Source organism: Diuraphis noxia, unplaced genomic scaffold (assembly GCF_037042655.1).
Source record: "Diuraphis noxia isolate RWA-SAM2 unplaced genomic scaffold, SU_Dnox_SAM2 contig0001, whole genome shotgun sequence".
Taxonomy (NCBI): Eukaryota; Metazoa; Arthropoda; class Insecta; order Hemiptera; family Aphididae; genus Diuraphis; species Diuraphis noxia.
The window spans coordinates 93,815,915-93,938,672 of record NW_028301711.1 but is presented as its reverse complement, the minus strand read 5'-3'; the positions used below and the strand labels follow the sequence as shown (position 1 = coordinate 93,938,672).

The 122,758-nt window shown below is 27.2% G+C and overlaps 6 protein-coding genes, 1 long non-coding RNA gene and 1 pseudogene across 7 annotated transcripts; 2 read left to right on the top strand and 6 right to left on the bottom strand.

The window, feature by feature from the left end:
- Positions 1-1,967: 1,967 nt before the first annotated feature.
- LOC107164355 (ubiquitin-conjugating enzyme E2 W-like) lies at positions 1,968-6,087 on the top strand. The gene is made up of 5 exons (XM_015512151.2): positions 1,968-2,525; positions 2,616-2,707; positions 3,390-3,501; positions 3,560-3,715; positions 5,838-6,087. The coding sequence occupies exons 1-5, from the start codon at positions 2,502-2,504 to the stop codon at positions 5,904-5,906; spliced, it is 453 nt and encodes a 150-aa protein (XP_015367637.1). The 5' UTR covers positions 1,968-2,501; the 3' UTR covers positions 5,907-6,087.
- A 1,029-nt stretch (positions 6,088-7,116) lies between these two features.
- Positions 7,117-13,331, bottom strand: LOC107164365 (uncharacterized). The gene is made up of 3 exons (XM_015512160.2): positions 12,726-13,331; positions 12,438-12,640; positions 7,117-7,965 (listed from the first exon to the last, which is right to left on the bottom strand). Exons 1-3 carry the CDS (start codon positions 12,794-12,796, stop codon positions 7,664-7,666), a joined length of 576 nt encoding a protein of 191 aa, XP_015367646.2. The 5' UTR covers positions 12,797-13,331; the 3' UTR covers positions 7,117-7,663.
- A 19,270-nt stretch (positions 13,332-32,601) lies between these two features.
- Positions 32,602-43,590, bottom strand: LOC107170721 (ring canal kelch homolog). The gene is made up of 13 exons (XM_089217830.1): positions 43,346-43,590; positions 42,617-42,765; positions 42,401-42,529; positions 36,164-36,288; positions 35,871-36,099; positions 35,627-35,802; positions 35,458-35,554; positions 34,189-34,336; positions 34,017-34,126; positions 33,667-33,945; positions 33,443-33,583; positions 33,121-33,370; positions 32,602-33,049 (listed from the first exon to the last, which is right to left on the bottom strand). The coding sequence occupies exons 4-13, from the start codon at positions 36,274-36,276 to the stop codon at positions 32,841-32,843; spliced, it is 1,752 nt and encodes a 583-aa protein (XP_089073956.1). The 5' UTR covers positions 36,277-36,288; positions 42,401-42,529; positions 42,617-42,765; positions 43,346-43,590; the 3' UTR covers positions 32,602-32,840.
- Positions 43,591-60,800: 17,210 nt separating this feature from the next.
- Positions 60,801-62,604, bottom strand: LOC149062499 (uncharacterized; annotated as a pseudogene).
- A 5,432-nt stretch (positions 62,605-68,036) lies between these two features.
- On the top strand, positions 68,037-88,715 carry LOC107170720 (dynein axonemal heavy chain 10-like). Its single transcript, XM_089217151.1, has 16 exons — positions 68,037-68,071; positions 76,420-76,582; positions 76,752-77,018; positions 77,106-77,293; positions 78,173-78,383; positions 78,466-78,837; positions 78,910-79,056; positions 79,116-79,271; positions 79,337-79,513; positions 79,702-79,860; positions 79,927-80,016; positions 80,091-80,278; positions 80,367-80,726; positions 84,259-84,547; positions 88,327-88,485; positions 88,563-88,715. The coding sequence occupies exons 1-16, from the start codon at positions 68,037-68,039 to the stop codon at positions 88,692-88,694; spliced, it is 3,093 nt and encodes a 1,030-aa protein (XP_089073277.1). The 3' UTR covers positions 88,695-88,715.
- Positions 88,716-96,611: 7,896 nt separating this feature from the next.
- LOC149062497 (uncharacterized) lies at positions 96,612-107,628 on the bottom strand. The gene is made up of 3 exons (XM_089216891.1): positions 107,243-107,628; positions 107,046-107,174; positions 96,612-97,268 (listed from the first exon to the last, which is right to left on the bottom strand). The coding sequence occupies exons 1-3, from the start codon at positions 107,396-107,398 to the stop codon at positions 96,738-96,740; spliced, it is 816 nt and encodes a 271-aa protein (XP_089073017.1). The 5' UTR covers positions 107,399-107,628; the 3' UTR covers positions 96,612-96,737.
- LOC149062498 (uncharacterized) lies at positions 102,141-103,361 on the bottom strand. The gene is made up of 3 exons (XR_016189386.1): positions 102,939-103,361; positions 102,338-102,819; positions 102,141-102,272 (listed from the first exon to the last, which is right to left on the bottom strand). It is a non-coding gene; the product is annotated as an uncharacterized LOC149062498 (long non-coding RNA).
- A 1,938-nt stretch (positions 107,629-109,566) lies between the features above and the next one.
- LOC149062496 (uncharacterized) lies at positions 109,567-120,803 on the bottom strand. Its single transcript, XM_089217748.1, has 9 exons — positions 120,535-120,803; positions 120,312-120,447; positions 117,060-117,142; positions 116,927-116,993; positions 116,742-116,868; positions 116,368-116,670; positions 115,678-115,880; positions 113,337-113,541; positions 109,567-112,141 (listed from the first exon to the last, which is right to left on the bottom strand). The coding sequence occupies exons 4-9, from the start codon at positions 116,938-116,940 to the stop codon at positions 109,859-109,861; spliced, it is 3,135 nt and encodes a 1,044-aa protein (XP_089073874.1). The 5' UTR covers positions 116,941-116,993; positions 117,060-117,142; positions 120,312-120,447; positions 120,535-120,803; the 3' UTR covers positions 109,567-109,858.
- Positions 120,804-122,758: the final 1,955 nt, after the last annotated feature.

Sequence of the window (122,758 nt, the reverse complement as noted above, 5' to 3'; positions counted from 1 at the left end):
TTTGAACTTTTTATTTGTGGGCGGGGAGCGCTTAAGACATTTCTAAATACGCCCCTGGTGGTATTACAAATATAATAATAATAAATCAAAGCCCTTTGGCTAAGCAGAGAAAGTATATAAATGTATAATATATTTGGCTATTCTGGCCCAACAGAATAAAATAATATAATTTATAAACACAGCTATTAGAGCTGAGGCTCATATAAAAAAAATTAATATAAATATAAAATAATACACGGCTTTTGAGGCACGACAGAATATAATAAAAAATGTAAAGGCCTTTCGGCCTAACAACTAAATATGTATGATACAAAATAATAATATAAAATAAAAATCACAGTTTGTGGAACGCAGACTGGCCAGCTGACGCTCTCTTGTATATATATTATATAGAAAAACTAATAAAATTTTACAAGACAAGAAAATAGGTATAATAGCAATAATTTAAAGGCGGTGATTAACGCATATGTGGAATGGAACTTCACCGTGAAGCCTGGCCACAAGAGGTATTCGCAAGATTGGGCTAAACGAACTGTTGGTGGTATTAAAAGTGGCTGATAGTATTTAGGAAATCGACCGAACCTAACCAGCCACGCAACTTTACTCGTACAGTCGTACCCGGTGAAGACTAGTACACAGCAATTAAGGCCAGATAGCTATAATGATAATCTGCAAAGTGCACAGGTGGAAGCCGCATTTTGCGGTGTGTTAACGGACACTTAATTAGGAAAACTTTTTTGGCTTTCTTCCAGCGAATTCAATAGCGGCTTTTAATTCAGTTTCTAGGTTTACAGCAAGATAGGTCGGTGCCTTGATAGGCTTTTATAATAGTGTTCGTCTCATTTTTCGGTCGGGGAATCGGGCACGGCGAACTAACGTGTTGTAACTGTACCTATGTGTTATCATGATAACAATAATACGACATTATCCGTAGCTGTTGACGGCCAGTTGTAAATGTGGTTACCAGCATAGTCTATAAACTGGTGGTCTTGCAAGATTCAGTGTCAAATATTGTGATGTGTGAAGCGTGTATGGGATTGTAGGTACTGGGAATTTAGTAACCGGAATGTTCCCTGTGAAAATTCCCAGAAATATTCCCAAGCTCAGGAATTTTCCTGGAATATACGAAGTTTCTAATATTGCATTGCTTAATCAAACATATTGTTTGTAAATTTAATGATCCAAAGTTGTTAAGGTATTTACCTATTTGTAAACTGTAGCTTTGTTAATGTTACTAATATTTTTATTGAGTGTTTTATTTTTATTTTATATTGTATTATTGTTGACTTATGTACTTGTATAAAGATTGTAAACTATATAAGAACTACTATGAAACTAAAGTCAAATTTTCAACAACTTTGTAAATCATGACAACGTATCTAATTCCCAGTTCTACCGCGCGCATGTTACTGACAATATTCAGTGGTTCCTAGCAACGCTGCCTATTAATTATTTAAATTAGATTTTTTTTTTTAAATTCAGTCCATGGCTCTAACTATGATAACAACTAGGTAATCTGCACTTTTTTTGTTTTTTTGGTCTCTTGCTGAGACAGTTGTTTTTTTAAATAATTAATAATACATTTAAACATTCATTTTGCATTTAGCGTTTTATTACTTTCAACACTAAGTATAAGAATTTTTTGTTATTAAATCCTTAATTGATACTGACATTAAATGTATGAATAGTTATTTTCTCGGCGAGTCAGAATTTTGTATCATAGTGTTACAACATCGCATAAAAATAAGCCCGAAGACGAACATGATATCAGACTCTTATTGTTTACCAGTAGGTATCGTGAAAATTTTTATTGCCACGTAAACAACATATCGTATAATGCCACGTGTAGTCGATTTGTTCACTATTCATTAAATTCCGCATATGCCAGCCCCCTCCACCAATATAGTGACAAGGTCCAGAGCGACAGTCGCCCGATAGGGCGATAGGGTCTGGTATGAAGAACTGTACGAACAGGCTATAGTGGTTGAGGTGGAAGTGGAAGAATCTAATCTAACTCCCTCTAACAAATAAAAATCCAACTGTTCAAACGTAATCTAGTAACCTCATTTTGGAAATATTTTAATTTTTAAATTATTAATGTATAATTAACTCACATCACTTAATTAATTTATGTTAGTGGTTTTAAACATTTCATTTATTATCAATTTAACTTAAATAACTATTTTACCGGTCGTATTCAATTAACATATCGTAGATCGCGTTAAAATCGATTCAATATATTTAACATTCAACATTTTCCACTAATGATGCGTCGATGCCAGTGAGCAGTGGTCATTACATCCTTGGCCGTCAAGTAGACTAGTAGTTGCGCTCGCGATAAACAAGTTGTTTATTTATAGTTTCATTAACTTTACTTATGATCGATATGTATTCTTTGTTCTCGTTGATCTAACACCACAACGAATAAATATTAACCACACAGTGTTGTTTTACTTAAAAATAAACAAATAAAGTATTATATTGTCAGTGATCGCCGCAATATGACTAGAATACCACCATATAAAGTATGTATCTGCTTACACATTGTTATTCTTATTATATAGAATTACATATTTTTTGTATAAAAAAAATTATTATATTTGAATTTTACATAGAATAAAATCCAAAATGAATTGGAAATATTTGTCAAAGAACCTTCTCCGGGAATAGTTTTAGATACTACTCAAGCTGCAAAAAATCCCAATTTGTAAGTACAAAATAATCTTTGCTTTTGAGTAGATTTAAACAATATTAATTTGATAATGTATAAATAATTGAATCACAAATGTTTGTAGTTCGCTAGTCTGTGTATCCCTGTGAGAATATTATTAAAGTTTCAATTAATATTTTTCATTTAAAAAAAATTGATTTTATTATACCTAGTTGTTGTTCATTTATAACTATATATAATTTTGTGAGGTAATCATTACTATATTTTGTAAATTGTAAATATATAATGTTGCTATATTTATCAATATAGTTAATTAGGTAACATAAATTATTTGATTATTATATAGGTGATCCTAAACATTTAGATACAAATTATTTATGTTTGATGATGATTTAATATTTTAGAGATGAGTAGGTTTTCAATACGCAAATTAACGACAGACATGTTGTTAATGATTATTACCAATTTCTTCAAATTAAGTTTGAAATTGTTTGTTTAATTTTTTTTAAATATTCAATCTCTAATTTTCTAATAATCTTACTATTATTTGAATACTTACATTCTTATATGTACTGTAACATATTGTGAGTATTTTTGTTTCAAAATTAATTAGTTTTAGCGAACCAAAAATTATAAATCTTGATTGGCATGTACCTAATAATGTACAGTGTATTATGAATATTTAACTTTTTATTTCATATTTCATTTTACTTTTTAGATGGATTGTATATATTCAAAGTGCTAATTGTAATATGTATGAAGGACTTGAAGGAGAACAGTTTCAGTTACAGATCAAATTTGGTTCCAATTATCCTTTTGAACCACCTGAAGTAAATAATTTAGATTTAATTTTGATAATTAACCTATTTTTAATACATTTTCTTCAAGGTTAAATTTGTGGGTCAAAACATTCCTATTCATCCATATGTGTATGATAATGGGCATATTTGTTTATCCATTCTTGCCGATGACTGGTCACCAGTATTGTCAATGAAATACGTTTGCCTTTTAATTCAATCCATGCTTAGCAGCTTCAATTACAAGGTAATTTATCTAAATATACATAATTAATACAACAATATTCTGCAAATTTTTACCAATTTAATATTGTAGGAAAAAAGATTTTACTATCTGAACATATATAAAAGTTTATACAATAGCCATAATTATATATTTTTTTGAGTGTGTGTAGCTATAAAAGAGTATGAATCGTTGATTCGTTTTTTAACTTAGAATGAACATGATAAGTTCATTAAAATGTATATCATACATTTAATTTTTATTTATTAATTTGCTTCAAAAAGCACGATTATCTCAATATTAAAACAGATTCGTAATATTCTTAGAGATAAGAGCCTATTATAATTGCGATAAATCAAACTTGGATTTATCTCAGCATTAAATAATTGACTGATTGTTCCAAAAATGTATACAGCTATATCTTTTGAAATCCCTTCTCATTTTCCTAGAAATCAATCCCAATTATGTATACCAAAGCATAAGATTTCTTATGGCCTCAAACCAGTGTTGGATAGTAACGTGTTATTGTAACAGCGATACTTTGTTTGTAACGTGTTGTGTAATTTCATTACAATTACCTATTTTCAAATAACAAAAAAGTAATGAATATTGGAAAGTTAAAAAAATCTTTTAATAAATAAGTCTATAATGCGGGTATTAGGTATATCAGATATACCACTCTAATATAATATATAGGTATATTTAATTTGAATGCACCACCATGATTTGACATTTCTATTAATTGTTCAGCGAATCACAAAAACAATTGATTAAAATTATTAATAATTTGATTCCTCTTAATATATTATAACAACACAGAATTTTTCCATGAATATCTATAGCATGGACTATTCATATATACCCAAACATTATTAGCACTTGGCTAGTAGTCATATTATAAATGTAGTATAACTATACAATTTATCTATCTTTACTATCTATTGTTATTTGTTTTTAATATTAGAATTTATATTTGTTAGTTATCACTATACTTACATTTTATATAAAAATATAAAAAAATTTTCTGGTTAGTAGGTACTTAGTGCTTACTGTAAAATGATAAATCAAAATATTTGCATTGCAGCTATGCAGCGTTATAAATGATTTTAGCCATTTGGCATTTATAAGAAACAGTTAATTTTAATAATTAATAAGTTCTATATTAATATGTGGTGCTATTTACAAACTTTACTATAGATAATGTATTTCTTATTATATTATTGCTTGACAGAGCTATAATTGCTATGAAATTAAAAAATAAAATTTGTAATGAGAAAATAACAGTTACTTTTTTATTTGGAAAGTTAAGTAATTTCATTATAATTTTGGTCACTTTTACTTAATAATCGTTTAACTAAGATATGTATAATATATTATTTAGTACTCTGTTTTTCTACATTATTACATTTTTCTGTACTTATATTTTCTAACTAATTTGATATACATATACTTTTCTACCAGTGGCTAAGTGTATAAGTTTTGAAAAAAATATCCGGTGCTTGTAAATATACGTATAATCAATAATAGTATGTTTTATTTTTGCATAATCACAATATTTTAAGTGCATATTGGCGTAAACTATTTATATTTTTTTTTATAATTGTAGTATATTAAATTATGAGTACATTTTTAGATATAGAATTTATATAAATAAATGATAATACTGATGGGAGAGTGGTCACCTTCATTTAAAATGTTTGTCAGAATGTATATTTAATAAAAAAAAATAAAAATACTAATTGCAATTACATACACATAAAATCCGTACATTTTATAATAAAGTGTCCTACTCGGCCTACTCGACAAACGAGTGTAGACAGACTGCCAAGACAAGACTAAATACAATAGACATAATAAAAATGTATAAAAAAAAATAATCCTTATCGTCGTGGTCGGTTCGAATCGTCGAACGACGCACAACGACAACATATACAAAATAATATTATAATAAAAAGTAAATCGAACAATTAAAAAATAGACTGTTAATACTGTCGCTGTGGTCTGCACAACGCACGGCGATAACACAGAATAATACTCAACATAATAATAATAATAATAATAATCATATTAAAAATCACTACAATACTTTTTAACTTTAAAAGTATTTTGTGTACATAGTATAAACAATTTGTATTATAATTTACAGAAAAGACCATTTTCCACTAATCAAAACGACACATTGTGGAACCATTGCGCTAAGAAAAAGAAAATCTAAAATAACATCATGGATACTGCATTATAATAGAACGAAAATGAAGATTTTGGATATACCTAATTATTTAATTTTAATTTTTTACCTAATCATTTTTAAATGTACATTATTTTATATTTTTCTTTATTTTATCAAGTAATAAATTATACATAAAACTAATATTAATATTTTTGTATTGATAAGATAACTGCAATAAAAGATTTAATTGTAAAATCATAGATTAGTGGAGAGTAAAATTTCCAACTGGATTCATTGGTATTAAACAAAATAAAGTGAGTTTTTTACATAGATTTTTTGATTTACATTGATTTATTACTATGTACGTTGTCAAAGATATTTCATTTCATATTTGTTTATGGACCATTTTTCATTCAATCCATAGTTAATATGTATTACTTTATAAATATCAAATAAAAAATAGGTAATTAAAATGAATCATTGATAGTACATATAAATATATAATAGCAATTTAACAAAATTATTTTTATAATCTTATCAATAATATGAAACCAATATAAGAATGTAGACTGTAGGTATAACAGTATTATATACAAGGTAACTTTTTAAGCATGCACCCTCTCCATTATTCCATTTAATAGTACATTTATTCAAATTCTGATTTTCAGAATTTTTAAGTAGACTTAAAGAGCATATTTTCAAATTTCTTATATTTGATTTCTAATATATTTCTTATACTACTTACTAATGTAAAACATTGCAAAAACTGTTTTGCGCAGTAAAGAATCACTCAAACTGCAAACCACGCTAAGTAAGTATAATTGTCAACAATGTCAATACTGAGCTGGTCTAGAAAATACAATTATAGTTTAAGTCAGACATTGAGCAATAAGATGACTAGACTTGGTCTGCTACAGAATCTAATTACAGATGCTATTTTAATGAACCGAAAAAAGCCCCATAATTTGTAAAGGGGGTATTAGTATTTCAGGTACTTTTAAAAATAAATCTATAAATATTATTCATCATATCATCTAGCTACAAATCAATCTAGTTATCACTGTTGTATGCAATCATACAATTTTAACTCAATGATAAGTTAAGCAAAACTTTTGTAATAGTTTTAATTTAAAAATAGTTCATATAAATTGTACCAATCCACATACAATAATACCTAATATATATTATTACAATTTGTGATAAGAATCATAAATGGACGGAGACATCAATTTGACAATAAATGTTACTAACAAAATAACAATCCTTCTTTATTTTTTAAAACAACTTTATAACAATGCATAAGACATTTTTTTTTAAATAGTTGTAATCCTTCTTTGTAAAAATGAAAAAAAAATTAATAAATACATTTTTTAATAAATTATAAAATTAATAATATAAACATTTGGTAGTTTTATCAAATAAAATATTGGCAAAAGTGTAATGAACATTTCCAAGTAAAATTATAGATAAAAATATAAAATATAACTTAATAGTATACAAATCTTAACTAATTTTACTAACTTTTTGCAGTTATGAAGCATTTACATACATTTGCCCCACATTAAACAGCCATTATATAAAACATTTGGATATCAAATAGAAAAGTAAAATTATCGTATCTTAGATTAAATCAACTTCTTAAAATATAATTATTGTTTTCCTAACAATTATTGAAATATAATACACCCTGTATTGTATAATATAGAACACTTATAGCAATATTAAAAATGGTACATTTTTTTTTATTATTTGTTAGATTTTAGAAATAAATTGTTTAGAATGCTCCAATAATCAGTTGCTTATCATTTTATTCCGTTAGTCATTGACATTTGAATCCTTACAAGTTTCAATAGTGACATAAATGATGACTTATTCTTTTTAAATGCCACTATAGGTTCATCGTGCTTATCAAGTTTTCTTTTTCGATTTGTTTCATTACTTTTTACACGATGAAGTACTTTTGAAGCAGGTTTTGTTGGTAAAATATCACGAGACACATGATTTGAACTAGCAATACCTTTTTTAGCAGCTCTTGTTAATGATGTATCACGAGACTGACGATTCTGACCGGCAATTGCATTTTTATTGCAATTTTTTGTTTTTCCTAAAACAGAAATATAGCTTGAATTGTATTTATTCTTAGCAACTGACATTAATATCGTACAAGAGTATCAAATGATATACTCGTATATATATTTTTTTAGGACAGATACAATTCTTTTTTTTTTTTAATTTTTATGATCATATAATATAGTTTTAAATTTAAATTTATATTTCTGCACCACCATAAAATCATAAAAATTTGTTCATAAAACAAGTATTTATAAAGTTATAACTGCTGAACAAGTGTCTTTCTTAATTCTAATAATTAATTACAATTAGGGCAGTAGGTAAGCAATTAGTCGAGAATTTCCAAAATTGAAGTATTGGTGAGTTTCAAAATAAAATATTCCTCAGCAACAATCAGAAATGTAGGTCAATTTATGCAATTGTTGATATTGATAGATCATCTGATATAGTGCATATAATAATATATTATACATATTTTGTGTTTGAGTAATAAACTTTTAAGTGTAATACATTTATACTCCACCACACACCACTTTCCTAATAAATAATGTCATTTTAATAATTATGTAATTTTCACTCTAAATTTTCATCAAAAATATTAAAGAGACCTAAATATTGTATTTTTAACTTTTTTTTTGTACTATTACAAGTATTTAAATTACAGTTTTTCCTATCAGGGTGAATATGAATTGTTATTACATTTAAAATTGCGTTTAATTTTATTGATTATATCAGTGGCGTATTTAGAAACTTTTCATGAGGAGGGTCCAGAAAATTTTCATACTACAGATCCGTGGGGGGGGGAGAAGACGGGGGGGCCCCTACCCACCAATTACGATTTATTTAATTCATTTATTTTATATTTTTATATAGGAATTCAATAAATTTATTACAATGAATTAACATAAATTCATTTTGTTGTTAATTATTTATTTTTAATCGTATAAAATCAACATCTATAATACAAAATCTAATTTTCTGGGACTTAGAGCCATTTCATTTATTATTTCCTTTACATCTAGATGTATGTCACAATGAATGGACATCATAGCCAGTCCATTTAGCCTCGTCTACATAATAATAAAATTAAGTACAAATAAGTTATATTGTTATATAGTAGATATTAAATATTTTTCAAAATAATTAAAAGATTTCTTTGTTCATTGTAAATCTTAGATAAGTTTGAAAAAGATCTTTCAGGCGTTGCTGTTGACACTGGTAGTATGCATAATATTTTGATTAAAAAATTAATATTGGGAAAGTCAATCAAGGAGCAACTCAAAAGTGCTTCTAACCCACTTTTGATGTTGACCCCTTGACTGGCTATTTTTAATTTCCAAATTTTTTCTTTGATATAGGCATTAGCATGTTCTACTGATGGTAAGTAAAATTTAACTAAATTATTAAATGCAATTTTTTCAGCATCAGAAAATGTTGTCGTAAATAAACATTCAAACCCTATATTAATATACAAAACATAATATTTATTACCAATTTTAATACTAACCTAGATAATTCAATATACTTATTACCTTCAAAAACGGATTTATGATTTTAAAATAGAGTTGTAAGTTGGTTGATAAAACTGTCAATAAATGGCATAAACACTGTCACTCTATAATAATCTTCTACAGAGGATACTTAAGGATTTGCTCTATTTGTTTGTTTTATTGCTGTGTGTTTTTTAATTATTTCTGTGTCAATAACATTTGCTAAATTCTATTAAGATATTAATAGTCAATTATATATTAATACTCAAAATTGAATTACTTTAAAACTCAAATCACATACTTTTAGTTTCCCAAATAAAATGTAAAATTCTTTTTCTGCATCCAGTCTCATTGCTTTTAAAGTATTAACTAATAATTCAATTGTAGGTACTTAAAGTATTTTTTAAATCTATCCGTTCTTTCTGTAGTTGTTTACACACAGTTATTCCAAAGGCAAAAAATATCTAAAATAATACACTAGTAACTACTCTATAGTTGTTCCTCTAAGTAGCCCAGTAAGTTAACAGCCGAAGATAATAATTTACTTTAATCTATTTCTAACTGACTGACGTCTGATGAGACATGTCAACCATGCATAACAATTTATGATAACATTTTTTTCCCCGATTATGTAAAAAATAATATTTTATATGATTACAAGTTAGGTACAACATATATTTGCACTTAGCACAGAATATAATAATACTCGTAATAATATATTAGACGTTTAGATGAGTATTTATGAAACCAAGGGGGAGTCTGGCCCCTATAGATCCCCCCTCCATAAATACACCACTGGATTATATAATTTAAATAATAGACACATTGGTAATTAATCTAATATGTGATTATGAAGGTATCCTTCACAATATGTAATATTATAATTTTTATGCATAGATTTGATAACACATTTAACATAGGAATTTATAAATTTAGAATTATGAATATATAATATATATTTAATATATTTATTATTATAAACTTACACCAATTTTATGAAATGTAAATACATCACTAAATACAATTTGTTAAACATTCATATTTAGTGGTTGCGATATTTCATCAGTCATTTCCTAACTAAATAAAAACATGAGCCTATTAATTTTTATCATTTGGGCTGAATACAACTTTTTTTTCCAACTAATTGTGTTTAAACACATTATCTCAAAAACTACTTATAAATGAAGTTGAAATTTACCAGGTAAGATAAGTTAGCAAAGTACGGATTTTTTGAAATTAAATTACTTAATGTGTAAAATATGGGTATGCAAGGTAATACCTTTGAACAGCAATATTTGAAGACTTAAAATTCTACCGAACCAATTACCCTGATTTTAATTTTCAATGTAAGTATTCGGTGCTATATAATGAGAAACATTTAAATAATTCATTAACTAAACAGAAATTACAAAAATATAGTGTTGCTAAAATTCCTTTTATATAGGAATTTGTTCAGTTCCTAGTTAATTTAATATTAAAAGGAAATTGTTTAATTTCTCGTTTGTATAAAAAAGGAATTCGTTCTTTTCTTCATTCCTCTAAAAAGTATCTGGTTCCTAGTTACCTACTTATTTTACATTAATACCTTATATAATTATTTTACTATCCTAAATATTTTAATTTTAAGTACAATTGTCAATTAATGTGTAAAAATATTATTTCAAATATATCTCAAATAGTACATAAAATACAATATAGGTACTAGGTATACAAAATAATTATAATATTTATATTCTTATTCCTTAAAATAAGGAATTATTTCATGTTCCTATTTCTTTAAAAAATAATGGAATTAATTACATCATATGTTCCTCAAAAAAGGAATCAATTCCAAGAATTGTTCCTTAACAACACTGCAAAAATAATAATAGTATACCAGTTGGTTATACTATTATAATTATGCGTTATCAGTTAGAACACATAAAAACACAAATCAGTAAAAAAAATATATTAATATACATTAAAAGCCAATCTAGGTATGATTCTTAATTTAATAAATGCCTAACAAAATGTAGCAACAAAAATGTAGAAAACAAAGTCTTTACTATCAATTATTAAAATTCAAGTAACTATTAGGTACAACTAAAATCTAAGCATTTGATATTCAGTAATAAATTATAAATGAAATTCATATTTATATATTTTTTACATATTGTTATTGAGTTTATTCAGTCTAATGAAAGTAAAAAATGTGGATAATTCATTCAACAAGAGTTCATAGACTAGTTTTTTTTTGTATACTTGGGGATAATTCATGGATTAGGAAATGGGTATTTAAATTATTTACCTTATATACCAGTCCTTACAATGTCTTGTTAAATTTAACAGAAAATTAACCGGAAATTTAAGAACCGGCCTTAGCATATTTTGGAATATTTTGTAAATTATGAGGGAAAATACTACCTGATACGTTTTATTTTTAAAATTATTGTAATTAATTTTAATATTATAGTAGGTACCTACACCGACCTAAAATATATTTTTTTATTTTTAGAATTTTGATAAAAAACAATAATAGTATCTACTATTAAGTTGCTATCATAGAATGCAGTATAATATGGTCATATTGCACCAAATATTTACATAAATTATACTGATAACAACAATGCATCTGTTTATCAAAAGTCCAAATATATTTTAGTTTTGAGATAGTATGTTTTTAAGTGTTACAATTAATGAATAAAATAAAAAATTGGAACATTTTAAATAGGTACCTTTCAACACAAAAGACACTATTTTAGCTGTACCTAACTATAGAGCAATTAATCCATTATTCAAAATTTATAAGTAGTACCTACCTGACTATTGTAAAAAATAAAAATAATTTTTTTTGCATATTTAAGCATATAGACCTCATTAAGTTTATTGATTAATATTGCATATATTATATTGACCTAATTTTTAAGAGACGATTACAAACATATTTTAGGTGTTACCGCAGTACCACACTAGTATTCAAATTTAAAAAAAAAAAAAAAAACACTTAAATATTGGAAGTTAAATGTAAAGTACCTACCTTTCACAATTTTTGACGGTTGACTTGTCGTTCCAAAAATTGTTGGTACAGCATCAGGGTAAAGTATACGCCTCTTTACATTGGATTTGAAACATGATGGTTCAAAGTGAAGTGAGCATATCTTACGTTTTGGTAAGACTTCTTTGTTTGTTAATCTACACTGTTTGAGCCAAATCTTCCGTTTTTTTGGACATGCTGGAAATCTAACACAAATAAAATACAACTGATTAGTCTGGTGTGTTTTTGTTCCAAAAAGTTAGGTCGAATAATGTTGTGAACGAGACTTACACGTGATATGATATCCTGTTGTTTGGATATTTGGCCAATGGTTTCACGCACAGAACACAAACGTTGGTCATTTTAACGATAGCCGATTGTTGATTTCTTTCAATAACGCGATCACTACGGTGAAGTTCGACTTGGACGTGTATCTAGGTCGATTCAGTTTGTCATCGTGACCATTGATTTCGAATTTCGCAAAATGGTCTAGATGAGTAGCGAGCGCCGACTTCCACTATACAAGTACCTATATGAACACGTTGCGTGGAAGTCGTAATCACTCGCGTAAAACTGAAATCGAAATACGAAACGACTGTGCAACGACTCACGAGTTCAATATTCCGAACTACCGAAATCTTACAGTGGCTAACGTAGTAACGTTCATGACACGATTAGAAATGTTGAACTATACACACGATTATTCGATTTTTTGGTTATAAATTTTATAATATCGTGCCTAATAGTTAGAATACGAATACCAACTGGCAACTACAATAAGTGTGTATTATCCTCTGTTCGATGATAATAATATAACACTGTACAAAACGGTTTATTTGGGATAAAACATATATATATACCATGAAATAGCCAATAGGTTGCATCATAGACTATATAGCATATTATTATTATACGCATAACGTGTGACCCAACCGGTAATTCGTATTCATTACCGAGGTCGAAAATTGTTATGAACGTTATCATGTTAACGAACATCCTACCAATGTTAGTGTTTCCGGACTTCAGTTCAGTGGTTGATGTCACGGGCCAAGATAGAGAGATATAATGTAATATTATTATGTACCTATTATCTAAGTCTGTGGGTGACGTTTTACCACAGCAAGGCGGAAGAATGATAAGGTGTGCTGTGTCCGAGATTGTATCATATCATTATACCTTAGATCATGATATTACATACCTACTATGATTTAAAATCTATATTGATTGATTCGCAGTCACCAATTAAAAATTAACGTTAACTGCCTTAAGACATTTCAGTTCGTAGTTACTGGGTTAATTGTTACGTCCCGACTATTCGATATATTATAATATCATGGCTGGGTTGGAGGGTTTTTGACCGACTATTTACTGTAAGCAACCGGCTCATTTCCCTACATTTTACTCTCTAATATAAACTGACGAATTGTTAAATATTTCTCAATAGTAATTCTACGTACCTTCGAATTTTATAAGAATTAGGATTTATGAACTTGTTCTATGTTAACTACCTACAATGACAATGTAAAATAAATCATTACGTATGTATAAATCAGTAATAGTTATAGTAGTAGTGTGACAAATTAAATTATATTATAACTATATATTTGTAGTTACGATGATATTTAGATAAAGTATTAGGTAGATGCGTTTTTCATAATGTCCAAAATATCTACACATTTTAAATCAATCAATGTTTTATTTTCCAGAGACATTAATAAGGGAGCTTTTAAGCAATCATTACATAATGAAAACATTGTGCGAAGATTTCAATATTAATAATTTTTAATAAGAAACATACGTTTGTTGTACTTGTTAAGTCTACAACACATAATCTTGAAACAAAAATATTTAGTTCTTTGAATATGAATTTTTTAAACATTTATACATTTTCACATATTTTAATATGGTATACAATAATACATTATTAGTTATTACTTACATTAGAAAATTATTTGTTTATATTTCGAATTTCAATACAAGTATATATCACTACCATTATTACTGCACCAACCGTCGTCGTCATTCGTCATATGCTATAGTATTTTGTGTTTATTTTTGTAATATTTCCACTGCATTTTGTGACAATATGTAATAATTATGTGTTTTGTGTTTATGACCTTAAAAATCGAAATATATATTGTTAATATGCCAGAAAAATATCAAAATTTTCCATTAAGTCAATAAAAATATATTAGTAAATACCTACCTCTATTACATTTTTTAAAATTATTATAAGTATAAATGTGAAAAAAATTGATATAAACATTTTTTACTTATGACTTTTTTTCAGCTTTTATCGAAATATGGAAAATAAATATGCAAAACATGCAATTAGGTATATTATAATTATTCATTTATTCCTCAAAATCTCTAAACATGCAAAAATGTGCAAAATAAAATTTAATGTACCTAATTGATTCTATGTCACAAAAGTTTGTAAATAACTGAATATTTCGTAAACATTTGGGTATTTCTGGTTTTTTTCGTCAATTTACAACGACGTTAAAGATTATTTGCCTTATCTGAATGACATTCACATACCCTATGGGCTATGGTCTATATATATTATATAGGTACGCTGTCGATGAAAAACAAAACTAAGTTGTAAATTGATCTACAATGTGCTTTATGGGGCATTGCGTTTTTAATTTTTATATTCTGAGCGGCGCGAGGAATATATAATTAGTTTTACTATGAATTATGATTTATATTTATGTACTGTCATTTCATGAATTTCTAAATTATTTATAACTAAATAAAAATTACAAGTATAATAATATACTTAATAGATTAATATATAAAGGAAAAACTCGAATTTTTTTATGATCATGAGTTTTCCCCAATATTTGCCTTAATCGATGAACACACGAGTGAATAAAAAATACCCGATAACTATTTCCTTTTCTTTTGAAGTATTCAACTGTCAGCAAGCTGTCGCGGTCATCGCTTTTAAAAAACGGCAATATAACGGTCATTATACCTACTATAATGAATTATTATAATATATTACAATTTATAATATATTATAGATATAGATATTTAATATTATTACAGTCATTATACTTATTTATACATCTGTAAATATTTTATCGTTTTCAACAAAGTTTTATTTAGTATAGCTAAATACACTTTAAGCTGTTATAATTTTATAAATCTTACCAATAACTTTAGAAATTATTAGGAAAAGTATTACAGGTTAATTGTTATAAAGATATAGGTGCACCGTGTACATTTTTATTTTCCGAAGTACACATTTGAGATTTCGTAGACGTACTGCACGAAATGACGTAGTGTACTTAAAGGTGGTCAAAAACAAGATGGGAGAGAAGGCACGACAACATAAAATCAGTACGATTTAAAGTTAAAGAAATTATAGAAACATTGGACGAATTTTCAGAAACCACACATGATTCTATAATTAAAAGCGAAACACATTCGTTAGTATCTGAAATTGGTAAGTATGAATTTCTTTAAGTTTGGTACACTGTACTGCAGGAAGTGAATATTGTTAGTAAAAGTATACAAGGTCCAAATACCAACTTAGATACATATGAAACATTACTCAATCATAGGCGCACATAGGGTGTGAATTTAGGGGGTGCTGAAATAATTTATAGTACACAGACCCGTGGGGAGCGAAGCCCCCCCCACTACACCACCCTAATACTATAATAATTGCATTGCAATAATTATAAATTTTATGAAAAATAAAATTAAATATTTTGTAATTATTTTTACAAGTTATAATAACATGTAATCATTAATTATTAATGTTAGACAAGATTTAATTTTCTGTTTGATATTGCATATGTTTGCAATATAATTTCCCCCTCTATTTTATTGGTAAGATCACTCTCAATGCTATGCGTAGATAGCTTGGTAAATCTTTCTATCTTTCTTGGCCCATATTGGTGCGTAACCAGTTTTTCAATCTACGCATAGCCGAGAAGGAGCGTTCACACGTTGACAAAGAAATTGGAATTGTTATTCCCAATAGCTTACAGACATTTGAAAACGAACTTTTATAACATTGATTTTTCATGCCTTAATAAATAAAGCTGGCTGGTAGACTATTCATTAAAACCATCATTTCTGCTGATAAACTAACTGTTGATATTTTCAAAATCCGAATCATAAAAATTCAAGATCATATAAAAGCTCTAGCAGAAAATTTCCATAGTTCACTCCAAAAATCAACTGGCTCAATGAACTTCAACTTACACATACGTCCACCACCTCAAAGACGACTAAAACGCGGTCGCCCGCACGATCTTATTCGATAATGCTATTAAATAACTAGTCACTACTGTAATTATCGCTCTTAATTGTAATTGTAAATACTTATATCATGTTAAAATTAGTCAAAAAAAAATTATGTTATTTATCCATAGATGTAGATAGCCTTATAGGCTAGGAATGTCTTATTATAAAATAAAAAAAAAAGATATTTTCAAAATATCCTGATATACATAAACAGATTTATATAATAATATTTCAAAAGATATAACTATGCAATAAATATTTTAAATAGTTTATGCGGTGCTAATTTTAAACCTGGGAGTGCTAAGCACCCCCCTATGTGCGCCTATGTACTCAATGCTCTTATGCAGTTTATGGGTGAGTACAGAGAAACGGGATTTAATCAAATTAACTTGGAGCAAAAGAGCTGTCTAAGTCTTTGGAGATTGAAACAGAATTTAAAGTTCCAAGATACCGAAAAGAAAAATATTTCAATATGAAGGTAATACAAATTATACAACAGATCCAGAGAATGATTTTAGATGTTTGTACTTCTTGGGACTAATGGATAATGCAATTCATGAGTCTATAAAAAATATTTGACCAAACAACATATTATAATAACATTATATTAAACGTATTCAGTTTCCGATTAGATTGGCATTTACAATGACTATCAATAAGTAACAAGGCCAAACGATTTCTGTTTGTGGCTTAGATTTGAGCACACCATGTTTTTCACACGGACATTTATACGTAGCATGCTCTCGAGTGGGTAAGCCATCCAGTTTATTTGTGTTAGCAAAAGATTGGCTAACAAAAAATATTGTTCACGCTATAGCATTAAGAAATTTATATTGTTTGTTAGTGTTACTGTCGTAATTAATTAATGATATATACATTTTGAGGAATAAATTATAATAAATTTAAAAATTAATGTTTGGTGTTATGTTATTTTTATCTTCCCTCATCGTTCACAGCGCTCCATGCCTTTTCCCAAAAACTCGTTTACAATATGCGATGATGCGAATGATCTTTATAGTTTTGTAAAGACGAATTTCGAAGGAAGAGGCGGTCGAAAATAGTCTTGGTGAAGCCCAGGGTTACCACAAGGACTGTGAATCGTGTTTTAAGGTCTGTGACAGCCGTAGCAGAAGATGATGGCCATATCCTTAATCTTGGACCAAAAACGTGGATCCGTTCCACCACATTGTATGTTTCAGGAGTTCAGTAAGGTAGAATCCACTCGACACAATAGTTTGGATTTTCACTGATTGGAACATATCGCCAGAGTGATGGTGGTGTGAGGATCTGGATCTGGCTGGTTCTGTTTGCAATGAATGTGGAGATGATTGAATCCAGACATGAGTGGTCAGCGAATCGTCCAGGCGTGCATGGCGTCGATGAATAGTAGTTGTTTGAGAAGTTCGTACAAATAATGTAACAGTTGAGCTCACAACACTACACCGCAACATTCTAATCGTGAAATAGCCACTGGTATTAGAGGTGACAACTTAGACTTTGCAATTATGATGTTGCAAATAATTTGATTACCGAAGTTGCAACGTAGGTACACTGCGGCTGCATTACCCTTTTCGGAACTGTCTGAGGAGACTTGGAGTTCGTACTGAGTTTCTCTTTCCGTGGTAAGACGTTAGGGAATCTTCAGATGTTGTATCAAATGTACTTGAATTTAGACACTGAAATGTATAAGAAAAATGATCTTGTTTTGGGTTCTATTGCATACCAAGAATTTTCAGCCCAGCCTCCAGCTCATCATCGAATAGTACATCAGTTGACATAAAGCACTCATTGTCTGATACAGCCTGAATGATCACGGGAGAGTTGCTGGCCTATTTCTGATTTTGAAATTAGCTTTGGTTGCATAGAACAATTAATTGTGATTGTTGCACTAAAGCTGTTTCCGGTGTATCGTCATTCTTCACCCGTGAGTATGTCATCCACAAACGTATCTTGCACGAGGATCTGAGCAGCTATAGAGAATTTTATTTGCTCAATATTCGTTAGGTGTTGTAAGGTTCACAATGCCTGATGAGAAGCAGAAGATGTACCATATATTACTGTACACTGTACAGAGACAGTATTCTGATATTGGTTCGTCAGGTTCAAATCGCCAAAGAATCCTAAACTCCAGAATGATTATCAATTTGCCTATACATTTGCTTTATGTCAGCTGTAAACAGAACCTTGTGTACTCGGGCATAGATTATAATCTGTGGGAAGTCATGTGGAGCTTGTGAACTGTATATAAGTTAGCACTGAATGATTGCCCCGCGGTGGTCACAGCAGACGCATCAAAGACGACTCGGGGTTTTGTTGTCTTACTCTCGGGATGCACGATGCAGTGATGTGGGATGTACTAGCAATATGGAGTTATTCGTTGATCCATCGGCACGACTTTCATATATTCGTTTGCAAGGTAAACTCGTATGAACTTCTTATATTATTGAGAAAGCTCATCATCTTGCAACAATCGGCGTTTCAAGTACTAAAATCGAGTTTGAAACATCCTCCGATGAGAATCTCCGAGATTTGGGTGTAGATGTTTCAATGGTAGCGCAATGTTAAATCTACCAGACACCAAACGCTTTACTGAGGACCTGAATATTCTTTCTGCGTGCATTTCATCTGGACTCAAATGGTGTATATGTGGTGGTTCCTCCATCTCCCAGAATTTTTACAAGGATCGTTCCAGTGTCATTTCAGAAGTGACTAATAATGAAGTGACTGGCTTGGGTATCATTGCTGCTAATAGTCCAATCAAAACCCATCAAAATACTCTGCCAAATGCCGTTGGGTGATGTTGATAACCAGCAATGCGGGCACCGGTGAAGATAGCTGATGCGACGTCTGCATCAAGTAGGATATCAATTTTCCATGGAGTATGGAAGATTGGATCTGCCAGATACAGTTGATTTATGTGAGGCCATGATGTTGCTTCAAGATGTTATTGAGGGGTGACATCTGTGATTTTTGACACAATAAGAAAATCGAGAGAAATCAATGGCTCAAATTGGTTTACTGGTGACATTGTGATTGTGGTTGTGCTGGACACTGCGTTACCAGGGTACCTGAAAACATGCTGATTTTTGTGGTGCAACGTCAGATGGTTACAGAGAGGCGATCTGCACACTGCTTCATGACGAAGCTGGCCTGAAATCCGGTATCCAATAGTGCTCGCAGAGTATGTTTCTGAATTTCTGATGACCAATCAATGGAATATTAACGAGGAATATCGAAAGTATAGGATCAACTGAGATCTTTGAGTGACAGTGAACATCGTAGTTGCTGATAGAACACTGTCCCCCGTAGTTGTATCATCCGGGAAGTGCAAAAGCGTATAATGCTGTTTCTTACATGCCAAAAATGTATGTTTTGATGGACAGGTCGCCGACGTATATCAAACAATTGTTGCACAAATGAAGCTTCTTCGCTGTTTAGAATCTTGCGTTTTCTGAAAGATTGCGTATTTTTGCACTGAATGGGCTTGCTTACATAGTGCACGGCTATCGGCTGTATCTGTAACATCAATCGGAGCTTTTCCTTCACTGATCGTGTTTTCCATATTCTGGATATCCTCTTCAACTTTCTGACGGATATCGTTGAGCTCTCGAAGCATCTGCTCTATTTTTGCCAGTTTTCTAACATTTTTTGGATCAGTCTTGAAATAACCAGCTGCCGCAATGAACTCAGTGATTTTGTTGGTACCTCGGACTACACGGGCCTTCGCTTCAACGTATCTAGCGGAGACGGCAAACGTCATGATTTGGGTAGCTTTTAACTTTAATACTATAATATCTACTCACCCATAAAATTATAAAAAATAGACCTAATAAAGATACATAGAATTAGAAAATTAGTTGTATTTAATTCAACAGTACCTACCTGTTAATAATAAATAACCGAGTAAATAACTTAACGAATGTTTAACACTTTTATCATAATACTTTCAAATTTATTAATTACGTACCTAATTGTGTATATAATTATTTATGTAAGTGAATAATGTTTAAAAAACAAAATAGTTATTTAAATAAAATATTAATCAGAAAACTTACTGAAAAATTGCAATACTTTATGCAGTCCTAACTGAAACAGACATGTTTTCAGTACAATGCCTCTTGCACAAATTGCTCCCCTTATAAGAAAGGTAAATGCAAATTGATATCTGCAGGTCCATGGTTATATTGATCTTAAATTTTAATCCTATTATCAAACAATTTTCTGTACTATAGTATTTGGATAATTGAAGATACAACAATATTAATTAAGTATGTAAGCATATTATTGAATATTATTATATGCGTTTATAATGTCGACCATAATTCTAATGAATACGTTTGGTTAGTATAAATATGATTTAATGTACAAAAAATTACACGTTAATATACCTACGTAAGTTAATTAACGAAAAATTACACATTTGGCAACGGTTGTTAAAATGAAATTAAACCAGGTACAAGTTTATTCGATAATCGATACCGACGATACCGAACGGATAAATATCCAATTAACCAAGCAATTAAAGTGATAATATACGTGTACCACTAGGTAGTCTAAACTTTTTATCTTAATTCCATGATAAGATTACACACATTTTAATTTTATTTCAACTATTATTTATTTTGAAAAATATTAAACTTGAAATAATATATACCAGTAAAATTTTTCTATGGTAAATAGTAAAATTGGAAAAACTGATTGGGAAAAATATACTACAACCGAATTTTTTTATTTTAGATATTTAAAAAAAAATTTGATGAATTCTAATTTATTTGAATATGGGTTAGTTTTGATGATGACTTTTTATGGGTGATGTAACGTTCGTTACACCTTACACCCTATAATATATCAATGTGGGAATGGTGTGCCTACACTTGGCACACTGCAGTGTGGTTGACCAGTACAAGATGTACACACTCATCACTTTTCTACCTATGCACATTATTACCATATTATAAAAATGACACACGGCAGGCAGTTCGACACTAACCATCAACACGAGCGAACTCAGAAATACAATTATTAACAGCCATCTGTCAAGTATTTACCAGAGTTGTCGTATTATTGATAAACACCTCATCATAATTAGTACTCTAACCAGTTTAACCCCCAACTACGGAAAACTTATCCATAAGGAATAGAAAATCTTCTCTGGATAATTAATATCGTAACAATAGGTTCCCCGACTACGTTACATATTTGGTGGAGACGCTAAAGCTTTGGACACTTATGTGTACAAGATTATCAATAATATACGACCCTGTTTGGTTTATATTTCTCTGTGTTAATTATTTTTAGAACGTAGTTTTATTCTAAATATTGGTCTTTATATATATATAAGAAAAATACGGTTTATTGGACATAGAAAGCCGTGGTTAAAAAAAAAAAAAAATGTCTTTGTATATTAGTAAATATTTATATTAACCACTTAGAAATTTTAAGTAGTGGCAACTCGTTCATTAATATCTTATAACACATAAATATACTTAAAATAAGGGATCGAATTGATAGATTAAAATACAAGTGTAGGCTAAGGTTTATTTTTTATTTTTTTATATAATTTTAATAGGTACCGTGATTAAATCCTGGAATTAAAATATAAGTTTTTTATTTTTTTTTAAATTTACTTAAATTATAATTTATTTATTTATATTATATATATATATATATATTATATTATATAATTATAACTTATAAGAGAGAAAAAAAAAGTAATGATATAAGTTAAAAATGAAATAAAATTGTATTTATGGAGAAAAAGTTTTACATAAAGACAAATAACAACAATCAAATAGCGAAAGTCACTAAGAAAAATATTTTATTTTTGAATCCAGAATTTAAAGATGAATTTTATGAAATAAATTTAAGCTCTGTTTCAAGATGAATTGAGAAAAAAAATGTAGGAGACTTATTTCAAAATTCCAGATTTTCGAAGTTGCCAATTTTGACGGTTTTAGTTAAAATATTTACTCTTAGTACTTTATACAAAGTTAAAGATATCTCTGTTGTAAAGTTCTCAAAATTATCATTAACTAAAAGATTTGATTTCATTATTTCCAAAAAAATATTGATTTGGTTAAATTACTTAAATAAACAAGAACTATTTGATATTTTAAATCATTATAACGTTGATTTTAATAGTACAGCTTCATCTACTGAACTTAAAAAAGTTACAACCACAAACATAAAACAATAAAAATACTATAAAAATTACAAATTAGACATACTAGACGAAGTATCCACGAACAAACATTTGATGAAATGACATACAATAAACAGTGTTAGATCCTCAAAATAATAATACTTCAAAATCTAGTGACGAATTTCCGTCTTTAAGTAATATTTTAGTAAACCTTAGTACCTATATTTCAATTAAGTAATAACACAACTAATACCATAGATAACAAATTTGTGGTTGTGCAAAATAATTTATTTTATAAAACAGAAAAAAAAGAAAATAGTTTTTACCCGTAAGGTAATATTAATAAAACAAATATTAAATTTAACGTGGCGGGTATCATCATTTTCACCTGGTATATTTAATGGTACATAAGACGAATATGTATAAGAAATTTTTGAAAATTTCGAATTAATTAAAGGCAAATGGATGGGAGAATGAGATAAAATTAGTATATTTATCACTTTATTCAAAAGGTTCGGCGTATAAAGTATAAACTATTTAAAATTCTCAATTCAGAAACTAAACTGTCTTTTGAAAAATAATACTTAAATTTAAAAAAATATTCATGTCATACTCGAGATCAAATATTTTAAAAAATAAATTAAGAAATAGAACATTAAAAGCTAATGAATCTATTGGGGAGGTTTGGATAGATATGAATTTTTTAATAAATGAAACAAACAAGAATCTGTTTGAATTGGAGAAAATCGATTTAATTTTAGACTTATTATCAACTGAATACTATAATGTTATAGGTATGTTAAAAAAACAGTTTGTTAGAATTAGAAAATAATTTAAAACAGAGTATACGAAATCAAGAGCCTACGAATTAGAAGAAAAAGTTTAATTATTAAATAATACTTATAATTCAAATGTTAATAATAATTCTATGAAATATAATAACGATAACTATAATAATTATAATAACCATGGTTATAGACGAAACAACAACAACAAAAGACACAACTACAGTGGACCTAGGTTTAATTACAAACCCCTATTATTTGTTCAACGATATAATAACAATTATTATGCCCAAATTTTAATAATAGAAATAATAATAATAATAATCTTTCTAATTTCAATGGTTATAATAATAAAAACAAGTACCTATAATAGACCTAATAATGTTTGTAACTTTAGTTTTATCAATGACTATCCTAGAACAAATAATAGAGAACATGTCTTGTACATTGACGATAAAAATTTGAATAATATGCGCATGAAAGATAATAACCAAAAAATACAACCCTATAATCAAAATAAAAATTATAATGAAAATCCCCTAAAAACGGTTATAGTTTGTTTCAGTTATCGGGTTCGTCGTGTCCTGTATCAAAACACTTCCAATGAAACACCTAACTATAGGTGTGTTTCCGAAATTGAAGAAAACCTTAGTATGCAATCAGAAGTAATATTGCGATCAAAGATAACAATACAAATAACTTAACAAATATAAATATAATAAACTGTACAAGTGACAAATACCATAAAATATTTATGAAATTGAAATACTAGGAAAAATAAATTATCACGAAATTAATTTTTTAATCGACACTGGAGCAAGTATCAATCATAATAATGTTTATTTAAATGCAAATTTACCGTTAGAAACAGATATTATCAGTCTCGAAGCTACAAATAATACGAGTTTAAATATAGTCAGAAAATCATTATTGGTAGAAATAAAAATTGGAACAATAGAATAAAACATGAATGTATAATTATTGTAGAAGGTACTTGTTCGCCAATATTATTAGGAATAGATGTGTAATAACATAATAATAACATAGTTTTTAAATATAAAAAAGAAAGCGAAACGTTTAAGTGGAACTGTTAGGGCCGAGGCGTACAATAATAATACGCACGCCCGGACACCGACTAAGTTTGGGCACCGCTAGCACCTAAGTCTTAGAAATATGGAGGACTAGCTGGGTGATACTCACATATTGATGTAATGGCTCGAACAGCGGTGGTCGGGAACGCCGGGCAAATACTGTCGAGCGATGTAGTTCGTGTAGTGTAATTATGTATATTTGTGTCTAAATGTGTATAAGAGTGTGGATGTGTTTACAAATAACTTATATAATAAAAAATGGTGACACGTTTCAGGTAAAAATAAGTTGCTGTATAATATTTATCTACCTACGGATACAAAAAATTCTACAAAAATCACAGCAACATCAAGTTATATAAAAAATATTATACTAATAAATCAAGCCCTTATGGCTAAACAAGATAAATATAAAATTATAAATGTGCAGCCCTTGTGGTTGACAAATAAAGATATAATATTTTGGCCCTTCTGGCCCAACAGAATAAAAGTATAGAATATAAATGCTCGGCCCTTATGGCTAAGCAGAGGAGGAATATAAATGTATAATATTATATATATATATTTGGCCCTTCTGGCCCGACTGGCCCAATAGCGTAAAGTTATGTAATTGATGTAAACTATTCGAGCTGTAGCTGTGTAGCTTTATTATTAATAATGGGTGGCCCTTCTGGCACAACAGAATAAAAGTATAGACTTTATAAACACAGCTGTTTGTGCTGAGGCTCAAATGAAAATAAATAATATAAATATAAAATAGCATGCGGTCCTTATGACCGAACAGAATAATAATAATAATAATAATACTATTTGGCCCTTCTGGCACAACAAAATATAAAAATAAATAAACAGTCCTTTTGGCACGATAAAATATAATAAAAAATATACAGCTCTTTAGGCCTAACAACTAATATAGTAATATTATTTGTAATAAAAAATAATGAGATAAAATAAAACTCACAGTTTGTGGAGCGCAGACTGGCCAGCTGGTCCTGCAGTGGTATACATTTTACATAATATACAAATATATGTTGTTTACACACAAGTATAATAAAATTGGCGATTAGCGTCACGAGATTCACAATAAATCGAATTATGATTGGTAGCAAATAAATGGCCTTTATGGCGCTCAATAACAATAAGATTATCTACTTAAAATAACTGGATGTTCGATCCTGCCACAAATATGTAAAAAAAAACAACACTTTTAAGAGTTAGAACAATTATTATAATTTATTTTATTGATAAATAAATAACTAATACAAAGGTGCATGCGTCGGTACTGCTGCGGCAACGTTCGGCGCAAGACAAGAAGTCACGGCGGCCGTGTTAAATATTATATAATATAATAATATTCACGTAGCCGGTGCGGCGGCATGCGATAGTGGCGATTATCTACCATATTATATAATTCACACGGGACACAAATAAAAACATACAAAAATAAAAGACTACTATTAATGGCTTATTTGGTAATAAATTACCCAATATTAAACAAGTATGACGATATTGCAAATTTTAAAAGGTCTCTACTCTCTAGCGACATTTTGATAAAAATTATTAAAATAAATGACATAAGAGATAAATTATCGGAAATTTTAGAAAAGCAGCTTATAAAAAATAAAAATACTATGACAAAAATAAAATTGTAATACAATTCTTACCAAATGAAAAGGTATCAGTAAAAACATTTTAAAAAAAATAATAAATTTTATTTCTGGTATGATGGACCTTACAGAATTAAAAAACAAATCTCTGATAATACTTATTTAGTAGAAATTATAAGAAACGGACAATTAGAAAACGTTTATAAACATGTGAGCCAAATTAAGAAGTTTAGAGAACGTATTACATATATGGTTAGGTAACAATTTACCAATATATTGGTATAATGATATATACTTCTAGTTTCTACATATATATATATATATAATTATATTATAATAAGCTGTATTAATTTTTTTCCATATTGTAGTAAATACGCAAATGCACAATATATTAGGTATAACTGAATCTGTGTACGTATACGTATAAATATTAAGTATCAAAAAAAAAAAAAACAACATTTATATATATACACAGCCTTCAATATATGCTGAGCTGATGTTATTTAAAATTACGATTTCCAGTTTCCTTTAGTTTAGTTATAACTTATAACGTAATTTAGTTTTTTCGATACAGCAATGCAATTTTTTTTACAGAGACTATAAATTATTAAGATTTTTTTATATTTATCTCTTATAAAGAAAGAAAAAAGTGGGTTCTTACTTCTTGGTTATATTTAATTTTCAGTTAGTATAATTACTTATAAAATGATTTTCTGTGGAATTAAATACTATAATATCATATACACTATGCAATTTATGAAATGGGTATTATTATTGGGCCATTATTAATTTTAGGAAATTGCTTTAATTAATAACTTCATAGTTGTTAAAATATTATCAGTTATCATATTATTCATATTATGTTTAGATTCTAAACTATAAATTATCAAAGTCTATTCATTCAACGAGTATAATATTATAGGTATCTATTTAATAAGTAGATAATAATATATCAATATTTAATACATTTTATTTTGATATAAAATGGTGTCTTGTGTTATTGAATAAAATATAATATATAGCATACCTTATGACTTATAGTAATACTATAACTGATTTGGTTTGGAAGAAAACCGAGGGGGCTAAATATTTTAATGTTGAAAATTGAAATGAACAAGAAATTTTCATATCTATATTCCAATGTGGTGTAAAATGAGCAGATTTTTTTGGGGGGTTGTTATGGAACAGTTAGGGGCAAATTGCCCGGGCCCCACTATGTCTAAGCTTATGATTATATAATTGACCTACACCGCCACCGCCACCGCTTCGATGTGAACAAGGCGGCGGTTATAGTTATTAGTTACCGCCACCCCTGCAGTGTGTGGGTACCTTGAAGCCTGAAGGTTTATAATATATTATAATAATTTGTTCAGAATAAGAATTCCCACTAGTTCGACGAAAACTCGTCTTGTTCGCGCATGTTGCCACCAGTTGGCGTTGATGTTGACAACGCCGCCGCCGCCGCCGCCGACGTTCCACAGCACAGGTGTATACGTAGTGAACTATAGTACATTATAACATGATAATTATTACAATATTGTTAAACGTTATTAATGTTATTATGATCATCTGTATGCACGGCGGCGGCTGTTGACAGCGACGGCTGACGGCAACTGTCGACAACTGGCGACCAATCACAACGCTGCCGACACTCCCCAGTGGCCAGGGGGGTCTGACACTCTCGACGGCTGCCTGTGGCTCATTTGCGTATTGCGTGCGCGAAAGTTAGAATTCGTATTTTAAATGGAGTATACACTATTCTAATTCTATATATGCATACTAAGGTATGGTGACCAGATTTATAAAACACAACAAGTACGTACATAATGTTATGATTTATTTGTAAATAATATTATGTATATATAAAAAATATAAAAACAAATTAAACTACATTATTTTGAAGCACAAGTCATCAAATATCAATTATCAGTTATCGCAGATTTTTAATTTTATTTAAAAAAAAAACATATGATATCGTTTGAATTATTACTTCTCTACTTCTATTTTTTTTTTTATACACTACACTGTCATCATCAAATTTTTTGAATTTACAAAATTTTTAAATTTTCACCCGGGGAAAAATCGAATGGTGGAAAAAATTGTAAAATTCCAGTTGAGGGGGGGGGGGGTGTAATGTACGTAGAAATTTTACAAATGAGTAATGAGGCTCACCAATTTATCATAAACCATCTGAAATTAATGTCAGCGTACACCTGTATTATATTATGTTAAAAAAAAAATTGTATCATTTATACTAGCTATATAAGTATTTATTTATTAGTCCCTTACTATGTTTTGTAGTTATTAAGTATGTTTGCACATATTGATACATCGTTCGAACTACAGGATGAATAAAAGTGATTGAGCTAAAATTTTATTTTACTAGCCATGTAGGCATGTAATTTAAAAATAACTATTCATCTTAAAGATCGAGGACAAATGGACGCGAAATAAAACATAAATAATAAGTATTGTAAATATTTTTTATTCGGGTGTGCGTAATTTTGTATTAAGGCATTCATAAAGTATAAAAAAATCGTTTTTCACAATTTTTGTTTATAAGCATTTAAAGTAGAAATGTTTCAAATATGTCAAAATCGCGAAATTTATTTAATTGAAAATTTACAAATTCTTTGATTTTTAAAAATTTATAAAACGTTGACTTTTATAGCTAAGGATTGGAAATTTAAAACAAGGATCCTTAGGATAAGTAATCAATTCTAAAGCAAAAAATTTAAAAACTTTATTAACTTTTTTATAGTTATTTTAAGTTCAAATTTGAATTAAATTATATTTATTAAATAATCAAGAATAACGATTTTATTTATAGTGTTGTAATTTAAAAATATTATTCGTGGGTACTTAAAATTTATAGAGTATATACTTTATATTCTAATATTAATAGTTAATGTCGTTAATGACTTATATTAATACTTAATAATAAATTGTAAAAATGAATTTACCTAAAATGAATAACTGAGTAAGTTGGGTTCATAATGAATCTGATTTGATTAATTTGGTATTTATCTTATGTGTACAGTAGAAGTAGAACCTCTATTATCCGAACTAATTGATACCACACCTAGTTCGGATACTCAAAAGTTGGGATATTGAAAATATAAAATTAAAAAAAATTATAATTATGTATTAATTATTAATTATTTTTACAGTTAAATATTTAATATTATTATTAATATTTTATTTGAATTACATACATTAGATTATCAGAAATACATTACATTATTAAAAACCAACAAACGACATTTCCATTGCTTTGTCAATTATTAATTAAAATTATTATATGTTGCACAAAATGTTATAAAATTCAATATATAAAATTATTTAAAATGTAAAAATACCTATATATTAACATTATTTTTATATTAATATTATACTTAATAATTATTGACAAAAATTGTATTATTATTATTATTTTAAATGTATTATACAAATTTTTGTTTTGGTCGAAAACGGATTCACCCCTAATAATAAGCCAAAAGTGAGAATTATGAATGTTATGATAAATTCGATTAACTGGTCGACCAACGGACCGACCACCCGGATACGAGTTTTCATGTTCGGATACACTAATTATATAGTTCGGATAATAGCAGAGGGTTCGTTTTACGGAGGTTCGGAATGTTCGGATAATCGAGGTTCTACTGTACTTACATTTTTTTTTCCGAATTAATAATAATATAATTAATATAATATAACATATCCTAGACTGACTAACCGTCTCCACTCAGAATCGTTTTATCTATACGATGATATTATACCATTGAATGAAAATTGAATACCATGTATTACAACCCACTTGTAATCTACTGCACAGCAGAGCGAAATCCACTTACCTCCTTTTTTAATTTTAAAATCAGCTACATTTTTATTTTCAAGTGAATATTTACAATCTTACAGTTAAATTTTAAAGAAATTCTTTCTTGGCGTGAATCTACATCACAAAATGAAACTACTGTCCACATATTATACTCTTCAGCTTCGGCGGTCTCGGCTATATGTAGGGGGTTTTTCATTTTTACACTTTTCAACTCTTTTAACCTTTTTTAGAGATTCAATTTCACAAAATAAAGTTTATGGACGATGTTTATTTTTGTTATAGAGTATATGTACCTACATTTAATTTTAAAAAATGTTTTCAATTTTTACCCCTTTTTAATCCTTAGGGGTTAAATTTTTAAAAAAAACCTTTCTTAACGAATGCCTACATCATAATAGCTATCTGTATGCAAAATTTCAGCCTAGACTGTCCAATGGTTTGTGCTATGCTTTGATAGATCAGTTAGTCAGCTTACTGTTTTATATATATATAGATTATAAAATGGCTAAATTTATTCACTAATGATGTATATATATAGATTAAAGCCTAAAGGTATTGCCGATTTCGTACTGTATATGATAGTACAAGCTTAAAATAAGTGTAATTTTTGTAAGTAATATAACTACTATTACATTTATTCATCTAAATTATAATATAAATTACATATTACGTAATAATAATAGGTACATATATATATATATATATATATATATATACAATCAGTGTCGGTCTGGCCTATCCGGCTACCCGGTGATCGCCGGGGGCCCTTCGATATTTTTCAATATTATAGGGGCCCATAGCCAATTGTAAACGTAATAAAAAATTTGCATGTGTTTAAAATTCTAATCAGGTACAACTCTAATAAATATGTAAGCATTAAACAAAATTGTCATAACTGTTTACCAAATATATTTCAAATTCTTTTTAAACTTACAACTAAAACGGGTTTATTCAATACACCCTACATAGCATTAAAATATGTTCTTATACTTCCATGCACACAAGTTAAGTGTGAACGAGTGTTTTCAAAACTAAAAATTTTAAAAACCAAACATAAATCTTCATTAAGCCAGCAATATTTGGATCCCTTAACTGGTTTATTTGTTGAAGATGATATAATTCTAAGTATGTATAAACAAAGATAAATTTATTGATATGTTAGGATCGTTATGAAATGAATTAAAAAAATTACTTTTTTAATAATTTAATGTTAATTTTTAATTCAAATTTTGTATTTTATTAGTAAAATTGCTAAGTAACAATGTTGGTTAACATTTTTGATTTTTATATATTATATAATATTATATTGACAAAGACGTTGAAATAAATGAATATTTAAAAAAAAAAACTCAACCAATATTTTAATAAATAGTCAAACACAGATAATGCCAATATTCTACAATAATGAATACTGTAAAGAATTTTAAAATCTTATGGATGGGTACAATATTAAAGGATTAAAGGATTTTGGATCAACTTCTCATGGAATCAATATATTTCAATGTTGATCATGTATATTTACCTAATTTATATTAAAATTATTATTATGTTAATTCAATATTTTTTTTTGTTTTTATTCATTTGAATTTCATTCATTCAACCTGCACACAATTTTTATGCCTCAGGTATCTGTAAAAATTAAGGTGAATATAATGTCAAACGCCAATGCGGACCCAAATTTATATACACTTTTAAATGTTTTATGTATACCTTTATTTATCGTTTCTATTTCTGAACTTTTGCCATTGTTTAGGTATATCATTATGTGATAAATATAAATACCAACTGTATATTTCAACCTATGCATAAAAAAGGGCTCAGTTCATAAAATATAAATCATAAGCCCGATGTTTAGGTTTATACGCTTTTAAACTTACCAACATGGTCAGAAATATGTAAATTAACTAATGTAGTTATTACTACTAATAGTAATATGAATCATACTTTTTTCAAATAAATCACTGTGATCAAAGATATCGGAAAGTTAAAATATTTTAATTGTGTACGTCTTGATATAGAATCTTATAATATGAGAAACTCATAAAATTCTATATATAAAATAATATGGTCAATAGTTTATTTGCCAAATGCTGATGAATAAGCTATTATAATAACTTGTAGATTGTAAATTGAATTCATATAACTTATTACTTCTTAGATCATAATTCAAATTGATAAAGATGTACTGATACACAAAATAACCAACCAGAGCGCTGAAATGTCATTGTTATGTAGTTATCAACTTATAGAATAAAGAAATATATTTTAAACATGCATATCGCATATTATGATGATTTCTTTTATCAATATGCAAAAAGTTTTAATGGTGGCATAGGAACCATTTTATTCATACATATTGTAAAACACTGAACATTACTCTTAAAACAAATAAATATAGTTGGTTTAAATATAAGTTTATTTAAAAATAATAACATATTCTCCCAAATTATTTATGAAGTTAAAGCAATCCTACACAATATATAATATACAAGATATATTATGTGAATATAAAAATAAGCTTTTACAAATACAATATAATTAATTGTTAGCTAGTTTATTCTTGTTTTACAATAGTTTAATTATATAAAAGAATTTCATCAAACATTCTTATAAAAAAAAAAAAAATATGAAATAAAAAATTAATCAATTTTATCTTAAATTATAAATTAATATGTTTAATATATTAAAATAAATAACGGTCAGACCACGGATTAACTCTAAAATTTGGTGTCTTATTAATAACAACTCCATCACATAATAAAATATCACTTCCTGATAACGATTCCATTATCCAGGTATTGGTCTCTGGGTTGTAAATTTCCATAGATTGCAAAACACCGCAAGTATTTTTTCCACCCAAAACATACAACAAGCCATCAAATGTAAATACTCCTATAGTAAAAATAAAATTGAAATTGAAAACTTCTTAACAATTAATATTTTCTTTAAAAAAATTATTTTACCAGCAAAAGCTCGACGCTGATGCATATCAGCAACAGGAGTCCAAGTTTTTTCATTTGGATTATATGTTTCCACAGATCTCAAAGTATCCTTAATATTATGACCACCGATGACATACAATATGCCATTTAAGTCTATCACACTAGCACCAAGGCGACGTTGAGACATAGGGGTAATTCGTGACCATGTGCCGTGATTGGGATTATAACATTCAACGGTCTCTAAAACTGATCCAAGATAAAAACCTCCTACCTACACAATTGAATGAATTAAAATGTATTAATAATTTAAAATTTAAAATTAAAAAATTAAATATTTATTTACCGCATATAACATGTTATTAAGTACTCCAACACCTAAGCCTTCTCTATCAGCTGACATACTAGATATCATTTGCCATTTTTTAGTAGTTACATCGTAAGCCTCCGCACTGCTTAAAAAACCAGTAGAATTACATCCACCAACCTAGAAATTTATACAATATATATTATATAATATGTATCTAATATATAATAACTTTTGAAAAGTAAAATATTGGCATAACTTACAACGTATACACGATTATTTATTACACCAGCTCCAAAACGTTGTCGATTAACTAACATGTTAGTTGATATCCATCTGGGTGATTTTAAATTTATATCAAGTACTTGAACAGACTTACTGTAATTACTTAAAGCAAATATATATTGATTTCCCACAACAGCTAGAACAGATGGCTTATGGCAATTACCTATTTGCGGTGCCTTTTGCCATGCGTTGGTAGCTGGGTAATACCAGTTTAGTACAAATAAATTATGTCTAGTGTTAGCCAACACCAGAATTGCCTAAAAGTAAAAAAAAAAAATGTTTAATAATTTTAAAAGGTTAAAATAAATTAAACAAATCAAAATTATACTTTTTGTGAACCATAAGAATTTCTGGGTAAGGTCCGAATACGTGATTTAACGAAATCAAATTTATTTTTATTTTTATGATAGTTAATTGCATCAGTTACAAAATCATAACCTGAAAATATTAAAATTTAATAATATTAAAATTACAATTAAATCTTTAAAAAAAATACATACAATGTTTAAGAAGTGGTTCCTCAACTACGTTTTTTAATAAGTACTCAAAAGGTACTAATGGCAAACGTACATGTTCCATTAATTTAGATAAGCTATTACACCTGTTTTTTGAATCATGTTTCACCCATTTACAAACACATTCCAATACCTACAAAAATAAAAACAAAAAGTAATTACCGACATGATTAGAGACAGTCAAACTTATTTTGTCATACAACAATGATTAGCAATATTTTTAATAATAGTAACAGATAAATAAAAATGTTAATCATATAAACATTACCATAGCAGTAACACATTATACATTCATATAAGATAAACTTCTCCTGGAATACATTGACTTGTATATTAAAGTCCAAGATGTCCATGATGGATTATATATTTACAACATGTTTATAAATAATGTATCAATATCAGATGACTATTACACTGATGCATTAGCTTACATTATGTCAACATATTACCTATTTACATATGCTAGTTATGATGTGCTCTACTTATTTAAAATTGAAATGTGCTTTATCAAATCAACAAATTAATTAAAATATTGAAACTCAAAAATTAAAAACAATTAGATTTTTTTTATAATATCAAATTTAATGATTTGATAACATTCTATGATAAGTATAATTTAAATGAAAATATAGTTAATATTTGTTATGCCTATTGATTTAATTTAGTTTTATTAAATATTTGTATAAGTATTTGTATCAGTAAACTACAGTATATAGTAAGAAATATTATGCAGTAAAATGTAACACTATGATTGTTATTTAATTTAATTTTATATCACATAAACCCTGTCTTCCACTTTTAGAACTATTACTTCTATGTATTTATAAATGTTTACTATTTATTTATTCCTTATACTATCTACTGAAGTTGAATTAGTTAAAATGTATTGATTGTCAAATATTATTTAACTATTATTGTTATTCTATATTATAAATTAGACATTATCGTATAAATACTAAGATAAATAAATAAATAAAATTATTACACTTATTTAATAAGAAATTGAGATATGTTAAAATACAGAGCAAACACCAATTTTTATGTGAAAGAAGAGTTCAAGGGCCAGTTGTACTGTCTCTGATAAAGTTAACCGTAGTTTAATCGGCCAAATTTGCACGGTTAAATATCTGTTATCAGCTGATTAAGCGTAATCGAAGTTTAACCGTAGACGGTACAACTGGCCCCAAGTACTCCCTTCAATTTGTCACTGCACAAGATTACATTTAATATTTAATAATAAAAAAGTTTGCTTACTTTTTCTTCAAACGGAACAGCAATGTCATCAGAGGAGATCAAATCAATAATGGCTTCAGAAGTTAAAGATAAGAATTCATTTTGCTCAATCACTTCTCTGAAATAATAATCTAAATGTTTTATACAATTTAAGAGATAAAACTAAAAAATAGGATAATATCTATCATACGAAAAATATTTTTTAATAAATTCTTCACAACATTTCGACAGTTCCATATCGTCATACAAATCAGCATGATCTTTTATACTTATGCAATTTGATGGATTGAGTTTAGCTTTAATAAACTCACAACATAGAGCTTTTACGGAATCTAGTTGAAAAATGTTGGCCATTTGCATTAATTCCTGGATGTATATGTAAATACAAATTAATAAATAATTTTTATTGAATTATCAAATAAATTTATTTATACCATCATGTTCTCCTCGCTGATCTCAATTTCACCAGTATAAATAAAATCCACCAGGAGTTTTAAAATGGTTGAATTTATATCTTTGATGTTTACAAGAGATTTGTTTTTCTCATTGAATTGATTGAACATAGAAAAAAAATATGGACATCCAGATGCTAAAACATTTTTATGAGCGGATATAATTGTACCATCATTTGTTTGGAGCTGCACGTCACAAAAAACTTCATCTCTAAAAACGATATTTATTATAAATTTATCTTGTACATATCACTTTGAATCTTTCCATAACATACTTGCGTAAATTTTGTAGGTTTTCAAATACTGTACTCATTTGAGAGCTAATAAATTTTTTTTGTCTAGTAACCTTAGATTCTACCCTTCCATTTACTTTGTGTATGCCAGCCATCTTTTTTGCAGACTTAAAACATAAACAATAATAAGTAATTATATATAATATATAAATAGACTATAAATATACATTTAATATACAATTATTTTTATTTTTATAATACAAAAAATATGTTATACTATGAAATAAATAATAATATATTAGATTTAACCTTACGTGAACTTGAGTCATTTTAATTAATTTAATATTTTGTAGAAAAATATATATATATATCATAATGAATTTTTAATATATTAGCACACTTACTTTAAGTTGCACTTGTGTTGGAGACATAGTTTTAAAAATTAGATTTGTATATACATTGTTCAAAAATGTACATGATTTAATAAAAATAGAAATAGAGATTTATAGTAATAATTTAATTTAACAAAAACATAAGAATATGTATAAGATAACAATTACAAACTTTATAAAATAACATAAAAAATATTATGTTGATAATTTCTAAATAAATATTAATTTTTGAATCTATACATATCTTAATAGCTGTGTTAAATGAACTTCTAAGACCAAATGCTTTATGACATTAAGGCAAAATTAAATTAATATTTTTCTTATATCTGATATTTAAATCTTGATTACTAAATAAGTTTTTTATGCATATATAATGACCAGGGCTCGAGACTTATAGCACTAAAAATCATGAAATATGCGCTATTATATGCACCGAAAAAATGTAAAATATGCGCTATAATATGCACTAAAAATATGAAAATATGCTTTAAAAATTATTTATTAAAAATTTTTATTTAGACATTTATGAATTTATAATTATTAAAAATTTTTATATAATTTTTACAGTTATAATTTTCTACAAATAATGACTAAAAACCACTGAACTAAATACATGGAACGCGTGTATTACTTAAAATATGGTTCAGATAGGAAGTCGCCATATTATGCATTCTCCAAGTCATGGAAGAGATAATGAAATGTTATAATCTCCATGAAAGTTGTTAATCATATTTTCCCGCTTTACTTTGAAAGTTTTATAATGCGGAACGTACATATAATGATATTATCGTATAATTGCTATTTTTTTAAGAGTATATTATTATGAATTATGAATATCTAACATCTAGGCTTGTATATATAAATAGTATTCTATTATTTGTTATCAATTGAGTACTATAATTATTTTTAAATTACAATACAATATATATTAAGATAAAAAATTACATGTATAGTATAATATACTATATTATTTAATCATTTTAAACAATGCAATGACTAAAAATAAATATAATATTGTGTTTGACAACTTATTAATGTGTATTTTATTATTAGGAGTCCTTTCTTCGTCCATAATCCTATGTAATATATTCATATGTTTGTTGATTTTAATGTATTGATCTGGCATTTAAATAGTTTATACTTAACTTATATTTTGTGCTTTATAATTTATCAATTTATGATGGTTCGTAAATGTTGTGTTTGCTCCCAAGCTAATAAAAAAGGCATTAGCATGTTTAGGTGAGTCTGACGTCACTTAGTGAAATATGTAAAATAATATACTAATGAAAATTGTAGAAAAACACATTTTATGCTTTTATAACAGAGTTCCTCTATCTGATCCTACTCGTACAAAATGGATTAAAGCAATTGGTCTTAAAGAATCTATACCAAATAAATTGTATTTTGTGTGTGAACAACACTTTGAAGAAAATGATTTTCAAAATTCAAATGCATACACAAAAAAACTAAAATCAACTGCATTTCCAACGGGTTTGTTGGTAAACAAAATATAATACTTTATAATTCATTAGATTTATGACTTTTAATTACCTAGTATAAAATTAATTAAATATTTAAAGGAAAATAAACCAAGTGCTGTAATAACTCCATACATTAATAATGATGAATTGAAGTTAAACTCAAATCAGTTAACTTTTAGCTCAAGTTCTATTATATCGCCTGGCATTAATAAAGATGAATCAGTTAACGAGTTAGTAAAAGAGGAATTAAATGTATAGATCAGTATTATTTCATATTTATACTTACTAGTAAATAAATTATAAATTAATAGATATTTTTTATTATTATAAAATTAGGATTATTATTACATCAATGAAAATAGTATTATGTTAACACCAAAAAAAAAAAAATAATAAACATCGATTAAATATTGCAGAGGTACCAATAAAATATACTACCTAATAAATTATTTATTTTAACCTAACTATTTTGGTAGTAATTTTAAATTTAAATTATTGAGTTATATTATTACTTGGTAGTCACTGAATTTCAATAGTGTATGTTCCATTTGTGATACAAGAAACCATTTGAAAAGTTTAAAAGTATACTATGAGAATAAAATTTCTGAAATTTTGGAAAAAGAATCTAAATTACTAATTGATTGCTCTTGTGAAAACAGTGAAACAACTAACAATCTACAAACTACTGTCCAATCATGGGGTTAGTTAAATAATTAATCTTTAATTCTTAAAGCTTTTAAAATATATTATTATTGATGATTGTATGTATATTAATTAATTTATTAGATTTGACTCCTAGAAGTAAGGCAAAACGAGATATTTTATTAGACCATTCGTATGAGTGTTTACCCGGTAAGCTTAGAAAGAAGTTTAAATCCACAATCAAAAAACAACATGTGACAAAATATATTGCAAAAAATGCTCTTCGGAAATCAAAACGGAATATAACACAAGTTAAAAAAGTAAAAACTTTGTTGAGAAATTTAAAAATAAAATGTGGTTTACAAGAAAAAGTATCTTCATTCATAGAAAATAACTTCTCATCATCAATTAATAAAATTGTGAATAAACTCATTAAAAAAAAAAAAAACATTTTACCCCAGGGTTAAGAGCATTCGCATTAACACTAAAGTTTTATTCACCAAAAGCTTATAACTTTATACGTAGTGAATTTGGACAAAGTTTACTACATCCTAGTACTTTAAGATCTTGGTACCATGAAATAAAAGTAGAAGAAGGATTCACTGATGAATCATTTAAGTCACTAAGAATTAAAAGTCAAGAGTATCAAGCTAGCAGTAAAACCATTTTTTGTTCATTAATGCTAGATGAAATGCATATAAAAAAACAAATAGAATGGGACGGACAATTTTGCCATGGATTTAGCAGTATTGGTAAAGATTACGAGACATCTGATCCTACATTGAAAGCAGCAACTCAGGTACTTGTGTTGTTAGTAGTTGCATTCGATTCTCACTGGAAGGTACCTATTGGATACTTTTTTCATAAGGGTATGACTGCTCAAGACACTGCTAACATTGTTAAGGAGGCATTAATAAAGCTGTTTGAAATTGGTATGTATATATATTTTATAATTATAGGAGTACAAATACCTTCTCTTACATTTGATGGACCAACGACACATATTAATATGGCCTCAATACTTGGAGCAAAATTATCATCTAAGGACATGAAAATTGATTTTCCTCATCCATCAGATGTCACAAGAACAATAAAATGTATTTTGGATCCTTGTCATGATTTAAAACTAATAAGAAATACATGGAGTTCAATGCGTGTGATTTACAACCCAGACGGTAAAAAAATTGATTGGAGCTTTATTGAACGTTTGGTTACCTTACAAGAGACAGAAGGTCTAAACGCTGGCAATAAACTCAAAAAATTACATCTAGATTGGAGAGAAAGACCAATGAAAGTCAATATTGCGGTGCAGACACTTAGTGCTAGTGTAGCTGATGCCATTGATTTTTGTCATAGTTTAAATTTAAAAGGATTTGAAGATAGTGAAGCTACTACAGAATTTATTCGAATTGTTGATAATTGGTTTGATATTTTAAATTCTAGGAATCCACATGGTCGTGGACACAAGGCGCCAATGAAAACATCCAACAGACATATTTGGGAACCTCTATTACAAAAGCAGTGGAGTATATGAACAATTTGACATGGGGCTATAATAAAAAACTTATGGTAGAACATACAAAAAAAAACAGATTTTTTAGAATATGCAAAAATGTACACTAAAAACTTTTGGTATTGAGTTCATTTTTGTCTGAAATGGATTTATTGCTTACTCTGCTATCTTTTCATAAACTACAAAAAAATATGCAAATGCTACAAGTCTCGAGCCCTGATAATGACTGTAGCAAACATTTTTTTAAATATTATATCAATATAAAATATATTAAGTTTATTATAAACAACATTTTGTATTAGTACTACTAGCTAATTTTAATATAAATCTAATTTATTAATTATTAATAGTTATTTTTAGATGATATATATGAATATCATAAGTGCATTCCCAGATTTCTATACAATAGGAGATAATCAAATGTGCAAGTGAAATATACATATATCATTCTTGATTAATTATTAGTAAGTATAGGAATAATAAGTTTTGGAAAACATATTAAAATGTATGGGTTTTTAAAATTAAATAGTCCCTAAAATAATTCCATTTTAATCTTTAATCAGTATATAATCCTAAATATTTCATAAAATGAACTCTATCTATATTTAAACATTTAAAATTTAATTATTAGCATCAAAACATACTTAAAAATAATCAACTAATTTTAGATTACAATCAATGTTAATATTTTGTATTAAAATATTCGTACAATAAATAACGAAATATGTAAAATTATGCAACAAAAAATTTTGTATTAAAATTGTACGTACAATGAATCGAATTTGCATCGAATCAGAATTTTAATATGCACTTTCTAGACAAATATGCAAATGCCTAGAGTTCCGAGTAATATCATCCCATCCCAATATCCACTAAAATCATTTAAAGTATTTTATAAAGGAAACTCCCAGGCAGGTCAATGCGATTCCGTAATCACCATTGTCATTATCAGTCATCACATACAAACAAGGTTAATCTTTGGTTTATCTTTCAATCAAAGGTATAAGTGTAAAACTAACATTTAAATTCAAAATTCTAATATTACATTGTAAAATATGAATTTTTGGATTACTCAGCACTGATTAAGATACCTTTGAATTTTTTAAGAAAAAGGTTTATTTCCTATAAACTGCTGATGCAAAAACAGTAATAATATAAAATTAAACATCAGGATGGTTTCTAAAAACAAAATATTAAGATAATACAATGTGAAGACATGTAAATATATTAATTATATGCATACTGAAATCTGAATTGAAAATAGTCAATTGCTTTTTATTGAAATTATTCATAAATGCACAACCTAAACCTTTACTAGTATTGTATATCTTTTCTATAAGACAAAAAAGAAAAGCTGTTCGTTCATAACCACATCAATCGAGAACAGCTGGACTGATGAGCCTCATTTTTTTAAAGTAAGACTTCTTTTTCGAGGTATAGGTAAAAAAAAAACTGTTACAAAAAAATAAAATTCAAAGATTGTTGTTATAGTAACAGTTGTTTCACCTTTGTTATTTTTATACAAATATATATATATATATATAAATAACTTATATTTTTATAATTCACTTATAATTTCACGGGCCCCAATACTACTTATGAAAGAAGTTTTACTTTCCCAGAGTTTAACGATGGGCTCACACACTCGAATGTAGTTTTTTTATGATTATAATATTCCAAATGAGGTATTTACAGAGAAAAAAATGGAAAAATTGCTCGGCAATTTGAGAAGATTTTATCAATGGGAATTTTGATCATAAATATTTGCCACTTATTATCAGAGATGTTACCAACTGATCGATGTTTGGTTTGGTTCAAAAGTCAAACTGTTAATTTCAAATTATCAAACCCAATCAAATAACTAATAGCTAGTTAAATTATCCATCATCATAAAAATTAATATCAAATAGGTATCAAAATTTAATAAATAAAATAATAAAATGATAAAATAATATCCAATTTTGACTTTTTTAGCATTCAGTTTGAGTTTGATAAAATATTTGAAGAGTTAGATTTGTGTAGGTTCAAATATATTCAAGTTTTTAAATTTTAAGAAAAGTTCGAATTGGGTATGGTTCGATCTTAAATATCATGGTTCGTGACATCTATACATATTGTAATATAATAATAGTAGCAAATTAGTAGATATTAATATTTTTTTTTTACATGGATGATTGCTATATGGCTGTTTCAATTTTTAAAAACAATAATATTTTCAATACCTAAGTAATTAAATAATTCTCATAATTACCTATAATTTGAAGAATAGTTCTTTGATAATGCAAGACTTGGAATTGCGTGTGGTATCTGTTGTCGATTTAAGTAAAAGAGACAACCTTGATTGAATTTGATCTTAATGTCCCAGAGAAAACCGTTTCAACTAAAACACAAATAAATAATACGGATATTGAATTTCATAAAAAAAAAAAAACTAAAACTAAGTATACATCAAAATCAGTCATTATACCCAAGAGTAGTTGGATTCATTCGTGGTTCAGAGACTGAGTGGAAAACTGTTAGTCTGCTTGAAACGATTGCTCAAAAATCCTGAAACAATGCCGTTGACCATAGGCTCCACGACGTAGAGGCTTTACTTAAAAGAATAACCGCAAAACGCTGTAAAACAAGCATAAATTTCGATATATAAAACGCGATTCAATGTTGGGATATCATGAGAAATAAATCTAAGCTTTGACATAACCAAATATATGTAATACAATGGCTGAAAGCACTGAACTAAATACATGAAATGCATGTATTAATCAAAATATGAGCCTGATAGGAAGCCGTCATATACATTTCGAGTCATTAGAAAACATAATGAAATGTAATGTTATCTAGGAAAATTGTTATAATCATCATAATATTTATGTTAAAAATCAAATTGGAATTCAGAATGCATATGGCGGCTCCTGTATAGAACATATTATGATGACGTTAGAATTATACATAATAGGAGGTACCTACGCATTCCATTAATTTAGAGACGTTTCACATGAACGCGTATCATACACGCACGTGTTTTTAATTAACATAATATGGTGAAAAAATTCATACTCGCCACTTCGACGACGGTGCGCTGTCCTAGCCATTATGGCACGTATGAACTTAATCTATGTGAACTCAAAACGGGCGGGTACGATACGCGTCCATAATATGAAACGGGTCATAATTCAATGGCTGATAGATACTATACCTGTTATTCACTGCGGCGACGACACCGGTAGACAACTTGTGGAAAACGGAGTGAACACAATAATTAAATGGCGGTAAAAACAATTTTATAACAAGCAGATCGTTGGGACGCGCGCGAACGCAGCAACGAACAAAGGAGAAATGACCAAGAAGTGCAAGAGCGTACCAAGTGGCGGTTACACTTGAAAAATATGTAAACCTGGGCGTCGGCGTCAAACAGCATTCCTGTGCAGTTAGTGCGACTGCCGCCAGTCGCTAAACGAGCGTGTCCGAACGTACCCGAAATGCAGTATAACCTAAAGAAATCGTAAACGACAAACGTCGTAGTATGTATGTATGTGTGTATGTGTATATGTATATGTATTATTATTATTATTATTATACAGCAGATGCCTGTTGCTCTGTTGTCCTTGAACGGAGGGTCAGATTCGACTCGCAGCAAAATAACAAAGAAAACCTTTTTGTATGTAGCCGAGCAGCCGTATAATAACTAAGTAGGTGTTCGTGTGGACGATGCGTTGAATAAAAATATCTCTTTAAAATTATTTAGCCACCCCTGCTATAGAATAATAATATCCCTACATTAGTTTGTCCCAAAGTAATGTTATACAGCCATACAGATTCCTTCATATAACATACAGTACAGAAAACGACATTGTTCGTATAGTGAAGAAAACTGTGCGGACTGATAATACAATCGAAAATCAATTTATCAGAACAGAGAAATTATACGATAACTACACAGATCGAATCTTTGGTCGAAACGTTTATCATTTCTCTAAGGAAATTATAACTAATTTGTTACAAGTTATTATAAAATGATATGTTTATATTTAAATTATACAAGCCTATAATTATTATATCAGGGATAAGAGAGAGTAGCTAGACGCGCAATATAAATGGAAAGAGCAGGAACAAAAATGTTCTCAATTATAGTGAATAAGAATATAAGATAAGATAACAAATGTCATAAAATGTGTAAAATGTGAAATAAAATAATAACGTACAATAATGTCGGATTAAATATTGTAGGGAATAATTTTGTCTTTATATTATTATCAAGGTTATCTGAACACCAGCTGCCTTTCACCCGGGTACAGTCGTTTTCGAGAAGAATTGACCTGTGAACGGTGACTGTATGGTGAACGTTTTGACGCAGTGGTTCTAAAACACGTATTGCTCGGAAATCTTTTGTTTAGTAGACTACCTGTTCTCTAACGGCCAATGTTAAGAACCACATTCTTTCAGAAACACCACCACCAGCCACCACCGAGGGTCTTTTCCAGAAAACGACTACAGGTTGGTCAACCATAAAAAATACAAATCATGGATAAATCTAATAAGGGGCTCTAAATTATGGTTAAAAATTGTCGTAATATGGTAAATAGAATGAAAGACTGTAGGCTAGTATTTTAATATTTTATATTTTCGTAACAACTATAATTTTATATAGTGCATCTGATACCTACCCTACCTATATTATTTAGTTGACATTTTATCAGTTATAATATAATGTATATATTATATATTACCTATACGATAGCAATGGGAACATTTTGCTATTGATTTGCATATTGTTATTGCATCTTTTTACTATAATAATAGTTATACTAATGACTTTTTATTAAAATGCAATAAATCTTTACATATTATTAAAACGGGAGACGATTTCTTACGACAGTTATGTCTGAAGTTCTAGTGGATCGATTTTCATGATTTTTTTTTTTTAAGTTCTAACGCAAATATTCGGCGTGCAGATGATCCATCAAAAGAGAAAAGTGCAAACAATTTTCTCATTTAAATAGTTATTAGAAGTATAAAGTTTGCCGTATTGTTATATGAATAGCGAGGTAGTCGGAAAAAAGCCAAGAAAAAAAATTTAAGGAAAAAAAAGACACGGAAAAAAAGTCAAATTTCATTAATTAATAACAACTAAAATTAAAGTATTAAATTAGGTTTTATTTAAAAATTGTTAACACATTACTGGTCAAATATATAAAAATCTAAAATTATATTTATTACTATGAATAATAACATATTATATAACATGTGTGTTAATAATTATATATATATATATATATATATATACAATATGACCAATAATGTGTAAATTTTTTTTAAATAATGTCTAATTTAATACTTTGATTTTAATTGTTATATATTTAATTATTGTAATTTGGTTTTTTTTTCTGTGCATTATTTTTCCCTGGATTTTTTTTCCTACATTCGTATAGGGACGTGCGTTGCTTGCCGTGCGCTCACACACATCTTTACAATTCCCACTACTCCTACGTGTAATACTGCTGTGTGTCGTCATCGGCAGCGGCGACGTGCATTACTGACTGGCGTATACGTATAAAATTTACATTGTGGCACTATGCAATAACAGTGAAATTGTTATATAGGTAATATATAAATAATTACTATTAAATTTAGTTTTTATTTAAAACGGAATATCAATCATTTCGCATAGTAGATATAGGTGATGGAAATTATTTATTTTGTTCCGTAGCATATTAGTTGTTAACTTGGTGATATATTGGTTACATTCATGGTTCAATGAATAAATAAAATTAATTTAGAAAAAGAAACAATGACAGCATTTGAACAACTGCTGTTAAAATCACAAGATATTAAAATAAAAAAAACGGTCTCCATTTTCGTCGTGGTTAGTCCGAAATCCGGACAGTCGGTCGACGTACGCCGATAACGTAAACATGATACTATAATAATAGCTAATAGGTTGATGGTTGTTGTCGTTGTGCATGACACAAGGCGATAACACAAATATAAAAAACACACATACATAATAATAATAGTAATAATAGTGATTAAAATCACTACATTAATAATTTATTTTATTGATCATAATTCATAAGCCTGGCAACTATGACCATTAACTGTTTGTTTGGGGAAGTGGTTGGTTCCGAACACGTAATGTATGTGTGGCAAGTATTTGCTGCTAAAAACCCAGAAGGTCACCCATCCGAGTGTCAGTAACACCGGCCGGTACGTACACTCGGAGCGTTTCCACAATACAAGCGTACGACAGCGCCACCCCTAGCCACTTATTTATTTATCGGGGGCGTATTTAGGACTTTCAATTTTGTCAAGGGGGGGATATACGTTAACAAACATTTAATTTCCCTAGTGAGAGGGGCTATTTTACTAACCATCGACAGCACAATATTATTAATAATAAGTAACAAATAAGAGCCCGTGGGGATCTATCGTAATAACGCATATTCATTCTTATACAACTTACCTAGAATAATTTTGATTATTATTAACGTTTTATTATGTGTAGATTCTATGATATATTGTTTTTTTGCATGTGTTTGCTTATTTGTATGGAAATTCATATTAATTTCATATTTCTTGATAGTTACATACATTTAACATGTTCTAAAATAATAATAAATAATAATAATAATGATTATTTTAATCTTATCTTTATCTTATCTTTATTCATAAAAATCAGTATTCAGTAGTAATATCTCTGTCTGTACAAATACCCACCGCTGATTGTAAATAACCCATGATAATGTATATCGATAAGTTATTGATGAATAACGAAAAATATAACAATTATTATAAGCACCATTTTTGTATCTTGTGATGGGGAAAGAAGTTTTTCAAAGTACAAAAGTACTTCATGCTGGTACTCGTACAGTCGTTACATAATAATAATTTAATATAAATAGTATAGGTATAGTTTTAAATATAATTTCATAAAAATAATGTTATTCTGAATTTTAAAATAATAATTGTATTCATAAATTACGTATAATACTTTAATTAATTTATAATAGTTCCATACTTCTTACGTAATGTGTTTATTTCGCATTTTTTTTAAAATCAAATTTTATACAAATCTAAATCATATTTAGATTGTGTAAAATTTTTACTCAAAGCCATATAATTTATAAATTTGTAAAAAATGATTTTGAAAATTTATGGTATACTAATCTGTAGGATATAGTAAATATATATAGCTTAGTTATTAAATTATATATTAAAATATTAAATGCTCTACTCTTGTATACAAGGGCCGGCTCAAGCAAAAATAGTGCACTAGGCAAAACCTAATTTTGTTAAAAAAAATTTGAGCTCTAATTTAAACTTAACCCGTCCACTATTTTTTTATGTGACATAGGTACCTACATGAAAAATATTTTTATTTTTTATTTTAAAGAAATAACAAGTAATGTTGGGATTATTGGGTTATTTTTATATATTTTTTATATTAATGTCATATGTGTGTCATATATAACTGATAATAAATTCATTAGGTAGGCACATATTTACATTTTAAGAATTCATAATATAATCAAATATTTATTACTTTTTAAAATATTTTTCACTTTTAACCTTACAAATAATTAAACCTTTATCATAATCTTAAAAATAAAAAATATTATAATAATAATATTGATAAAATAAAATAAAACAAACCTAATTTTAATCAAAATTGACTTTTCTTGCTTTTTGTGAAGCAAAGTTCTGTATAAGTTCATCCATGTCTAATTCTTCAGCGATTTCACTTTAAATAAAGAGAGTGGCTAATCCTACTAATTGATCTTGAGATATATTTGATCGCAAATAATTTTTCAATATTTTAAATTTTGAGAAACTCCTCTCGGCTGTTGCAGCAGTTACAGGTAAATAGAAACCTTAGTATAACATAAGTATTAGAGTAAAGTTCTATCAACTCGTTTCTGCATATTATACAGGATGTTCCAAATTTCATGTGACAGCAGATTTCAACATGATATATTTAAATTAGGGGAAAATTACGTATGTGAAAACGTTTTTGAATCGTATAATCTATATTGATTCGATTTTAAATATTTTTTTTTTATTAATTAGAATGGGTAGGTGTTTAGAGGGGTAACTTTTAAAATTCAAATGGAAACCTATATTTTTAAAATATTATTCATGTTCAGATTAATTTTTAATAAATTTTGACGGGTCGTTTACATGTGTTAATAATTGAAGGAGCTATGGACATCGGAATATTGGTGTTCATTTATAAAATGTCAACAGTAAATAATATTAAAAGTGCTACCGTTGTACGACCTTAATAATCTGGGTATCGAATTATCAATTTATTACTATATACAGTAGTCAGTACGAAACGTATATGGTATATCGTTTAATATTATAACCAATTACACTAATTACAGATTATTTTTCTTTATGATGTAATTGCATTTCTTATCTGAGAAACGAAGAGTTTAGAATTTTAGATTTAATATTATGTATAATCAAATACTATAAATGACAATACGGGACAAACAATGATAATTGTAGACGACATAGCCCCCTGAAAATACTCGGACGCGCTCTATGTGTCAAATACTGAATTTCATATTAATATACTAATACGAAGACCGCCCAATTTTAAAAAGCTATATCTCGCTAAAAATTAACAAAAATGATAATTCGAACGATAAAATTAAAAAAAAAATAACCTTATTAATTTAGGACACTTTAAATATGGGTTGCTAATTGAAAATCAAGTTGATAATGGTTTCACTATTAAATAAATGGGTGAAAAAATAAAAATTTCATACATTTTGAGAAAAGCATGAAACAAAATATACTGAAAAAAAATGATAAAGTCAAATAAAAAAAATCATATGTCATATAAAAAATCGATTTTGTCGAAAACTGGTTTTGCGTAAAAATTTCCGTTTCCCGATTTTTTTTTTTGAAAACTACTGGAAAATTTTTACTTTTGACCTCTATAATGTACCAAGGATACTTTCCTACTTTGCTATAGGTAACCACCTCTGATGTTTGAAATTAAAACATTATTTCGACAAGTTATGATTTACACACATACACAATAAAAAAAAAACATCATTGTAAAATCAATACATTCATCACTTAGTTCAGAATCTAAAAACACCCGCTCTCTGTTTTATTTTAAGGAATCTATAAATATAATATAAATATAAATATCTATAAATAGTATCCGATAACCAAAATAAACATTTATTTTTACAAACATAAATGTTTATAATAAATATGTGATATAAGGCATATAATATCTCTTTTCTATGTAATGAGCCTTCATGAATTTAATTTATAATTTAAAATAAAAAATAAAATGCCTTCACACAAAAGTTGTTCGTTTTGGAGTTGCACAAATAACAGCCGACGAAATCGAGGTTTAAGTTTTCATAAATTTCCATCAGATGATAATTAGTAAGTGTATAGTTATTCTAATTACTCAGGTAAGTACTATAGACTCAGTGGCGTAACAAAAAATTTTGGGCCCCACGCAAAAATAAAAAAATGGGCCCCTAATATATTGTTGTATCAAATATAACCCTTAAACCAATGGTCTCAAATTACTGTGGGCCCCCCGCAACGCATGGTCTGCAGCCCTCAGTTACGCCACTGACTATAGTCAAATATCTATAAGGAGATTTTTTGGCCATTTCAAGGAGGTATCACAGATTGTACCTATACAAATACAATTATATAACCTGTGGTAGTTCATTAAGATTTTTATAATTTTATACATTTCATACTTTCATAGAAATAATTGGTCAAAAATATTATTTATTCTGTAACCAGTAATATGATTAATTAGAATAAATAATTTATTAAAACAATAAATTATGAGTGTGTCAGATACCTAATTGAATTGTAAAAAATACATTTTAAAAACACATTGCATTTTTTAAATACCTCTAATGGTTACATTCCTACATGGCATAATTACATGATTTAGTTAATAGAAAACCAAGTTAGATTAATTAGGTTAAGTTAATTAAAAATTTATTTTGAAATATTATTACCTACTTTAGTTGCATACTATGGCTTGATCAGTGTAAAAACCAAAAAATAATAAATGAATATTATAATTATGGAAAAAAAAAAATACAAAATTATACCATTTGTTCAGAACATTTTCAACAGGAAGATTATTATAATTATACAAGCGGAGTTCGGTAATATTGATTTGATTTAAAAAAAAAAAAATTAAAAAAATGTCTTACTTATTTGATTAAAATTAGGAAAATTTTAAACAAATGGGCAGTGCCTGTGTTAACATCGTGGCAACCGCCAGATATGAATAAATCAACTACTGATACTACTGCAGCATCACCTGAAAAATCATTAGTTGGTAAAGAAATTCAAATGTTTAAAAAATAAATATGCATATGTGATTTATTACTTTTTTACTTAATTTAATTTTCAACAATTTAATACAATATTAATTTACATTAGATCACAGTGAAAAACAAATAGACCTTGAAAGTCTCTCAAAGGCAAAAATTGACCACACTGAAAATCAATTTGAGAGGAAAGAACCTGGGTGGAGCCCTCGAAACCCAAATCCTAATGATATTGGTAGTACAATTTATTAATTTAACTTCAATACTAATAATTTTAACTATTATAATAGCTTGTACAATATTTTACTTTACAGGTAGAGAACTTTTTAAAATTTCAGTAAATAAAAAATGTAATAAAAGAATATTTATGCCACGTTCTTTAAATTTTGACAAAAATTCTATGAAACCAGAAGATTTACTTGAATGTAAGTTTCCTAATTACTTTTTTTTACTTTAGAAATGTTCTGTTTGAGAATTTAGTATCAATTCAAAAAATGTTTTTAAATAAATAATTTTAATTAATTAATTTATATTGAATTACAAAAAAAAAAAAAATACATCATTAACTTATTTGGTTATCTACAGTTGTCAAATAAATAATCACATAACAATTTTGATTTGATTTAAAAAAATAAATAATGGATCAATATATTTTATAAGATAGTTGAATCAAATAAACTTCAATGTTTGTTTACAGGTAACTTATTATCAGATACTCAAAATAATACAGAACTTCAAAAAAAAATAACCAAATTAAAAACAAAGATACAAATTTACCAAAAAATGATTCACACTAAAAATAAACAAATACAAAATTTAAAAACTAAAAATAGTGACAAAACTAAAATTATGGTAGAAAAGACAAATAATAATTTTTTGTTAAAAACACAGATGAGACTTATGAGTTAAAAAAAAAAATCATGGCGTTTTAAAGAGGATGAAAAAAAGTTTGCTTTGAGTTTATATTATAACTCCCCTAAAGGCTACACATTCATGAGAAAGTTTTTATGTTTACCTACAGTAAGATCACTTAGGCGATGGCTCCAAAATTTAAATGTAGCTTGTGGCATAAATGAAAACATTTTAGAAGTGCTTAAATTTAAATTATCATCTTCACCACTATCAGATAGAGCTGTGTCAATAGTTTTTGATGAAATGTCAATAAAGCAATTTATATCCTACAATTCTCAAAACGATATGTTTTCGGGTTATGAAGATTTTGGCAATTTGGCAAATTTGATTGATTCAAAAAGTATTTCACCGTGTAATCAAGCGTTAGTTATAATGTTAAAAGGTATAAAACATTCATGGAAACAAGTAATTGGTTACTTTCTTTCAAATGGACCTATACTAGGAGTAAAACTTAAAACTATTATATCAAGTACAATTTACAAAATAAATTCAATAAATCTTATTCCAAAAGTCATTATTTGCGACCAAGGAACAAATAATCAACAATTAAGAAAACTACTTGGCGTGACAAAAAATGAACCATGGATAATTTATGAAGATAATAAAATATTCTTTATGTACGATACACCTCACCTTTTAAAATCGGTTAGAAATAATTTTAAAAAGTATGACTTCAAGCATCAAAACGAAATATATTCATGGACAGATATTGTAGCTTTTTATAATCTTGATAAAGATAAAGTGCCAAGACTAGCCCCAAAGCTTAAAGAAATACATATCAAGTTGCCTCCATTTTCTCCAATGCGTGTATGTTTGGCAGCACAGACTTTTAGTCACACTGTAAGCTCTGCAATCTTAACACTTGTATCAAATAATCAACTTTGTTCCAAAGCAGTCTATACTGCAAAATTTATCAAACTGTTAGATAATTTATTTGATGTGTTTAACAGTGTCTCATTTGATGAATGCAAAGTATTTCGCAGACCTCTATCTGAAAATACAATCCATTGGAAATTATTAAATGAAGCATTACAATTTTTTAATGATTTGGAAATAAAAAATGCAATGAATAAACAACCTCCGTGCATCACAGGATGGATTGCAAATATAATATGTTTAAAACATTTATATCAAGATTTACATGATAATTTTAATTTTGAGTACCTTTTAGTGAGACGCTTAACTCAAGATTGCCTTGAAAGTTTGTTTTCGGTGATTCGTGCAAAAGGAGGTAATAACATCACACCAGACTCCTCCAAGTTTCATTCTGCAATACGAATGTGCATTGCTCAACAACTTCTTATGCCTCCCATTAATGGAAATTGTGAGGTTGATGCATGTGCATTTTTAATAAGCTGTGCTGATTTACTTAAAAATAAAAAAAAGTTTAAATTTGAATTTCAACAAAAAGAAGTAAATATTTCTTCACCTGATGATATAGATTCCAGGTTTGATGATAATTTAAGTGACATGAACATCAAAGTTATACAGTTGGGTATTCATGAAGAAAATGCTATAGCTTACATAGCTGGTTGGGCTAGTTCAAAATTAAGCCACATAGAATGTGTAAATGAACTGGCTACAAAGGATAAAGACCAATTAATAACGATGAAAAACAATTTTATAACTATGAAAGAATACGAAGAATGTAACTTACTTTTACCACTTCCGGGCACTTCAAAATTTGTTGAAAAAATAGTTTGTCTTTTCAATAATAATATAGAAAATTTATTGATAGACAACAAACATGGTATAAAGAGTAGAATGTTGGCTAAAATTGAATGTTACATAAAAATATGTCCCAATATTTGTCAAAATTGTAGATTTTTATTCATTGATAAAATTTTGAATGTAACCATCAATTCTTTTATAAAAAAATGTAATAATACACCAACTTTTAAACAAGTGAAAAGTAAGAAATTAAAAAAAATAATGCATTTATAATAATGTAAGTACCTATTTTACTTGTATTGTTGTATTTGTATGTAATAGGTATGAATATTTTTGGTAAATAAATTTATTGTATATTATATTATTATATTATAATAATATAATAACTGTTAAAATGTTAAATACTTAAATATAAAAATATTATGTAATATGTATTTACTTTTACTATTTAGTAATTAGTTTTAGTATTTTCAAATACTATAAATGATTTATAGTATTTGGTATTTTACAGCTGATCAAAATTTTCTGTTACCTATATAGCTGAATATTACAAATTACAATCCTAGAGCGCGTTAGTTACTTTATCAGGGGGCATACTTATTTCGCGATTTTTGACACTAGTTGTCCCGTATTGTCATTTATAGTATTTGGTATAATCCACAGTCCAAGACTGTGGTATAATCTAAGACCGTGATAATAGTGTTTTGTAATATCAAATTATTTTATCCATGATAATATTATAATATTTTATAACCTTAAAATTATTTAATGTTTTCAAAATACTAAAATATTAGCTATTGCCCATTACTCGTTATTCGTTAACGAATTAATTTGATGAAATAAAATATCACTGGAAAACATGTAGTTATTAAATTAATAAAAGAAAAAAATTCCAACATGTGGTTGTTTGTTGATAATCTGATAATTGATAACACTTGTCACTTTGTAATTTTTATATGACAGTTAAAAACTTGAAACTTAAAAATTAAATTAAAATACCTATCTAATTATTTCATTATTCAATCAAGTTGATAATTTTAAGTTATTATAGTTAGTGCGTTTGAATTATTGTCGACTGGTTGTTATCGTCAAGAAATATTTGCATTTGTTTTAAACTGACTAAGGTACTTTATATCTCTTGTTTGGATCATAGAAAAATAATATTTTTATTCATCACCATCATTATTTAAAATTTGAGAATGTGTATAGTTTAATTATCTATCAATTTGTTAATACCTTCAATGTCATATTATGGGCATAGTCCTATACATTATATTATATTACAATATACAATTTTATACCACTAGATAAGATATTGTATTAACCCTAATATTTATTGGAGATTTTGAAGACTAACAACTCTTTACATTTCAACTACTATGGACTAGCGTCCCGCATTGTGTAGTTCACGGTCACTAGGTACCAGCCGGACCAAGCTAGGGTAGGGTGCGAGGTGCGACGAACTTTGTAATTGTAGGAGAGAAAGCATTTCGTGGAAATCATTAACATTAGGGAAGTACGAAATCATGTGGTCATACGATTATAAAAGATCATTGATAGGGTACACAAGGTGTGGGGTATACATCAATACAAAAGTTCCAAGAACCAATGTTATAATGTAATATCATAATGGCATGGGATGCACATTTGGCTTGTATGTGGGCGAGTAATATTTCCGTCAGTCTAGATAATTATACCACATCCATGAGAACAGCAACAAGAGCAAGTAGACAATGGTTAGTAGAGGGTAGTACTATATAAGAGACCCCGAAACGGCCTGTATTCAGACACGACTTGACCAGACTAGCCAGAGCACCTTCACGCCAGTCTGTTCTTTAAATTAATTAAATTGGACTTAGAAAAATTCTTATAAATAATATTCTGAACTTAGAAAATATTCGAGTCAAACTGAATTTATTCTAGTCATTCAGAATACTTAATTTGTTAAATAAAATTCAGCTTTCATTTTTATAAATAAATATATGTTTTGTCAAAATAAATAATCAAATAATCTAACTAAGAAAAATTCCACGTTGTTTAAATTAACTCAAGAGTCACCTTCCAATATCATCCTTGACTACTGTTACCTGTAGGCGACGTGATCACTACACAACTTATAATCTTATTTAATGGACTTTTTAAATTCTTGAAATGTAGATGATACCTTGTTAGATTTTTTATGGAAGATCTACTTATTTTACATATAATATTACCTATTTATTAATTTTATTGGAGATGATTCATATTCTTCCATTGTAAGTCATTGTACATTTTGTACCTATTTAAGATTTCAAATTTGAAATTAGCTTTTTATCACAATTCAATGTGTATTCTTTGTTTATTTAATTTTTGTTTAGCCCATTGATTTAAATTAAAAATGCTATTGGGATGATCTATTTTCCTCAAACCATTTAAGAAAAAAGGTTATTGTTATGTATGGTAAAATATTATTAAAAAGCAATGTTTGATTTCTCTAAAACTCATTGTTCTTAAGATTTAAAATGTGACATAATTTTTTTTTTATAATCATATTCTTTGCATGTATGTATATTCATATTGTAATGTCTTACGATACATTTTTACTTTAATGAAAAGTTGCAAAATTCAGCATATCCTAAATATCTAGATTTTCTTTTTTTTAAATATTATTTTACTTTAATTCCTGACTCATGAGTACCTTGTAAATTCTAAAGAATTAAAATTTTATTAATTATTTTTAATAAGACATTTTTAAATTCCATAATCATTATTCTTAATTATTCTTTAATTTATCTAAAAGTCATTGTACATTTGTATTTATCTAAGTTTACAATTTTCAAATTTGCTTTTTTATCTCAATTCAATGTGTATTTTTTGTTTATTTAATCTTTATTTACCCCATTGATTTAAATTAAAAATGTTATTGGATATGATCCATTTTCTTCAAACAATTTAAGAAAAAATTTTGTAGTTATGTATGGTAAATTATTAGCAAAAGCAATGCTTAATTGCTCTTAAAGTCATTGTTCCTAAGATTTCAAAAGTAACATATTTTTGTTTATTAAATCATATTCTCTTTATTGATATTGTAATGATAAGATTCACTAATGTATTTAACATTATTTTACTTTAATTCCTAATTCATGACTCATGATTAATAATTTCATAGAATTTAAAAATTTACTTATTAAATATGTGTATTTGCATGTATGGTTTTTAATTGGTTTGTGTTAATAAAATTATTGAAATTATAACTTTTTACTTTAAAATTGTAATGCATATTAATGTATTAGTTTCTATATTATGTCACACACGTTTAATTTTGTTGTAAGCACAACTAATAACGATTCCGAAATATTACCACTTTCCTATAAACGGAAAAGTTGAAGGTGTTCTGGAAGGTTACTCGTATATCTTCTCTATAAACGAGAATTAGTATATAAAGAGTAAACGTTATGAAGTAGATATATTACAACTGTCGAAATGAATTGAATCTAAATTCTAAACAATATACCTTATATTTTGGAAGAAAATATAATATTTTTCAAAGAAAACCATACAAATTTTTAAAGGCTTGCAGTTATATTTTACAAAGTTATTTACACCAAATCAACTATTTTTAACCATTTTGAGCATATGAATACTTTAACATAATTTTTAAGTAATTCGTAAGAACATTTGTCTCATTTAATAGGTAATGTAATAAATTCAGCGAAATAGTAAATATACAAATAATTTACTATTCAGTTGATTTCGTTTTGAGCCTCTAGTACAAACAATGTTCTCCAAGTTTAAATTTTGAAGCATTTTTTTATCAGGCATATACTTATTGATACTGACGGCTTTCACAAACTACATTTCTTTAGATACCTACTTTAGATTTAAACTAGATATGTATCTTACTATCTTCCCGGGTAACATTTTAAGTTCACATTGAATTCAGTAGAATGTCTTTCATGGTGTTTAACACGGTGATATTTCGGGTCAGGGCATGGTGTTTTGATGTCATTTGAATATCAATTTTTTACATGGGAAACACTGTACACCTATTATGCTACGGTCGATTTAAATACTATGCTAAGGTGTTTTATTAAACAGTGCATTAACCATGTATAGGTCAGTTAAAACACAGTGCAAGCGTGTCACATATTACAGTTGATTATCCGTGTAACAGGTTATAACACGGTGCACTGATAGCTTTGAATAATGGTCCAAATATTACAACTTACAAAAATTTACAACTTTGAATAATAATCATGTGAATTATTTAATAAAAATGTATAGCAAAATATGTTTAAAAAAAAATACATTAGTAAAATATTTTTTCAACTTGAAACATATAAAGTGAAACAAAGTGAAAAAGTTAACAATAAAAAATAATAATAAGTAAATAAGAATGTATACGAATATTAATATTTATTTATATAAATGTAAATTTTGTATCATGGAATGTATGATGTATCAATCTCATTCAACAAAGCCAAGCGTTTAGGAGCATGTCGGATATAGTTGTCTGCAACCTTATGAAACGTTGCTTCATCACTAGGGGATTAAATAAACCCTGACAGAGCTTCTATAAAAATAATAAAAATTTATTAACCGATTTTTATATTAAACTAGATAATTCAATATACTTATTACCTTCAAAAACGTGATTTAAAAATCGAGTTGTAAGTTGGTTGATAAAATTGTCAATAAATGGCATAAACACTGTCACTCTATAATAATCTTCTACAGAGGACACTTGAGGATTTGCTCTATTTGTTTGTTTTATTGCTGTGTGTTTTTTAAATTATTTCTGTGTCAATAACATTTGCTAAATTCTATTAAGATATTAAAAGTAAATTATATATTAATACTCAAAATTAAATTACTTCAAAACTCAAATCACATACTTTTAGTTTCTCAAATAAAATGTGAAATTCTTTTTCTGCATCCTGTCTCATTGCTTTTAAAGTATTAACTAATAATTCAATGGTACTTAAAGTATTTTTTAAATCTATCAGTTCTTTCTGTAGTTGTTTACACACAGTCATTCCAAAGGCAAAAAATATCTAAAATAATACACTAGTAACTACTCTATAGTTGTTCCTCTAAGTAGCCCAGTAAGCTAATAGCCGAAGATAATAATTTACTCTAATCTATTTCCAACTGACTAACAACTGATGAGACGTGTCAACCATGCATAACAATTTATGATAACATTTTCCCCGATTATGTAAAAAATAATATTTTATATGGTTACAAGTTAGGTACAACATATATTTGCACTTAGCACAGAATATAATAATATATTAAACGTTTAGATGCGCATTTATGGAGCCAAGGGGGAGTCTGGACCCCATAGACACATTCCCCGGCGTAAAAATATAATACTATGTAATACTATGTAGACCTTAAATAAAATAAAAACTGTTTTTTTTAATTTTTTTGAAAACTATGATTTTCTTAGCCATGACTCCATATGGCATCATTGGGGGGGAGGGGGGGTATGAGGATTTAATTTTTACATTTTCAAAAACCATTAGAAATGACCACTTAATTGTTTAATACTTTATTATATTATGTAGATGAACAACACATTAATTGTTCATTATAAAGGAACATATTAAGTTAAGTACAACATAGTTGAACAAATTAATATAATAATTAAAAACAAAACAAAATAAATTATTTCTATATCACATATTGTATAACCTTATACATCATTTTTAATACCTATAATAATTAAAAACAAAACAAAACATAACTTTTTTCTGTATCACAATAGTTAATTTTAATGAAACATAATAATAATAAAACTAAGTGAAAAATAAACTATTTTTCATGATAATGTCTAAAACAATTCCGGCTACTGTTGTAACATAAAGCTACTTCACATTTGGCACATTGAGTTCTGGAACATGGATTTGATGGACAGTACTTGCATCTTTTTTGTTTTGTATATACTCCGGCCAGTGTTCATATTTATCTGGAACTGGTGTATTGGTATATTTTCTTCGATATGGTGGGGTCTGAAAATTAAGCATAGATCTTTTTAATTTGCCTTTTCCAGATCTAAGTTATCCTTATACAATTTCAGTTTTAAAAATTAATAAAGAATTAGATTTTGGGATATTTAACTGCTTGTAGTGGCGCCTAACAATTCTTATATAATATCTTTTACATTTTATTTCTGTACGGTAAATTTCTACAAGCATATCGTGTAAATCTATTCCCCCCATAAATGAGTTATACTCTCTTACCATTGCTGGCCTTGTTACAGGAATTTGTGCCTTTTCTGATGCTGACCAACGTAATACAGGATCTGTAGGTTCTGTACCAATGTAATTTGATATCAAGTTTACACTTTTATTATCATACCACTTACAGCCTATAATGCAATGAGATTTATCAATTCTTGTATAATATGTCCCTCTTCCTGCTTTTTCGAGATCTTTGTCATTTTCAAATTGGCATCCTGCTATTCAATTTGATCGAACAGTGCCTACAGACAAAATGCCTAAACTTTTTAAATATAATATTAAATTATAAGATGTAAACCAATTATCAAAACTTAGTTTATAACTTTGATGTTTTGGTAAAATCGAATTACAATGTCACCACTCAGACCCATTTTAGTAGAAGACTATATTGTTGATTTTCCCACATAAATCACAAAGTCATGAATGATACCTGACTTAGAAGCCAATGCAAACATCTTAATTTCCCATTTATGGGGTTATGATTTGTTGTATTGTTCCATTACACTTCTGCTTTTGAATGGTATTATTATTTCATCTACTGCAGTGATTTTGACATCTACTGCAGAAAATTGTTTTGTATAGCATCAATGTATATCTATGTATTTTAAATAATTTGTCATGGTTAGGGTGGTTATTGGGTTAACTGTTTGTATTATCATTGAAATTAATATTAACACGTACATTTTCAAATCGATTGTGTGCCATGGCATCAGAAATAGCTGGATATTTTGAGTTATTTGCCCAATACATTCGTATAGTTGGCATTTTAACAATAGACATAACCATATGAATTCCCAAAAATATTTCAATTTCATTGGTATTTGTGTTTATACTAGTAGCATTTTTCTGCACAGAATACAAATTTGTTTGGTACACTATGTTTTGAATTATATTTGTATCAAAAATTTGTTTAAAATATTGTAATGGCGTGTAAGGTGAAATTGGAGGATCTGGAAAAATAACATTACATGGGTAAGGTTGGTTTTCCCATGAACCTCTTACCCAATTAGGTGGCAAATTAAGATCTGAGTTCTTTTCAGCGTAGTCTTACAAATTATCTTCTATTACATCAGCATTATCATAAGAATTATTATTTTACAAATCTTTAGTCAGTGATATATCACCTCTTATAATACACTGTTCTCTTTCCTAATAATTGTAGTATATTATTAGTTAAGTCAACTTCTTTGAATAAAAATGTATTTATTACATACCAAATCATCTAGGTGAGCATTGTTATCATCAACAAATTCATTCATATCAGCTATGCATTGTTCTAAATTATATTCTTCTGGTTCTTCATCAAAAACATTAAATTCTTCAATATCAGATAAATTTCCTTGCAACAGTTCTTCAATTTGAATTTAATTTACATTCATGATGTGAATAAATGTCTTAAAGAACAATATAATTTATTATAGTTAATTCAAGTCACATATACTTCTTGTGATGCCATATGGAATCAAGCATTGTCATAGCAATTGTATAAAAACTAATACTTACACAATTTCAATATCTATCTTATTGTAATTAAACACAATTTTCCAACTTTCAACAATATATTTGTTTTCTGAAAATTCAAATATTATGTTGATTAATTTATTATTTTATTAATTATTAAATATTTATTTATTTAGAAATTCTTGCTTTTTTAAAAGTGTGCATTATAAGTTGTAATAGTAATAAATTGATGACACTAACAAAACCCAAAACTACAATTATATAGTAATATATATATATGTATATTATATATTAGCTAATACAAATATAGTCTATTCATTCCTTAAATGTGGGTACTTATAAATTTAGGTGGTATATTTAATTTTTAACATACTTTTTGGTATATAAGGAAACTATTATTATAAATTAAATAAATAAGAATGTTTAAAAAAAAAAAATTAAAAATAGGAATATTATACTTACAAGTTCTTCTCTATATTTCATTGAATCGGCATTTTCAGTAGACAATATATTTTCTAAGGTCTGTAGATCGTTAAGATTTTTAATAGGAAGAAGCCCCATGAATGAGGATGGAAACTTTGGGAATGGTATAGCAAAAGCACGAACACGTCGATCAACAGACAAAATCGATTCTAGCAGTTTAGAATTATTTTGTACGGCTGAGGATATCTTAGCAAGTGATCCATTCATTAATAATACTTGGCTCATAATTTTTTCATCCTTCTCTTTCTCTTGTTCTTTCAATTTCAATATTTCATCTTTAAGATTATCAATTTTTGAAGAGAAACTTAAGTCTATAATAATTAAAAATAGTAGAAATAATTTTCAACTATTTTACATATTAATTTTGTAGTTACCGTGAGAAACTATCATATTATTTGTAGTTGACAATTCATTATTATTTGAAATATTTTTTTCTTCTTCTACAGTAGGCACATTGGTGGTTTCTTGACTTCCTTCATTTGATGTTTCGGTATGCAAAATAAAGTCAGCATTAGTATCAGCTGTTGTTAAAAAATCAAATTATTTTATTGGCGTATAAGATTTTGAGATGTGGTCATCAATGTTTTATCAAAGTCTTGATCAAGTACATCTAAAATAAAATAGGTAATATACTACTTATATATTTCAATAACTTCAAATTAAAAATTCAAGTTAAAATAGATTTTTGTAATTGATTATTATATAAGATTTATAAATCCTTACCACTTTCACTATATTTTGAATTTGATGTTAAGAGTTCATTATTGATTGTAGGCGATGAAGCTTTGGTAGGTTTCGTTAAAACTCAAGTAGAAGGTGTATTTGGCAATGGAAGACAATTGAAACTGTTAGATGTTGATTTTGACGTTAATAATTGATTGCTTAATGACGATGAATCAGAAACAGGCAAATAGAGAAATGTTTTTTTTTTTTGTAACGTTCAGGAGAGCACCTTTTTGTAGAACATCTTGTTCTGGGTTTCGATATATATTGATCATTTTCATCTGGATTTTCACTTTCATCGGTACTACCTTCAGTACAAAACCACGCCTAAGCTACTCGACGGGCTTGTAATTCATTATCTACAGTGTTAATTGAATAAAATTGTATCTATCAAATATCTAAATTTTCATATCTATTAGTTTAAATTCTATTTTTCTTAACCGTATATACTTACTCATAAAGAATACAATAAAATTAATACAATTAAAAAAATGCAATGTTATCTAAACATAATATATTATGCTTAACTTATTAAAAGGTCCCGCAACTTTTTTAGCATCATATAAAACACCATCATTATCATTTGGCTCAATACAATCCAATATCATTTTTTTGATTTGACTACTTGATAGGTGTTTTATGGACTTTTCCATTTTTGTGAACGGAAACCAACATTGGCTAACCTCCTGATCATATAATTCAATAAACCACGAATAAGGAACATGTTGAACCTCGTCCGTTTTTAAAAATTAAACAACAATCTAAGACCTATACAATTATAAAAAATATAAGAAAACTAATAATAATATGTTTAAATTTATATAATAAGCAATATTAATTGATAGGTACATAAAAAACTTAATTTTAAACATTAGAAATTAAAGATACCAAATTATTATTTTTTTGTTATTATTATTGTTTGAACCAACCAAATTTTAAGATTGTTAACTATATGACAGAATTACAAAAAATTATGTTTGAATGTAACATTATTTATTTATTCATAATATGGCATATTTATTTTATAAACCAATTAACACTATTCAATAAACCATAAAAAAATTAATAAATATTTGAACAAAAAAATTTTTTTTAGGTAATAATAATTTACAAAAAAAAAAAAGAAGAAACCCTTTCATTAATTTAACAGTTAAAAGTTATTTTTTTTTAACTTATTAAATATACATTAGTTATCTAAAAAAGGTATAATGCATGACTTTATTATTATATTCAAAGGAATATGAATACCAACTTTCTCTTTAATATCATCAAATGCCCAAGATTTTAGATGACTTTTTTGACTAGCTTCATAGATTTAAAGTAACTGGGAATCACATGGCTTACTGAAAAAACTTGTCAACTTTTCAAATTGCCTCCCAATGATGCATATTGTTGAGTTATCTTTACTACTAGTTGCAATGTTTTCAACCAAAACATAGACACCACTAATTAATTTTACGCAACTATTTGCTTTATCCAATTTTAATGAAAAACACTCATTTTTCCAACCACTAAATTGTGGCTCACATACATCTGACAACATTGGTCGGTTCTGGTGTATATTTTGCAATTTAATTGGACCATAGCATGATTTTTTTGACTGATTGGTTAGCATACAATTACTATATGCATGCTTTTCAGCGTATCGTCGTGCTCACTGTTGTAAAGGTTTTACACCAGACTTAATTTTTTTTTTAGAGTTTGCATAAAGTTTTCAAAGGGGAATGCAGAATAACAATTTAAAGAACCAAAGTGTTCAACATCTTCAGCTAAATGAAGGAGGGAATTTATATTATGATACATATATATTTCACCATAAATACTTTTAAAAGATAATGCAAAATGTTGAAGTAATTGATTTGCATAATCAATATATTCATCACTTAAAGACTGAGTTGAGAGAATTCGAATAGCAACGAATAATTCTAAATAATGATCATATACTTCAGCATTTAAGAAGTTCTGGAAAATAATAAATCCTAAGTATAATAGGCATTGACGTAGCTCTGTAGCTTTCCACCGACTAGCATCGTGCAACGGATATTTCCTACTATTTTCACTAAACCTCCTTTGAAACTCTATAGGAATGTATTCTGATAATTGATTAAGTTTTATGTCTAGAACATTAATTAAATTAGCAGATAATGACATGTTTTGCTTATGCTTAGTAGCCCCAATCCAAAACAAAAGAAGTTTTTTCATTACACCAATGCATACACAGTGCATGTAATCAAAAGGAATAGATTTTGCAAGATCAAAGTTTGGAAGTTCAGTTAAAATAGTTTTTCCATTATGAAAAAAAGGATCTTTATAATTCATAAAATTATTGTGTGTCCGTAAAGGTGAACCAACTTCAGTATAGCACACTCTATCAATTACCCATTTCCCCACATTTTGTCATCCTGAATGTGTAATATTATGAGAAATGGCCCATATTTCTATAGTCAATTTCAAGTCAGGATTGTCATTAGAATCTGAAAGTGTTGATGAACAACTAGTAGACTCAGAGGCCACATTAATTTCTTCAGATAAATATTCATCAATATGCATGTTATGAGAAATGTGTACGTTAGAACAATTCAAATTTGTCTGATCAACATCAGTAGAAGTTGAATAATCAGGAAGAGGATGCTCAACCGTATTTGTGTTTATTGATGAACTGTTAGAATTACTAAGAGATTAGCCTTCATAATCATCTTCACTAGATAGAGCTTCTAATAACATCATAGAAGCTCTTTTCCTATTCCTGTAACGGGTACTCTTACTAAGGTTTATATTTTGTTTTGATATATTTATTTATTTTATAAAAAAATAATAACAATCTTACATAATCTGGAAATATAGGGCAAAATACTTTTTCGCAAGTCTTTGCGTAAGATGGATGTTGAACTCTAGAACATATAAAAATAAAATATATATAATAAAAGAATAAAAAAAATATTATTTCAATATATCACACTATTCTATATCACTGCAGTTGTTTTAATCTAATTTAAAGTGTTTTTTTTTTTAATTTAATGAATTATTATTAATATTTATGTATTTATATTTTATTAGTCATTCTGCAAATAGGTACTAGTCCAAATACATAATTGTTTTTATATTCCTTTTATCGAGGAAGTTGTAATAAATTTATAAAAAGTATCTTTATCTATAAGTAATATAGGTAATATAACAATTGATTTAGGTATTATTATATCTATAGGAGTACTTTAATCTATAATTTCCTCAATTATTATTGTTCACTCTAAAATCTGCAGGTATTACATATTACTTTAGAAGTACATTATAAAAAAAACAAGTCACAAATATACTTACAATAAATAGCCATGTAGCGTATAGTATACAGTATAAATTAAACTTTAAAAAGTGCAATATCAGTATATCACTATATCTTTTAGTTACAATATTAACCAAAAAGGTCCATCTAATATATAATTACTGCTAATTTAAAACCTGTTTCTAACATTTCAATTAAATATCAATATTATAGTATCTATATAAGCAAGAAGAATTGTATTTTATTTTATCAATTCAGTTAATTTTGGTAGTTTCTTAGGTATATTATGTGTTAATACTGCAATAATTATGATTAATTAGATAAACTAAGATAAAGACTAATAGTTATTAGTCTAATTAGACTAACCTATACCTACTTTAAATTACATAGTTGTAAGTAATTTAATTAATTATACAAAAAATAGGAGAAATTTATTCATATTGTACTCTAACTGAAATACTGAATATATTTTGATTTTGGGTACCTACCGAAGTCTTATAATAATTAATATTTTATGATTCAATCTTATGTATAGTACCTATACCGAAACTGGCTGTACGTTAAGTATAGGTACCTGCTGGCCGGCTGCTGCAATTGAAAAATGCTTAACTAAAATTATTCCTTTGATTTGATCAAAACACAGATAGAAAATGTTAATTTAATTGAATGTATAGGTAACCTATACTAATGTAAAATATAATAATTATTATTACTATTATTTTAATAGATAGTTACTTATATAACGGGTGAAACAAGACGAAATTACAGCAAACTGAACTCCCAAAGTCCCAACTACAGCCAGTATATTATACTGATCACATGTGATTTAATAAATAATAATATAAACTAAATAAATTGATCATAGACAAAAAAAGTGTTGCTCCGTCTTACAAACGTATAACATAGCAAAATCTGTTTAGCGCGGGACAACTTTACTCCCTTTGTATTTATAGTAGAATTACTAAAATTCCACAACGTATAGGGGAGAATATTATCTGTGCAATAGCGTCGTTATTTTTTGATATCATAAGTACACTTTAAGTTATCAGTTTGAGAACATAAGTTTTTTCATTTAATTATTAATAATTATTGGTTAGTGCTTTCAAAAAAATAACGACACTATTGCACAAATAATATTCTCCCCTATACGTTGTGGAATTTTGGTATTTTTCAAAATACGTAATAAAATATACAAAATATAAATTCTATACCAATTACCAACTAAAATAACTATTAAGTAATAAGTACCTACAAAGGAAAAAAAAGCTTAAAAAAGTGCAAAGAGTTTGGCTCATCGAGGCTAGTTCGAACATAAGATATTCAGTACATTAATCCTATTGAAATTTAAAATTAAATACAATTTAAAGGTAAGAGCATTATTTAGACAACCTCATGGCGTTTTACTACACTTTATTTTTGAAACAAGTTACAAGTATTTTAGGATGTATAATAATTTACAATTTCAAGATTGATTTTATTTCTTTAGAATAGCCCAAAATCTTGAATTTTGAAATTTTTAGCAAATATTTAAATTCGCATTTTCATTAATTATAAAATTTTCGAATTATTTTGACTCTTTTGAATTATTTATACCCACGATAAATATTTCGAAATATATAAATTTTTATAAATTATTCTGGATAAAACTTTTTCAAACATTAAAAAAGCTTTAAAATTTAATACAAGGTTTCTACTAATTTAATTTAACGGAAGTTTAAAAATATTAAAGATACATAAGCATGATTATTTTTTATATGCAAGTTCACTTTTTGACAAAATTCGATCTGATAAGTTTTTAATTTACTTTCAGTTAGAATTCGTAAACATTTTTTTCTATAGATAACATAACAAATTTGAATGGAGGATTCCCCATAAAGATTTTTACTTTATACATTAGGTTAATATTATTTTTTTTTAAAAGCGTTTTATTTTAAACATTTTACGATATTGGATTTTCAGCAGTAAATTGTCGAATACCCATTTATCAATTTTTGATGTTTTTTTGTAATTCAAAAACGATGAACCCTAGTCACTCGAATGTTTACAAAATATTTATACTAGCAATTTTTACACATAACAAAATTTTCAAGATGTTCAAACTGTTTTGTGCTATTAACAGTTATGAGCATTTTTCTAATTTTCTAAATTATTTTTTCAGTTAAATATGCATTAAAGTTTTTTAGTTTTAGAGCTTTCATTATATATTTTAAAAGATGATCCTCAAGAAGTTTTTTTTACCTCTATCAAAAACAAATTCAAGCTACGAGATATTTTTAATTTTTAAAATTACTTTTAACTATTAAATTTTATTATTTTTACATGTATATGTTAAGATGACATAAACTCTATCTTCAGTATTGTTTTTTGTATGCAATGATTTATTTATTTATTTACGCATTCATTACAGTTATATGCTCAACAACAATTATACAGCAGAGCAGTACTCACTCGTCCACTTTAATTATAAGTTAATTTTACACCTCGAGATAGGTAAATAATTTTAATAAGCATATAGTTTATAATAGTAAGGGACTTTAATTTTTTTTTTGAACTAATTAATATTTATTGAGTATATAATATTAATAAAAATACTAGCTGAATAAATCACTATGTGTCTATAAATATTGATTATTAAACAAGATACGTAAGGACGTATAAATAAAAGTACAGCATTATCGAAGATTCAATACAATGTATCTGGTTAATATGATTTTCAATATTTATTTTTAACATATATATTTATATTGTAGCATGTATTGAAAAAAATATTATTTTTTCAACTAATATTCATTCTAACTCTTCAAAATGATCAGTTTCGACGAATCATCTTCTGTTGAAAGGTAAGATCTCAAGTACAGTAGGTATAGTAAAACGTCTATTTACGTCTATTTCTTTATAACGGACAAAATTTTAATTCCCCCTTAATGCCCGGTATTGATGGATTTCATTGTGTCTTTTAACCCTTAACTAGTCATGTCGGGTCTGTATGATTATATTATATTAATTTGAGACATCAAAACTCTAAAAAAAAAAACAAAAATAAATATCTGCTTACCTATAACAAATGAAAAGGGAGTTTCCTATTTGAAAAACTGAACTTTGTATTGTCACAGAATAATTCGTAAGTGGTAAAAAATATGTCAATGATTCGAAAAATTAATCTTCAAGTGTATTTAAAAATTTCAAAAATCTGAATTTGAATTACACCTAACCATAAAAATCGGGTAAGTGGATGTCGCTCTGCTGTACATTAGGTGGTGGGGTGGACCTCTGACTAGGGTAGGTTAGATTTGAATGTAATGATAGGTATCATTGTATGCTAAAAACGATTCTGAACGAAGATGATTTGTCAGTCTAAGATATATTATATTTAAATATTGCCATATATTCTATTTTGAAACAAATATTTTATTTTTCAATTAGGACGCATTTTGCATAAGGCATGGTTAATCAATTTTTCCAAAAACATTGCATGTAGTTATCATAATTCATAATACCTTATATTATCATAGATATACATATACCTGATTTCATAAAAATTTAACACTCAAAACATTTTTCCTATAATGACGCTTCGAGTTTTCTCTATAGCTACTTGAAGAAAAACTTATGGAAAACTTAGTGTTGTATTTTTAATCCTTAGTTTTGAACACAATAATTTTTATGATTTTTGAACTTCAAAATAATTTGCAAATATTCATGGTTTTGACGAATTTATGTCAATATTTGAACTTCAAATGTTAATAAAAATAAATTGTGCCTATTTATTCTTATAATTTTTTAATCACTATACGAATAAGTTATGAGAAACTTTGTATTACATTTTCTAGTATTTTTATTGGGCCAAACAAATTTTATCGACACTAAAAAAAAATTTCAGAAAAATTGAAAATTTAATTTGTCTATAAATACCTCAAAAAAAGTCAAAATTAAATAATGTATATAAAATGCTAATTTAAATAACTGGTAAAATTTTCAGGTATCTACGACTTATACTTTTTGAATAATAACAAATGTTTAAAATCGTTTGAGTATAAATCGTTATCGTTACGCTATTTCGTAAAAATTTAAAATTCACACGTACCTAAAATTGTTCGTATAATGACGCTTCTAGTTTTTTCTATAGCTACTTGAAGAAAAACTTATGGAAAACTTAGTGCTGTATTTTTAATCCTTAGTTATAAACACTAAAAATTTTATGATTTTTCAACTTTAAAATTATTTGCAAATTTTCGCGTTTTCAATAGATTTCGTACAAATTTGAACTATAAACGCGCTTATATAAAAAATGTGTGACTAACGATTTTTAATTTTTTTTAGCTACGATAAGAACAACTCATAAGGAACCTTGTATTAAATTTTCCAGTTTTTTTGGTCATCTCAAATTTTTTTACCGACACTTAAAAAAAATCTAAAATTTCAGTGATCTATAAATATTTCCAAAAAAGTCAAAACATTTTGAAAATTAAACTGTATATAGATAACACTAACATAAACATTTGGTGAAAATTTTAAGTATTTACAGCGATTAATTTTTGAATTACAACCATATAAAAAAATCGATTTGGTCGAAAACTGGTTTTGCGTGAAAATTCCCGTTTTTCTGTCATTTTTTTGAAAACTGTTGGAAAATGTTTACTTTTGAACTATATAAAGCACCAAGGATATTCACTTTTACATCGGAAACCACCTCCAAAGTTTGAAATCGGAGCATTATTTCGACTAGTTATGCTGTACACAGACACAACAAAAAACCACACACATCATTGTAAAATCAATATATTCATCACTTCGTTCAGAATCTAAAATAGGATGAACATGCTTAAAAAATCACCCATATAGTAAATAGAATATTATAATTGCACATTATCTAATAATAATTGTGAAAAATATCATATCGGTAGTAGATAGTAGAATATTAGATATGTAATACGGTATTTTAAACTAATATTTGACAAAAACATCGCATGATATATTATAAGTACTAACATATTCCTTATAATTTATTATAATAATATTATAATTATTAACTTATATCAGAAATATCAGTAGATCATGTACCGTAATACCACATTACCACATAGGTACCGTAGAATAGTTTAATGATGGGACATATGGCTGTGGCTGTCGTACAAAACTTATCTATGAGTATGAGTCTTAAAATATTAGGAGCGTAATTAAGGGGGTGAGGGGATAGATCCTTCCCTAATAACTTATATTTTACTGCTAACATTTTATACTTGGTGGGGTTATACGGGCAGGTTACATATTTTGCTAAAAACCTAAAGCCCCTTCTCTTCCACAAATGAAATTCCTAATTATACCATTGTAACTGCCTTTTACAATACCTTTTTAGTGTTCTTTTAGGTAAGCCATAAAAAAATATATATGTAAGATCCTTGCCTGACTTCTCTGTTTGATTCTACGTTTGTCTGAAACAATGTGGATATCTTAAAATAGTCTAAATATTTTAGACATTTCAAAAAGCATAGAAAATAATAGTACTAATCAGTGCCGTATTTACCAGTAAACACTATAAGCTAGTGCTTAGGGCGGCAAATAATTTTGAATATTATATTTTAACTAAAATAAATGCAACTAATTATAAAATGTTTTTAGACCAACGGGATTGTGGTAATATTTATATTTTATATTTTTCAATTTCATAATCGTAGAGTTTATTGCTCTATTATATTATATAATATGTATGGCAATAACTAATTGTTCACCCGAGAGGTCTTTTTCTACGTTAAAACGTGTAAAAAATTATTTGAGAGCAAGTATGGAAGGAGATAAACTAAATTCATTGAGTTTATTGGCAATTGAAACTGAACTAGAGAACAAAATGGACTTCGATGCCATAATAGATGATTTTGCGACTCAAAAGTCGCGCAGAAAGCCGATGAGTACTAGACATTAACTATTTAATTTTGAATAAAATAATTAACTACCTATTTAAGTATTTATTACTACCATGTTTTTTTATCATTATATTTTATATCATATTTTTTATAATTAAATTTTTTTTTATGAATGTATATGTATGCTTTTTTATAACAGTATATTTTTATTTTCCATCATTAAAATTTAAAGTAATAAAGAAAAAAACAATAATTGTATGATTTAATAACATTTTTTAGACTAGAAAAATATTTATAATAAAGGCGGCAATTTATTTTGTGCTTAAGGCGGCACAATGGTTAAATCCGGCACTGATACTAATTCATAATACACTAATACGTAGGAATACTTATAAATTATATTAATGTCAAGTTTAAAATTTTTCTGATTAATATTTTTTGTGAATAATTTTGCTGTAGCAAAATAATTAAAATCGTTATATTTTCAATATTGTTTAAATATACAATTTCATTAAAATTAAAACTTCAAGTCTCCATTTGTTAAATGACAATAGACCCTCTATCTACAAATAGGTACAATAAGGTACATTACTTCTTCAGGTATACTAAAAAAATTGTGTTTGTTTTTAATGCTATAGCCTATAAGTCCATCTTATGAAAAACCTTTTATCAAGCTTTTTAATCAATGAACAAAAAAATTATCAGCAGAAAATAGAAATAAAAAAAATTTAGACTTATGTGAAAATCCCGTGTTTATATCATTTTCAATAATTTGTAGTGTTGGCCTACGATATATTTTTAATAATCGATATCGATTTAAATTGTTGTATAATTACCTACAAGTTACATTTTATATTATTTAGTTTATTAAAACCATATTAAAAGTATATAATACATATTATGTTAATATATTATGAATGTAAATTAATTATCAATTATAAATTATTTTGTACTAACTGAAAAGTATTCATTGAGTATTTATTTTAAATAAATTAATGTATTTAAACAATTACCAGGTCTCACCGCGAGTTAACAACTGACACTAAATTTAGAGTAAATTGTTTAGTATGGTGAACTATTTATTTATTTTTTATTTATTTATTTATTAAATTTATTATATTGTAGATAAAAGTAATAAAAGTGAATATCCGTCAAATTTATTGTTCCGAGCCGATATCGCAATATTTTCGATAACTATTATTAGATTTCGATATTGAAATTATTCGGAAAGTACCCACGATATCCTTATCGTATCGAATTGTTGATATCGTTGGCCAACAATAATAATTTATAAAAGAGTTTCTCGGTCTCGTTTTTCTATAATAAAAAATCACCATTCTAATAATAAATCTGGCCATTCCCAGTAAATTTCGAATACCCATAAGCCTACTATACGATTCCCGTAATTTTTATTTGTACGTATGTACTATTTTATTTTCACCAGAATCTTCGTTGTTTGAATTATTTATTTTTCTTAATGGCTTATTGTGAACGGCCACAGTTATACTTCCTCTTACTTGAAAAAGGGATTTGTAAATTTGGACAAGTATATCATAATAACTATGATGGTATATGGTTTCCAGGTAACGGGTTTTTTGAAAATTAGAATAAAGACCAATTCTTTTTTTACTACTTCCAATAAAATCAAACAGTAGCTCTAGGTTCCCAAACAAATCACGGGCTTCAAGGCCTAACTACTTAAAGCGTCAACCACAATAACCAAGCTAAAACGACGTGCACAACACCAAACATATATTGCACTTGAATTTTTTTCTCTAATGAACGCTTAAAGTCCATTATAAGTGTCTCGCAACTCCAACAAATAACTGACCAACAAGATGCTGTCTCCAGTTTAACTTCATTTCTTCACAAATATCATTGAACATAGTGAAGAGATGCTGCCCAGTTGTAAGGAGCGTCTCACGTACTGCGTATTTTTTTCCCAATAATTATCGCTGGGTGCTGATAGTCGGTTGTTATCTTTTTTTTTTTTTAAATTTCCTTTTATTAAAAAATAATTATAGCAATGCAATTATAAAATAATTATGTATCAAAACAAATAACAGACAAAAAAAATTAACAGACAATGTAATTAAATATTAGCGTTAAATGAGGAAGCCAGCGGTATGAATGAATTGGATAAGAGAACGGATGATAGGGATGTAACGGGAGTTGAGAAGAATATTAGAATCGGGAGAAATATAGCCTAAAAAAGAAAGAAAAGAGGAAAGGAGTTGTCTATTAGTTATGAGAGAAGGGCAATTGAAAAGGATGTGATCAAGATCGCATATCGATTCGTCGTGATGTAGTGTACAAAGAGGGGAAGAGTTCAGATTAAGTTTAGAAGAATGGTGAGGAAGTAAGCTATGACCAATGCAAAGACGAGTAAAGGATACGATTAGGTGCCAATTAGATTGACTTGTTATCAATAGTAAATTAAATGAAACTATTAAGACAAAATAGAAAGATAAAACTGCGAATGCACTTACATGTCACCGAGACCGTCTTGCATGTTATTTATATACCTAATCCGCTTATTATATTACTAATAGAATACAGGCATACAAATTGTATACAAGATATCTTAATTTGTGGCTATACTACTATTAATTGCTTTATTAGGTATAGTGCTATACAATTTTACTATATACAATGTTAATATACTATTAGGTACTGCTATTTTTGTTTGGCAAAGGTGACACCTAACGGTAGTATGGTACCTACGACCTACCCACCCCTTAAAAAGTGGTGACCGCTGTCACACCTTTATACTGTGTTCGACGGGTGGCACCCGTTTCGCCCAAAATCATAAACTTTTCCCGTTTCACTCAGATACCCGTTTCGACCAAAGCCATTTTAGTCGTTTTCAAATTAAGTGGCAATGGTTTTTTAATTATATAATACTATATATTATATAACTTCTATTATTATTATTAGCCGTTTTTAAAAAAGTACTGATTATTTTAAAATAATTTTGTATAGCATTTTTGATAAAATTAACCTTAAACGCATTTTTTGACGATTTTTTTGACGTGCTTTTTCTAAGTTTTTAGAGCATTTTTTACAATTTGTTCATAAAAACATGTCAATGAACAAAAATACTGTTGTGATTAACAAGATACCTACTTTTGTAAAACTGCCAACGATACTAATAATTGATTATATAGCCCAACAAGTTTTCGTCGATAACAATTTTATCATAGCCGTCCTCCGCTCAAATTATCGACGTTATATAGGTATCTATTACAAGTTATCTCAGTTATTATTAGCAACCAATTAGTACATCCAGAACTGCTATATTACACTCGTAGTTGTTGTAAAAAATAATATTATAGTGTTTTTTGTATTATAACTGTAATAATATATAATTAAATATGATGTATTTTATAAAAACTTTTCCTATGACTTTTTTTAAAAATATCTAATTATAATATCAAAAGTTATATAATTATATATGTATTATATTATTTAAAAAACATTGCCAACTTAATTTGAAAACGATTAAAATGGCTTTGGTCGATACGGAAAAGGTTGATTTTGGGCGAAACGGGCTGCGCCCGTGTTCGACGCCACTGTAACCATCCATTTTCTATCTTTTCAAAAAAAAAACAGTATACTGGTATATCTACAAAGTTTATACCAATCAATAATGGTGATTTTAATTCTTACAGTCCAATTTACAGCTTGATTTACTAGAACTAAATTAATCCAGAACGAAACTATTTGTTGTCTTGCAACCGCGTTTTGTGCATCGTGATGTTATAATTTTTTTTTTTTTATTATACCACCTGAATTTCGTTTTTTACTATTTCTTAAATATTCCACAAGTTGGCCATTCCATACAAAACCGCCCTCCACTTTTATATATGCCATCGGATTATCGACCAGAAATAATTCTCAGTCTTAAATATTGAGCAAATGTCACTTCATCTTTAATAATATGCCTATACAGATGAACAATAGTTGATGTAATTTTGAATGAAAACATAAAAATTCACAAATTAAAACTCACATAAGAATTCACAAAACGAGGGCACACATAAAATCGGAATTGTACTGACTTAGGATAGTTGTCTCCGTCATACAAGTGCATATCATAGTAAATTTTATGCTCAGTAGGTTAAATTTATCTCCGTTCGTTTAAAATTTAGAGTGAATGGACCTATTATAAACATTAGAGGTAGATTATTATCTGGAATATCTCAAGAGTTTTTTATTACAATTTAATTTTAAAGCGAGTTATGAGTATTTTTAGATGTACAAACAATTTACAATTTTAAAATATTCATAACTCGCTTTAAAATTAAATTGTAATAAAAAACTCTTGAGATATTCCAGATAATAATCTCGCCTTTCATTTTTATAATAGGTCCATTCACTCTAAATTTTAAACTAACGGAGGTAAACGTGATCTGCTAAGCGTAACAAGACAACACATGCGGGTGTAGTGTCATCTTAATGATCACGAGTATCGGAGAACAAAAAGAAAATATAATTGAAAGCCCATAATGACAATAACCACGATATAGAAATCTGTAGATCAACACAATCTTATTGGTAGGTCGAGTAACATTTGAAGGTCACATGTTGGACCGTTACCTATTTAAGCTAATTGTATAAACATGTATATGTATATACATTTTTAATTTCAAATAAACATTTAATAAAACTTAAAAAGTATCTTTAGAAGTAGAGACTCATTTGACATATGGACTAGCTGAGGGTCTTCTAGAATGGTTTTTTGAATTAAAATTTCAAACATTTATCATTATTATCTCAAAAACGATCGACACCGAAGTTACTACACTCAAAACCTATCATACAGCAAAGCGTGTTCACCTGGTTTTTTATAATCTGTTATTCCTTTTTTATATTTGTATGATCTATATTTAATTGTTACATACCTACTTAGTTATTTTAAATAATAAATATGTTTCTTATAATAATTGTGTACTAGGTTACTTTAGGTTAAATTAATAAAAATGTATTATTCAAAAAAGTATTTTTATCATTATTATTATTTTTATTTCATTATCAATATCATTACTTTATTGTGGGTATAAACTAATAAAAGAATAAACAATAATGATTGACCTATGTGGTATTCCTATTTGAATTTTTATTTTGATTAAAACGCTTTTTAAAATGTAAAACTCATGGGCAACACAATTAAAATTCAATTTTATAAATATTTTACCAATTTACACTATTTTATGTATTCCTACCTATCTTTACTTGTAATTAGAGTACTTATTTTATATATATAAAATTTACAACGTTGCACAAAATTAAACTATATACCATTTACACTGCAATACAATATTTAGTTTAACAAGCAAATTAGTTGTTTCTGATGAGCTATCGTTGATTATTGAAAAAAATACAAACGTGAAAGACTTGAATACGAAGCAAATAGATCAGTTGTTAAGTTTGATGAATTCGTGGATGGAATCATTGCAGAAAGAAATACATTTTATCGAAGACGTAATGGTAGGAAACCTAACAAATTATATTTTATTATTATTTATTTATTTATTTATTGAATAAAGTATTCGAATCAAAATATTTGGGATACGTTTATTAAATTTACGTATTCTAAAACTTTTTTATTTGTATATTTACAAAATCATTTTGAATTCTTTTATTGGATATAATATAGGGTGGAAGAATTCAATACGCGTCCGCTATCAAAGAATACGATTTTTGGGAAAAGCGTTATGATAATTTTAAAGCGATATTGGAACAATTATTGAGTGACAAAGTGGTGCTAAAATGCATAAGTATTTTGGAACAAATTATCAACAGTCAAATTGTTTTATATACGTTGAGGAGATTTAACGAATTAAAAAACGATTTCCAAATAATGTATGATACTACTGTTAGAAACACAATGTATTTCATGAAATTGATTCACGGTGGAATTGATGTACTTATAAATTGCATTATACATTTTCAATTTAAATACTATTATAGGTGCCTCCATTTACACACCATAATATGATTTTCTTTTCAGTCAATTATTAACGCACAGTTTACAAATATCGTAGAAAACTTCATACCACTATACAACAATTTAAATCTAATGTGGTTAACATCAAGTTTGTTTAGTCGGAAAAAACACATGGAACGTTTACTCGAGTCAATTTCAAATTCAATTGCTGATAGAGTTTCTATAACTTTGAACATACCCGAAATATTCCGGTAATCACAATTGGTAACATTTGGGAGAAGCATATAATAACTACCTAATACTCGTGCAATGCATTACCACTGCAATGTCTGCAATATCACTAATATCTAATAACTTTTCTAAATAATATCTACAAAATAGAATACAAATAATTTTGATATATCCACTGAGCTTATTAAAGTTATTAAGGCACTAAAATAAATGTCCAAATTAAATACAAAATTACAATCGCTAATAAATGTATTAAATTTCGTCACATCGAAATTGTTATTATAATTTAGATTATAGATTTTGCTAAAATCATATAATCCCCCTCCACAAATCAAATTCCTAATAAATCCTTATATTGGTTATTAATTGTTTTTTTAATAATATTCTATTATTGTAACACCAGTTGAAACCATGGCTATAAATAAAATATATCGATAATAATGATATGATATTCGGTAAGTAGGTATAGTTCTACTAAAGCTAACAAAAAATAGTGTAGGTAAACTGTAAATATTCATTGTCTTGTAATAAATGGTCAAATGGATTATAAATAAACTTAGGTAGGAACTTTATGTTTGAAACTACATTTTAAAGATGACATAATGTGCCAGAAAGAATAACGACAATGTCGATTGTTGATAACATATAAGTTGTTATTACTAGTGGTAAACATAAATGTTATTACTTGTAGTAAAGCTTCGATGCTCTTTCTATGTAGAAAAAGTAAAATAATTTTTGTGGCAGGAAAGGAAAAACACTAACACCTGAGCTCCAAATTTCTGATTACTTATCTTTGCTTGAACTTATAATATATGAATATGTAGGTAGTTATTTAGATAATTATGTGATTCATTTGATATAATTCTTATACATTTGTATTAATCATTTTTGGTATACAGATACAAAACGTCTAAAGCTATAGATTTGGTCAAAGACGGATTGTACATTTTGGACCAATGGGAAGCGACATATATTAAATGTAAAAAGGATATTGAAGCAATATCCTCCATTTATTTCAGGCGATGGGCTTGGGAGTTTGACGAGGACATAATATTCCATCGATTATATTTTGTTCGTTTAATTGTACGTGATCTAGATAAAATAATGAAGGTAAATTAAATACCTAAATTCATCAATATTTTAGATAAAAATTTTTTAACTACCTGATTTATATTATATAAAATTTACATAGATTATAGAACTGATGTTGATGAGCCCTGAAGTTAGTCATATTTTTAAAAATAACTCGGAAAGCCAAATATTTATTAAAAATTACATAACCCGTATTTTCTTTGATTTGGAAATCAATGTCTACGATAGTAATAGAGAAGAAATTTGGATAAAAATAATGGATAAGTTTCTTTATCTTTTTGAAAATAACGTCTATGATAAAATCAGCCAATCGATGAAGATTTCAAACAGTGCAATGAATGATGTTAAAGTATTGCAGTTTTTCGAAAACATGATGATTCGGCACACACTAATAAAGAAACTTCGTCCAAAGTATGTGATTATTTTAGAAAAGTTCGTTGTAGAAATTAACAATTATAACACACAATTTATGGTGAGTTAATTAATAATTATTGTTGAACATTAACACGCGTTAATCATAAACACCGTTTATTTCATCATGCAGTCATTAAAAGAATCCTCACAATTAGTTTTTGGTGTGCCTCCAATGGTAGGTAAAATCATTTTAGTGCAAGACCTATTTTTAAGAGCGAAAAGGACTGCTCGAATCGTTGAATCAACACCAAAATTTCCCCATATTCAAAAAACCAAAGTACGTATTTCTTTAAAAATGTTAAACATTATTCAACTTGCCATGCTTATTATTATTAGACATTATTAGTCTACGGAAAATTTTGCGAACATGTCTTAAAATATAAAAGTAACGTAGTTAACAAATGGTTGCACGGTGCCCTTAAAATTGAAGGCACTCTAGTTGAATGCGCTTTGTGGACTTTACACGGGAATAAACTCGTGTCCACGTTCGACGTATGTAAATATAAATCATAAATCAATAACAAAAACTTATTCTAAACGATTAAAATGGTTTTCAGAAAGAATTATTTTTTGTCATAGACACAGCACTACACCTCCATCTCTTAGGTCATGATTTACCAATTATTATAATGAACTTGATAGAAAAACAACAACGGATAATACTCAATATAAAGATTCTTGACTCATTAACGGAAGCGTACAATGAAATAGTGGGTAGAATGGATGCTCCAATTGTTAGTATTCCTTACTTGTAATCTAATATAACGATTTAATAGTGAACAGAATGTCAATTTTTTTAAAAGAATATGTGTTTTAAATTATTATTAGTTTTAGATACTTACATTGGGTATTAATATTAACGTCAAAACACTTATTTTCAATACATTTTACGTGTTTATTTATTTGTCTTCAATTAATTTAGGCTTTGGCAATGGAACGTCATTTTTCTAAAGTAAAACTGACTATGCGCCCCGGCTTCGAAAAGAGATATACTTATTTATCATTCCAGCTACCGAAATTCATGAAACATTGTTTACGGTCCCTAAATATATTCAACACAATTTACAATGAAATTGAATTAGTAAACACGACTTTGAATAATGTAAAATGTAATATCTAATAATCTCGTAGGTATTTTATTATTTAGTTTCAAACAATTATATCTGAAAAGCTTAAGTTAATTGAAAATTTGAAGTTCTTCAATATGGATTCAAATGATGAAGTTCAAAATATTTTTGTTTGTATTTAAATACAACCAGATTTTATAAATAACGATATGAACTAATTTTGCGCAAATTTCTTATGATCAAGGTGTTGTTCGACCAGTTCACAATACAAGGAGACCAAAACATGTCCATTATAACATGTTCGATGAACTACATAGCTATGGCATTAAATTTGATCGAAAAAACTTGTTATGATTTAGAAATCGGTGGCCGCAAGCACATGCGTTTATTGTATGAAAAATACGAAAACGCGTTACACGAAGCTTTTATTGCGTGAGTGGAAGGAAATAGAAATGCGTTTGAAGTGCGCTAGTTAGTGATTACCTGTGTCAGTGTTTAAACTCCAACTGACTAATTTCAGAATGGTTTGGAATAATTGCAATGCATACAAACATATATTGGATGGCGATCGCTTGGCCTTCGTAATTAATGGACAACTGATCGATGATAAATTTACCCTTGTGCCTAATATCAACATCATTTATGCCACGTTAATAAAGGCCATGGACGACACTTTTAACCGATTAAAATCCATACCCAGATGGCTAAGAACCACCAATGTTCTGTGTCCGTTTGTCAATATCATTGGGACCGACGAATCGCATTTGCCCTATACATATTACACTCACGTGGCGAAGAGCAAAAATTTGTATGACATAAAAAAAGAATGTTACAGTTCAATCGGAGAACTCGTCAACCGATTGCAAATAGCAGTGCAGAAGTATTGTTTCGTATAATATTGTAATGACGGGTGTGTGTAGATATGTAGGCTTATGTTTAAAATTAGCTGAGTGCATAATTTAATGAATGTGGGGAGCAATATCCATTTTAAATTTAAGCCTTGGAGTAGTTGGAGTGGAAACTTTTAACTGAGATGCAGTGGATAATTAAATAATTAACTGATAGTACATTATCCGGTTGAAAAGTCTTAACAGAATGAATTACGAATGTAAAAGTATGCTTAGAGTTAATGAAATATTGTTTTATATTCGATTCAATTAAATTAAATGCTTTTACCTAGTGCTGGACTAGGAAAAAAAAGTAGAGGTACACTGATGACACAAAAATAATTTTGCGTTCCAATCTAAAGCTAATTTGTTTACTTAAATAGTGCAGCTTCCTTAAAAACTCCCTCAAATGTATGACTAAAAATCTACAAACACATCATAATCAGTTTTTATATTCATCTTAAAAGTTTCAACTATAAGCGTGTTATTGCAAGTGGTAGACGTTTGAAGGCAATTAAGGTAACTACTATTTATTTCATGAATCAATAAAAAAGTTTAATTATAAATATTAATTAAGTTTGTTATTTTTAATAAATTCTATCATATAATTATAAATATATAAATACTTACTATATTTTTAGATTCTGAACGAAGTGATGAATGTATTGATTTTACAATCATGTGTGTGTTTTTTTTTTTGTGTCTGTGTACAGCATAACTAGTCGAAATAATGCTTCGATTTCAAACTTTGGGGGTGGTTTCCGATGTAAAAGTGAATATCCTTGGTGCATTATAGAGGTCAAAAGTAAACATTTTCCAGCAGTTTTTAAAAAAATCGAGAAAAAAAAAAATGACAGAAAAACGGGAATTTTTACGCAAAACCCGTTTTCGACCAAATCGATATTTTTATATGGTTGTTATTCAAAAACTAATCACTTTAAATACTTGAAATTTTCACCAAATGTTAATGTTAGTGATATCTATATACAGTTTAATTTTCAATGATTTTCGACTTTTTTTGACTTATTTATAGACCACTGAAATTTTCACTTTTTTTGAGAATTTTTTTTTGAAGTGTCGGTAAAAAAATGTTGGACGTCCAAAAATACTTGAAAATTTAATACTAGGTTCATTATGAGTTGTTCTTATTGTAGATAAAAAAAATTAAAAATCGTTAGTCACACATTTTTTATATAAGCGCGTTTATAGTTCAAATTTGTACGAAATCTATTGAAAACTCGAAAATTTGCAAATAATTTTTAAGTCGAAAAATCATCAAATTTTTTGTGTTTATAACTAAGGATTAAAAATACAGCACTAAGTTTTCCATAAGTTTTTCTTCAAGTAGCTATAGAAAAAACTCGAAGCGTCAGTATACGAACAATTTTAGGTACGTGTGAATTTTAAATTTTTACGAAATAGCGTAACGATAACGATTTATCCTCAAACGATTTTAAACATTTGTTATTATTCAAAAAGTATAAGTCGTTGATACCTGAATATTTTACTAGTTATTTAAATTAGCATTTTATATACATTATTTAATTTTCAATATATTTTGACTTTTTTTGAGGTAAATATAGACAAATTAAATTTTCAATTTTTCTGAAATTTTTTTTTAAAGTGTCGATAAAATTTTTTTGGCTCTATCAAAATACTTGAAAATTTAATACAAAGTTCCTCATAAGTTATTCTTAAATTAATTAAAAAATTATAAAAATACATAGGCACAATTTTTTTTATTAGTATTTGAAGTTCAAATATTGACTTAATACGTAAAAATTACGGCAATATTCAAATTATCTTAGATAGAAATTCATAAAAGTTTTTCTTTTTAATTCTAAGATTTGAGAATTTAATACAAGGCTCATAATATATTTTTACATTAGCAGTTGAAAAATAAAAGAAATATATAGCTACATTTTTTTTTACATGCATTCAAATTTTAATTTTGACAACATACGTAAAAATCACGAAAATTCGTAAATTATTTTATTCTAGAAATTCATAAAAATTTACCTTTTATACCTAAGATTTGAAAATTTAATACAAGGCTCCCTACAAGTTTTTCAATCTTTATAACAAAAAAATGTCCACCGGAAATTCAAATTAAATTTTTATTAGCATTTGAATTTCAAATATTTACCAAAATTCGTTAAAACCATGAATATTTGCAAATTATTTTGTAGTTCAAAATTCATAATATTATTTGTATTTATATCTAAGGTTATACAATTTAACACCAAGTTTTCCATAAGTTTTGCTTCAAATAGCTATAGAGAAAAGTGTCATTATAGGAAAAATGTTTTTAGCGTTTGAGTTTTAAATTTTTATGAAATCGCGTACCTAATGATTACGATTTATCCTCAAACCAGGTATTCGTATATCTATGATAATTTAAGGTATTATGAATTATGATAACTGTATGATAACTACACTAATTTATTAACCGTGCCTTATGCAAAATGCGTCTTAATTGAAAAATAAAATATTTGTTTCAAAATAGAATATATGACAATATTTAAATATAATATATCCTAGACTGACAAATCATCTCCGTTCAGAATCGTTTTTCGTATTACATTGATACCTATCATTGCATTCAAATTTAATCCCATCCATTACAGTAACCTACTGTACAGCAGAGCGACATCCACGACTTACCCGCTTTTTTATTCTATACCTAGTAAAATAATTGAGTAAATGCATTTTAATATAATTTTAAAAAACTCACAACTGCAAGAAAATTATTTAAAAAATTACTAAATTATAATTCATTAGAAAAAAATAAAAATAGCCTTTAACTTGTAACTTATGTCTTATACTAATTACTTATATATAAATTAATTAAGGATTACTGTTTGTCACCGAACGATGGAAAAAAAATCTTAAAAATTTACCAATTACTGAAAAACTTACCAACACTACAATGACTATATTATATAGTATGTAATTAAACATTTAATTAGTATAAAATATTAAAATAATTTAAACTAGTACCTATATTTTTGCAGTAGAATATAACGAGTTTTCACTTTATATTAATTATTTGAACAAATGAGATGTGGATATTGTATTTCAGATAAGATATGATTTAGTACAATAATTAGTTTATTATAATTTATAATTTAATAATGAGTAATATCTAATGACTACTTATCTGTGCACCACGAGAAGCCGCATCTCCGTCACACACCACTAATGACCCTGTTTATTATCCTAGTTATTTAGTTTATTGTACATGGTTATGTTAGTATAATAGTACCTACAGACTACAACTGTTATTACTTATTAACTTATACCCACATACCACAATCCACATATTAAACATAAAAATCATGTGTCAATATATCAGATATCGATAATAAAACAAATTTTGAAAAACAATTTTTTTATTTATAAATAAAAACAAATTATAACTTTAAGTTTTAAAAAAATACCTAATAAAATACCTACTATATCATACCTAGGTAAGGTATATATATAAGTAATACAGTTTTTGTAAACCTTCGTAATGTGTTCCAGGTTTGCAAAATTTGGTTTCCTGTTTGAAAAACGAAACAAGTTGATAATCAATCAGTTTTCCGAGACAAATCCTACGTTGGCTAATTACGGAGAGAAGCTGAAATATTTCCTTACGTTATCAACCCGTGTTGAATGTCAGTTGCATATAGACTATGGTTGTATAAGAATCGACGTTTCGGAATATATCGTGGTACTACGTGAAAGGTGTGATTTTTGGCATTCAGTTTACGGGAATCAATTGATACTCGAATGTGATGATATTATGGCACAGTTTTCTCAAAGGATAATGGTAACTATACCATATTGATCGAAAATATATCGCTAATTGTTTAATTGATAGGTACGCACAAAGTGGTGCTAAGGAGGGAGAGGTAAAGTGGACAAGTTCCCAGCTTATTTTAATGGAGATAAATTAAAAAATATATTTTTATTTTTGTTATTAAATAATTTAAAAATATATTTTATGATATACTAGCTGATATTGTGCACTTCGTTGCCTGATAAAAATACCATCTCTATAAGATTCAAAATTTATGTAACTACGTCGTTTAATATCCGGTGTAGCAGTGGCGGCTCGTGTGCTCTGAAAGTGGAAGGGCGATATAAAATTGCTTATATATGGAAAGTATCGAACACAAATAATATTAATAATAATAATTTATTTTAAACTGTTTAATAGTTTAATACATATGAATTATTAATTTATATATATATATATATTTTAAATTGTCAACACTTTTTTATAGATATAATTGACTAGAATTACGACCACACAAAGTAAATAATAAATACGCAAGTTCGAAATTCGTGTATAACGGCCAACGGGCGATTAAAATCATCGCCCCGGCGGCAGTATTATTATTGTGTTCCCCCTTCTTAGTTTTTGTATTCCAACCAGAGTAATGACGAGCGACTTTTAACATCGCCCAAGCATCGCATGTGCTGCTCGCCGGTCCCGGCAAATTGTTATTGGTTATCGATTCTCAGAAGCTACAGCGTCGAATTCAAACTTCGAATTTAAACTCCCATGATCTGATAATGTTTTCATAATATGTATTAGTGTAAATGAAGGAAACACAATTTTTATTTTTGACAGTATTATACTAAAATATAAATGAGAAATTTAAATTGTAAATTGGTAATAAATGATAATTCTAGAAGGGGGGGGGGGGCGATCGCCTATCTACGAGCCGTCACTGGCAACTAGCTAGTGATGTTCAAAACTTAATAAAAATATAATAATTATATTTAATATAAATAAAATATCAAATCTGTTATGATCATATATTTCGATATTTAAACCACTGATATAGAATCCATATAGGAACTGATACACGATACTACTACTACTACACACTACTCCTGAGCTCTACAGGCCATAACGACCTTTGGGTTCTAAAACAATTCTTCTCTACTCAGTCATTAGTTACGTTTCTCCAATTCTGTATACCCAGCTGTTGCAGATTCTTCTTTACTTCATCCAACTATCTATTTCTTGGTCATTCTTGTCTTCTTGCTCCTTCAATTCTTGCATGCATTATTCGTTTATCTATTCTTTCCTTGTCCATTCTTTGTTTATAACCTAACCATCTTATTCATCCTACTTTAATGAATCTTATTATATTTTGTTTTTATAAGATTTGTTCTATTTCGTTTTTATTTCTTATCCTTCAACTTTATTCGTCCAACCCAGCACTATATATTTTTCTTACTAATTTTTTGAAATATTTTTAATTTGTTATCATCCACATTTATCAATCTACTGTTTCAAAATTATTCTCACCAATTGTTAAACTGCAGATAATATAAATTATTTAGTCTTATTTGCGTTAATTTTTAATCCCATAAAACTTCCCTTGCTTTCAATATTAGAATAGGCTTCTCTCATGGAACTTTCAATTCTTGTTATTTTTACATCTTCAGCATATGCGAAGATTTGCCACAATTTATTAATAATACTTCCAAATCTGATGTATAGGTATTGAATTTCATGCTTTATATTTCAAAATGAGAATAAATAAATAATTTAAATGCTGCAGCTGCTCACAAAACGGAAAATTAAAATTACTTTAATCAGCTGTTTATACAATATAAGAGTGACAAAGAGAATTATATAAACGTTATGTGTTAGAAAGAAACGGATGCCTTCAACTTCAAGGTCAAACTAAATAGACTAATATATATAAATGACTGAAGTGTATGTAAATCAATTAAGATCAGATACTAGATACATTAGAGTTCTTGCAGGGTATAGTTTTTATTTTTCAGTTTTAATCAAATGAATGATATAATGATATAAACACGAACTAAATTAGTTACGAAATAAAAGTAAAATCATTTGAAAATTTGACTTTCATTGAATGATTGTTCACCGTTTGGATGGCAGCGGTGGGCTCCTTTAGAAATATCCTATAAACTTTTAAAAGGCTTGAACTGATTAATATTGGTTTAACATATTATGTAGTGTCTGTAACTCACATAATATCATTATTAAATTGTATTCAAAATTGATAAAAAGAAATTGAAATATTTTTAATCAAGCTTAACTAGCTCAAGTGATATGTATCGTAAATAGTTTTCTTGGAATGAAACTAGAATTAAACATAAAAATATTTTTTCTTCTAGATGGCGTGGGTTAAATTATGTTTTCTTACAAAATTAAAAATCAAACATAGTATATCCTGATAATGCACGTGTTAATTGTTAATTGCTAAATTGAATAAAACATATTTAGCAAATACAGAAATCTGTAAATGTGTAAATTTGGTTTTTTCTGGCATTAAATAATCAATTGAACTGGGTGGAAGAGAATATAATTAAATATTGGAGAGGAAATCATTATATATATAAATTATTCCAACGAAATAACAAACACAAAATTGAAATAATATACCTCAATAATGCAAATGAAAGTGTATTCATTAAATTTATTGATTTTTATAAAATATTTTATATGATAACCGCCATATTAAAATCCTGTATACGGCACTATATGTCTTTAAACTAAGGCTGGCGGTATTTTTGGTATACCGGTAATTACTGGTATTTAAAAAATCTCGGTATCCGGTATTTTCTGTATTTCAGAATACCGGTATACCGTGCTTTGGTAATTACCGTTGTTACTGAAAATACCGTTCCACGGTAATACCGAAAATACCGAGGTGCGGTAATTACCTAAAATACCGTACCTATGTAATTACCGAAAATACCAAGTTGCGGTAATTACTGAAAATACCGAAGTGCGGTAAATACCAAAAATACCTAACCTATGTAATTACCAAAAATACCGTACCTAGCCACTTAGCTCTTAGGACCTAGGTAATTACCAAAAATATTGAAGCCGTGTACTCCTCCCGTCCGCTCCGGACCTAACCTATAAACTAATGGACATCGTCGAGACAGACGGGATTATTGAGAGAGTAAAGAAACAAAGTAGTCCGCACCTCGGTATTTTCGGTAATTACCGGAGTACGGTATTTTCGATAATTACCGCATCTCAGTATTTTCGGTAATTAGCGCATAACCGGTAATACCGTAGTTACCGGTAGTAAACAAATACCGGATACCGGTATCAGAATTTCGAATACCGCCAGCCCTACTTTAAACACTTGAGGTACTCCCTAATCTTGAAATTTTAATTAGTAGGTTAAATAATATATGAGTTATTTATTTGTACAATTAAAAAAATATATTACCAAGGTATCTGATAAATTTTGATTTTTTGAATAATATTCATTATCTAATGTTTATTTATAATATTAAGTACCTATTTAAATAGGTAATATGACATAAATAATGTAAGATTCGTATTTCCCTACGAAATAAATTTACAATCTTGTATCAATTTTAGTTACGGACTAAGATAAAATGTTTTAGTCCGTGGTTTTAGCCAAACTTTTGAAACTAAATTAATAAATTATATTATCAAATTCAATTTTGAATATGGGTACCAAATATGATTTTTCATCTGGGCGCAAATTATAGTTAGCAAAATTCTGACACAATATACCTATTATTAGGTACCTATATGCTATATACGGACTTAATTATTAATTGTTTATGTTACAGGCATTAGAAAAGCAGTTAAATATTCATTTTCGAAATTGCCAAGGACTCGACATGGTGGAAGAAAGTATTAAAAAAATCAAACAAACAGTATTTCACGCAGATTCCACATTTCACGAAATACATAATCGGATCCATTTTATGACGCAACATAAAATAACTGTACCTAAACCATTACAAAAACATTTTATTCCCAAAATAACATAAATATAATAAGTTTAATCTAAAAAATTTTACAGCCGCCAAATTATCAATTAAACTACTTCAAAGATATACAGAATAATTGGCAGAATTTGTACAAAGATGCATTAAGACGGAACTTATGTTTTGAAAATGCAAAATTGGGTCTTGTTACAATTAACAGCTTATAAAATATGTTATAATGTGTTTATATACCTATATAATATTTAGTCTTATATGTGATATGTATAAATATATTATTTACATACAATTGAACATAAGTATAAATGTATTATTTATTTTGGAAAACAAGATTCACTATCATATATGCTATTACAGTGAAATAAAACCATTAAATATTAACTTTTTAGAAACAGATTTTTATGTAGGTAATCAAAACATATTCACTAAAGGAAAACTGCGCATTTTTTTAATATATAGGCTATAATAAATATGCTCGAGTAATGAATCAACAGTAATAATAATGTTGTTAATTTTCCATTAATCATATAATGACAAAATGTGATAGGTAGGTAGGTACATTAATAATTACAACTTTTTTTAATTCTTAGTACTTGGAAACTCGATCAAGTACTTAACAATTATTAAATACCTACTTAAATCAATTGTCTAGTAAGTATCAATTAAATAACTGATATTTTTAATTAATGATGTTTATTGACAATAATCTGCTTGAAAAATTACCAACATACAAGGAGCCTATTCTATTGTACAGGTAGAAACTAGATAGTAGGTACTTAACTGCAGGCTACTACGGAACTCAAAGGTTGGCTGCAAGTTAATAAAAATAATTAATTCAAGTTAAGTTAGGAAAATACATGATCTATAAGTTATAGAAGTTAACATCAAAAACAACAGTCACAGTCAACAGCATGTACCTAGCAAACCATAAATTTAACTCAATAAGGTAAAAGTTAAAAGGACATGACAGAGGCATTTGTTATTTCCGTGTTTTAAGTTCGTAACATCTGTATTTGTATGTAGATATTTTACGATAGGTATTTCAATTTATAGTTCAGTTTTTGAGTGAATTATGAGTATTATTAATTTTATGCTTTTTTATATATGCAAAAGGGTGGGCCAAACCAATTATGATCTAGATACTTTAAGATATTTCATCCATTCAATTTTTCAATATATTTAATTTATTATTAATTAATTACCATTTACCAACTATCATTGAAGATTGTAATTTGTAATTTTATTATTAAAGTTTCATGATAAAAATTCTTCAGGTCACAAGATGTATAACAAGTACAGTACGGCTCATAGCCCACAGTGTGAGCCACGGCCTATCTTGCCCACCCCGTTAGAAGGCCTATGAGAGCGACAGCGTTCTTTGATTCATTCTAATTTTTTAAATTATAATTATCAATGTTATTTAACTTTTATCATTATTTAGATACAGTGTATATAAACACATAATTCATACCTGTTTTGTTTTATATAATTATTAAATATTTAAACTACACGTATCTCAATTAATCTTTGAACAATTTTTTTTTTAAATTAAATACTGAATAACAATTTAATAATGGTTATATGTTATATAGGAGCAACTAGACCTCTAAAACGTGGGGTGCTATACTATTAAAAACATAAAATTGATGTTATTTCATTATAATTATAATAGTTAGATCTAAAATATCAAGGGGTGCTAAATTAGAACTTGGGGTGCTAAAAACCCTTTTGCACCCCCCTAGTTGTGCCAATGATTATATTATAATATTATATATGTATATACCTATCTCATCAATTAAAATATATCTATTATAAGGCAATATACATAATAATTTTATCAAAAATTAAATAACAGAATTATTTGTATTATTAAGGTGGTTCCAGTCGATTAAAAAAAAATCGTTTTTAGAAGTCCCGCTATGACAAAATTGTGAGACTTTGGATGGTTCGATTTTAATGCTGTAAAAATAATAAAATTTCTAAACATCTCCTCTGTAGAACGGTCGGAGTAATTTTTTTAAGTTTTAACTTTTGACAGTATTATAATATCATACAAATTACAGTTTTTACAACATTTTCGTTCAATCATATGTATTGAATAAATTAATATTTATAAAAAAGTTCTTCATTCGTTCTTTAGAGGAGGTTTTAAATTTTTTTAGGATTTTTACAGAATTAAAATCACACCAACCTAAGTCCCACAATTTTGTCACAGCCGAAGTATGTTTTTACACGAAGAGTAACTGAATACTTTTTCCTAAAATAACTTAATCTGACATGTGCCTGCGAGTGCGAGAACGCCAAATGCCGATAACCAATTAATTACGCAACGTTTACCTGGATGCCGACCATTTACCGAGATATAATTTTCGATAATTATCAGATTATAATATTAGTCCAATAAAGTTTCCTCTTAAGACATTACCATTCGCGATGCCGTCACCGACATGCTCGCAATACTACGATCTGGCAATTAAATATTCTTTACCCCTCCTCCACCGACCGGTTCACTCAAGCACAATCACACATCATTATCATATTATTATTGTTTTAGCTATTATATAATATTATATGTATAGATTAGACCGCAACGGGGCACCGGCCAGCATAAGCCGCCGCGGTATTACACGCAGTTCGTTGCGCCAGGGGCGTCATTTCAGGTTTTTTTTCGGGTGTGCGAAGTTTCAAGCAGGCCATGTTGAAATTTCACCAGGCCATATAAAAATAGATATACATACGTATATGTATATTATCCTGCATTCAATTATTTCCATACATTATAGACCGGTTATTACAATTTGATTTTAATCATATAAATAATTGTGCATTCGTGACTCGTGCATTACTTTAGGCTTCAGCAAGGCGCAGACCAATTGTAAAATTCTAAAAGTAAGGGGTGCAACCGCACACCCTACCACCCCCCAAATGACGCCCCTGCGTTGCGCACAGTCAATTAATGTCATCAATATTATTATAACGCTAACAAGCGTGAATCGCTTGTAAATATAATATATATTCCTTGTGGCTCAAATAGCCATCAATTTTTGTATTTTCAGTGGGCGCTAATCGCTACCAATAAGTGGGTTGTTATAAATTACAAACATATTACATTTTCTAGTGTGTTCGAGAACCCACCTAAAAAGTTGTACGTTCAATTTCCTATATCGTGGGCGCAAATCGTCACTTATTATTATTACTATCAGAGGTGTTCCCTTTAATTTTTTTGAGAGTATACTATTATAATATTATCATCAAATATAAACATTTAATACAATAAAAATATTTTTCTTATGGTTTATAGAAGTAAAGCCAGTAAAGAGCGTGTCAATAATATGAAAAAAATGTTTAACCAAATTTTTTAGACATTCCCGTAATATTACTAAATTTCGTCAATCTTTACAAATATTGAAGGTATAATAATGGTATAATCACTATAATATCCATTATGATTGATAGCATACGCAGTATACCCATAATATTGAAAAGAAATCTCGAGAGTATACCCTATGGGAACACCCCTGATTACTATTGTTATTTTGTTACCGTGTGTGCTTATCATCGCGGACACTATTATTATTGTTTTTTTGTTCTGAAGGCGCAATGCGCTTCATTTATATTATTATTTATGAGCCATAAAGGCCAATTAATATATTATTCTTATTGATATTATTCTTTTGCCTGTTGTTACCGACAATATTATAACTATTTAGGACCAACTGGCCAGACTGTGCTCCACAAAACTGTGAGTTTGTTTTTACTATTATTATTTTATTATTACATACCCTTTAACCCCCTCTCCCACCGAAAACTTTTGTGTTGAAAACTTAATGAATTTAATTTATTAAACTAAATTAATTACCTATAATAATTTATGCTCCACTAATAATATGATGATTGTATATTATGTTTGTATTGTTACCTATCCTTTATAAATAATTTTTCAATTTTACCAAAAAATAGCGATTTAAAAATATTAAATGTAATTTTGATTATTTTTCCAATTATATCTTTTCTTTTGAAATTTTAATTTACATTACCAGTTTTGACTTCAACAATATATAGTTTATAACATACACTTTTTACCTCCAAAAGATTAAAAAACTATTTACAAAACTCATCAGACCAAATCTGTTTTATAAGAAGGTATATACTTGTTAGTGTACTTAGACAAATTTAAATCAAACCAAAAAACAGTGTATATTAGCTAACAGTGACGTTTAGTTATAAGAGTATAACTATCATCGCCCATACCAGTATATCTAGTACCAAACCAATTTGTTTAATATGACAGTTAAATTAGTGCATTTATTTATTTCCATTGTATCTTATATTTCTAATTTATTTTCTAAAACATTTACAGACATTTATGATTTTTATTATTACTATATTGTCATCAAACTATCAAATATATTTTGAATATTCATTATAATGTTTGTCTAATAAGATTTAGCATTTATATTTAGTATTGTGGAATAACTATACAAGTTTAGGACATATACAGGATGATTCTTTTAAGTGGGTACACTAATTATCTCGAAAAGTATTTACTTTTTTCAAAACATTTTTTTACATGGTTTCAAGTTGTTAAAAAACCAACGTTTTTATTTAAAAATATAATTTTTTAATATTTTTTATCCTTATCATTTTTTAAGTTTTTTACTTTTTTGAACGACAACATAGTTTTAATTTCATATTTCAAAGCAAAATATTTTTCTAAGTATTTTGATTCATAAAAATCGAATTTAGGACAAGTAGTTTATGAGTTATACCTATGTATTTAAAGTGTAGACAAGCGGAGTAGTGGACAAACATTTTTCGGGGTAACCCCGTACTACTCCACTCTGCCAAACTAAACTTTAAAAACTTATAACTCAAAAACTACTAGCCCTAAATTCGATTTTTATGAATCAAAATACTTAGAAAAATATTCTGCTTTGGAATATGAAATTAAAACTATGTTGTCATTCAAAAAAGTAAAAAACTTAAAAAATGATATTTTTTAATAAAAACATTGGATTTTTAACAACTTGAAACCATGTAAAAAAATATTTTGAAAAAAGTAAATACTTTTTGAGATAATTAGTGTACCCACTTAAAAGAATTACCCTGTATATCGGTATATAATTGCAGCTCGTGGTATGGTGCACAGGAGCACGTGAACCACTCAAAAGAATTTAACACATTATAAAAAGTTATTAGATTCCCATGATAACTTATAACTATAAAAGTCTGGGGCGAACGCAGGGGGGGTAGGGGTTTAAACACTCCCCAAAATAATAGGTACAAAAAATAAAATAACTGACCTACAAATGTATTAGTGTATTACTAATAACATTTCAAAACAATTAAAATAAATTATTAGTAATTAAAAAGTTGACCTTCTCCCATGGTTTGTAAATTAATGGATACAGTAAAATCACCAATAAAATGTATCAAAACGATAACACTACATTAGCTATGTTGTCTATTGGAAAAATCATGATAAATGAATAAACGTCTAATTTTAACGAAGAAGTTATTAAAGTGTTTAAACAAAAAAAAAAGACAGACGTATAAATTCAGTTTTTAAAAATGTAACTGATAACTTGGCATATCTTTATTATGACAATATCATTTTAGGAACCACTTACAATAATTAAAGTAGATGAAAAACTAACACGAATTGCGTCCCGGACGCAATTCGTTAAAAAAGGTTCGTCTACCTGTTTTGGTACGCAATTCGTGTGTACCCGTACCCATACTTACCAAGACTGTATGTGAGATTTTGGTTGTTCAACCCCCTTTCCCCACTAAAACTTTTTTATAGTTATATTTATTAAATGAAATTAATTGCCTATAATAATTTTTGTTCCACTATTACGATGATTGTGTAGGTATTAATTATGTTTGTATTATTATCTATCCCTTATACATAGTTTTTTAATTTTACCAAAAAAAGGATTTGAAAAATATAAACCTAGTACCTATATACTAAATGTAATTCTGATTCTTTTTCCAATTATATCTTTTCTTTTGAAATTTTAAGCTACGTTACCAGTTTTGACTTCAACAATATATAGTCTATCTCTATAACGTACACTTTTTACCTCCAAAAGATTAAAAAACTATTTACAAAACTCATCAGACCAAATCTGTTTTATAAGAAGGTATATCACTTTTTAGTGTACTTATTAGACAAATTTAAATCAAACCAGAATTGAACGTTTCACAATAGAAAAAAGACAGCTAGACTTTTAACCAAAAACATATTTCTTTTAAAATTGTATAATACTATAATGTATCACAAATGACATGTGTAATAGGTACCTATCTAAAAATTCTTATTTAGATAAAATATTATTATAATATTATATACCAGTGGATATAGAAATATATAAATTGTTTTTATATTAATATTATAATTTTTTGTTTTATGAAAAATTGAAAATACAATATTTGGTTTTAAACCTCTCCTAAAAATTAGTTTCAGCTACAGCCTTGATACATACTGTAGTACCCAGGCCCGTTTGTTAGGAAAATAAATTTAAATCTATTTTTTCCTAAAGATAATTTCACTATAGTTGTGAATTTAATCATTTTTAATTGTTTTATTTTTTTTATTGTCAGCCAATAATAAAATATAATATAATGTAAGTATTATAAATAGTGTATATTAGCTAACAGTAACGCTTAGTTATAAGAGTATAACTTAACAATCATCGCCCATACCAGTATATATCTATATAGTACCAAACCAATTAGCTTAATATGACAGTTAACTTAGTACATTTATTTATTTTAAATCAAATATATTTATTTCCATTGATTGTATCCTATTTCTAAATTATTTACTAAAAGAGTTACAGACATTTATGATTTTTATTATTACTATATTTTCATCAGACTATGAAATATATTTTGAATATTCATTACAATGTTTGTCTAATAAGATTTAGCATTTATACATAGTACTCTGGAATAACTATAGAAGTTTAGGACATATATATTGGTATATAGTGACGGCTCGTGGTATGGTGCACAGGAGTATGTGAACCACCAAAAAAAATTTAAAACATTATAAAAAGTCATTAGATTCCCATGGTAACATATTATAACTATAAAAGTGATTATTATGCATATGATCTGTAGACTGTAATAAAAAAATTTTTATGCAGTTTTTCATGTTGAGAAGTGTATCTATAAACGATTAAATAATTCACGGAGCACAAATTGTTTGTGCTCTGGGTGGCCGTGTAAATATTGGATACAGGTCTTGATACTTCGATTAGTACTATATGGTAATTTGGGGCACATTTAATGTGTGCACCGAACTTATTTTTATTGTGTTGCAATGTCTCATCATTCATCGAAACGATAACACTGTACATTAGCTATGCTGTCTATTGGAAAAAGCATGATAAATAAATAAATGTCTAATTTTAACGAAGACGTTATTAAAGTGTTTATACAAAAAAAAAGGCAAACATATAGATTCAGTTTTTAAAAATGTAACTGATTAATTTTGTATAATATTAATTGTAATTTGTTGTCGAATTTCACTGCTCAGATAATAAATTATAATTACTAAGATATTGTGTTTATGTTCATTGTTCATACACGATAAGTCAATTATTACTATAATCAGTTGTTTATTCTAATTTATTTATATTTTAATGAGGTAAAAAGCTTAAAAAAATTAATTTAGACAAGTAGGTACATTATTGTATGTAAGTGCATATGCACCTAAAAGCTAAAACAAAATTAATATTTTTACCATCTCCCATAGGTATCTTATACATTTATTGTGCACCACCATTAAATATTATAGCTTTAGGACTGAACATTTGTATTAATTTACACTATTATAATACTTATAATACTAACACATGTAAGTATTATAAGTATTATACTAAACAAACTAGAAATTTAATAAAGTATAATAAAAATACATAATATCACATTAACAATTAATCCATGACACAAGTTTTGCTAAATTCCGAAGAAAAAAAAAACAGTAACTTTTAGTTAAAATAATTTTCATATATTTATTTCTAATATTAATTTCAGATAATATGTCAATATATAATCCAAGGTGGATAAATAAATAAATAAATAAATAAATAAATAAATAAATAAATAAATCCACCTTGATATAATCATAGGCCATAGATAATAGAATCAGTTTACTATATGAAAAAGATGATTTAAATTCTTTAGTTTTTATGTTGTTGTTTTTAATCAAGTATGAATGAATCCAATAATTTAACATCATTTCAGTTACACGATTCCAAATGATTTTTATAAGAGCTTATATGAATTATATTTTGACAAAATGCACATGTTATAGTATTATTATTTTTACGTGGTACTAATACACCATGATGGAATCTAAATTTATGGATACTGAAACTTTCTAGATCATCAAATCTTTCAGAACATTGAAAACATTTGAACATGCCAGGAGTATGACAGTTAGTTCTTGATTGATGAGTTCTCAGTTTATGAAAATTAGAAAATCCATCACAACATTGCCAACATATCCTTTTATCCTCATATTTAAAATGATATCGATGATGAATTTTAAAAGAGTCAAAGGTCGGGAAGATGAAATTGCAAGAGGGTTTTAAACAAGTAAAAAGTCTGTAAGTTGATGGATGTGGAGGCTTGCGCACGACTCTTTCTTGACATTCCAATACATTCATCGTTCTGCTTCTTTCAACAGGTAATAATTCTGTATCATTTTCTTCAATTTTTATTCCAATAGATGAACTAGAACATGGATTAGATATTGAAGCGCGAGCAGGCTAAAAACAAAAATATAAGAATAATAAACTTTAAAAATAATTCACTTTATTAAGGTAAACAGAGTGCATGCGTTTATTATTAATATTAATAAAATATGATATATTACCATTTAGAATAAGTTAATTATTCTACTTTCAACAGTATATGATCTAAAGTTGTCATAATTATGTAAGTGTTGACATTATACTCTGTTCAAGTTAGGAAACGTTGACACAAGGGCGTGGCAATACTTCTTGGCAGGTATACAAATAATTGGGTAGGGGTGACAAAAAAGTGTTGCCTAATTGCCGTTGACTACGTTTCTTAACTTGAATAGAGTATATTATGTTAAAATACCTAAACCAGGGGCGTCATATCAGGTTTTTTTTTCAGGTATGAAAAGTTTCAAGCAGGCCATTTTGAAATTTCACCAGACCATATAAAAATAGATATAGATAGGTATATGCATATTATCCTGCATTCAATTATTTCCATACATTATAGACCGGTTATTACAATTTGATTTTCATCATATAAATAATTGTGCATTATTTTAAGCTTCAGCAAGGCGCAGGCTAATTGTAACATTCTAAAAGTAAGGGGTGCAACCGCACACCCTGACACCCCCCAAATGACGCCCCTGAGTCCTAAACTACCATGAATCAAAAAGGTATTTCAAATATTGGAACAACTATGAATTTACAAGTAGCTCAAATTCTAGTAAGTAAGATGGTATTCAAACAAATGTTGTGTTATACAATATTACTCCAAAAATAATTAAATTTTAACCATCTTATTATATAGGTATAAAAAACTAATTAAAAATATATTATTGTAATTATTAAGTTTTACAATTGATGTTATTGGTGATAATATCATTGTAACAAAAAAAAAAAAAACTGTATTACTAGTGGGTATCAAAATAGAGTTTTAAATGCTTCTAATTTACCATATAGTTAGACTTTATTTAAATAAAATATTTAATTTAATTTAATTAAAGGAGAAACATAACATGAATGTTATTTTGTTTGTTTTTTTTCTGGTCAAGGTTGCTATTAATTGAAATATCTATCCTCAGCATGTCGTACAATGCTCATTGGAGTATTAAATGCCATACATAAAAATAAATATAATCTATAGTACTAGAGGTAGTACTACTTTATCGCAAGCTATTAGCTAACCGAAAAATGTAAATTCCTAAAAATGTATTATTATGATGAGAAAAAAATTTTAAATTACAACTCCAGTTTTGTACAACCGAGTTAACAGCAATTGTCTGTGGAATGGTTCGCGTATGAGGTAACTAGACTTTGCTACCATATGATGCGATCTTATTTTGAAAATTTATACTTTTACAAAAAATAAAGAAAATCTATACCTATACAACAGTTCTAAAAATTCAATTTAATAATAAATTTCCAAATTTATATTTGATTTATAAAGCACTACCTATATTTATATACAGGGTGATCCATTTAAGTGGGTACACTAATTATCTCGAAAAGTATTAACTTTTTTTTAATTTTTTTTTTTTTAAACTTCTAGGTTTATGTTTTTCTAAAACCGTATAATATTTTAATTTTTTTCACCCTTATATTTATTAGTGAAACCACTATCAACTTTTGATTTTCAAATGGTAACATATAATAAAAATATCATGAATTAATAATCCCATTTTTATTGTGAATTTACGCGTTAACATTTTTATTTTTCAATGATTCGTTTGCGAGATACAGCTCCTCAAAGTATTGGTGGTTGAAAGTCGGTACCGCTGGAAAATTTTAATTTGTAAAGCCCAGAAGCTATAACTGATAAATTCGATACCGTTCGAACTAACTACCTAAGGTACCTAACATTAAACATATTGATAATTGTTGTGCTTTGAACCTCATTAATTGAATGTCGAGCTATTAGTGCTATTACACCTTTATGCTAATTTAAACATTAAAGCTACGTTTTGTTGACCTTGACTGTCGCACCAAATCCCCTCCATAATCAATATTACCATAGAACAATAATAATCGTATTACAATTTACAATTACCGATATTTGGCGATACCTTTATCATTATTTATAATTATCTATGATGACCACGGTCTTATGAGATAATAGAATTGATTAAAATATTATAATATCATATTAGTTAATTAATGATAATAGTAAAGAAAAATCAATACTGATTACTGATAAAAAAACTTTAAAACTTGTGAAGTAATATACAATAACGTATATTTTGTATATCTACTGACTTGGTGTACACTATACATGTTTCATCTAAGGATACATCATATAAACAATAATAGAAACATCTTGAAAGCTTGAATTCTTTTCTGATTGAAGGTATATCTTGGTCTTTAATTAACTTACTGTTGCCTATTTTTTCAGTTAAATTGGTTATAATAACAAAAATATTGGTTGTATTTGAAAATGTAATTTTATTTTTTAATTCTTTCATGTTTGTTAGTTGATTTATGATTATTATTTTTAAGTATATAGTATAAATATTACTCATTACTCTTTAGTATACACTAAATCTGTAGGCATATTGGTAAGTGTTTTCGTAGTATAGGTACTGTAATTATGAGGTCGGTTAGATAACTTATAATAATAAGACTAAACTTGAATAATCGGAAAAACTAGTTATTACAATTATTCATGATTTTGTTTTAAATAAACTATAACCCACTATAATAACATTTTAGTATATCTTTAGAATAATATATACCTATTTTTTAAATTGTCAAAAAAAAATCAATTACAAAAGAATATAGTATAATAAAAATCAATGGGTATGGTACACCTTAAAGTTTACAATACAGTATACACACATATAAATACTAAACAAATATACCAGGTATAATAAACACCAATATCTTATGAAAATAAATTATTGAGTTTAATGTCTTATAATACTGTCCAGTACAAAATTTGAACACAATAATTTTTAAATTGATTTTGTGGTTTAAACGATATATCAATATGTACAAATATACTTAATAGCTTTAAAACATAGTAAGCGACTAATAAAAAATTACATAGTAAATGATACAATTTTTTTTAATCATACAATATAATACAGGTGTATGCTGACATTAATTTCAGATGGTTTATGATAAATTGACGAGGCTCATTACCCATTTGTAAAATCTCTTCAGAGGCGCATACAAAGCTACCTAAGAAATTGTTTTATATACCTTATTATTTATTTAAATTAAAGCATATTCAGCACACCCCTATGATACAACTGACAAAAGTTTAAAAATGTAACTAAATCTATATAAAATGAGGTGATTAGAGCCATATTTAAAATGTTATTTTCACAATTAAACAATGTTTTATTGCCAATATTTTTTCAATACAATATTAATTTAAAACTTTACTAAACTTGTAGGTCTTGTTTTTATGATTTACCTTCTAATAGGTTTTTTTTTTTTTTTAATTACCATTCAAAACTATTTCACATTAGTTTTGAATTAATTATAGCAAGTTAATAATCATAATTTTAAATATACATATTATATGGTGCCTAACCTATAAGTAAACATCTAGCATATTGTAATTTTAAATGCATACTAATTGTACAACTTTTTTTCAATTATCTATATTATTTAATTAAAAACAACTTAATTCAAAATTGCAAATTCCACATATTACCCCATTTTATATTTATAATATTGTGAACCACTTAAATAATTTAAAATAATTTAATAGTGAAAGACTATGGATAGTTAAATATTTCAAATTTAAATTTATATAATATTATGTTTTTTTAACAATACAATAATTATGAATATTGTTACAAACAATAAGGTAATATGTCAAAAACAACTTAGCTATTTCAATATGTCGTGACTGAAATCACCCCATTTTATATTTCTATTATTATGAACCACTATAAAAGGCATTTGTGTAGCAGGTGATCTACCAATTTAATAGAAGTGATCCACTACAAGATTTAGGTACCTATAATAATAATATGTATAATATGTACATTGTACATACCTATTAGGTTTAAAATATATTTTACCATTAATTATTAAGATATTTTTTTATTTAGGATTATCAAATCAAATAAGAATTCATTCAAAAATACACAGTTTACCGCCATTGATTAGTGCTACTATATGAAAATTATATTTCTACCTACATTATCATAATAGTAATACATTATAGTTTTCGGCTTAAATTGAGAAGTATGTAATAAGTAATAACTATAATAATTAATAGGCAAATAATAAAGGAGTAGAAGCGCACTTGATCGACTTTACAATTACTACTATGAAAGAAATGCACATTTATAAAATTTGATGGAGCACCTGCTAGATAAACACCCTTCAAAAATTTTACCATAATATTTAAAAGCCCAGGACTATGATAAATCTATTCCAAATTAAATGATACAGTTAGATCAAAATATTCGTTATGCAGTAATGCAAAATATGAGTTAAGATCATAACATGTATTCAAAAAAATTGAAACAAACTCAACTTAACCCCTAACTTAAAAAAATACAGTAAAATTTAAAAATGGGACTAATAATATTTTAACTTAGATTTCGTAGGTGGTAATAAATAGCTAACAACACCAATCAAACAGAAGAACTATTCAGTTGCAAAACACTAAAACAATATAATTTTAAATACAAATATTTTTATGATACATAAATATTAGGATTAAGACATACCTACCTAATATTATACAAAGTAGTTATTTAAATAAAATATTTAATAATACCATGTATAATAATGAAGGTGAGTAATTTATGATTTTTTTTTTAATTTTCTAAAAACATATTTTACCACCCATTTAAGTATCAATGATTGATTGATGTTGTTAGCTAAATTAACTTAATTGTATAATATTTGTTAAAATTTAAAAAAAAAAACATTAGCAAGTACTATTTTCATTTAACATATTTTTAGTTTACTATATTATTGGGATTAAGTTTTTTTCTGGAATGCAGTTTGTCAGACTTGATTTTTAATCTTCTTTGAAATTAACTTGAGTAGTTGAGTATTTACTATCTAATAAATTAAAAAAGGATAAATATAACCAAATTATTTAACGGTAAAAAAATATGTTTACATACTTAATTCATTTTGTAGTCCCTCCCAACTATTAAAATAGTATATGGGAAACAACATTTTTATTTGTTATTGTTCTTGTTTGGAAAATGTAATGGACGATAGAAAATTATGTGATTTCAATATCCATCTCCAAATCATTTGGCCAAGTATATTTGTAGTAAATACAGATCAACTTAGTTCTTACTGTTCTTAGTAATAATTACTATGCCAGAATGTAAAATTTGAATATATGCAACTTATAAGTACTTCTGAACAGAGAACATTATATTTTTAAGTATGTATGATGTAGATAGGCAACCATCTTGTTGTGTCCAAGTAGATGGTAATAAGTAAATGAATAATATAATATATATGAAGTTGTATTAGGTTTGTGCTATGGTGTATTGGTGTCAGCCAATAATTTTAAGAGTATAACAAATTTTGTGTTATCAAACTTTGAATAACATTTATTGGTGGTGTAACTGAATGAACAAAACTGATTTAACTGAAAATAAAATTTAAATAAAAACTGTTAAGACGTCATAATAATGTATGGTAATATATGTACAAATTAATGTATTAATCATAACAATTTTTCTACATATACATTTTAAGAAAACTTACCAATAAACTGAATGTAGGTACAAATGTTGTGCCACAGAATATAACAATTGGTTGTGCTTTCCAAGTGGTTGGTATTCATGTATTATCAAATTTACATCACACTTCATAATATAAACTTAAATACATAGGTATATTTTTGATTGAAATATCAAATAAAATACATAAATATATCCCAAATTAGGACTTAGGTATAATGTAATTTTAAGTTCAATGGAATATTTTTGACAAACTTATTGATTCAACAACTATTTTGTTAGGTATATTATGCTTTTAAAGAAATTTAAACTGTCTGTCTACTTATAACGGTTTACAACATAAACTAACTATACATATTTAACTATTAAAGTAATAGTGCTATGCTGCATGGCCACATGGTTTAGTATTTTATTTCACAAGTTTTAAAGTTTTTTATCAGTAATCAGTATTGATTTTTCTTTACTATTATCATTAATTAATTTATATGATATTATAATATTTTAATCAATTCTATTATCTCATAAGACCGTGGTCATCACATAGAGTAATAATAATAATTATAATAATTACTCTATGGGTCATCATCAAGGTGTATTGATAAGGTGTCGTTACTTGTTTGATAACTTGATTGAAAACTATACTACAGATAGTCGTCACCACCGGGAGCGCTGTATGTCCTAAAGAGGCCGATAAACGAACACTTTTGTATACCAAAGCCATAGAAAATTGAAAATATATTATGATTAAAGAAATAAAATTTAAAATTTTACATTGCATAATGACTTCTATGTTCTAAATTATTTGTATTTAAATACTTTCTTTTTATCAAATACATTTATTAATATTATTAAATATTGTCATTTTTAAATTTCCTATTACAAAAAAAATATATGAAAAATGTGAGAGTTAATTCACTAAATTATCATTCATAATGCTTTCAAAGTGTTACAATGAACAAATAATAATTATTAATTATTAATTAATATATTGATTTTTAAATACAATTCATTATTTGTTGATATTGAGGTTAATACTAGTATTCATATTACCTATGTGTTACCAAAATGCATATATTTTGAATACCTTTTTATAAGCATTTATTACTCAGTTGTACCTATCACCATTGATTTTATAATATATTCATAGTTTTTATAGTATATTATAAAATCAATGCTATCACCTATATATTATTATAAATTATTAACCGATATCTTGGGGATAGAAACATATCCTTATGCTAAATGGTTGATAGATTTATATGGTCATCCTAGATCAGTGCTTATTTTCTTTAGACTTTAAGCGTTTATGGAAAAAGTTTAAATACTTAAATTTTAATACTATTATTAATATTTTTCAAAAGTATATTAAAACATTAATTTACTATACATTTTAATACTTTATCTGTGTGAAATAGTACATGTAATTTTGGTATATACCTAATTTAGAAAAAACAATATATAATTTTGATTAAGAGGGCCTTGACAGTTTTACATTAAATTTAGGGAGCCTCATGACAAAACAATTTGAGAAGCACTGTACTAGATTATATTGTAAAATATCTAAATATGTATATACAATAATATGTATATAACTAGATGTCCCGGTAAAAGATCATGTTTGTAATGTTGCATTTTAATTTAAAAACTTCTTATTCATTTTTCACTGTTTATTTTTCAAACATAATTTGTAGTTATTAAAGAAATATATTATACAGACAAAATTTTTGAAAAAGGTTGGTTGCTCATTACACAGTCAAATATTAACCAAATATATCATAATGCAATATGTCAAGAATGATATTCACTTGCAAAAGAAAAAATGAGCAAGTTGTTAAAAACAAGAAACCACCAAAAAAACTAAACAATTTTTCAAAATTAGTTTGATGTTTATAAGATAACTATTATTGAATAATATTAAAATATAAATAATAATAATATACCTAATCATATAATAAAATATGCAAAATATTTTAAACATGTTTTTAGAGTTTTTTATGAGCACTAGAAAATAATACTTCACTATACCAGACTACTATTAAAATTAGGAGCAGAATCATAATAGATTTAATTTAATTTAAAGATTTTAAGAAGGATGCAAATATCCAAAGAATAAGTGACTAAATTATACATCATATTTTATAGTTGATGTCTACTCGATAAAAAATATTGCAAATGATTAAAATGCAAATTTAATGTATAATTACAGGCTCCAATTTATTATGCCAACTCAATAAAAAAAAACTTATTATGATTCATTGTTTTAGTAAATACTAAACTTCAATTTAAAAAAAAATAGCATTATAATTCGTAATTTTTAAGACATTTTGCATTTAAAAGTATGAATACATAGGCCTTCATAGGACAGGAAGCGCGCTCTGGTGACTATAGAACTGTGGTAATATTTTCAATCAAGAGTGTATAGGGGTCCAGAGTGACGACACCTTATCAATACACCTTGGTCATCATAGATAATTATAAATAATGATAAAGGTATCGCCAAATATCGGTAATTGTAAATTGTAATACGATTATTATTGTTCTATGGTAATATTGATTATGGAGGGGATTTGGTGCGACAGTCAAGGTCAACAAAACGTAGCTTCAATGGTTAAATTAGCATAAAGGTGTAATAGCACTAATAGCTCGACATTCAATTAATGAGGTTCAAAGCACAACAATTATCAATATGTTTAATGTTAGGTACCTTAGGTAGTTAGTTCGAACGGTATCGAATTTATCAGTTATAGCTTCTGGGCTTTACAAATTAAAATTTTCCAGCGGTACCGACTTTCAACCACCAATACTTTGAGGAGCTGTATCTCGCAAACGAATCATTGAAAAATAAAAATGTTAACGCGTAAATTCACAATAAAAATGGGATTATTAATTCATGATATTTTTATTATATGTTACCATTTGAAAATCAAAAGTTGATAGTGGTTTCACTAATAAATATAAGGGTGAAAAAAATTAAAATATTATACGGTTTTAGAAAAACATAAACCTAGAAGTTTAAAAAAAAAAAAATTAAAAAAAAGTTAATACTTTTCGAGATAATTAGTGTACCCACTTAAATGGATCACCCTGTATATGCCATTTTTGTGACAACTCTTGCTTTTGCTGAATGCTAGTTTTCATAAAATAAAATTATTACTTAAGTTTTGCATATGATTTACAATGAGTCAATTAAAACATAAAGCCTCGTTTTACTAAATTGTGAAACTGATAAAAACTCTGACTTAAACCAAATCAAATAGTTATTAGCTACATTATCAAATTGTTGAAAAAACCTTATACTTGTTCACTATTTAATTTATTATTATAGTAAATTATCATATGTTTAGGTACCTATTTTATTCCAAACATGACTGATTTTCCTAATGTATTTTACTAAGCTACTCACTGAGTGGTATTAAATGAGCTCATAAAAAAAACATATAATAACCTAATATATATAAATGTTTTTATATCTCTTTAATAACATGAAAAAAAAAATAATAGCAACCCGGATTTAATTTAAGTGTTTGTAGGATTAATATTTGCTCTTATGAATATAATCAGAGATAAAACGATAGTGTCACCACTGCAATCATCCTAAACAAAATGTTGTAAGTGTATAACTAGCAACTTTACATTCAGCAGTTATCTTTAACTTTGTTAGTTTTAATAATTTCGTGAAAGGTAAAAAAGATGTTTTGTTTTAAAAATAGGTATTTTAAATATTTTAATCTTGATGCTAATTATGAGCATTTTTAAACTGTAAGGTTTTTAACTAACACATCAAAATCTAAATACAAAATAAATGTATCAAATTACTGCAAATGCAGTTGCCCTAATAGAAAATTAATTAAATCTAACAAAGCTAAACTAAAATAGCTGAATTTAAATGTACTATGTTATGTGCTTTTATGACGTCCTCTCAAATGAGTAAATAATCAGTGAATAAAATTAGTTTATTATACAGATTTAGACAAATCCTACCTCATATACCTATTATTATATAATTTGACTGATAAAAATATAAAATGCTTACTTATATTAGTTTATAAAAATAAGTACAATCATAATATTACATTGAATCATTTAAAAACAAAAAACTTGTTAAAATATAACCAATATTTTAAACACTTACTGTTTTTCTTGCAAAATAGTTAATAATAATTGTCGATTCAACAGCTTTCTTTTTAAATTCCGACCATCCAGATATTGAATTTTTACAGTGCTCACATATGATATTCGGTTTATTACTATCATTTTCAATCTAATGAAATTAAATATATAATTAATTAATTGCATTGTTTTAATATTTTGTTATATCTAAATACGTACATTAATTCCTATTATTTCAGTAACCTGTTTACTGATGATGGACTCCTCACAACCGTCTTCAAAAATATTATGGAATTTGATATCCCTGTTTTCTTCCTGCTCTAATAAACATATTCTACACATATTTAACTTGGTGCCATATGACATGAGACTCATTGCGAACGGTTTAGAAATTCAGAAATTCGGTATCGATACACAAACGAGTACGCGACAGCACCAGAGGAAATGCGGTAATCAACAGATAAAAGCGGTCAATGTTGTCTGCTTCTAGCGATGAGCTGGAATACAAAAAAAAAATTGAATTTGAATTTTACACCACAAAACTTAAAACGTGCTCGAGTTGTCTTAAGTAGTTAAGTGTCGCAAAGGCACCTCGCAGTACGCAATTGGCGTCGTTCAAACAAAACTACAAGAGACGCCACGGCCACGCTACCAAACAATAAAATATAAAAATTGTGGGAAATCGTATCACTAAGAGAATAAAAAAAAACGGTTTATTATGTCTTGGAGGAAAATATCATATCTGTTCGGATTGGAATAAGTAACATATTATCACCAGCCGCCAAATATAATAATACCTATTTAAATTTGTATTTTTTGTTTTATATTATTCTTTAATTAATTGATTAATTTCAAATGGCCGAAGGTTAATAAGCATAAATAATATGTGCATGATATTAAAACTAAAAGCTAGGATTATTGTATCCAAGCACTTATATTCTCTTCTTAGTACTTATCCATTTACATCTTTGAAACAAATGAATTACAATTTCACAGCCAAGTACAATATAAAGACGTCAAATTACAGTCATATCGAATTACATTTATTTAAAATATCTTAAGACGTACATGGCATTAGTATTTAGATCTTAACATCATAAGACAAAAAGTAATAACATTAAACCATAATACTATACCTATACTTACATACATATTGTAATAGATTTATATGTTAAATGGCTTTAAACGGGTAAGCATAATAAAAGTTTGTTAATTTATTATTCATCATTATGCACCCAATCTTTACTGTATATTTACCATTATTTTAATTTTAAGTTGACCAGATTATCTTACCAAACTTATAAGGACGCAACACCAGTATTTGTTATCTCAGTCTTACAAACGCGTAACATAGCAAGTGTACGCCCCGAAAATTAGTTTCAGCTACAGCCTCGATACATACTATAGTACCCAGGCCCGTTTGCTAGGAAAATAAATTTAAATAGTAGTTGTGAATTTAATCATTTTTAATCGTTTTATTTTTTTATTTTCAGCCAATAATAAAATATAATATAATTTAAGTATTATAAACAGTGTATAGGTATTAGCTAACAGTAACGTTTAGTTATAATTGTTATAAGAGTATAACTATCATTGTCCATACCAGTATATCTAGTACCAAACCAAATAGATTAATATGACAGTTAAATTAGTACATTTATTTATTTTAAATCAAATTTATTTATTTCCATTGATTGTATCCTATTTCTAAATTATTTTCTAAAACAATTACAGACATTTATGATTTTTATTATTACTATATTTTCATCAGATTATGAAATATGTTTTGAATATTCATTACAATGTTTGTCTAATAAGATTTAGCATTTATACTTAGTATTGTGGAATAACTATACAAGTTTAGGTCAGATATATCGCTATATGTTTGTCAAACAAAATAAAATGACAGTGCAAGGGTACACCAATCCTGTGGATATATTGTGTTGGGCACTGCTGTCAAAGATTGTTAATAACAATGATGTGCTTGTGTGAGAGTGTTTAGAATTTATATTGATTAAATATTATAGCTTTAGGACTGAAAATTTGTAAACATTTTAACACAACTTCAAAAAAGTAAATAGTTTAATTAATTAATTCTTAAGTTATAATTATAAAGTATAAAAACTTAAAATACTAATTTACACAATCATAGCATTTTATGTATGAAATATATTTAATTTTGCATTACATTTAACTTAGTATAATATTTAAAATAGGACAAAAAAACTAATATTACATTAATTTATATTCTTAACAGTTACCTATATCAAATTATCAATTATTAAGTATAAAACATTACTAACACATGTAAGTATAATAAGTACATGAATGGAATACGTATCAAAATATTTTAATTTCATAGACAACAAATTATGTATGTTAAAAAAAAATGTAATTACATAAATAGAAAAGATAATACATTAAATATATTTCTTATTTCCATAGTTTTTGTACTAAATTTGCATTTCAATTCATAAATAAAAATACAGATTAATAAATAGAAATATTTAATAAAATCAATATCTTAGATATACTTATAGATGTATAGTTCATATTATATAGTAGTACTAAGATTAACAATAGATGCAAAATAATCATTTATACGGCTTAAGACTTAACACTATCATAACTTATACAAATTCCAAAACTGTTGTATTAGATTGTAATTTCTAAAATGATAACTTAAAACTATGATATTCCTAACTTATTACAAATATTGTAAGCCACTATTAATTACAATCACAATCTCAATTGTAAAATTCAAACATTATCTTTCTGTTTCAATAATTGTTTAGCATTTTCTATTCTTCTTTTTTTTTGATAATATTATTAAATTTAAACTTTCACTTTGCTATAAATTGCAGCTTTTGACGCATTTGACAAGATTTCCGATATAGAATACCCGTTTCTCCATCCATAAGCCTTATTATTTATTTTCTGTCTTTTAGAATCATTATGATTTTCAGATGAATTACTAATAATTCTTTTTAATGAATTCTCTGTAGAGCAATAACTGCTGGTAATATTTCCATCCACTTTTTTAGTACATGTTTTAAACTTATTGTCATCCTTGATATTTAAATTAAAGTGAGAATATTTTTTATGTATATCAACATTTTGTTTCTCTTCTTTAATAGCTGTAAGTCCTTCGCCAAACTTGTAATTCTTATTACATTCTATATTCTTTGTTTCACTTTTTACCATAATTTCTTTATTCTTATTGATTGTCTGCTTTATTTTAAACATATCATTCTCAAAAAGAGTACACTTATTATTCTCTTTAGGTTTTATTGATTTAGAGTCCAGTGTAGTACTAGATTTGCAGAGTTGGTTTTCTTTTTCATGAAGATCAATATATAAAATGGGGTTTTTCCATTCCATATTTGTTTTAATATTCAAATGTTTGGTATTGTATTCATCATCATTTGTCTTTTCAACTTCATCTTGAATTGTATTATATTTAATATTATGGTTTTCACCTCCTATTAAACTAATACTGGACATTTTTTGAGATTCATTTTCTGTGTAATTATTAATTTCAACATGATTATAATAAACAGAATTATTATTTTTATTATCTCCATTATTTGAAATACTGCTTGCAGATACATTGTGATTTGTTTTTTCTATTTTATCTCTGGTTTCATTAGATACAATCTTATTTTGAAAATTTTTATTCAAAGACAATAAAATATTTGCAATACTTTTTTCATCAACAGTGTTATCCATATTCTCTTCATCAATATTAGATGATTTTTCTACATCATCAATGATTGGGCGAACAGCATGTCCAATAGAATTTTCTGCAACAGATATATCCAAAGATTTATTTTTATTTTGTAACTTCTTTTGGTCTTCATTTTCTTTTTCACAAGTATCATTAAACCACAAATGGTCAAGTTTTTCAACATAGTTTTGGGTATTAGTTAACCGCTTACTTGTGGTCGCCCAATGCTTAGTGTACTCATCTTGGGTTCTATAATCTTTTTCAAATAATTCATTTTGTCTATTCTCATCTCCAGGCATAGGGTTGATAAAATCCGTATTTATTGCATCAGATGTCTGCATATTGTTACTCATAGAACAAATATTTTGTTTTTTCAAAAGCAATCCGTTTATATTGGATACCATTCTAGATTTATATTGCACATTTTGATCAATTAACAACTTAGGACCAAAATGCAGAATTTGAGAGTCTATTAGTGGTGTTTTACTATTTTGTGGAATTATTATTGACTTAGTATCATTTGGAGGACAATATTGAGATTGATTAACAGACGCAGAAAGATCTAAACCATATTTTGATGAATCACTACTACTCGAAAGTGTACTCAATGATGAACTTAATTGTTGGTCTTGGAATTTGAGACTTGATTGATGTTGAATAAATTGTTTGGGAGTATATTTGTTTAAAACATTTTGAGGCTTTTTGGTTTCTTCAAATAACAAACCTTGTTGTTCAGTAGCCAATTCTACAGATTTTGGTGAATGATTGTTGCTTTGGTATTGCTGTTTATTCCACTTATCAGTATAGCCAAAGCCACAGTTTTTTATATCATCATGATGTACGTTAAAACTATATGCTTGATTAACATCAGCATTAGATGATAGCGAATACCTTAAAAATGTAGTAGTAATTTCTTTAGAAATATTCTTAGCAAACTTGGGCATTGGAAGCGACAATACATCAGAATCAGCAAACTGTGGCAGTGATTTAAGAATCGGTGGTGGATACTCGTTGAATATTATTGTAATTGAACTGTCGTTTGCATTTGTATTTGAAGAATCGTTAGGAATATTAATATTACTGATGTTTAAATATTTATGCTGTGATATGCCCTGAGCGTTATTATCATAAATTGAATTATTACGTGGATCCCTAATGTTAATTGGGCAAGTTTCATCATTAATTGTACATTTGTAATAAGGATCCACATGACGTTCACTATAAGGTGATAATTGACCAGTATTGGCTTGTTGCTGAATAGTGAAATTATCATTATTTGTATTAGATATTTCACAAGCTCGACACCTTATATATGCTAAATGAACATGTACTGATTCACCTTCTATATAGCTACCATTCATTACAGTAACACCTGACTGAGCATGTAATTCCTTAAAAAAATAAATAATAAAAAAATTAGTAATTCTTAAATAATATAAGTTATATATTTTAAAGGCATGCATCATAACTAGAGATAAGATGTTAATGACTTAAGCATTTTTTTTTTCTATGATCCTATAAAACTATCTTAGCTAAAAATGTATGCTAAATGTATTCATAATATACCAACAATTTTATTGCTTTTAGCTATATATAAATGCATTTTTTTTAGTATATTTGTATGTATACTAATTACCGTGTGCTACAACCATAATTGATACTAGCAGCATTTATTCTAGTAAAAGTGTTAAGTACGAATGTTCAATTAAGTAAACTCCACACAGAATATAGATCTGGTTGAAGCTATGCAAACTACTGAAGATATGGCAAGTATAATTAAAAACTAAGATTAAATGATGATAGTGAATTTAAAATGTTATTTGATAGTGTAAAATGACATAAGATTATAAATGTAATGTCTAAAACATTGAACTATATATTATTAGCAAACAAGGAAAAAAACAGATTCAAGGTACAGATTAATTTGTCTGAAAATTATAATAGAATATAATTACATTTATATTTTGTAGATCATTTTTACAATAAATTGAATGAGCGATTTTTGTATCAGATTTAAAATTTAAACTTTATTTACCATCAACCAAAAGTATATAATATACTTCCCAAAGAAAAAATTAAGATAGTTTATATAATGTATCAACATGATTTAGATTGCAGTGTGCTGTGTGTAAGCAGCTGTAAGTGAAATAAAAATGTAGCAACAAAAATTTACAGGAATTCAAGATTTACCAAAAATAGTTACAGCTTTAGTGTCTAATCGATACTTATTTATAACTATTAAGCCTGGTGCACACTTATGTTATTTTAAAAACGTCACTTATTACTTAATTGTACCCCATAAAAACAAACATATATTGTAAAATACATTGTTCTAAAATATAAAAACACACGTGTTTACAAACATTGATATTGTACTTGAAAAAAAATAACTTATGAAAATTGCTTTAATTAAAACATGTTAACTTGTTAACAATCAAAATATTCAGTATTAACATTTTACCAAAATCCTAAAATGTTGATAGGAGATTAGATCTAAATAATTTCTGTAATATTATGAATGTAGTATTATGTAATGATACAAATTTATATTAAATCAATAAAAATACATTAATAGTAAATATTTACCTCTTGGAAACACAACAATGCATGTTTGTTGAATCGGTCAATTAAACACTTTCTAATAGGTCCAAATTGACTAAAAAGAGATTCCAGATATTCATTAGAGACTGAATCTGCAATACCATCAACCCAAATACAGGGAATTTGCGATGTAGATTCCTTGGAAGCAATCCATGAATTAACCACCTTAGCATAATGACTTCCTGCTGACCTAGTAGATATTATATACAAATTAAAATTTCTGTATCAATAATTTTGGTTTTCAACTAGTAGATTTTCAGGTTAGAAAGTGAATCTAGTTGGTGCATAGGGGAGGTCAAAATTTGAAATTCCAAGTAGTTTTCAAAAGTATAAAAATTAAGAAAAACGGGAATTCGTAGACAAATTATAATAATTATTAAATTTTATAAAGAGGTAAATTCACTATAAATTCTAAACTAAAACGTCTAAACGTGATCTAATGAGCATAATATTTGCTATGTTACACACTTGAAAGATGGAGACAACGTATGCGGAAATCACGTCCTTTTCAGTATTTTTTTATAATAATAAATAAAAATAAGTTAAGGCAGTACCAATAAAAGATTGCTGATCATATTGACCAGTTCTGTGGAAGTTAACACAATACTATTGGTCGCCCTTCAATTTCTATAGAGATTACTGTCAATTATTGCAATAATATGTTTTGATTAATTAAGCGTGTACACTGATACCGATTAGAAATGTTTGTAATTACAGCATAGACCTTATACTAATAGACTGGCCTTTCGTACACGTAGAACTGCACAATAATAACAATTATCGTATTATCGTAGTCTATTTTGAAAATACTATTTCCATTACGCCAATATCGGTACATGTTTAAGTGCTCGTTTAAGTTTACTTATAAGTTATAATAAATTATTTTAAATTTGTTATAATGGTATATAAATGTTACATTTGTAAAATTGGTTACACATCAGGATTAGATGTCTCTTTACAAAGTAATTATTTTATATTTTATAATTAAAATGTTAAATGTGTAATAAAATTTAATCTAACCAGGCTTTATTATAAGGATTTTTATGTTTTTCATTACAATCTATAATTATCTTAAAAACATTGGTATGCAACAAGAGCAATCACGTATAGGTATTAGGAAAAACCTCACCAAATTGATTTTATTCAGTAATGAATAATGCCTATAGGTATATGTGTATATATTTTTAATAATTACAATAATAAAGTATCATATTTATTAATTTATTTTTTATATAATTTAAAGTAGGTAACAGCTATTTTGTTTTCTGGACAAGTTAATTGTATTATTTTGAATATTATGTTTATATCATATAATTTTCTTTGTTTTTAATTTTTAATTTTTAGTATTTATTTATTTAAAAATTTTTGAATTTATTATATATACCTATTTAATTGTTATTATTATTATTATTAATTTCTGTTAATATATGTTATACAAACAAAACTGTTTAGTAACTATTTTTTGAAACTTACTACTTAGCTTCTTATTTAATATTTTATAATTAGTTAAAATCCTGCAAAAGCCATAAGAAAAGTAGAGAAATTAAAATAGTACAATATGATTGTACAATAATTGTACATTGTACTAAATATACAATGACAACACTGATGTTATTAAATTGTACATCACTGCATTATGTCTGACCGGTTTTTACTACAGCTACTCTATAGGCAAGGCCAGTCTATTAGTATAAGGTCTATGAATTACAGTAAACAAATTACTAATGTCATAATATTACGGTGCTGTAATAATATTTGGAAAAAATGAAAATTCGCCAAAGTTTATATTTGGCATATTGGCATAGAATTTCATAATTTAAATGGTTGTAATATTTCATATTTATTAAATAAACTAATTTATTTCAATATAAAAACTATTAGCTTATTCTTCAATATACCTGACTATAGTAAGTCAAAAAAATCTTTTGAATTAGTATTAAAAATAATCAATAATAATAACTTTAATCAAGAAAAAATCCACAGGAAAAATCTAATAGAAAAACCTTGCATAGGTAGGAAGACTATAGAGCAAGAGTTGTTGAATTGGCCAGCAGTGACAGAAGATTGAGATAGATAAAAGATATTACTTAGGGGGCTATAATAAGGGTAGATATATAATAATGGTAGACGTATTATATAGATTATAGAACTTACAAATTCAAGCCCATAAACTCGAGCAAAGCTAAAATTAAAGTTTAATAAATGGGAAAATTACAGATATGTTAAAAAAAGTATGATAAACATGTAAAGCATTAAAATTATCAGGCAAAACATATTTAGAGAAATTATAAAAATATCGGATAAGCTTCCATTTAATTTTACTTACTTTTGTTTATTAACAATATGTATTGAAGGATTTTGAATTGTAATTTTATCCAAATTTATTGATAAACAATTTTTATGATTTCGTTTATTGTAGAATTCAACAAATTTTACTTGACATTCGCTAGATGCATAATCACCATGAAAATATAAACCATTTAAAAAACCATCCTTCATTTTATTAATAGCCGTTTCTGCATTAACAATCTAAAACATGAGACAAAAAATTAATGATAACTAAAATTTTTATGTTAAATCAATTTATGACGAAATCAATTTTATTTCTTGATTTAACTCAAAAAAAAATATCTGTAGATTATAGGTAGATATTTTCACTGAGAGTTTATTAATAGCATTTTCTAATTTCCATAACATTTTGAGCTATACATAACCATGATAAATTTTAAATTTTTTTTTTGTTCTATTAATTATTGTCAATAAATAATTTTTTGCTTGGTGAGAAACTTAAGAATTAAATATGAACAAATTAATAATATGAACAAAATATAAATCCTATGGCATACAAAATATTGTATTCTATATTTTCAACTATTATTATAATATTCTAATCGGTTCTTTTTCAAGTGAAACAACTTTTATTAATATTTTATTAATATTTTATGAGTTTTTGATATCCTTTTAAAAGTAAAACTTATATAAAAATTAGTGAAGAAATAATTAAATAAAATCGTACCTCTTTGAAATATATTATAGCACGTTCATTTATTTGATCAATCAAACATGTTATAATAGGGCCACAATCAGCTAAAAAAGTCAGCAGAAAATTATTGTCTTCTGATTGTTTAATACCCGTGATCCAAACACATTTTGATGGATATGATCTTCCAAAACCCAAACATACATGACAACCTTCTATATTCACGCCATTCATTTTAAGCATAGCAAGAACTACACTACTGGTATCAAAGTATATAATGAATGCATATACTTTTAATGATTTATCGTTGACATAACCTTCCTTTTTAATATTAATGCTCTGTAATCAAAAATGTACGAGTATGTATTAAATAAATAAGAAATACTATAAGTGTTTATAAATGTACATACAATAATATCTCCAAATTCTCCAAAATATTTATACAATGTAGCATCATTAATATTTTCATCTAAATTACCAATGTAAAGTGTTCTTGATAATTTAGAAAAAAAACCACTTTTGTCTTTTTCATTTAATCTATAAAAAAATAATTTAAGTTTTAATACATTCATATTTAAACAGAATTATTTCTTACTTATTATTCTCCATTATGGCTGTTGTATCTTTTTTAAAGTGAGATGGACGATCATTAAGCACACTATCTAAAGTATAAATTTATATATTACACTTCAAAAATACACATTTTATATTTTTATAAAATAACTTACCACCAGAAAAGATTGAACTCAGATCTATTTTTCTTTCAATATTTGATAATTCGATCCAGTAATAAGTTATTCTTCTAGTCAAGCTATGTATAAAAAATAAATCAAACAAAAACAAATTGAAGATATTGCATAATTTATTAATACTTAGAACCTAATTATAACTATCCTATCTATAAGTAATATCTTTGCTATTCAAATTTTAAATTCCAACCATGACTTTTTAAGTGTTTAATAGTTTATGTGCCAATTTATGTATACAATGATGCTCACACAAATTCATTATAGGGTATTTACTCTTATATTATGAATTTAAAAAAATAATGGAAATAAGCAATAAATATTGTGATTTTTTGAGTGAAAAACTAATTAGATTCAACCCCTTAGATACTAATCACTTAGCGGCTTAGCTCACAAACAACTGTTTTCTAAGGCTCTTACACAATTAATTAATTAACTCATAAACTTTACAAAAAAACAACTTTTTGTTTCATAGTTTTGTGATTTTTTGATACTGAAGCTGAATGAAGAATGTATCTAAAGATTTTACAAATATATGTTTTAAATTCTTTTTATTTTTTGTATCTATATACATACATAGTAGTAGATAAGCAAGTTCTAAATTGATAATTTGTAGTGCAATTCAAAATAATTTGGAAAAACAGAAAAAATAAAGGGAAAAGAAAATTTTTTCCAAAAACCAGTTTTTGACAAAAACAATATATATATATATATATTTTTAGTTCAACTCAAAACAAACAACTGTATAAATACTTGAAATTTTCACAATATGTTAGAATTCATATTTTCTATAGATCAGGGATGGGCAATTGGCGGCCTGTGCTACATTTTCAAATTACTTCATATAATTTTAGCGCTTATCTGTATTTTATGTTATTTTACTACATTTTTTGATAAAATGTGGATATAAATTCATATCTAGTTTTAAACCGAAACTAAATGGTGATTTATTATTGCACACAGATGTATGCTGGTTATGTCGAGGAAAGTGTCTCAAACGGTTTTTTGGTTTGAGAAAAGAAATATTAAATTTTCTTAAAACAAATATTACAACTGATACCAAAAATATTATCTATAATACTTGAAATTGTTAATGTTTATCATTATATTTTATACATACATTTTAATACTATAACAATCCAACATTTTCGACAAAAATTCATTCAACCTTCAGGTACCGTATAACTATTGGAAAAATAAATTATTTTAATGGAGATATAAAAATATATCTATATCATATAATATATTTTTTTCTGAGTAACTGGTACCAGGCTCTACATGAATGATTATACCTAATGTATTTTATTTAGTAACATATCTAGACAATCAGACATTATTCATTTAAAAATGTTTTTCATATACAATCATAGAAATAATCTGTTGGTGACAAAGGTAAGAAAAACTAACACTCCTGATATCAGATCGATGGAACTATGGGAGAATAGCATCCTTTTGCTTTCTTCCTGTTATAAAATATTTTTTTTACATAAAAAAATCAATGCATAGTAGTATATTATTGTATTTTTTTTTTTTATTCATGATTAAGAAAATAATAAATTATAAAATATCAATAATATTGTTCAGTAATGCTAGCTTATCCTGTTTTTGTAGACCGTGTTTTTAAAGATATTGTATTGAAATAAATATTTATAATTTTTTATATTAAAATTATTAAAATTTTGGAATTTTACAAAAAGTACAAGAAGTCAATATTTTTAAATCAATAAAAATTATTTATATAGTATATTAGTATATAACATTTTATTAATTCATGTATAACTGTGTTTTATATACATGTTTTTTGTTAGTAATGTAAACTCCTGTTAACTTGGGGGAGTTATAGCGTCTTGATTAGAGATAGACTGCTTGATTTTTGACATTATTTCTCTGGGAAAAGTTAACAGTACCTATATATAAATGTTTACTTTTTTTTTTTATATTTTAGTTTTAATATTTGAAATTTCAGTAATACTTATACAAATTAATATCTCTGGAGATATCTCTGTGTAACACTATAAGTGTGTGTGTGTGTGTGTGTGTGGTTAGGTTGGGGGAGGTTTTTTCTTTTTCATACATAACAGATTTTTAAGTTGTACCATAATCTACTCCCCAATCCAAAAATTTACTCCAGGTTACGCTATGTAATGATTAATATCATTGAATTTAAATTTAATATGACATCTAATGATATACAGCAGAGTACCCACTTGGTATATTTTATCAAATAAAGTAGTTGCCACTTATTGAACTCGCGTTAATTGACTCATTCGCATATTATACTATAAAAAGCTGATCATGATGCGCACATATACTAAATCACAGAAAAAATTTGACTCACATTTAGTTTATATGGTAATTTTGAACCGAAAAATGAAAAGTCCAATCAACTTGGACAAATTTTTATCAAAAATTAATTAGGTACCCTGCATATTACAATATTTTTAATTAAACATCATTTTCGTTTGAAATATCTAGATACTATTTTTATTACTATTTATTTAATTAAATAATATATGAAATCTCAATAAGCGACAACCACTGTATACTTCAAAATAAATTTTCAAAACTCTAAAAATAAACAACTTTTTTATCAAACGATAAAATTTATTAGATACTTACCTAAATGAACTACATATATGTCATCATTCGATTCTAATACTTTTATGTCTTCAGAAAACTCAATAAACACTGTAGATTTATTTCACTCCCCACTTAATAATCTTTATTCAATAATCTTTGTTTATTTTATTTTTTTTATCACTATTTCATTATTTAAAATGTAATTGGCGTCAATTCCGTGGTAAACAATATTATTATTTATTATATTACTATTATAATCATTAGAAATGTGGTAAATGCATTTTTTTTTACAAATATATTTATATAAACATAAATAAAGCTTTGACTTGAGTAATGCAAGTAAGAACAGCTAGTATACAATAAAAATGGAAATTGAGTCAAGTGATAGTTAAAATAATTTAAATGTATTGAACTGGTCGTCGTAGCATTTGGTAGTATTTAATATCACTGATAACTTAAAGTTCTATTAATGAATAACTTTCTCGTATTGTAAAAAAATATTATAGTTATTGTAATATTATTATACCTATTTTTTTGATTTGTAACTTAATAATATTAAACCATTTTAAAATATAAAAAAAAGAATTGAATAGATCATCAATTTTCAAAAACAATAATATATTCACTAACTAATTAAAGGATTCTAATCATTACCTGTAGTTTGAAGAATAGTTCTTTGATGATGCAAAACTTGGAGCTGTGTGAGGTACGTGTTGTATACGTTGATTTAGATAAAACTGACAACTTTGATTGAATTTTATCTTAATGTCCCAGATCAAAACAGTTTGCACTACAGCACAAATAAACAATAAATACAGATATTGGATTCACATTAAAAAAATTAAAACTAGAAATACATCAAAATCAGTGATTATACCAGAGTTGTTAAATGTTGTTTCATTTTTGTTTTAGAAGCTGAGTTGTTTAAATGGGTGTCTGCTTGATAGTTGAAATAACACTCTAAAATCTCGAAACAATGACGATGATCGTAGAGGCCTTAATAAAATAGGCGGTAAAACATACACTAATGTCAATATAGATAACGTGCTTCGAGACTCGATAAAGAAATGAACCTGTTGTTGCTCTTTAACAAAGTGAAATACTACCCACGTGATAGGGGCATACAAGACGCGCTCTGGTGGAAACAATTTGTAGTTTCTGATCTAGATCTATAGATATAGTTTTATAATGGTAATTTTAATTTTTCTTATAAATTATAGTAAATACTAAGTATAATTTCTACTAGTATTATGGAATACATTCAAATACACTAAAGAAAAACGTAAACAAAATGTTAATTAAAATGTTATATAAAAGCTGATAAGAGTATTACTACTCTACGCAGTAACCATAACCTGACCAACGCAGTGGCGTACGATTGCGCTCCCAGTGGCCAGTGTTAATCAGTCTATCCAAGTGGCGCGGCGATCTTATTTGAAAAATCGTAGCCATTCTCATTAATTCATTATAGTCCTTCTACTATTAGACAGAACAAGCATGGCCGAGATAATTAATATATCAGGAACGCCAACCTAAAGAAATAAAATTAAGGTTGACATTAATATTGCGTTACAATAGTTATGCCATCGTACAGAATTAACTGGTGTACATGGATTTATGGTTATATTGTATTTATTATTATTCATGAATAATAGAAAATAAGATGTGTATAATAAAAATATTTTAATTTACAATATTAAATGAGTTATAAATAATAAATATACCAAGTTTTTATAACATATGACACGAGATGTATAATAATATAATAAATACTTCTTGTATTATGCTGTAATGGTATTTATTACAATATTTTTTTAAATAAACAGTAGGTTTTTTAAATATTTTGTGAATTGTGTGTACATATTATCAGAATTTTACGAGCTAATAACTTTCAGGGCGCGCTATTGTCAGCCTTCTGCATATCCCGAAAAAGAGGCCTGCGCACGCCTATGGTAATAATACTGTTTTGTTACTGACCAACGTCTTTCACGCGCCCCTACCAACGCTGTCGCGAATTGGTTTCGAAACTGTCCCGCTGTGGCTGTATTGTTAAGGTCGCCACACAACAGGGGGTAGCGGTGTCGGTTGCAGAGGCGGTGGCGGTGGCGGTGGCGGTGGCGGTGTCGGTGTCGGTGGCGGTGGCGGTGGCGGTGGCGGTGGCGGTGGCGGTGGCGGTGGCGGTGGCGGTGGCGGTGGCGGTGGCGGTGGCGGTGGCGGTGGCGGTGGCGGTGGCGGTGGCGGTGGCGGTGGCGGTGGCGGTGGCGGTGGCGGTGGCGGTGTCGGTGGTGGTGTCGGTGTCGATGGAGGTGGCGGTGGTGGTGGCGGTGGCGGTGGCGGTTACCGCCAAGACAAAAGAATTTTACCGCCACCGCTGCAGTCGCCGTGTGGCGACCTTTACTTGGTTACTTCTCTCTCTCATCCTCGGCTCGCGTAGGCGCGTTACCTAAACACGCGTTTAAAGACCTCCACCTCTCCGTTGTTGTTTTTTTAATTTTATTTCCATGTAGCTGCGTCTTTGGTAAACTGCCAAATCGCTACCTATCACTAAAATATTATATACCTATATGGAATTTATTGTCGACGCTACCCTAGTGTGTCGTTACCGTTACAATGTCCCGTCGATTAGTACCTATAATGTTTAATATCTATGGTCATTGTTAACAATGTAAGCAAAATATTTTATTAGCGATAAAAAAAATGAATTTGATAACAAATAGATTATTTGTCACAAACGCGCCAACGCTCTAACGCAGCAATGAACACAACGCTTACTAATTAAAAACTGAACCTGGACGGCTAACGCCAGTGATTTCAGTGAAGATTTAAGATAATAGTAAAATATCTATAATATAGTATCTGCATTTTGCTCAATTTTTTTCGCATTCAGCGATCAGTCGATACTTCAGAAGTCCAGAGGCCCAGAGGCGAGCGTTCCCGAGTCCCGAACATACCCAAAATAAAGAAACCTATCGTAAACACTGCTGTAATATTGTTAATTGTTATTAATAATGAATTAATAAGCTATTATTATTTTATGTATTGTATTGCTCGGTAGTCCTTGCAGGTCGAAGCGGCAAAAATTACTCGCAACGAAACAACAA

Excerpts from the sequence above, each read along its gene's own strand:
- LOC107164355 (XM_015512151.2), top strand. The coding sequence starts at position 2,502 with ATGACTAGAATACCACCATATAAA. Across the intron at positions 2,526-2,615 it reads CTAGAATACCACCATATAAA|AATAAAATCCAAAATGAATT; the intron begins GTATGTATCTGC and ends AATTTTACATAG. Across the intron at positions 2,708-3,389 it reads GCTGCAAAAAATCCCAATTT|ATGGATTGTATATATTCAAA; the intron begins GTAAGTACAAAA and ends TTTACTTTTTAG.
- LOC107164365 (XM_015512160.2), bottom strand. The coding sequence starts at position 12,796 with ATGACCAACGTTTGTGTTCTGTGCGTGAAACCATTGGCCAAATATCCA. Across the intron at positions 12,641-12,725 it reads AACAGGATATCATATCACGT|ATTTCCAGCATGTCCAAAAA; the intron begins GTAAGTCTCGTT and ends TATTTGTGTTAG. Across the intron at positions 7,966-12,437 it reads ACCGTCAAAAATTGTGAAAG|GAAAAACAAAAAATTGCAAT; the intron begins GTAGGTACTTTA and ends TTTCTGTTTTAG.
- LOC107170721 (XM_089217830.1), bottom strand. The coding sequence starts at position 36,276 with ATGGCTGGCATACACAAAGTAAATGGAAGGGTAGAATCTAAGGTTACT. Across the intron at positions 36,100-36,163 it reads AACCTACAAAATTTACGCAA|AGATGAAGTTTTTTGTGACG; the intron begins GTATGTTATGGA and ends TATCGTTTTTAG. Across the intron at positions 34,337-35,457 it reads CTGTTCCGTTTGAAGAAAAA|GTATTGGAATGTGTTTGTAA; the intron begins GTAAGCAAACTT and ends TTATTTTTGTAG.
- LOC107170720 (XM_089217151.1), top strand. The coding sequence starts at position 68,037 with ATGATCAGTTTCGACGAATCATCTTCTGTTGAAAG. Across the intron at positions 76,583-76,751 it reads ATTTTATCGAAGACGTAATG|GGTGGAAGAATTCAATACGC; the intron begins GTAGGAAACCTA and ends GATATAATATAG. Across the intron at positions 77,019-77,105 it reads TGATTCACGGTGGAATTGAT|TCAATTATTAACGCACAGTT; the intron begins GTACTTATAAAT and ends TTTTCTTTTCAG.
- LOC149062497 (XM_089216891.1), bottom strand. The coding sequence starts at position 107,398 with ATGAGTCTCATGTCATATGGCACCAAGTTAAATATGTGTAGAATATGT. Across the intron at positions 107,175-107,242 it reads CTGAAATAATAGGAATTAAT|ATTGAAAATGATAGTAATAA; the intron begins GTACGTATTTAG and ends TAATTTCATTAG. Across the intron at positions 97,269-107,045 it reads ACTATTTTGCAAGAAAAACA|CCTGCTCGCGCTTCAATATC; the intron begins GTAAGTGTTTAA and ends TTTTGTTTTTAG.
- LOC149062496 (XM_089217748.1), bottom strand. Across the intron at positions 115,881-116,367 it reads CTATAATATATTTCAAAGAG|ATTGTTAATGCAGAAACGGC; the intron begins GTACGATTTTAT and ends CTCATGTTTTAG. Across the intron at positions 112,142-113,336 it reads CATTGTTGTGTTTCCAAGAG|GAATTACATGCTCAGTCAGG; the intron begins GTAAATATTTAC and ends TATTTTTTTAAG.